At 45.4% G+C, this 131723-nt stretch overlaps 5 protein-coding genes and 1 long non-coding RNA gene across 7 annotated transcripts; 3 read left to right on the top strand and 3 right to left on the bottom strand.

The window, feature by feature from the left end:
- Positions 1 to 32101: 32101 nt before the first annotated feature.
- wdr45 (WD repeat domain 45) lies at positions 32102 to 41463 on the top strand. Its single transcript, XM_040157624.1, has 11 exons — positions 32102 to 32243; positions 32397 to 32516; positions 34483 to 34557; positions 34683 to 34787; positions 35196 to 35301; positions 35393 to 35487; positions 35791 to 35870; positions 35968 to 36176; positions 37321 to 37422; positions 37521 to 37666; positions 39129 to 41463. Exons 2-11 carry the CDS (start codon positions 32468 to 32470, stop codon positions 39236 to 39238), a joined length of 1077 nt encoding a protein of 358 aa, XP_040013558.1. The 5' UTR covers positions 32102 to 32243; positions 32397 to 32467; the 3' UTR covers positions 39239 to 41463.
- Positions 41464 to 45684: 4221 nt separating this feature from the next.
- Positions 45685 to 47370, bottom strand: LOC120806013 (EKC/KEOPS complex subunit LAGE3). The gene is made up of 3 exons (XM_040156633.1): positions 47262 to 47370; positions 46101 to 46229; positions 45685 to 46005 (listed from the first exon to the last, which is right to left on the bottom strand). The coding sequence occupies exons 1-3, from the start codon at positions 47309 to 47311 to the stop codon at positions 45891 to 45893; spliced, it is 294 nt and encodes a 97-aa protein (XP_040012567.1). The 5' UTR covers positions 47312 to 47370; the 3' UTR covers positions 45685 to 45890.
- Positions 47371 to 49270: 1900 nt separating this feature from the next.
- LOC120806473 (cGMP-dependent protein kinase 1-like) lies at positions 49271 to 73495 on the top strand. Its single transcript, XM_040157689.1, has 21 exons — positions 49271 to 49298; positions 50858 to 51095; positions 52597 to 52732; positions 52817 to 52883; positions 52983 to 53082; positions 55965 to 56078; positions 62053 to 62158; positions 62253 to 62316; positions 62474 to 62551; positions 65031 to 65125; positions 66442 to 66507; positions 66620 to 66694; positions 69434 to 69530; positions 69629 to 69768; positions 70508 to 70597; positions 71490 to 71631; positions 71726 to 71889; positions 72506 to 72628; positions 72726 to 72788; positions 72875 to 72941; positions 73022 to 73495. Exons 2-21 carry the CDS (start codon positions 50882 to 50884, stop codon positions 73118 to 73120), a joined length of 2100 nt encoding a protein of 699 aa, XP_040013623.1. The 5' UTR covers positions 49271 to 49298; positions 50858 to 50881; the 3' UTR covers positions 73121 to 73495.
- LOC120806474 lies at positions 72192 to 80762 on the bottom strand. Its single transcript, XR_005709705.1, has 3 exons — positions 80658 to 80762; positions 72830 to 72961; positions 72192 to 72744 (listed from the first exon to the last, which is right to left on the bottom strand). It is a non-coding gene; the product is annotated as an uncharacterized LOC120806474 (long non-coding RNA).
- Positions 80763 to 81400: 638 nt separating this feature from the next.
- On the top strand, positions 81401 to 84876 carry stc1l (stanniocalcin 1, like). Its single transcript, XM_040157688.1, has 5 exons — positions 81401 to 81642; positions 83068 to 83210; positions 83294 to 83401; positions 83497 to 83600; positions 84198 to 84876. Exons 1-5 carry the CDS (start codon positions 81528 to 81530, stop codon positions 84487 to 84489), a joined length of 762 nt encoding a protein of 253 aa, XP_040013622.1. The 5' UTR covers positions 81401 to 81527; the 3' UTR covers positions 84490 to 84876.
- Positions 84877 to 90998: 6122 nt separating this feature from the next.
- fgfr1b (fibroblast growth factor receptor 1b) lies at positions 90999 to 115636 on the bottom strand. 2 transcript variants are annotated; one of them, XM_040157270.1, is made up of 17 exons: positions 115241 to 115636; positions 108915 to 109070; positions 105145 to 105246; positions 104850 to 105022; positions 104627 to 104750; positions 103151 to 103341; positions 101041 to 101185; positions 100155 to 100345; positions 99926 to 100071; positions 96751 to 96872; positions 96486 to 96596; positions 96211 to 96401; positions 94001 to 94123; positions 93850 to 93920; positions 93341 to 93478; positions 92811 to 92916; positions 90999 to 91925 (listed from the first exon to the last, which is right to left on the bottom strand). In XM_040157270.1, the coding sequence occupies exons 2-17, from the start codon at positions 109021 to 109023 to the stop codon at positions 91842 to 91844; spliced, it is 2127 nt and encodes a 708-aa protein (XP_040013204.1). In that variant the 5' UTR covers positions 109024 to 109070; positions 115241 to 115636; the 3' UTR covers positions 90999 to 91841. The 2 variants fall into 2 exon arrangements, with proteins under 2 accessions (XP_040013204.1, XP_040013205.1); XM_040157271.1 differs by lacking the exon at positions 115241 to 115636 and adding an exon at positions 114758 to 114777.
- Positions 115637 to 131723: the final 16087 nt, after the last annotated feature.

A 131723-nucleotide genomic window follows, 5' to 3' on the forward strand; every position in this document is an offset into this window, starting at 1 on the left:
AGTAACATATCTAAAACACTATTTTATGCTACATTGCATTATATTACATATATCAAGATATAACAATATTATATTACTACTAAATGGTTATTATTGTGTTTTTATACTAGTATAGTGCATGCTGCTCATGTACTATACATAACTTGTAACACTCTATAATACAGCCTGTGATTTATGGTGTAATTGTGTTGTCTGAATCAGGTACCATTAAAATACTGACTGTTTCCTACTGGTACTCAAATGTAGGTGCAGTAGTATGTGCTGCCTTAGTAGGGTGCCCAAACTTTTGCACAAGCCACGGTAACAGTTTCATTTTTTTGTATTTCTGTTCGTTACCGTTTGAAAAAAGGCTTTTTTTTTAAATGTGTCTTTGCTGCAGCGGTTGGATTTACTTCTTTTCACTTCAAAAATCATCAAAATGTAATTTGTTCATTTGCACACAATTGTATATGGTATACAGCTTTTTTAATGTCATCACATAACTTCCTTAATTTTTTATTTTATTTTCTATTTAATTCACTCTAATTGTTCATGCTGTAACATGTTCATTTCCCCCCAGGAATCATTATGTTATTTTACCCTTTTTTTCCTTATGTGTTGAAAATAAGACGAGTGTGAGAAAGAGAACAAGTTAGAAATAGGAAAGCACAAGTGTGATTGTTGTTGTTGTGTGTGTGTGTGTGTGTGTGTGTGTGTGTGTACGGTTGTGTGGACAAAATTTGGTTAGAAACCTCTGTTGTGAGGACATTTTGTCCAGTCCTTAGGGGTCAGGTTAGAATCAGGTTTAGGGTTGGGGTCGAGGTCGGGGTCGGGCATTTGGTTATGATGGTTAAAGGTTAGGGTAGAGGGGCTGGGGAATGCATTATGTCAAAGACTGTCCTCACAACGAAGACGAGTGTGTGTGTGTGTGTGTGTGTGTGTGTGTGTGTGTCTGTGTCTGCGTGTGTGTGTGTGTAATAATCCAATTCTCCTCGGTTCAAACAAATAAGGATGTTATCCTGTTAGAAAGTAGCCGTTGTGCTTGGGGGTCTGCTGTGACATGGTTAAATGTCAGACCCCATCTCTGCACAAACTAATAGGATAAGAATGGGGGAACACACACACACACACACACGCACACGCATGCACACACACACACACACACACACACAACAATAGTATACTTTTATTTATTATAAATTTAGATTCTCAATACGGCTGTATTAGATAATATTATAATGACATTGTTCATCAATGTGAAAGGCGTCTCTGATGGTGAAGAACAGATAATTATCAGCTGAATCTGCAGCTTCCCTCGGCTTCACGGAGCTTTACAGTGAGTCTCAGCTCCTTGTTTATCCGTCCAGACCACGACTTTACTGCTCCGGTTCAGTCCCACCGCTCTCACAGCCTGGTTTTCGGGCGCAGCAGGCAGATGTTTTTCAGAGAAACAGCTGTAAAACGTTACTGTCCACCACCTGCTGAGCAGCAAACAGCAGACAGAAACAGTCAGAGACCAGCTGGTGAACACAGTGGAGCATTTAGCAGCTGAAGAGCCGGATGTTTCCATCAGGAGCTGGTGGAGACCAAAACCAGAGCTAAGAGAGAGGGACTACTGGACTTAGATTCAGATTCAGATTCATCAGGTGGACGCAAACACCAGGTCCAGATGAAGGATCATGCTGCTCTGTAGCTGATGGAGGTGGAAAAAACAGATGTTTGCTAATATACTATCTTTTTCTTCTCAATCTATAAACCAAGTAAACAGGACTTGGGACACAAGGACAACAAAATCAACCGAAAATGCCACTTTATTCATTAAGTAATAATCATTGGTTTTCTTATGTGTTTATTTATTTGTCTATTTTAAGATATATTTTGTTGCCTTTTGTTTTTGTGTAATTTTAAAAATATGTAATTTTAACTGTATATTTTTTTTTGCTTTTTTCTGGATATGTTTTGTAGAAAAATTAGTCTATGGTGTCCATTTCAAGTTTTTATCTTTTAACAATAAAAATGATAAACTTTATTTATATAACACGTTTCATAGAAATTGATGCAAAAACATTAAAAATTAGAAACATAAAAGCAAATACATGAGACATTAGAAAAGAAATAAAAATAACAATTGAGTGTGAAATTCGATTGCTGATGTCGGAAACTGTAGTTTTAATTAACTGTTATACTCCCGAGCAAAAAAATGAATTTTTACGTGTTTTCTTTATTATAGTGTAATAAAAAATATTTATTAAATGTTTATATACTGCTTATAAATACAAAGGGGTTGAGGGTGGTATTTGGAACTTGAGTTAAATTTAAACAAGGAAGAAATGACATGACGAGATGAATAAAGATCATCTGATTTGCTGCATCGTTCCTGTCATCTGTGCAGAAAGCAGAGAAGATCAGCAGTTTCAATGTTTCCCGGGGGGGTTTTTTAGACAAGAGGCTCCGATAACGGTTTTATCTGAGAGATACACTGACAGATATGACTCTACTGCTTACCACACACTCTGTCTATGTACATATTCATTCATCTACTAAGCCTGGACTTTCAGGTGTTAAGTAACCGATTTGGGCAGTTAACATCAGCAGGACGCCATTAGAGGATATTTTTAGTAGAACAAGGCATGGGATTCTAGAAAACATGACGAGGGGTTGAAGTATGTGTTGGAGTGTGCACCTTCAGGACTCCAGCGGGAGTGGGACGCAATTGATTTCGGGAGGTGTTTCCGCGTGGATATTTACATCGGTGGCAGCTCTCACAGTGCTCAGGGTTACAACTGTTAGTCATGCATTTATGCCTGCCGGTGAGTCAAGCAGTCTCTCTGAAATGCATTCTGTTTACGCTGCAGTTCTTTGGGGTCACGGAGTCAGGCTTTGCTTACACATTTCTCTGGAGATTTTCCTGGATGTTTGGCAGCTTTCCGACTTGACTGGCTGTCACCCTGCTCTGTTCAGCCATCTGTCCAAACAAGCAGAATTCATGAAGTTAGCCAAGTTAAACTCTTCCGAGTAACCCAACCAAATCTGGAAGCTAGAGGAGCTGTTTTGGAGGTTAGTCAGTGTATTCTGACATTGGACCTTTAGTTTCCTGTAATTTAAACATTGGACATAGCCTGCAACAGAAATTTAAATCCTTATTTCATGAGAGGTTATCAAAAACATTTCACTAAACAAAGTGAAAACCGTGATTTTACTTAACAGTCCCAGCTCAGCCCAAGAGCTACTGAGCTCACATGTCAACAGATTTAGCTCCGTGACAACTGAACAAACTCCATCTGCTGACGAAGACGTGGTGTGTTATGGCTGAAAGCTCCAGGAAAGCTAAGTAAAAGTAAGTGGACCTTGAGTTTGAATGTCTGTAAAGTTAAAGCTTAGTTTGAAGCTGCGCGTCCCTCCCATCAGTCCTGAACGCAAATTCTTTCTTTAAGGAAATACGATTGCTTCTTCTTGCTTTTGTCAGCAATAATGAACAACATTGCACTGTAAGAATCGGTAAAAATAAAAGCTCAGTTCCATTTAAAGCATAATCATATGGAGAAACTGTCTCCGCTGCTGCACATCTTTGGTTTGACCATGTCTGCTTTCACACCTCATTCAGAGAAAGGAATAGTTCAGCCGTTTTAGAAATACACCTTTTCACTCTCCTTCCAAGAGGTAGATGTTCAGATGGATATCAATCTCATGTCTGTGAGTTGAGTACAGAGGTGGAGTCAGGACGTGGTTAGCCTAGCTTAGCATAAAGACTGGAAGCAGGAGCTAAACAGCTAGCCTGGCTCCGTCCAAAGTGAGAAACACCACTAACACCTCTGAAGTGGCCTTACGTACAATGTGTATTTTGTATTTTTAACCCATCCATAGAGAAAGTGATAAAAACTTGTGGGTTTTTTTGGGAGCATTACATGCTGGGACTGTTTCTGGACAGATAATTAATATGGTCACCATATTCCATAGTATTTCTGTAAAGCGTCTCAGAGTATCGCATGAGCTTCCAGGCCCATTTGGGAGTGTCCCATCCACTGTGTGGAAGACATTCCTGGAAGTCGCATAGAAGAGCTCCAGAGAAGGGGAGGTGGAGAAGTCAACCAGACAAATGTACGTTTGCCAAACCAACCAGTTAATCTCCATCCTTAAAGTCTTGTAAAACCGAAAAACACTTCTGATGAAGCATAAATCCCATCAGTGTCGCTCGTTGAAGTGTGTTTCCAAGTGTGGAATAATGGCCGATAGTGGGAAATCGCCCACTGCAGCTGCAGTTCTTACCAACCGTGTCGTTTTCAGTCTTCTGTCTCAGGGGGCAGTAATGAGACCATTACGCTCTGGTGCACAACACTGAGGCGAAGAAGACGTCACACTAAAAACCTCAATTAGACAAGAGACAAAAAGCTGAGATTTATGCTCAATTTACCATGTTTTCAAACTAAATTCTTTAGTTTTACCAGAGAAAACACCTTAATGATGAAGACTAACTGGTTGGTTTGGCAAATATATGTCTGGTTAACTTCCTCAGCCACTTCACTGAGCTCTAAAACCACAAAATGTCCTTTTTACATTTCTCTTAAACAAGCCGTATACAACATGTTCATTATTATTATCACCTAGCTGTTTCTCACCTCCTTCGCCAAACTTAAGCTAAGCTAAGCTAACCACGCCCTGAAGCCCTTAACCCTCAGTGACCTGCTGGTGGATCAGGCAGACAATCAGAGAAACTCTTGCCGCTAAGCCAGACGTTAAAACGCACAGAGCTTTATTTCAAATCGGCGATACAAAATATGTACAGAATGTACAGAAAATGATGCAGAAGACATGTAGAATTCCACTGGACGGAGCCGCGTAGCCATTATAAACATGAAGTCTGTGGTTTACGTACTTCACCCGCTTTAAAAAACACGTAGAGTACATATACAGTAGGAGATATTTTCAAGCTTAGAGCTACTAAAGGCTAAAAAGAGCATGTTGGTAACGAAAGAGGCATGACATCGACATTGATCTCCTCATCTCATTCTCAGAAGGAAAGGTACAGGTACAGTTTATTACCTAATTATCAGTACCTCTGGAACCATATTTCAGGGTTGGCGTATCAGAAAAGCAATCATACAGTAAGAGTTGTTCTGAAAGGTGAAGAACCGGTCTTTTGTGCCATGTAGGTATGAGGAAAGAAACTGGATCTTTAGAACAAGTCTGCCTTCATCAAAATGCTTGTTTTTCTCTCTTTTTTCTCCACCTTCTCATCAGTTTCACAAATGACATCTTTGACCATTTTAAAATCCAATCTTCTGACCCCGGCGAACAATTTTCCCCTCAGCTCCTTCCTCTTCTCTCCCTGCAGTGAAGATTTTATTATCCACTCTGAGCAGAAGCTGATCACATCTCAGGGTACTTCTCCTCACCACTGATGCCTCCTTATCCTGCCTTCCATCATTCCCTCCTCCTCTTCCTCCTCCTCCTCCTCCTCCTCCTCCAGGTCATGCTGTGTAACGACCTGCCTTCAGCTCAGCCACAGTTGCACTCCTAAAGAAAACAGTAGGCTCTGACTGCTGCTATCAGTGTGAATTTTCAGCCAAGATGTGCCACAGAAGAGCTTTCCTGGCCGAAAGCATTGTGACTCCAGGTAGAGCTCCCTGATTTCCGTGCCGCTTTTGTATTCGTCTTTGGCCTGCAGACCCTGTGAGCGACCCGTCTTTTATTGCTGTGCCTCTGGCTCTGAAAACATGTGTCAGGGTCCATGTTTATCAAACTGCTACATGTGAAGTTTTGGACTTAAACTTTTTACTCAGTTGGTCCGTCCACCACTTTGTGCCCAGACTCAAATATCTCAACCACTATTGGAAGGATAAAGATGACATTTTGTTGTGCAGACATTCGTGGTTCCCAGAGGATGAATCCTGCCGACTTTGGTCATCCTCTGCCCTTTCCCCGAGCGCCACCATGAGGTTGACATTTTTGGTTTTTATCGAAATATCTTGACAACATTTGGTTCACACATTCCTGTCCTCCCCAGGATGAACTGCAGTAACGCTGTAGATCCTTTGATGTCTCATCCAGTGCCGTTAGCTCAATTCAGTCTTTTCATCTTTTCTGAGTAAATAAAGTACAGTGCAGGGGTTGGGGATACGTGTCTGTGCGGTCAAGCCGAGTCGAATTTTATCTATACGGCCCAATATCACGAATCACAGATTTGCCCCAAAGGGGTTTGACGATGTGTACAGCATGCGCAGCACCCTCTGTCTTTAGACCCTTGAAAAAGGAAAAGGAAAAACTCCCCCAAAACTTCTTTATTCTTTATTCACTGCTGCAAAGGCTTATGGGTGTGAGGCAGAAGGGGTAGATGGGATAGATGGGTAGTGACCTAAGTCAAGATGTTGCTTCATCTCGTATGGGCCCCCCCCCCCCTCTTTTTGATCATTATAATACTATATATTATGCTGTCTGATCGTAATTTTTGTTTCTGGGCACTAAGTCTCATTTGTGTTATATTTCTGGACCCTCATTGAATTAATTGGAAAGTGAAATAAAAAAGTAAATCATCCAATTCTTTGTTTTCTGACCACATAACTGCAAAACTAGCAACATTCCCATCAGCCTCAGCTGTACTTTGTGTTTAGGGCTAATTAGCAAATGTCCGCATGTCAACACACATCATACACCTTCATCCTCTGTAATTGCCAGTGTGGTACTGAAGTGTCTTAATATGATTCCTCTGATGTCCACAAGCAGCAGAATTTCTTTCCTGCCCCAGTTTGTTTTTCTTTCTGTTTCCATTTCAGCCAGTTCCTCATTATTCAATCCCTGTTCGTTAGCCCCTATTTACATATCATAAATATATTAGATGGTTCTTGACTTCTCATACGAGTCGCTACTTGGGATATTAAGGATTTCACAAAGATAAAATTACCTTTATTGTAAACAAGTCAAATCACATGTTTTGCAGAGAAATATAGGGATTTTTTTTTAAAGGAATGAACTATGTACAAAATGCAAGTTCAATCCTTTTGTCTAATCGGTTATTTCCACTCAGAGCAGACACTTGATCAATCATGTGATCACTTGAGAGTTGCTCTTGAAGGTAAAATCGCCTCCTACACTTTGCTGTCAGTAGGAGTGAGTCTCTTGATAAATGTGTTTTATCCCTTCTTTTTCTCTTTTTTTTTTTTCCCTCCTCGTTTGGGTCTTCAGAGCAAACTGAAATGTAATTCGCATAAGTCTGATAGATACGGTCCCTGTTCTGATGCGGTTTACTTCGAATCTTATTGGGTATTATGGAGAGTGTCGTTAAGACTCTCCCGCTCAGAACACAAAGAGCCAGGAAGCGATCACAGACATCCTGCTGCCAAACAGGGGCCACAACTCCTAGTTTATGTTCCGGCGGGTGCCAGTAAAAGTTATCAGAACCCTGCAGTGACGAGCTGATGATAGGCCAACAGGTGCCCAGGCCCACGAGAAGGAGCACAAACACCTAAAGGATTCACTTAAAGCTTGTTAATACCCTCACCGGACCTTTGCGAAAACAGCCACAAGATCCAGGAAGAACTCCAACACGGCAGATGGTGGAGAAAAGAAAAGAAGAAGAAAAAAAAAACCGCAACAACATCGTGATCTCAGGAGGTTTTCAACAGGCGACGCATCACTGTGTTTTTCAAACCCAGCAACACACTCAGACAGAAGCTGCTCCATCCGAAAAGCCCACACACCCAAACACAAGAAAAATCAATCCGGTGTGTGCAGTCCGACGCAGTGTGGAGTGAACAGACTTATATATCGGTGAAATCAGCAGGTTACCCGCACCTGAGGGAGCAGGGACACTCCCTCCGGGACAACAACAATCATATTCTGGATAGGGAGGACAGGTGGCTTCAAAGAGGAGTGTAGGAGGCTAGCTACGTCGAAGTGGAGAATGCACCCCTCAACAGAGGAGGAGGTCTAGGACACTGCTTATCCCCCCGCCTACAAAGCCGTCTCCTCTTCCCTTTCCAGCAGGTTTAACAGCCACTCACGCTTAACCCCGTGTGACTCCAGCGACTCTAACTGCCGTTGTTACGACAACCTGGAGCTCCAACCAACCAAGTGACAACAGCGGCCCTGATAACGACCCCGCAGAGGTTAAATACCCGGGACTCTCCACCAGTCAGTCGGAACAGAGGAGGCCTCTTGGACGAGAGGTGTCATCAGGCACCGAGCCCAGTTCCCCTCGAGTCAACCTTCTTGGATAACGATGACCTGTATGCCTGAGAATCCTCACAGACAGCTTTAATTTCATTCAGAGGTCCAGTCTGGTGTTTGTGTGTACAGCTAGTGAAGGAGGCGCAGCCTCATAACACGTTTCAGCTTTATACTGCTGGTCCCTGCCTGCTGCTCTGCTTTAACTAGAGGAACCATCAATATTGGTTTTAGCTACACGAGCAGTTTGTCCACCGCTTTGGATCAGACTGAAATATTTCTCTCTATCCATCTATCCATCTATCTTTCTGTCTGTCTGTCTATCATCTGTTTTACTATCTATTTATCTATCTATCTGTCTATCATCTGTTTTTCTATCTCTCTATCTCACTATCTATCAATTATCTATCTATCTATCTATCTATCATCTATTTTTCTATCTCTCTATCTATCTGTCTGTCTGTCTATCATCTGTTTTACTATCTATTTATCTATCTATGTATCAATTATCTATCTATCAATCTCTCTATCTATCCATCTATCGATTTACTTTAAGTCTCCCTATTTAGCATTTATAATCAGTATACAGACATTTAATGAATGGTTTATAACTCACTAATGTGATTTAGTTTAGTTTTATTAATGTACAGCATTTGTCAGAGATTCTAACTTCTCCTATGAAGACATATTCTATATTATTCCATCCTGTGTTGTGGTTCATCGTCTGTTCGTCCAGCAGCCTCCGCTGATGGAGGAGTTGGAGCTGGTGACAGAGACGCTGATAAACACTTACATCTGCTTATAAGTACATTATATTCTTTTATTATATTCTATATAAATGAGGGGCTTAAAGTAAAGTGTTGCCATCTATGAAAATATATAATAGTATTCATTAGATTATATATTTTCTTGGTATCTGAGCAGAAAAACGCTGCATTTTACATAAAATATGCATCTTATTGTAGGTTTACGGCAGAAACTTAAATGTAAAGTATATTTATCATATGCTGGTTGTTTGTTGAGGCACCAACATATGAAGCCCACCTCAGCTGCAGGAAATGCATGTGCTGCATATTAAGAAGCCTCAGGAACAACAGGGAGGTAAATAAACAGGATGGAGCCGTAATTCAGTGTCACGTGTTGGATGATCAACCTCAACCTGTACAGAAATACAGCCGCAGTACGACAAATACGGGAAAGCAACTTCAACAATACACACATTTTGAGTACACACACAGACATATGACTCTCCCCACCGCCGCAGCAGAGACAAACTAAAAGCAAGCTTGACAAACATTAAATCATGATGGCCATTAATTTCAGATTACTGTACAGAGCACATAAAAGTCATCCATTAAGGTCAGCCGACATCAGGGCGGAAATGAAAGCGGTTGCCATTATTAACCACAGTGAAGTGAGATCTATCATGAAAGAGAAAGCGAAAGCTGAAAATGCCGGCTCCCAACACGAACAAACACAATTAATTACAGATACAGATGAAACACACGAAAACGTGGAAACAGATTCATACATGGGACTTGTCTAAACCCGATGTTCATGGTCTAATCCGACTAATCGCTCCTCTGTCACACACTGTGCACCTTTTATACATCAGTGTGTTTTTCTCCTACCAGCGAGACCTTTTTCCACGAAGCTTCTGCGGAAAAAAAAAAAAAAAAAAATACTAATAAGTCACAAAGTAAAAACATTAGCCTCAGCCTGTTCCATTAGATGGAGAGGAGGAGGTGAACCAGCCGGAGGAAGAGGCGGTGAGGGGAAAAGAGAGGTGAAACATGGGGGAGTCGGCGGTGAAAAATGACTGAAAATTGTACCTAAAACAAGAGGATAAAAGGTAGTTGGTGCAGTATGGATTTAATAGGATGCTACAACAGATAGAGCGTGTAATGAAATGTGTGAAACAGGCAGAAGGATTAATGGAAAACATTTGTCTTAACTGTTCTCAAAAAAGACGTTACTGAAAAACAGATGTTGAACTGTTCCCAGTGAAATGTGTATAGCAAACGTCTGAGGTTGTGTTGGTCACGGAAAAACACACCGACGGTCCCGGTTCTTGAGCTTGGGGGAAGAAGTCTCTGCGATTATCTCTTTATCGAGTTCTCTCCCCCGAACGGGATGCGTGAGAGTTGGCTGGATTATACCACAGGGGCATGTCGAGGGACCGTATCACATCACGCGGTAGAGGAACACACGCGTTTGACCCTTCCACGTACCAGAAGTACGCAAGCTCCTATGCGATAGGCTGAAGGCTCTTGAACGCACCCCTGCTGCTGACACGCTCGGCCTTGACCCCGTCTCCCCCGTCTGGCCCGGGAACGGCGCCTGCAGACACTCTCCCAATTAAATGAGTGCAGCCTACAATAAGGAAGTGAAAAGGTACAGGTAGTCGGCTGCAGTGTTGTTGGACAGATGAGCGTCCAGAGCGTCGCGGGGCTCGCGAAGGTCTCTGATCTTTCTTTTAAAATGATCATTGCCTTTGGCCTTTATTATTCTTAATAACCGCGGTGGTTTCTAGATGATCTGAGAGCGGCATAGCAGTCTTTTAGGCATTACTCACCTCGGTGAGGTAAATGCTCTAAGTGCCTTCAGACCTCCCAGTGAATCCGTTGACGCGCCTGCCACCGGATCCCGATGGGGAAACGGAAGGGGATGGATGGGGATGGGGGATGGGGATGGATGATATGGATAGAGATGGAGATGGATGATGGGATGGATGGGATGGATCTGGGGATTTCTGGAGGGATGGAGGGGGATGGATGGACGGTCGGATGTTGGCGCTGCGGATGATGGATTGCCTTTTTTATGATGGATGGATGGATGGGGGGGATAAGGGGGATGGATGGATGGATGGACGGATGGAGGGACGGATGGATGGACGGATGGATGGACGGATGGATGGACGGATGGATGGATGGATGGATGGCCGGCCACTGTTGCTTTGCCTGCACTGCTTTACTTTTATGTCATATTGTTTTATTCATTACTGACTGTTCAACAAACCTTTACACTATTATATTCTTAATTGGCAATTTGCCTAAACTGTTTTTGTTATATTTATTAGTAGATGGGCAATTTTAATGAAGGCTTTCGTTAACTTTTAGCCCAGTTGCGTTTTTATTCGTTTTTAGTCAAACTATATTTTTGTTTTAATTAAAAAAAGTAGAGTGTCATTTACATATATTTGCTTTTTTTCCCCCTTACCTTGACCAAGTAACTCAGTTTCCTCAGCTTGCCTGTACCACAGCTGTCGTGCACAGAGAGTAAAGAAAGGTAAAAATGTAAAAACGTCGCCATGGAATGAAATCCAGGGCTCTGCTGAATCAACCCATAACTGACTTTCTTTCCTGGTGGTATGTTTGTTCTCAGGCTGTTATTTTATGATCATTCTCATATTAGTCCATGTGACCGATGTTTCTGGAAATACTTTCACGAAAGTTATCCGGTGTCGAGCTGTAGTGACAGAGCTGAGTGTTTAATCCACTCTAGGTGGAGCGGCGCGGGGGGGGTGGGGTGGGGGGGCTGTGACGCTGTAAGGAGGTGTTGTGGGTGGAGTGTACAAGGGTCGTCCACTTCACAACTTTGAGGCAACACTTCACCGTCGGAGTCAAGTTCATGAGCAGAGTTTTGGTTTCGTGCTTTGTGATTTGAAATTTAAATTGAAAGATGAACAGACTCTCTCAGTCTAAAGGGGCACTCCTCACGCTGCAAGTTAAACTCTGTGTAAATTTATGCACAGAAAAAAAGCTTCAGTCTGTAAAACCTGCTTGTGGGACTTTTAGGACACTGCTGTCAGACAGTTTTCTGAGAATATGACTTTCTTTTTCTGGGTATTTGAATAGACTTTCCATCAGATGTTCATTCATCTTAATTGATGTATGAATTATGAACAATCTATTCAATCTCTATTGCCTCCTTTTCCGCTCTCTTTTGTCCTCAGGAAGCAGCTGCTCTCAAATGTCCTTTTTTCTCCTGCAGTTTCCGACACAACCGGCACCGTCAGACAAATGATTCACTCAGCGGGAAGATGGGCGCGATTTTTAATAAGCCACCATTAAGAGCACTGCCCACACCCTATGGCGTTCTTCTCCCCTGTGGGACCTTACGTGGGTGCTATTAATTGCGCTTCACTCTGCCATTGTGCTGCCGTCCGTCACTGTGATTGTTCCCATTCAAAGTAGGTAAACGCACCACAGGACCCGAAACGCTGCCGTAGTCTAAACCTGCAGACATACTGGCCTCATCGGACGCCTCGAACAATGGTGGCGTAGTAGGTGAGTATACTGTGGATTCAACCTACCGAACTCCCCTACAGTCCCACGCACCTCTTAAAACTGGATCTCACCAAACTCTGAGCCTTTTTCCTCCTTTTTTGACCTCTTCAGGACAAATGTCTCTGCACAGAAACAGTACAAGCTGCTGGTTGGACTCCACGTTCGTTCTGGTGCAAGATCCCGGTGGATCAGTGGGGTCGTCAACCTCCAGAACTCCAGTGGTTCCTGAGCAGCGGTTCAGTGTCTTGTCTAGTGGATTTGCTCTGTCGTAAGGTTTCTGCTCCCTCCTGACTGTCAAAGACTAAAAACTCTGAGCAGGTTGGTGGAAACCATCTTTATGTGTGGTTTGTCCAGTCTTTGCGGCTTCCAGCCGGTCTTCACCTGAGCCCCACGCCTAAGATGCGACGCTTTGGACAACCCTAGTATCTCACTTACCAGAAATAGGTGCTGGTGCTGCTGTTTGAGGACGCTACCCCAAAAGTTTGACAACACCCAAGTGACCAGCGACAAGGCCTGACAAGGACAGAACAATTAAACAAATACAAAAAAAAAAGGTGTATAAAAAATAACTAACTCAAATTTTATCATTGTATTACAAAAATGAGAACATTTCTCAGTGCATACAATACAAAAATTAGGTGACTATTGAATATGGATCCAGTATTTGATATGGACGTATTTTACATATTTTGAGGAACTCAGTCCAAAAAATTGTGCATTTTGGCTTAGAATGAATTATTCTTGACCCATCAAACTTCCTGAGCGAAAGCCTATATTAACCATAACGTCTATATCGTTGTCAGTACCGGCCAGTGACACCGGCATCAGCCGGTCCCCGCGCTGTGCTGACCGCCACCAGTACTGATTTCTGGAATCTGTGCACATCCGAATGCTGCAGGTAGATGCTTCATTAAACCTGAAGCTCACAGTTTTCGGCACTGCTGCGACCAGGCCTTTATCCGCAGCTATTTTTAGGTAGGTATGTGTTAAACGCCCCTGTCCAGAGGTGGGGATCGGCTCTTTATCTACGACCGTATGCGTCGGAGCCGATGGACGGCGCATTTCGGCTGAAACTGAGCAGTGCGAGGAACCGAAATGGCTGATTTGCCTCCTCACAGAGGGGTGACAGAGTTCATGAAGCAGAGATGAACGAATGTGCTAAGCAGTAGATTTGGTTTTAGATGTACACACACACACACACACACGCGTTCGCCGTGCTTCATACAACACCCAACTCTCTCTCTCCCACACTCTGGTAATTTTGCCGCCGCTCTTTGGACCCTTTCTGGAACAAAAAAGACTGAAATTGCAGGTCAAAGGCAACAATTCATGCAGGGTGCTCCTTCCCTCTGAAGTCTGAGTGCTTCTAACCAGAAAAATGCTCTCTCCACTTCCATTTGCCTGTTTTTTATCGTCCCTGCTTTCACATTACACAATGTTTCAGTCAGTGTTCTAGCAGATAAAAGAGGAGCTTTTGTTGATGAACGCTTCACGCTGCGGACACATAGCCTGCTTTGTATAGATATTACGTTTGAATGATTGTCAGCTCTAGTGTCTTTTTAGGAGAATTATCTGTAAATAAAAACAGCTCAATTATTTCTTTTTTCCCGGAAAACGCAGAGGGGGAGGGAGACTGTTTTGTGTTTTTTTAGCCCCGGGTAATGTCTGCAGGCTTCCTAAACCATCTACATACTCGTACTGCATGTCCACGGGGAGGAAGAAACGTTGGACATACGCATTGCACCTGCATCTTTCCATTCACCCCCAAATTAAAGAAGCGTAAACATGTAAAAGGTGAACATCCAAGGGACGGATGTTAAAAAGAGGAAGCGGATCTTCCTGCAGAGCAGAGGACGTCCAATCTGCAGGTCTGCCTGACACAGCCTGCTCTGCAATTTAACTTTAATGCGGCCTCCAGTCCTTGTGAATAGAGTGAGAAAATCACCGGGCCAATTCTAATGCATCGCACTGTATGTATAAATAAATGAGGATGATGAGCCCGTAATCTAAAGCGCCTAAATAAATAAACAAGCAGGATTGGCGGTTTAATACGCAGAGTGTCCCGGGCTGACTGCTTTTTCACCAGCAGGGAAGCCTGGGAGCGTCACAGGGCTGACTCATCATCCACGGGGCTGATTTATTACATCGTGGATGTGACATCCGTCATCACACGGATGACCGCGCACTGCCCTAACAAAAAAAAATACAGCGCTGAAATCAATATACGACGGACGTGGCGTGTAGGGTGATTTGTTCAGCCCCGCCAACATCTGTCCGTCTCCTTTCTACTGTGGATCCGAGTATGATGGCACGATCAGAACCAGTGGGTTCAGAGCTGCGAGCGACGCCTGCACAGGCGTGGACCTCGAAACCTCCTCACTGGCAGGTTCATGGACGCGGCACGCGTCTGCTACAGTGATATTCATACCTGCGTTGACAGGGTCCCGAAGGGTTTGATTCCTTTAAAAGAAAAGGGTCAAATACGCAGAATAGCGTGAAATAGGTGGAGGCGACAGAGAGAGGGAGGTGGCAGCGCCGGTGTGTCCCCGGAAATGCTGCAGCCAAACACACGCTGTAAATGTCCGCTCCGAAGACAGAACCGTGCAGCTGCAACCCGTGGGGATTTCACAGTTCACTTGGTGTCAAGTTCATTAATCTAGTTTAATGAACAGCACAACTAGAGCCACAGGTCCCGGTCCACTGTTTGTCTGCTATTACAAAACAATCCGGTATTTTGTTCATTAGAAATTACTGCTCTATCTGCTACTTTTAAAAAATCAGTATTTAATTCCGTACAGGCCTAGATAGTAATTAAGTTCCCTTTTCGATAACAGACTCTGTGCAGTGTAGTTTTCTGTAGATTTCCAACATAGACCAGATCCCCTTAATAACACGGAGGACGATTTAGGGCCAAATGTAGAGCAAGTACCCAAACACAGCACCGCGGTGCCCTCAGAGCTGGACTCGGAGGCGAATGTTCCTCCTGCAGCCGAGAGTGTGAAATGTGCAAATGCACGAAGAAAGAAGGCGACTTGAAAAATGACCAGAAATATCCATTCATTACTGAGACTGCTGACCTAGCTAGCGCAGGCATATAGCAAAGAAAATCACTGAGGAATAGATTCAATCTCCCTTTATCTTTCTTCATCTCTCTGCCTTTATCTTTTCTCATCTTTACAATCTATTTCCCTCCCGCCGCCTCCTCTGTTTGAGTTATTCTTTCATCACGGCAATCATTCTTTTATGAGTCATTGATAAGGCGGTGTGATATAACCTTTCCCCCTGATGTAGACCCGCTCTCTTTCTCGTCAGATTGGTTAATAAACCATCATTACGGTTATAGTTGAGCCACACAAAATGACTTCAGAGATACACAAACGACCACAAAGAGGTGCAGAATGAACATAAAGAGAGGCAGAATGTCTCCAGAAAGATGCAAAATGACCACAAAAAGACGCCCAGTGTCTCTGTAGGATACGTGGAGTTATGTTTATCACTGTATATAATGATAAATAATTAATTGTGACTCAAAATATATTTAATCGAATATATAATATAGGTAATCCTAACACAGTATTACTCATTTTACCGATTCCCCCTCCTTTAAAACTCTGCCCCCGTTGCCCCACCTTCCCCCATTGTAGCGTCTCTAAGCCTGCCCCCCCCCCCGGAGGAAGCTTTCACACGTGGCTGAAGGTGTGTTTTCGAATTTCGCCCTGCAGGATTTTATGTTTTGTAATAATCTGTTCCAAATGTGAAAATCCATTTTTAGCGCCACTAATTTCAGCGGGGATGGACGTGTGCACAACGCAAAGAAAATCACGGGTTACACACGGCAATGCTGACGATTTCCATCTAATTACCTCGGCTTTTGGGTGAAGGGTGCGCACAGCGAGCAGGCTGAGGGGCTGCAGCGCTGCTTCCAGGGACACAGCTTTACTGCGTCCGAGCGGCGAGACTGACTTGAGGTTCGTGGTCAGCTGCCGTCATCACACAGCCCGCTGCCCGCCGGCCCTCCGGACTCAGGTGTGTTCATGTGACAAATATACAGTATATCAGTGTTCAGGGCCCGTGTAAATGCTTCTCAATTCAACTTTACAATTAAAATGTGACAATAGCCGATAGACCGACCGCTGAGCCTGACGTTTATCACGAATAAATGTCCATAAACCCATTTAGAAATCCACCTAAACTCCAGCAGTTTCCTGAGAATCAGCACGTTTTCAAGTTTCCTTCGGTATCACGGGGACCCAGTGAAAGCTGTCTGTTCATCCACGGCTGATAATAGTGAAAAAATAATAAAAAGTCTAAATATTAGAGCTCATATTCTCTCTCTCTCTCCAAAAATCCGATTCAGAATCAGCCTTACTGGCCAAGTGTGTTAGCAACACATAAGGAATTCGGTTCCGGCAGCTGGGGGCTCTAAAGCAACGCAGTGGATACACATACTATACCATCATGTATGGCAATGAAATTGTGATGTGTGACTATTTGTAGATCTGAAGCCGGAGGGAACGGGACTCGCTGATGACGGCGGTCAGCTGTTGATGAGGGTGATGGCCTGAGGGAAGAAGCCGCTCCTGTGTCTGGGAGTTTTGGTATACGGGGATGTGCGGCACCTGCCGGAGGGCAGGGGACGAAAAAGGTTGCGGTTGTCGAAGAGTGCAAGTCCTGCAGGGTGGCAGGGGAGCACACACACGAGCACATACATACATACATACAGAGCTAGAATGTTTCCAGCCGATAAATAAATCCTACACATCGGACTGATGCTAAAGCTACAGGGTCCCACGTGGTGGACGTGGGGAGCTGCGAGATGAAAGCACAAAGGTCGGGGTGAAGGCAAGAACTGGAAGAGAACTGGAAGAGCTGCATAACTTTCAAGTGGCATACGTTTAGTTTAACCAAAAACGTCTGTGAAGATTCTCAGTCATCCAGGTCATGCTATTCTGTAAGTGCTAAGAACTTCAAGAACTTCAAGCATAGCACCAAAAACATTTAACTTTCTCTCTCTGGTCAGGGTTTCCAGCCCAATGTTGCACAATGTTACCCGGATTTCGAGGAAAATCTGCGATAGAAAATGCTAATTAATGCGCGTTTTAACCCTCCACCTTTCTGCAAATATTAGGAGTTGGTTCATGGACACGGACGGTAGTGATGCCAGGGTCGACCCACCCGGGCGGGGGCAGGTAAGCTTACTAGAAAATTTTGCGGGCTCTGGCGGGCCGGGTCAGAAGTTGCCAGAGCAGCATTCAGACTACGTTATAAATACCTTACGGAAACGCTGCGTGCAACAGGGTTGAATGTGATCACTAGTCCACCCTCTGATTTTTATATCCCAGAGGTGCTGACGTAGACCTACGTGCTCGCAGCTATGAATGTTTGTTTGCAACAAGAGTCGCAGTCGGTCCTCTCTTTGAGTCACAACTTGGTTCCCTTCTCACCTCTCTAAAACAGAAAACAAAATATAGCATTAAGGTGTGAACCGTTGAACTGTTGCGCAGGAGGGTGGATTAGTAAAAATGGTCTCTCCATCAGCTGTAAAGTGTAGCCTGCTACTGTCGTTACTGAAAAACGGCTGATTCCACTTCCCAGTCAGGAGCTGGAGCACAAGGACTGGGAGAGGGGGCTCAGCCGGTTCCAGTTCCGGCCAATCGGCCGCTGTTGAGCCGTGTGTGTGTGTGTGTGTCAGTGTTTGGTACCGGAGTTGCTAGCGTTGCCTTCTCTTTCTCGCTAATTTTGTAGCTGTCGTTTAGGTTCAGATTGTTTTAGTTTGTAACAGGTTAGATCCTCGTGTTTCACTGTCGGTTTTTCTTTTCAGCTGGCGCGTTACCAATAAATCCCCCGACTCTTTGCGTCTGTTTCCCTTGAATCTTTTTCAGCAGTCACTTTTCGCTAATTGTTCCCTCAACCCCCGGAGAACGTAACAATAGGAATAATAATAAATAAGTGACAAATCAAGCGCGTTACAAATGTTGTATCTGCCGTTTCTGAGAGAGTTGGCAGTTTGCGGCCGATTAACGATTATTTTTGCAGGTTGGCCGGAGCGGGTTGGTTCTCATAAGGGGTCGGGTGGGTGCGGGTATTAAAAAACCCTGACCCGCGCATCAATAGATGTCAGATTAACCTCCTAGGGGGCCCCAGGGCAAAAATGTGTTGTTGGGCCCCTAGTGACCCCCACTGTACATTTCACTTTCATTATTTCCCAGGACACCCAGAAACTGTCCACTGCTCTAGAGCTGAAGTGACTTGCTGATTACTCAATGAGTCAAAAATTCACTGGTGCCAGCGTCTCAAATGTGAACATGCTAGTTTGCTAGTTTCTCAGTTTTTCTATGAGAGTAAACTCACACACAAAAAAGCAATCTGAATATCTCAACCAGGGCTTCAGGGAATAATGAGGCTTTTTTTCCCTATTTTTCCCAAAATAATCGATTGATTATGAAAGAAAATAATCGTCAGGTGTATTTGTAATGAAAATAATTGTTGATTGCAGCCTCGCAGTACTAATACAAAGCCTGAGGTTCTCTCTGTGTTAATTACTCCTTTAATTACGACAGAAAGAACAAAAGCAATTTGACAAAACAAAACTTTACAACAAATGAGTTCATTATAAACAAAAACAACTTTAGGTCATAAAACTAGGTTTTGACAGAGTTTCTTCTCAACAAGACGGAGGATGGAGGACCTGACACAGCTGATATACTACTTCTGTTGTGAAACCGAGCTGCAGTCAGAGCTCAGACGATGGGGAACCGTGTGGAGAACGTGATGGAGACCTGACGTTTCTGTCGGTTCCATGTGTTGATGTGAGGAAGGTTCCAGCCTCCTCGCGGCTCCTCACAGACCTGACGGTTTCCTGTCTTCCCTGGAGGTGACGAGAGACGTCTAAGTCACGTGATTCGTGTGCATCATTTAATCACTAAGTCCGTTTCTATTGCACTTTGTTGCGTTTTACTTTTAGCGAGGCACCAACTTTTCCGCCTCAGCCAAGCGTTAAGACCGTTTTTGATAAATCTCAGGATTTTTTTGGTGTGTTGGCGTTTCCGCTCGGGGTTTTTTTCAAGCACAAATTGAAAATTCAGATTGAAACTGTCGGATGGAAGCCCACCTTCTGTCTCCCTCTGTATTCTGCAGCAGCTCCCCATTCGCACGAGCCACGACTATTGTCATCATATGCGAATGATGAAATGAAGGAAGCCATGCCTGTCAGCCCGCCTACATATTTAAAATCTTGTTGGAAAATCTGGTCACCATTTTTTCCCCAGACTGCCCTTCTGGAACATATATATTACATCTACTCAATTTATTCATGACTCTTCTGTGGCACCAGACATGTGCCGTGTCACCCCCGAGAGATGGAGGCGAAAAGTCCTTTTAAATCAACACGGGCATTAGAGGAGAGGCCTATTGTGCTCTCATGCTCCCATCAATCTCCAGAAGAAATAAGGAATATAAATGTAAAGACAGATATGAGGGAAGAGAAATATGTCCCTACTGCTTTGCTGTGACTTTTCTCTTTCCACAGAGGTATAAGTATCATTAACAAAGATTTGTAGGTAGGCAAGTTGTATACTGTATCATTCATACATTGAAATTAATGTAAATGAGCCTGTGGCACCATGTTCATCTATTTAAATGAAATCCACTGTCAAAGCATCGGGATCTAAAAACATTGTCCCCTTTTGTCAGAAACCAGTGTGAAGGGGCAACAAGCAAAGATTCCTGTTTAGACGTCTTTTCACTTCTAAAGTCTCAGAGAAAGAATACATCCACGCAAACATACCTGTTGCTTGGGTTTTATGAAATATCTTCTTGCTCTCATGTAACAACAAGACAAAGAGGCCAGAACCGCGTTAGTGGCTCAGTAAGGCTGCAAATAAGCTTGAGACAAAGCAGAAGACCGGCTGGAAGCCGCAAAGACTGGACAAACCACACATTCTGGAGGTTGACGACCCCACTGATCCACCGAGATCTCCGACTGTCACATGTTGTTGCACCAGAACGAACGTGGAGTCCAACCAGCAGCTGGTACCGTTTCTGTGCACAGACATTTGTCCTGACGAGGTCAAAAAAGGAGAAAAAGGCTCAGAGTTCGGTGAGATCCTGATGAAGAGGTGTGTGGGACTGCCGAGCCTACTGAGGGACCTGGAGCGGAGTGAACTTTGTAAAACGAAGCCAACTTCAGGTAAAGCTGTTTGTTTACGTGGCTCAGGTATTCATGGTTCCCAGAGGAAGAATCTCAATGACTGTGGCGGACCTCTGATTTTTCATCTAGCGCCATCATCAGGTCAACATTTTAATTAGTCCAATACTTTGGTTTATGAACAAATACCTACAAGACTAATGACATTCCGTATTTATAGTGCTAACTAGCAAATGTTAGCATGTCAGAAGAGGCCTGTATGTGTTTTGTTGTCTAATTTTTAGGACCAGTTGTGTAAAGTGAGCTTTTATCCAGGTCTACCTTCATGGTTTCTGGATCCTGCTGCAGGTCTGTGCTCAGGTCTCAAAGGCCTGTTGGAGATTCGGCTGCTTGACTCCCCCGTCCTCCCCCGGCGAACATGAGATGAGGTTTAGGGGTTTCTCCTGGACCTAATCGGGGCCCCCGTGGGACCAGAGATGGGCCCCTGGCACTTCAGAGATCCACAGGGAACTGTATCTGGTTTAAGTGCTGATTACTATTATCTCTGCATTAAATGCCCTAAATGGGCCGAGCTGCCCTGGAGGAGGCACACAAAGTTTATCGTGCAATATTTCCCATTAACTCCTCTGCTGAAGTTTAAAGGGCATGATGTATAAAACACAGATCCCGTATTCAATCCCCAGGTAACTACTGCTGAATCATTAATGCTGAGGTACGGTGAGCTTGAGCTGGGCGTCCGACAAGTGGCACTAGTGTGACTGCAATCACTGAACCCTCTGAATACTGCATGTCCATATTCTCATCTATTCGGGCAGCTCGACATATTAGGTCTCTTATTTATCGCTCTCTCCTTTTCACCTGTTCTCTCTCCATTTCTATCCCACACACTGCACGTGCACAATGTCAGATTTATCGCCGTGAAGAAAAACACACTTTCACCGACTACTGCCGTCCGATTTGATGCTGCACACACAGCCCACGACAGCATGACAACAGGAAAACGAGCTAGCTTTGTGTCTGAGGAGTTGGAGTTCCCTCTGGCTGCCACTCACTCCTCATTTACTCCCTTGTAAAAGTTTGAAATGATTCACTGACGATAAAATGCGGAAAATGTCTGTTGTTTTATGAAGGTATTTTTGATGAACAATCACAGTCCCCACTTACCCGGGAGACAAATAATTTGTGTTTCCCGCGGCCGTCTCACAGCAAAAAGCCACCTTGCATTTGTCCAGTTGTGTCCAGTGTTTTGAACCGTGAACAGTGAGGCTGACATCAGTTGCAGGCTGCATTGTGCGTGTGAAGGAAATCTGAGTCCTGCGCCCAAACGAACAATGAAAACCGCCGTAGGGAAATAATTACTAAACGTCCGAGTACATTGCTCCCATCGCGTAAACACGATGAAATGGTTTTTCTGCAATGTATTTTCCTTCTTTGCCACTGTAGCGTTGACCTCAGGTCGGCTCTACCGAGATGTTTAGACGTTTGTATAAAACCTCTCAGAAACAAAAAGCATGGGATCAAATCCTACTGTAGCTTCACAAATGTGATTTTCCCTCCTCGAAGACAATGAGCCTTTCCCAAAGAAATGTTGTTACACTAAAAAATATTACCACTAATATGAAAGTAAACCAACAGAAAGTCAAAATCACATCGAATTATGGTTATTTACCCGCAGGTGTGACGTCCCTCCCCCTTCTGCCTGCTGCTAGTACGGTTGGTTTGGCTTCCTGGCTCAGGAGCCAATGGGCAGACTGTATCTGTAGGAGAGGACATCACCTGGGCCTTAGCCTCCTTAAGTGTCTTCACCTCTAACGTGTTTTGGTTTAGGTTTTGTGTCCTGGTCGCGTCCATCACACCCTACTCTCAGCACGCCGCCTTCATCACTGCTTCACAGAATTATTCTTATTTTATTTTGCCTATAAAACCTATTTGCCGTTGCAGCGTAGTTGCAGAATAACATCATTTGTGAGGGAACAGGTTTGCATGAAGAGACTTTAAATGAATAAATAAGAACCACACTCTGTTGTCTTTGATCAGAAAAATAATCCACACACTCTTGAATATTTCCCAGGTTTATAAGTGCAACAGTTCGGTCGCATTGATCTCATCGGACTATAAATACTTTTCTCCTCCTCTCCGCTTTGGCAGCAGAAACAGTCATGACATTGCTCTCCCCTTTTTATCTGCATCACATCTTCGTAACAGTTTGTTCATCATCAGACAAAACAAGGTGCTCACTCTGTACTAAAGACCCTCACTGTATTTTCTGCACTGGTCTGTAGCCTTACTTCAGTATCACCTCGGACGTTTCTACAGCTGCTTATTATATTCTACTTATGTGAGTATGCTCTTTACATTTCATCTTGTTTGATATCACAACCCGTGGCTGTCACCGTGTCATCTCAGATCGTGTTTGAGCGCTTCGCTCATGGTTCTGACGACGTTGCCTCTAATTGACGGTCCCTCCTCTTTGCGTGAACGCGCTCATGGCCCGAGGTAAACGCAGAGTCACAGGAGCGAGTTGATAACCGGCATTAATGACACAGGCCCGGGGACTCGTGGACCCCGCGCTGGTGCTACTAAATGGTTTCCCGTGTTTTCAGCCGTCACGGAGAACCGACAGAGTTCCAGCTGTAGGGTTAGAGGGAGGCCGACAGTGAACAGCAGTGAAGAGATTTTATCCGGTCATTGTTTAGAGATGACCAGGCCGAGGCATCACTCACTGCCTCGTGTACATCTCTTGCTTCACGGCCCCCATCTGTGCCTTCCCGTACTGGGAGAGAGGGTGTGTAACAGAGAACCGAAAATGAGCCACAGCTCCTTCTATCCTTGTTTGGAGAAAGTCATTAGCTGTGGCTCCAGTCTGCCTCAACACGCCAGTGAAATGCACTTTAGAGGGAGGCCACGAAGAGCAGTTGGATACGTTTAATATATCAGCTGGCAGTACTTGTGTTTTTACCCCCGTTGAGTGTTATGCGCCAGTGACAGTGTAACTGTTATGTGTCAAACCAAGTGTTGCTTTTGGTTTGAGAAAACATTAGACCTACAGCATCGGAGAGATGATTAAAAGTGAGTAGCCCCAGTAGGATAACGATATATACTGTGAGATGACGGGGATTTATTACCCGTCAGTTTTCCATACTGTTGTATAGACACATACGTACGTTCACATACAGATGCAGCATTAAACGCCACTCACAGATTAAAGCTTCAGTAATAAAAATCCAGTAATATTAATAATAATATAGCATTCAGGGACCATTTTTTCCATTCTGAGTATTTTTACTTTTGATGCTTTGAGCACATTTGTTGATAATACATAGTTTTACTTCAATGATATCTTCAGTACAGGACTTTAACGCGTAGTGGAGTATCTTCCTATTGCAGGGTCCAATTACTTCCTCTACCAGTGATCATCACAAACACCCGACGCCACGGCCACTGGAACGTTGTTAATGTCTACGCCCATCTCGTCATCCGGGCTTTTGTCACCGGAGTTCTCCTTGAGACTCGGTACCATTTTATGGGAGTTGCCTTTAGCTGTGTGTAGGAATGTCTCCCTCCGTATGTACAGGTAACAGTCATGGCTTCCCTAATATAAATGGCCACTTACGTGCATGGCATACTGCTGTGTACGCTCCACAAATAAAACATACGTTATAAACTTAAAATGAACTACGGGGCACCGATTCCTGAATTGGACGATTTGTACTCCAACTAATCAAGTGATTCAACAAGTAAACAAGGACCAACACACTAAACTGTTAAAGATGATGTACAGTTAAGGAGAAATGTTAACAATACTCTTCAATACATGACTTGATTAAGTATTAAGAGTCGGTTTCCCTGAAAAAAACCCCTTTTACATCATAGCGTGTTTGGCAGTGCTCATCACCTCGCTCCCTGGATGTGATGCTCATCTCACTTTAATCTTGTTCATCTCGTCCAAGTGAGATTGATGTCATGGGAAAAGCAGATCAATATCCATGTTCCCCTGGGGAGAGAGATTAATGTGGGATGAGGAGCCGCTTGAAAGGCAGTTAAGTAGAACACTTCCCCCCCAAGGAGATCATTCACATCTTAATTAGCCGCTAATGGGACAGAAAGTGACATAATGTGTGTGGAAGTGTGTATATTTTCAAATGTGCGCTCGTGTGTGTTTTTGTCATATCAGCATTTAATAAGATTAAAACTCCCCGCACAAGCTCTCAAGTGGGCTACAAAGAAGCTCCCGTCTGAGAATCATGAATTAATGATGCCTGGTTCACATCTCAACTGTTAAATGACGATAATATTAGTGTTTGCACTCTGATCTGCGTGATCTGCCTTAACCACACACGGATCGCCAAACAATACTATGGAGGTGTTCAACCCACTCACCCGGTCAGTGCCTGGGGTGCAACTGTGTCCAGTGTCTCACAACCGGTTCTGGTCACATTTTACTGATCAATAATCGCCCTCACTGTCTATCACGGTCTGTTTTTCCTCCGCCTCCTCCCTTACCGAGGACAGTCCCTGGCTGTGAGCTGTGACCCCCGATGAGCGAATGAATAACCACGACGGAGAACTGCCCCTAAAACATCGGTCCCTGCCTTCAAGCGGCACTCCACTAACGCGGTACTGTAGTTCCTTAAAGCCGAAGGACTTGTGGGAGGACAAGAGTCAACAAAACTGGGATTCAAAGGTGTAGTTGTCACATACACAAACAATGTGGCAAGCTTTTCAGGTTAATACTAGTGTAAAAAAAAAAGAATTTGAAAAAGAAATATAAAAGATAGAAAATTCAAGATAAAAATGCAAAATACAAAATTGTAAGACAAACTTTAAAATAATTATCAAACTGTACACGCTGAAATGCTGTCCACCGTGAATTAGCACAAGTCCACTTAGAAATCGCAGAAAAAAAAAATGCCCCTTATAATTTACTACAGGACTTCTTGGGATCTTCCTGTTTTTGAGTTCCCTTCAGCATCACAGCGATCCAGTGACAGTTGTCTGTACATCCACGGCTGCGCTGCAGACAGGAGCCGATCGCAGCTGGTTCAGCGGACTTTGAACGGGGACAATTTGTCAAAAATGTAAACAAACATAGGCTAAAAAGCGGGGCTCGAGTTGTAGCCCACAGTGCAGCTGAATCCACTCTAAGCTTACACTTCCCGTACATCCCTAAGAGCATTGTGGGAACTGTAGTTCTAAGACTTAGAGCCTTGTTTTCCCCAAGTATTGGTAAGACCAAGAATAATAATAGGAGTGACAAAATCCATGAACTTGAACTTTTTCTGTGTTGCACTATCAATATTATTTTCGACATTACTAAGGCTCAGTATGTCCCATCAACATGGTTCTTACATTCTTGGAACCCATATACTGAAGAGATTCTTTTCCATGTGTCGGAAACCTGTTGACGCACCGAGTAAGAACTCAAACGATTTTAAATTGCGACAGGGGGCGCAGTCGTCTCAGCCAGACTTTGAAAATTGGCTCCAGACCCACAGAGGACATTATACAACCGTCTTAACATCATATGTAAATTGTCAGTATGTCCGTGTACCCAGACACTATTTTTACATTGTGATTCTAATTCTGCTCTAAACGCACCTGCATAACAGATTACCTTGCCGGGCCCTGCTTCCCGGGGAGAGGAAAAGAGCTGCAGCGTACAATTCTGAAGTGGCCCACTCAGAGATATACAGTACTCCACGGTACTGTCAGGAATGTGAGTCATATGCTTACACAACGTCTAGTCTTACAGAATCGTTAACGCGTAGGTCTGGATGAAAAGGGGGGACTGTCTTCCTGTCTCCGAGGGCGCGTCACGGTTACTCTCCTCTCCGTGGGCCCGCGCGGGTAGTTTGCGGGGCAAAGCAGCAAAATCGGCTGAGCTGCGACTCCACGGATCAGACCGAAGGGAAAGAGTGGGAGGACACTCCATTGTTTTCAAAAACACAGTTTGTCAGCCTGTGTGAGTCAGCCGCCCCTGTCATGTCACGGCTAAAAAAGAGCTTTGTTTTTCTTTTTCCTGCGCCGAGGTGCTGTTTATGAAGGTGATTAACACCGATTAATGCCCTGTGGAGAGGACGGATGGCATCGCACAACTCTTCGGCGGAGGGCAGCTGTTTAACCAGCTCTCCTATTTCTACAATAATGAGAAAGTACACAGCAGGCAGATACGGATATAAAAAAAGAACCCTGGTCTGTAGTAATGAGGAAGCCCGGCGCCAGGTCCACACTACCGCCAAACGTTATTCAGCTGTGTGTGTGCGTCCGTTTGGATGAGTTATTTACATGAATATGGATCCTCCAGTTTCCAGCATTTATTATGTGCTCCAGATTTCCTGTGAGCAGCAAAATCAGATTAAACCAGATCAGGAGGTTAATTGAGGGTGACATCATAGCTTGTTTGAGCAGAGCGGAGATGCAATAAAATTGTCTACTGATATTTTACACCACGACTTAATCCTCGATTGTTCCTCCTTATCCATGTGACCCGACCCCAAGCAGCTGTGGCTCTGAAAGTCGACACCGATTGCTTCCTTCACGGATGATCTGAACTTCGTGATGTCCAGCGTGCGCGAGCAAACCCCGCCGCCGAGAAACTGCGTTTATATACTTCTACGTTGCAACAGCAGTTTCGGCCTCGTTGGCACCGGATTTATGTCTCTAGGGGAGGTGGGTGATTTTGGCATCACCCGTGCTGGACAGTGATATCAATTCTATCCAGAGTCCCTGCAGAATGGGGGTTATTTTTTTTCCTCCCACCACAGTAGTAATTACATCTGCAATCACCTACTGTTTGTCTGTGAACTGGCTTCTCCTCCTCTAATTTAAACCCCGTCCACAGCAACGTCTCTATATCCTAAAGTCCATCTCTAGTGATGCCTGTCCTTCTACTTTTTATTTCTTTTCTTTTTTTTAATCAAATGAGTCACAATGTCAGCTACAGGTGGTTAGTAGTATTATCTATGAGCTCAGGGGTGTTTTTAGCCTATATTTGGCTAATCGTGCCCATTAAAAGCTGCTGAACCAGCTGCGATCAGCTCCTGTCTGCAGTGCAGCCGTGGATGTACAGACAACTGTCACTGGATCGCTGTGATGCTGAAGGGAACTTGAAAACGTGATGACTCTCAGGCAGGTCCTGCAGTGTCCTCTTTCGCTGATTTCTATGGACATTTATTCTAGCTGGACATCAGAGATAACGATATCGTCGGGAAGAAGGATGAATTTTGACTCAAAATCCCCTCACACAGTGTCTTTGCCTCCCCTTCCACTCTCCCCTCAGGATGAATTATAATAACTTTGGTGATTCTCTGACTTTTCATCCGGTCTATCATCGGATTTTATTTGTCCAATACTTCGGTTTATGACCAGATACCTGCAAAACTAGCGGCAATCCCTTCAGCCTCAGCTGTACATCAACATAATATGGAAACATTGTTGTTTAAAGTATTGGAAATATTCATACTGAGACATGTCTGCAACGTGTCGGGTTTCGAGACAGGACATTTTTGCTTTATTAACATTTGTAAGTGAAGTGAACCAAACACCTTAAGTGAAATGATTTTGTTGCCTAAACTTAACCACACGAGATTTGAGACGTGTCAAAGTCCTGCATTTTACACACTCACCATCCACCCAAACCACTTCCCTTTGACTTGTGTTCAATACAAATACGTAGAGAGTTGCCTGTGAACATAATCCAGGCAGTAATCACAATGTAATTTGGAAAGCAAATGAGCAAATGACCTTTAGACAGAGCTATTCTCAGGAAGAAAGGGAAGAAAAACTGTCACTCACTCAAAAGGAAGTAGGTCGGATGGGTAAAGACTCTGGATGGATGGATGGATGAATGGATGGATGGATGGATGGATGGATGGATGGAACCGCTTCTTTGGAAAACTGTTAACACACCAAGTAACTTGGACAGAATAAACAACATATTGATGAATTTTCTCTTCTTAGAATTTTACAAGTAATGGGGCTAAAAATGTTAAGTTGGCTGCCCGCAACCATATGGAAGCTTCTAGATTTGATATGTTCCTCTGCTGAAGGAAATGCTTCATGCCAGTATCAGCGTTGTATTTCGATATTTCTCATTTACGAGTGGGAATCTTTGCCTGATGGTGGTGCTACAAGAAGGTCAGAGGGTCACAAAAACGCGAGGATTGATCAGTTGGTGACCATGAACATCCACTGTTATATTTGGCCATTAGCTCTCATGATACCTTCACATGGACCGAAGTGTTGAAGGGTCAGGGGTAAACCTCGACACGGCAGTCTTAAAGGTTACCAAAATGCTCAGGATTTCTACCCAGGGGACCGTGCATATCTTTACTGTACTTTATGACAATTTCACCTGTAGCCATTGAATGGACTGAATGACTCACGCCGTCCTTAAGGGGTCAGTAACCCTTCGTCTACACCCTTCACATATTTAAACAAACTGCACATGCTGCATTGAAAGCAATTATAGCCTTAAAACATGAATCAACTTTGCCAACATAAATAAAAACTGAACCAGAGACTAATGAAAATGAACCTGAAGTAAATTCTGACTGATGACAGCAACCTCAGATCATTTTAACGTCCATATATCAACACAGATTTAATTATTGCCCATATGAACCGTAAACACGAGGACCTGATCTGACCGTAGTGTGTCTAGATTAAGACCGATGAACTGGTAGAAGGTTCAAAGGAAAACAGTGTTTGCATACACTTGCAGAAGCACAAAAATAATGTGCCCAAAATAAAAGGGTCACTGTTCTTCAGCGCTTTCAATCACAGTCACGATCCTGGTCTCAACCAATCAAGCAATCGTAGACAAAACCACTCAAGTTTTTGGACTTTTTCTTCATGACAACACGTCTGTTGGACTAAAGCTTGAGTGCGTTTTGCCCAGTGGAATCCTGTGGTGAAACATCTTGCGGAGTTTTGAGCACTTAGACACGTGTCTTCCCTCACAACCTAGAAGACAAGGAGTGACTTGCTACAAAACGAAAAACAGCTGTGGCAGTGATATTGTGATCCTAAAATGCTTTGCACAGATAGAATCAGGAGACTTAGAGCTTTCAAACAACGTAGGTTTTGTCAAGGCTGTGTGAGGACTGAGTCCGGTACAGACCAAAACAAACCCAAAGTATTGTGACCGAGGCCAAAGCGTCCCATAAATGGGATGGTGTATTTTAAAAAGGTCGTACAATAATAACAATAATAATACTGTGCCCCAGGTTTTCTGTGTCAAGTATGTTAAATAAAACGCAACTGTATTTAGAAATAAGCTTACAGTATATACACATGAGCATCAAACAAACTTTAAAAAAAACTACAGCTCTACAAGACCAGTAATGGGGGGCCCATCTTACAATTTATTGCAGTTTAGTGGTTCAAATTCATAAACACCTGCTGAGATGGAGTGATCCGGGAGCTGTTGAGGTTTGGGGTCTGGGGACCTGGGGCAGTCGCCTGTTTTGGCAGATTTGATGAACCTTCTTGAGTTGTCGTGAACACAGGAATCCTTCTTTCATATGACGTTAACCTCACGTTATTCAGACACAGCCTTAGTCTTGTTTCATCTGTTCGAACTACTTGTTCCTGTGTCTAGACATGACAGATTACCTAAAGCTTCGACAGATTCTCTCCTCTGGTTGAGAGCTTCTTGTTTCATGGATTTCATTTATCTAGCGTCTTCTGATTACATGTAGTTTTTATGGTCTGGACTCAGGCCAAAGAGTCCGTAAGCGAAGGCTTCAAGTGCCTCAATGCTTATAATAAACCAGGAGAAAAGACTGAGCGTGCCCCTTCGCCACAGAAAATGTCCTGATATTTATCACAGACTTCGGTGACCTGCGGGCATTTTTATCGACCCTTTTACAGGGGGTAAAAGATGAAGGAATTTTTACTGGTGCAGGAGCAGCAGTCTGTAATTTTTTCTAAAATGACCTGTTTGGATGTCATTAAAGTAATGGAGATGCTCTGCTAAAAGTTATAATTCCTCGCCTCTCCCTGAACTACATATTGGATCTAACTGACATTTGGGCGTCTTGGCAAATCACCTGCTCTGCTCTCAGTCCGTTGAGTTCAGTTGAGTGCTTTTGTTTCTGCAGGTAAAAGCAGACTGTGTCATGATGCTGAGGCTGAAAACAGGCAACGGTTAACTGGGAGAGATAAGAAATAATTTAGCAGGTTTGTGGTTCTGTAATCACGTTTCACAAACCCACAAATAGGTCACAAACTGTTACCTGCTATTTTCAGCTCGGTGCTGTCATAGGTCATGTTATCCAGTTAAGATCGCAACGTTACTGCACTCTTATGTCAACAGACCAGTCAATAAATTGTTGGTCGTTAAACAACCTCTCTAATTTAATGAATAACATGTGTGATGCCATGCTTATACTACAATTTTTTTTTATTCCTCCCTTTTAGAGCCATCATTAGTCAGAATCTCTATTTACCACATGCAAAGAACTGTTCAAACTGCCTTTCACTTTGGACACACACTTGTGTGCCTGGTTAATTAAACCTGCAATAACTGTTTTGTTTTTTTTTCGCCACTTGTTTTCAGCAGAAATAAATAGTGATCACAATTCTTACATGTCATCACCTTTTAAGTTTATATGGTGAACAGTTCCTAATTTTCCACATCCAGCAGTTACAGAGCCACATTATCTGGTGTGGTGTTTGTGTCACCTGATGAACCTAAATCCAGTACTTCCTCTTCTTTTAGCTCTGGTTTTGGTCTCCACCAGCTCCAGAGGGAAACTTCTGGCTCTTTAGCTGCCATAGATAATATCTTTTCTTTTTTTATTTGATATTTGACAGCGTAGAGATTGAGAAGGGGATACGGTATGCAGCAAGGGTCCCCGGCTATAATTCAACCAAGCTGTTGCGGTCATATGGTATGTGCCTCAGCTATTAGGCCAGCGTGCCCCACAAAATGATATTGTGTGCAAACAAGATATTAACTTGCATATTTGATATTATTCTTCTATTTGTTTATTTATGCATCCGTATTTTTAAAAATCATCTGTCTGACATGAGTTTAACAAGGTGGAGTCTGGCTGAAGCCTAAGAATTTTACTGTTTAACTGCCGTGTAGATGAGCATGTGACTATAAATAATAATAGTAATAATAATAATAATAATAATGAAAAAATTAGCGCTAACACTAGTACCTTATCGTGATAACAACAATTCAGAAATAATAAGTTAATAAGACATTTCGGTGTGATACCATAAATATTTATTTTTATTATCAAGCCAGTTAAACATTTACGTAAAATAGAACTTTGTAAGAGGGAAAAAGAAACTTGAGCAAAAATACAAAAAATATTTTAAAAAGACGTAATAGTGCCTTTAAAATCATGTAACTAACGTCACCCCGTGTGTGTGTGTGTTAGTTATCAGGTTTTAGTCATTTCTAATTTGAATTTTCTTTCTTTGAAGTTTTTGCTTTATTTTAATTTTAATTTTAATTGTAGGAAAAAGTTTTTTGTTTTTTTTTTTTGCTACCAGGATAGCGGAACACGACCGGAAACGCGTCCCGATGACGTCTCCGTCGGAGAACAAAAACAAACCTCCGTCTTGCAACATCAACGCTGGTGTGTTTCGCTCCGTTTGTCCCGTTTACCGCTTTTAAAACCTCCATGTCGGCTTGACTCTGCGTGTTCATGGTGAGACTTTACGTATTACAATATGTCGAGGTTAAAAAGAGGAGACCGGTTGTGTTCACGCCGCTTTTATCTGATGCTAATGTGCGCTAGCTCAGCCAGCTAACGATCCCGCGGTGTTGCCCAACCGTCATGTTTTTGTCTCCTCTGTCACAGGTTGTCGTCGGGGGCCGGGTGAAGCTGTAGTTGTGACCGGTAACAGCTCGGTAACGGTCGTTGTGGCAGCCATGGCTCAGCAGAGAGGAGTCAACAGCCTGCAGTTCAACCAGGACCAGAGTAAGCAGACAGCGGAAGCGCGGAGATCACTGAGGCTGAATGTTTCTGTTTCTGTTGGGGCCCGTTCACCTGTGAATACAGCCACTGTCACACCTGTTAAAAACAACCGAGCCAGCCCCCACAAATGAACTGCATTACTGCATTTCGGCTCAGTAAGATTTGACGGGAATCTTGCTCTATTTGCAGAATTGAGGTGAATTAGAAGAAGCCTAATAAAACTTCAGAAACTTAACGGGACAATCCACAGATTTACAAAAAAAAGTAGCCCCAGTCTTGAACCTGGAGCCTTGTTATCACTCTACTTATGACTGAGTAGTGAAAGTAAAGTTCAATCATGATCCAGACTGAGCTACTAAACTCATCTGGTGCTGCTGAAGGTTTATCACCGTTAGTAACACAGGCAGAGAAACTGATCAAATCACAAGTAAACTGACCACATTTCAAAAGTTATTATTTGAGAAACACGTCACAATATAAGCATCCAAGATTGAACGGTACTGTACTTCCATGAAGTATAACTGCCGTCAGACTACGTGGTATTATTCTTGCTCTCAGTGCAAACTGCTGAGAATTACTGCTTGGAACGACTTCCGGCGAGGAGATGGTGACGATGGCTCTGCAGCCGATCCGGTCTCTGCGGTTGACTCAGGCCAACCGTTACACAGGCCACGAACCGATATCAAACCCTTCCGCAACACTGCCGGCCCCATGCAGACACACAGACGTCACTCTGGTTTTAGCTTCTTTACCTGCTGGCAGGGTACATTGGTAAACTCCTTACTGTCCCAAAAGGCCTCTTAGACCTGCTGGTCTCAGAGTCCAGGTTAAAGTCAGGAGGTGATGGAGCTTTAGCTGTACTGGGTCCTCTGCTTTGGAACAGTCATTCACTTGATATTCAGTCTGCTGACACGGTCTCAGCTTTTCAGTCAGAGCTTAACACACACTTTTACAGACTCACCTTCCTGTCTGACCACCTGACTTATTTTTTCGCATAACAGATCTGTCTTGTTGCTCCTGTTTTGTTTATGTGATAGAACAATTTATGTTTAACCACATGGAGTTATTCATGCGACTGCCTTTTTACTGTAGAAGACAAGTACATTAGATCATTGTATGTGTGATAGTCTTTTAAGGTGTTGTTTACATGTTTGTGACTGTCTCTTTAGAGGTAGACCACTAGAGCAGTCAGGTAATATTGTAGATGTTTCCGTATCGTGTATATGTCAGCTGGCAGTTAACAAGAAACTACAGATGCCAAAATAGATCTGAGGTCATTTGGAGACGGTGCCTCTTCAACTGCCAAACATCCCACTCAGTGTGTATCTGAGGCACAGTAAAGACAAACCAAATGTAAGGGATCTGTATCAACATTGCTGTTCATGTTAATAAAAATGACCATTGGCTGATATATTGTTATCTGATCTTATTAAACCCATAAATATCGAGATCCGTAACCAAATCTGTGGGGCTCTGATTGTTTCACGTGTGTGACCGTCTTTTTATGCTGCCTCACTGCACTGAAAATCAGTTACACTATTAAGACTAAGAAAATGGAATTTAAAATTAAAAGTAAATTGGAATTATTTTTATAATTAGAAACAGTGCATTAACATGGTCCACAAGAAAAGGAAAACCTTTGAACTCACTCCAATCAGTTTCAAAAATGAAAAGGCTTTAATGTAATATTAACAAAATATATTTTGGCTGCGTGATTCTGTCTTCCACAGAGTCAAAACAACATAAATTGTGTTTCTCTTGTGTGTAATAAAGTTGCCACAATAATGAAGCCTTTTTAATTTGAACTTGGACTTTTTTCTTTTTCATTATTTTTTAATCTTTAACGAAGCAATGTGCCTTGATTTGTTGTGTTACATTACTGTTGTTTTCGCCTCACTGCATTTTTAGAGCAGAAACATGTTATTTATATATTTCAATCTCGTCTTTCTCCCTGTTCACCAATCACAAGGCTGTTTCTGCTGTGCTATGGAGACAGGGGTCAGGATTTACAATGTGGAGCCCCTGATGGAGAAGGGCCACCTGGGTGAGTAGATTTTACTGCTTAGCTGTCAGATTGTCTGTTTTTCACATACGCCTTGCCATCTAAATGTTAATGAGACTTATCCCTATGTGTGTGTTTTGTTTGGCTTTTTTTTTTTTTTTTCCCAGATCATGAGCAGGTAGGCAGTGTGGCTCTGTGCTCCATGCTGCATCGATCCAACCTGCTGGCTATAGTCGGAGGAGGAGTCAATCCCAAGTTCTCAGAAATATCTGGTGAGCTAAATGAAGACACTTATTATATTTCACTGTGGACCAGAGGTTTTCAAACTGTGAGGCAGGACGTGGAGAGAGAGACATATGAGGCGTGAGCTGCAGCGCTGTACTTGTACCAGGTTAGGATATCGCTATGTCCAGTGTCCATTGAGAATAAACGTCTGAAAGTCTGCTCAGAAATCAGAAAAAAGTGCAGAACTTCACTGAAAATCAGCACCATTTTGAGTTTCCCTCAGCATCACAGTAATTCAGTGACAGTTGTCTGTACATCCACGGCTCCACTGCAAACATGAGCTGATCACAGCTGATTCAGCAGCTTTTAATGGTAATTCGTCAACATGTAAACAAATATGGGCTAAAAAACCCGTGGCTTAAAGCTAACCAACTGACTTCATGGCCACATTCCAGTGCTGATCTGGGATGATGCTCGGGAGTCACGAGACCCCAAAGACAAGCTGGTCCTGGAGTTCACCTTCACTAAACCTGTTCTGGCTGTTCGCATGAGGCATGACAAGTGAGTTTGGAGTCACCACACACTCCTCCTGTTGTTCGTCACCGTGCAGCTACCTGATGTATAACTGTTGTCAACTTCGCTGTTTTTGTAGGATCATCATCGTATTAAAGAACAGGATCTATGTGTACAGTTTTCCAGACAACCCTGTCAAACTTTTTGAGTTTGACACCAGAGACAACCCCAAAGGTAAGAGTCCTTCTCATCTTCCGTATGTCTTTCTTCCATCATTAGCTACTGTTCAACTCCAGACATCTTAAAATGTCCAACCAACCGTCCAACGCCCAAAGAAATGCTGTTTAATATGAGATAAAACAGAAAAAAGCAGGAAATCTTCATATTTACAGGCTGAAAACATTTTTTTTGCCATTTTTGCATTAAAAATTACTTTAACAATTGATCGATTATCAAAATAGTAGCAGTATAACTGTCAATTGACTAATCAGTTAATCGACTAATCGTTGCAGCTCTAAATTTAACTTTTTCTTCCAGGTCTGTGTGACTTATGTCCCAGTCTGGAGAAACAGCTGCTGGTCTTCCCAGGTCATAAATGTGGCAGCCTGCAGCTGGTTGTAAGTTACAAACTCACACAAAAAACAAGTTTACCTCTAAAAGAAATATCAGTCCTTGTAATTTAAAGAAGTGTAAAAAGTCTACTGTTTTCTTCAGGACTTGTCCAACACAAAGCCTGGAACATCGTCTGCCCCTTTTACCATCAACGCCCACCAGAGTGAGATCGCCTGCGTGGCTCTGAACCAGCCCGGCAGTGTGGCGGCTTCGGCCTCTCGTAAAGGAACGCTCATCCGCCTGTTTGACACGACGACCAGAGACAAGCTGGTGGAGCTGCGCAGAGGAACCGACCCGGCCACTCTCTACTGGTACACAGCGCCGTAGTGATGGATTGTGTGTGTGTGTGTGTTTGAGGCGTCAGTGTGCTTCAACCAAGGTGCGTGTCAGACACAGCCCCCTCGGGCTGAATTTCCGAAACCAACAATTCCACAGGGAATTCTGACTGTCGCGTCCATTTTGCAGCGATCGGTCAGTTGCATTTACTCCCCTCTTCGTAACGCCATGACAAGGAACCTGAATCTCGTGTGTGTGTCAAATCTGTGGAATGTCCCTTTAAGGGTTTTCCTCTGGCAAACTAACAGGAGGACTTTTGCTATGAAGCAGCTCTAGAAAAGGTTTTGTTAGTGTTGCTGTTCTTCAGTGAAAACATTACTGGCGCTATTTGTTTTAATTATTCTCGTATATAGAACAACATAAAACCACTGGAGTAATGAGTTATAGAAATGCAGATGACAGGCTCGCACCGTTGTTCATGGGAACCCGTCCACCTCCGATCCCTCAGCAACGCCTTTGTAACTCGATGTTCCGTGGGAGATGATTTGTGCCGCAGCACCACCACTTGAGTGATGTGGGTTCCTGACGGTAGTATTACTGTACCGTATTGCAGGAGTATCCCCACTCCTTTTGAATAACAGCATCGTGATTGTTGGGGGGCAGGAAGACAATTCACATATGACTCACAGCTCTTACCCTCTGTGATTCTGAATCCAAATGCTGCAAATGCCCAGAATCGATTCGTTGTTAATGTTGTTGCGCAGAGCGGCACCCGGACGATGTACAGCACACACGCCTGACTTATCTTGTAGTTCATCTTCAAAACAGGCAAGAGGTTGGGTTTAGTAGCGTAATAATTAGCCCATTAATTGATGTTGGTGAGTAAATGACACTTTCACTTTCACCATAAGCTGCAAACTCTCACTTTTCTTTGTTTTTTCCTTTTTGGACGGAAAGTGACCTTCAACGTGACTAGTTAGCTTAACTGCCAGTTACGCTTCTTATTGCCTTTCAGTGGAGAGGAAACCTGAAAATAGTTCATCCCTTTCTATTTGTTAAAGGAGAATAGATTCTGAATGGTGTCATGAGGTCCCCAAAGACCCCCACCCCTGGTGTTTCTGTTGAAGTTCAGCTCTAGCTCTAACAGGCGTTCTTGTCTGCTTCGTTTATTCTCTCCAGCATCAACTTCAGCCATGACTCCTCGTTCCTCTGCGCCTCCAGCGACAAAGGCACAGTTCACATCTTTGCACTCAAAGACACCAAACTCAACCGACGCTCTGCGTAAGACCAGCCTCTTCGAACCTTTTCTTTTGCTGCCAAACCGTTACTACGGTTTGTTTGGCTTTACGTGTCCTCTTTTATGCCTCTTACTTCCACAGACTGGCTCGTGTTGGGAAGGTGGGTCCTGTGATTGGTCAGTACGTGGACAGTCAGTGGTCTCTGGCCAGCTTCACGGTGCCAGCTGAGTGTGCCTGTATCTGTGCTTTTGGAAAGAACACGTCCAAGAACGTCAACTCTGTCATCGGTGAGCAATCCCATAATAATACAGTGTGTTCAAATATGAGACAGAAATATCTCAAAGTATTGATAATCTGGTCTCGAATTTGATTTTCTCAGAATTTGAAACAAAATTATCACTAAATATAATTTTTTGTCACTTTATCATAATCTAGTATATACCATTCAGTTAATTCTCACATATCGGCAGGGGCTTTACGTGACCCCAAATCATAGAGAACCAGGTTTTTACTTGAAACAGACTTATATTAGAGACACGTCTTCATTTCCCCCGTTTTGTGTGTATTTATTCATATTTTAGTTGGAAGCCTCCCTGATCTGCTCCGGTTTTATTTTGCCGTTGACGTAAACTTTTTCCATGTTTACCTGTTGTCTTGATAAATTATATATTACAGTATAATGAACAACAGACATATCATACTCTACCACTCTGTTGCTCTCGGTTTCTAATTTGAACCCTGAAAATGTTCTTGTTCTCAATAGTTACTAGTTAGATTCCAATATGTGGCTGAGTGTGAATGTACCGCCCTGTCCTCTAGAAGTCATGTTGATATACAACTCATTTACAACAGCACATAGGTTTCGCCCAAATGGCTTCTTATCAACGTAATGAGGAAATGTCGTTAATGAATGTATCTGGCAAGTCGTAAAATCTTGGCTAAAAACAAAGAGTATTTTATTTGTTTCCCGCCAGAATATCCAATCTTGCAATACAAGTTTGGTCAAGGTGTCCTGTTGTACCAGAGCAGGGTGAAGAAGCATTAGTCACATGAGACTGAACTCTCCTGCGGGTTTTAAATAGTATGAGAAAACAGCGAACTCAGTTCCCACAAAGAACGGCCCTAGAAGGTACACGAGTTATGGATTTTGGCTGACAGGAGACAGGTTTAGTGTGGATTTTAGCAAAATCTTAAATCCACACTATTTCTTTTTTAAATGGATAATCCACCCAATCTCTCTCAGCCCACCCCTCCTATATAAGACCCATGGACTGAGAGAGCTGTTTGTGGTTTTTCTACGTCTCTTCGACATAGTTGTGCCTGTCTTTGTTTTTATCTGAGCCCCGTCACTTTAAAACAATACTAACAGTCACTTCATTCAGAGGCTCTGGACCAGGGGGGTCCCTGACCCCTCAGGCCTGGTCCTTGTTTATCGTATTTTCTGTTAAAGCTGTTTAAACAACATCTAATTACAGTTTATTAATGGTAACTGTCCATTCTCTTCAAATGACTTATCATCCTCCAAGTTCTGTCAGCGCTGCCACACTTCAGGTGGCAGTTTCCTAAATGTGGCATCACTTCAGTGTGACAGTATTCAGTCATTACTGGGACAATCGCAGCACTGTGCACCAACAACTAGAATTGTTTATGTCCCCCAAAGACATGAGCTCGAGGCTGCGTCCTTCACATTCTCAGTGTTGCTTGAAAACAAAAAGTTGTTTCATTTTTCTTTATTTTCTCCTCTTGCAGCCATATGTGTGGACGGGACCTTCCACAAGTATGTGTTCACCCCTGATGGAAACTGCAACCGAGAGGCCTTCGACGTGTATCTAGACATATGTGATGACGACGACTTCTGAGGCCAGAGGGAGAAGCCAGTTTAAAACCTCGACTGGACGACGCGAGCGCGAGGAGGACAACGATGAACGGAAACGGCCGAGTTCGTGATTACTGTTCTGGAGACGGATGGGAAATCGGTCTGAGACACAGAACCCGAGACGGGTGGACAAACACAGACTTGATGCCGAGGCCTGTTTTATGAAGTCCTTTGTCTTTGTAATCAGTTGTATCTACAGTATGTAGCAGTGTGAATATAAATACAGTTTTCTATTAGCCTGTAAACACGAGTCTGGCTGGTTGATGTGGAAAAGACCCTTAAACGACAGATGTATTTAAACCTTGGAAGTCAAGTCATTTGTAAGTAAGTACGTTTCTGTATACAGCACTTTTGCTGAGCTGACGTCACAAAGTGCTTCACAGTAAAGACAAAAAAAGAAAGTCGGCTAAAAACCAAGTGTAAAATAATGTAAGATAGTAAAAGCTATACAAAAAAAAAAAAAGTCTGAACAAGTGGCTCTTGAGCTGCTGGGTTTTTTTGCTGTATTTGTGAGAGATTAGTTGTTAAAGTCAAACTGAAAATAAAATTCATTTTTGCTAAAAAAAAAAAAAAATCTTCTCTGGCGTTACTTGGTCAAAATTGTAATTATCAAAAAGAAGACATTTATTTTTCTGCAGAGATAGCGCCCCCTGCATTCCTTTTTCTCCAGGAGACGCACACAGTCACGGTGGCATGAGAGCGTTTGGGCACTCCGGGTCAAAATTGAGAAGAAGATGGACTGATCTCCAAAAGGCATAGAGCTAAAGATGAAACATTCTTTTCAACATTTTAAGCAAGATTAGTGAATTACTTTTGATTTGTACACGTTCAGAGTGAAAAAAAGAAAAAGAGATCTGAGCTCTCAGGATAAAGATCCTTAACGCACCTCAAAACCCACGATGGACGACCTGAAGAGGTGCGAGCTGAAGGTTCCGCCATGGCCCCCGCAGTCCCCGGACCTAACCGTCATGGAAAATGTGTGGATAGACCTTAAGAGAGCAGCGAGTGCAAGACGACCCAAGAATCTCACAAAACTAGAAGCTTTTTGCAGGAAGAATGAAGAAACTGTAAAAGATGGAAATAAGAAAGTAATCTTGCTGAAAATATTAAAATGAAATGTTTCATCTTTAACTTTATGCCTTTTGGAAATCAGGTCGTCTCCTACTCACTTAACGCTTGACAGTAACAGAAGTTTTGACCAGAGGTCCCGAAACTTTTCATGACACTGTATTTTAATTGTATTTTATAAGTCACGGATACATGCAGTGGGTCAAAAAGTGCAGTATTTCCCACTGCGTCGTAGTAGAACAGAAGTACAAGGTGACGTAAACTAGAAATAGTCAAAACAGAACTTGAGTGAATAAACTTTTCACCACTGATTTAGATTCCTATGTTGTAAGGCCGAAACAAGGTCCCAAAAAACTTACGTCACCTCAACTTATGTACTTGCTGTTGCACAAACTGCAGGTTGTTATTCTCTGCAGATGTTCCTCCAGATGTAGCACTTGGTCCTGCGTTAAATGTTGCTGAATCCTACTAAACTGTTTGTGCAACAGACCCCACTTTGACCTTATAAATTCTAACCCCTGTCCCTGCCATCACGTTTGTTCTGATGCATCCAAGGTTTGCTTTTAGCTTCTGCGCCGTTTTACAGTTTTTGTTTACATGAGGCCTTTTCAGCCACTTGTCATTTGTGCAAGTGGGATGATGTTTAAATGTCAGCGCTGAGTCACTCGCCTGAAAACAAACCTGAAAAATTCATATTTAATATGTTGTGTGGCCTCCACTGTCATGGTTAAAATAAATATCTGTTTTACTGGGTTGTTCTCAAGTGTCTGTTTATGTGAGACCAGCAGATATAATGTGATAAATTTTCGAATAGTTCACTTTTTTCTCGTGTTTTCTTACGGATGAGAATTTTCAGAATGTTCAGTATGTGTATTTTATTTTTGTTATTTTCTTCTGTACTATATTTGAAGTAAATCTAATCTACTGGGTTTGTGAACTTTTTTTTGTGCTTTATAATGATTAATACTGCAAAGTGTTTGTTACATTTTATATCATCCCAGAGCCACCACACTTGTATTATTTGGTACTGTATTACCAAATAATCATTCTGACGTCTTTAAGAAAAATGCCAAAGTCTCTGGTTTCAGCTGATTACTATGTGGTTTCCTACGTCTTTATAATAGTAAACTGAATATTTGGGCTTTGCACATTTAAAGTCCAAAATTTCTATAATAAAGTCGGTAGGATTCATCCTCTGGGGACTACGAGTGTTTGTACAATCCATGCAATAGTTGCTGAGATACGGTCTCAAACAAAGCGGTGGATCGACAGACCGACAGGATCATCGGTGCCACCGTGGCTGAAACGACACGATTTTTAAAAGACTGGGTTTTTAAGAGTACAAAAATAAATAAATAAAGAGCCTGTCAGTCCATTGCAGATGCTTTTCTGCCGCCTAGTCGCAGTTATTAGTCAGATATACTGAGTCTTTGTCCTGCAGAGGGCAACGGGGCAATGAACATTAATGCGCGCACACATACAAAATGAGAACACAGCTCATACAACCTTCAGTCTGTTCACGGGAGTCTTTTCTCTGTCATTACAAACATCCTGTCTGCTTTCCAGGCCATTCAACAGCTTCACAACAGAGAGAACATAATGCCAAGCCTCTGTTATAATAGACTGTTGTTCTGAGCCACAATGCTCATCTCTACCAAAACACAAAAAAACCTCTGTATAAAGAGAAAATTTTAAAAAGAGGAAAACTGCCTGTTACAGAGTCCTTCTCACCCTCACAGAGGAAACACTGAGGTTTAGGTTCTTTTGTGGCTCGAAAAATAGGAATTGACAATTAAAAACTGAATCAACAGATCCGTTTTTAAAAAGTTGTTACTGCTGTTAGGATAGAAATGGGGCTTTAATATCTTTTTGTCATTGTCATTACGTGGTCACATGCAGTTTAAAAATGTAAACATCAGGCCTTGAAAATATGTTAAATGCTTCAAAGCAGCAAGGTCTGACATTTGTGTTGGGAAACCTGGTAGGGCTGTGACTTTGATTCAGTATGAACGAGGCGCCGTTGCCTTAATCCTGACTGAATCACTGGTCCCTCTGCTGCTGGCGCTTTGGTGTGTGTCCTGCAGCAGAGAACTGCATCGACGAATGCTACATTTTAAGATTTTCCCGCATAAAACCCAGGACGTTCACTCGTTCCGTTCGAACCTGCCACCACCTCAGAGCAGCACTGGTCTTTTTGGTGAGTTCAGCTTGCACGTAATCCACCTGCTGAGTCCTCATTCCCAGAAACCCTCAGCATCTTGACCCGAGTTACTGCGCAGCCATCTGCACAGGGCAGCTCCTACTCTAGTACTGTGGCTGGGGACGGCATCAGTCCTGAGACAATTACTTCATTGACTGTTTGAGACGTTAAACAGCAAAAAATGAAAAAAAAACAAACAAACAAAACATGTCTGGTTCCATTTTTGCTTTGTACTAACATTATATAGACCAAACAAAAGGTCAATTAATGAAAAACATATCAACTGATGACAGTAATCTTGAGTTGCAGCCCCCGATAGCTTGTCTAGACATTAACAAGAAAGAGGTGAATGAACTACTATATAACAACTACACTTGTCCCGACTTGGTTTGACGGCACCAGTTGTGTTAGTGATGAGATTTTATAAAAAGGTAAAGTCATTAGAAATATTCATCTGTAGTCGTGTGAAAATTTATTTTTAAACACATCAGCTTCATTTAGAGTACTGACCCATTTATTCTAGAGTAGTTGTTAGTTTAGTTAATATAGTTCGGGTAGTTATGTTACCTATTGAATCACGAGTGCCTCGACCAAAAACACATCTGTGGTGGTGAACATGTCGGGACGTCTTACAGAACACATGACGATAGTGCCTGGTTGGTTGGCGTCCTGATGCTCGTCGCTCTGCTCGACCAACAGTCCAAAGCCCCAAAAAATGTTCAGTTCTCAGTCACAGAAAAGTAGGGAAACAGGACCCGAGGTGTTTCTGCTTGAAAATGACTTCAACGTTTAACCTTCATCAAAACAGTTGCCGAGAAATTTTGTTTTTTTGTCGATCGATTCATTGACAAACATGATCCTCAGCTACACATCCAACACGTAGAAGTCTCCAGAAATGAAGGACATTTTCCTAAAAAAATGTAGCTGATGTTAATTCATCGTACGATGAACAATAAAAGAGAGCATGCAACCTGTTTCTAGCTAAAGGAAACGTACTTGAATGTAACTCTACACACAGATCTTTGACTTTTGGTTAGATTCTGCTTCACATGAGTCTCTACACTGTAGTTATTAACTATGGGACTCAATGTCAGACACAAGAACAAGTAGCACAGTACAGAATAAAGCCTCTAGTTATAGGCTCCTTATTCTTATTGACGAAATGAGACAAATCTTCCTATCGACGCGTCCGTGGAGTTAACGGAAGTAGGGTTTGCCATATTTATTTACTATTTAAGATGAAGTAGTTCAAAGGAAGGAATACGATTCGTGCTTCAGCACGCTACAGAAATGACTCTATGCATTTCTACGTTTAGCAGATTACTGCTACCATTTCAAAGTAACCTCATGCTTTTATGGTGTAAAAGATATGCAGCAAGTCAACACCGGCTGCTGATAAGTTCCAGGTTTCATTATAACTCTGCCAGTCCCGAGACTCTCTGTGAAACTTCATTTCCTTCTCGCTGTCACGTCGTCCTGTTATTATTCCGTCAGTCAGACAAAGGTGTCTACCTCCCTCTGCCTACGAAGGGGACTGATGAATAAAGCTCCTGCTTCTGGATCAACGTGTAACCGGGTCATTAAAATAAATATGTGACTGTTTGAACTAATGAATGTGGTGTTTTTATTCTCTCTCTCCTGGGATAAAGGGACATTTCAGTGCTGCTCTGAAACAAAATCAAGCCCCGAAAAAACAAAACCAAACAGTGGATGGATTCTTGATCGGGCAGTGCCCTCTACTGGTGCGTCAGCGTATCACATGTACACTGTGATATTGTTTCCACCAAGTTTCCAAATCAGTGTGTCAACCTCGGGCGATGAACAGGTGAATATTCCTCTGGAACATCATTATGAATGAAAACTGCCGTGCAGCTGTGCAGTACACAAACTGAGATTCATTTCACCACCAAACATCTAATTTCATAGTTCAGGAACTGCCTATTATTTTCTTTATCAATTAATCAGTAATATTTTATTTTAACCTCCATATTCATCAATTATAAGCTGTAAGCATATAACACATTGTTTGTAATGTATTACAAACAGATATAAAGACAATTCTAAGTGTTTATTAAGGTAAACAGTTCTAACTTTCCCTGTGAAGACATATTTTCTATTATTCCAGCTGTGTTTTACTATGTTGTCGTTCATTATCCAGTAGCCTCCACTGATGAACGTGCACAGGAGGAGTTAGAGTTGGCAACACAGACATTAATAAACACTTAAAGACCTTGAAACTACATTGTAATGTGTTGTAAACTGTTTGGCATTCATAATTGTACTTAAACATGTAATAAATAGCGGGGCAAAAGTCACACTGATTAATCTGGGAACCGTTTTTCGATTAATTGTTCAGCCTATAAAATGTTAGAAAATAGTGAAAATGTCCATCACAGTTTCCACATTGACGTCTTCAAATGTCTTGTTTCGTTTAACATTTATTTTGCAAAACAGAAAAAATAAACCAAAAATCCTCTAATTTGAGAAGCAGGAACCAGAAAATATTATTATATCATGTAAGTTTTTGCTTGAAAAATTGATTTCCTGTCCATCGACTCGTCGATTAATCGCCTGCTTGTTGAAGCTCGTGTCCAGTTCATATCTTTATATTCTGTCCGGTATCTGAAGCTCTCTGCTGTCTTTTATTTTTAAAAAAAAAGGAAGTTTAAAGTCCCGTCCAATTAAAAATGGGTTTTGCTTCTTGTTATTTCACTGTGATGTCTGAGCTCCACTGAAGGGGGAAAGTTTCTCCGAGCTCACCTGAGATCTCAGTTCAATGCCTGGACGTTCCTGCCGGATTTATGACATCACAGCTAGTTTGGAGCCAATCGGGGCCCAGCATGAAACTTACACAGTGTGATGTGGAGACTTGAAACGTCCTGGTCACAAACACTGAAAATGGACTTTTGAGTCAAGTAGGAGACACCTTGTGTCCAGCTTTTGAAATAAACAATATTTACAATTTTATAGATCCTGGATTTTTAAAAGGGACAGAGGAGTAAATGTAATTTTGAGAATTTCGATCGAGCTAATCGACCTTTTTTGTGGAGAAACTAAATCAGACCCAAATTATTATTCAAAGAAAAGTACTTTTATATGTTTTAAAACATGTCTGAAGGGGGTCTTTGAATAAAAAGCCAACCCCAGTCAAACCACCAGTTCCAGTTAAACAAGGAAACAAATCGGATTTAACTGTTTGAAACAAACTTGAACTCACATTTCAAGCTGCCAGTCGTTCAAACTTCCTTTACAAAACTTCAGTTTCTACCTGTTCCAGGTGCCGCACCTGAGTCGTATCCAAGGATTGAAAAGTCCAGTGGAGGATGATGGGATCAAAGCATCATAGTCCTGAGTCTTTTGTGATTCTTCACTGGGAAACAGGGGGTCCAAACATCTCCATGGTTTCCACGACGAGCGACAGATGATCCAGAAACGAGTTCACAGACACTCGGAGGATTCGAGCCTCGTCCGCGCTCCACCTCCTGGAACAGGGGCAGACAGAAGTTAATCAGATGGGTACAGACATCAGCACTCTGACTGACGGGTGACGGTGAGAAGCAGGTACAGTGTCTCTTACACAGACAGCGTGCTGCCGGCGACCGTCAGCTGTTTGCTGATGCCGCCCTTCCTCGGCTCTCGGTCCGGGGACAGAGACTGCAGAGCGATGACGGCCTCGCGGGACGACGGGAAGGGGACGTCCAGAGTGCTGCCGGAGGGTCAAGGAAGATTCCTGGAGGACACTGATTTTTGGACAAGAGCAGGGCTGCAACTAACAATTCTTTTCATTATCAGTTCAACTATTTTCTTGATTAATCTTTACTTTCTAAAATGTCAGAAAATTGTGAAAAATTTCCCAGAGTCCAAGGTGACGTCTTCAACGTGATCAAACATTTTCAGTTTACTAGACTAGAAAATGTTTATATTTGAGAAGCTGAAATTGAGACTTTTTGCATTTCTTCTTTAAAAAAAAAAAAAATCAATTATCAAAATAAATCATGATCAATCAATCAGCAGCTTTAGGCAAAGAGTCTTGGGAATATAATATCTAACAACAAGTCCCAAACTAAACTCTAGAGACTGCTGTGTGTGAAAATCCCAGATCAGCAGGTCCAGAAACCCTCAAACCAGCCCGTCTGGCACCAACGGTCCCGTCAGGGTCAAAGTCACCGAGGTCACATTTTGTCCCCATTCTGATCTCTGATGTGAACGTTACCTGAAGCCCCTCACCTGGATCCGCAGGACTTCATGCTCTGCTGCCAGACGATTGGCTGACTGGACAAGGGCATGGATAAGCAGGTGTACAGCTGTTCCTAATAAAGTGCTCGGTGAGTGCACACGTTCAGCTGATATCATTATCCACGATGTGCGTCGTAAATAGATGTCCAGAAACTCTCTCATGACTGCAGAACTTGGCCGAGAATACTCGGGTTTTCAAGTTTCCTTCAGTATCACATTAATCCAGTGATAGTTGTCGGTACGTCCGTGGCTACACTGCGAACAGGAGCTGCTAATGGATAATTCCGCATACTTTAATTCCCCACACGTAAAGAAATATAGGCTAAAAGAAACAGGTGTAGTGTTGTAGCCCAGAGTCCTGAGGTAACTTAAGCTACTAGTTGAATGGTTTAAGTTAGTGGTCGCGTTTCAGGAATTAAAGTCAAAACAGCAAATGTCAGCAAAACTTTGTCACATAAACCAGACTCAGAGGTAAATGCCCGGGGCTGATATCAAAGGATACAACTCTAGTTTGTCTGTTTCATGCTTCGGTTCTCCGCCGGACGCCGCCATCGTGGTCGGTGTGTCGACGAGACCGGAGCGGAAGTGAGGGTTTTTTTTCTTCCTGCGCGGTAGAACGGGGACGCGACGACGCGCCGCCGCCACCCAGCGGCGGGCCGCGGTAACACGACTGTAAGACGGCAGCAAACATGGGACGACTGACGGTAGAAAATCCCCCCTAAGAATCCAAAATAACGTGAAATGTGTAAAAATACAGCGGCGGGAAAAGTTATTCAGATCCTTTACTCAACTAAAATGACCGGTGTCACGATGTGAAATTCTCCATTGCAGGTAAAAGCCCTGCATTCAAACTCTACTTGAGTAAAAGTACAGAAGTATTACTAAAGTACTTAAAGCACCAACAGTAAAAGTACTACTATGATGAAAAGGCTCCTCTCAGATGATATTATTTTGTCCTTTTCACACAATCTTATAACAAGTTATTTCCACGTGCACGTGTTTTATCATTTCTATTAGTGCGCAGTGACCTCGCGTGAGATCTCGGGTGCGTCCCGCTTCAAACGCCGATTCTGCGTTTGGCCGGTAGAAGCAAAGAAACGGCCGGTGACCGCGGCTGTCGGGGTTGAGCGAAGCGCGTTGCCGAGCAGAAATATTTCACCCCAGAAAACGTTGTGCAGTAGGAGTTCGGGGGTGGGGAAAAGTACCAGTACTTCAGAGCCGTACTTGAGTACAGGACTTGGGTAACTGAACTTCGTCCTCACACGCGCCGCGTTCTCCGCCCTCTCTTCAGTCCCCCTGAGCAGGAATCCGTTTCCGGCCTGATCCGTCCGGACGAGCCTCCGCACACACGTCCAGACGCCCGGCAGTCGCTGCGTCCGCAGGTGGACGTCCGGCCATAGACTGTCCACCTCCACGAGGACGAGAGTCCGTCCGCGAGGCTGAAGGGGACGGAGAGCGAGGAGAAGGGCAAGGCGAGTCCCTGCTGGGACGGGCTGTAGGCCAGTCTGGGACGGCGACCCCAGTTTAGTCCACAGTTTAGTCCACACCCAGTGACCCCCCAGTGACCCCCAGTTTAGTCCACAATGAGTGACCCCCCCAGTTTAGTCCACACCGAGTGACCCCCAGTTTAGTCCACACTGAGTGACCCCCCCAGTTTAGTCCACAATGAATGACCCCCCCACTTTAGTCCACACAGAGTGACCTCCCACTTTAGTCCTCAATGAGTGACCCCCCCAGTTTACTCCAAACCGTGTGACCCCACCGTTTAGTCAAAACTGAGTGACCCCCCAGTTTAGTCCACACCCAGTGACCCCCCAGTGACCCCCAGTTTAGTCCAAACTGAGTGACCCCCAGTGTAGTCCACAATGAATGACCCCCCCACTTTAGTCTGCACCGAGTGACCCCCAGTTTAGTCCACGCCGAATGACCCCCCAGTTTAGTCCGCAATAAGTGACCCCCAGTTTAGTCCACACTGAGCGACCCCCCAGTTTAATCCGGCTGCTGTGCTGAGTGCGAGGGGAGCTTCGGGAGCCTGAACTCGGCGTCGAGGAATTCGAGGTTAACAGACGAGTTTGGGTTTGGAACCGTATAATAATCTTGACCTGCTCGCGACGACGTCTCCTCCTCCTCCTCCTCCTCCTCCTCCTCATTTCTTCTCTCACGCAGGAAACAGGCGTCAGCGTCGGGGCTTTGTCCTCGTGTCAGGTCAGTACGTGGAAGTTAGACTTGAAACCCTCCGCGCTCTGTATTTCTGCACGTCGGTTTCTTTTTTTTTGTACGTTGCACGATCTCGTGGCGTTCGTTCCACTGCACATCCTGCCTGTGACAAATAACCCCCCCCCCCCCGAGCTCCTCAGTCCTCTCATCCAAACGCAGATTGTGCGTCCGAACAGTTTGAACATCACGTCTGGACGTTTTTTTTTCTCTTTTTTTTTTTTACTCAGATAAAAGCCACAACGAGGAACCACGACGCTCCCGGACCAGAACTTGCCGTCGCAGCACGTTTTGAACCCGGCCTCTCCAGACCTTCAACATAAAAGTTGGGCGTGACTTTTATTTTGTAGTGGCGCTGTCAAACTCAGCTGCGCGTCGCGCCTCCGTCCTCCTCCGGGTCCGAGCCGGCTCTCTGCGACTCCGCTTGATCGACGGCGTGAGGAATTTCGTTGTTTCACCGCCGGGAAACCGGAGAGGCCGGTCGGGTTACGGCCCAGAAGCACGAGGAGCGCCCCCCCCCCCCAAACCCCCACCCCCTCTCCCGCCGGACCCCGCTGTCCAGCGGTCGCTACGTCGGACCGAGGGGGTAAGTGCGCGGCGAATCCGTGGGTAACGCCACAGAGTTCGTCCCGCCGGACTGTGCCCGGGGGTTCACGGGGACCAGCGCTCACTGGGACAGAGTTAGACACGAGGGGAGCGGACGAGGTAAGGCACAAGTACTAAGACCACCAACGTAAAATACTCCGTTACCAATTGAAGACCAGGAGATCAGGGAAATGAACTTGAGGTATCAAAGGTAAAAAGAGGTCGATGCGGAGACCGGTTGTATCGTTGTATCATTAGATTATTACTCATTAATGTGCAAACAGCATTTTCCTGTCGCAGTCGGTTTGAGGACCCTCCTGTTTTTTTTTTTTCATGGGTCTGAAGCTGCTGATTTTTTTCCCTGCTGATTAATCTCCGGATCATTGTCTCGATTATTTGCTTCGACTGATTGATGGGTCCATAAAATGCGAGAAAACAGTGGCACTTGTCGCGGCGTTGGCTTTGTCCGACCGGCGGGTCCGGAGTAATGTTGAGCTGCAGGCACTGAAGATGAATCAAAAGGATTAAAACAACTACGGGGAAAAAAAGCGACAAATCCTCACTGTGGAGAAGCTTGTTTGGCTTTTTGCTCGATGAATTTTCCTGTCAATCAGCGAATCGATTCATCGACTAATCGCTTTAGCCCTCTGCTCGTACATACTGCAAGGAAACGCGCTTCGGGTTCGTAACAAGACAACGCGTTTTTAAAAAACTCCTCTTGTGTTGTGCGTTCCGAAAAATCTCCGCGTGTGAAGTAACACCGGCTGAATAAAGGCGATGCAGTCAAAAGTACAAGATTTCCCCCCGACATGTGGCGAAGTAGACGTGGGAAAGTAGCATGAGAGCAAAGTACACACGTGAAGTACGTGTACCTCATCGGTACTTGAGTAAATGTACTTAGTTACATCCCACGCCTGGGAATGAGGGTGTAAGGGCTTTGTGTTTGAGGGGGGAATAGGGATGAACGACGCTGCATGTAGGTCACTGTGTTTGTTTTCATTATTAATGTAGAGCGTTGCCTGGAGCCTGGAGCCTGCTCCTGGTGGCAACCGTTGGGTTTCCCTCTATAATAACACGAGGCCCTGACCCGACCCTGCAAAGTGCCCCGAGGTCATGTGTGTCACGACTCGGGAGTGTACGGATAAAACGGAACTGAGTCGAATTGAATTTAGATAAAGCGGCCCCCTTGTCCACGCCCCCTCTGGCAGTGCAAACCTCTCCGGTTCGCTGTGTATTCTCTGAAAAACCTCACGGTGCAGCTTTCGACTTCATTAGCCGCCTCCTGTGCCTTGTTTCCAGCGTACCCGTCGACGCCCCGCGCACATGGCCGTGTCCAAAAGTGCCGGCACCCTGCGGGACCTTCAGCTGGCTCTGCAGCTGAAGATCGAGGAGCTCCGGCAGAGAGACGCCCTCATCGACGAGCTGGAGCTGGAGCTGGACGCTAAGGATGATCTGATCAGGCAGCTGCAGGTGGAGCTGGACAGGCATCGCGGCGCCTCACAGCACGCGGCCAGCCCTGCAGAGACAGCCAGCGCAGGTGCGTCGGTGCGATTTCCACACCTGCCACTTCCGGTGGCACCTTGTCTCGACCCAACTTCTCAAATCGCACATCTGCACACCCGGGTTCGGTCTCACAGCGTCGCCAACCCCCTCACTTCTGGCCTGAAGTGCCAGAAGTGAGGGGTGCTGTCTCATGCAAATCGAACATAGGACATAGGCTGACTCTACCATCCCTAAAGTCAAAGAACTGAAATAACGATTCAATACGCGTGTCTCGGATTTGAGGGCACCGACTTGTCGCTGCAGCAGTAACTTCGTTAGTTATTTGACCTTCTGACGTGGCAGAGCAACCTCACGCCGACCCGACGAACCTAAAAGCAGAGCAGACCGGTGAGCCGCTGCACACTGATTCATCGTTTCTAGGGTGAAATGATTGGGAACGAGGCGGCCGAGCTCAGGAGGAGCTGCCGCTGCAAGAATTCCAGGTATCGTTTCCTCTGGAAAAGCAAGGCTGAGTTACCGGACCGGCAAAGCAGGCGACTGCCCGCGGGGCCCAAAGAGTCCCCGGTTGGCTCCACATCATTTGTGTCTGCACAATTTTGATTAATCACAAATTTGTTAGAAAATTTTGCACCACCGAATTAGCCTCCATGTAGCCCTGGTCGTGAAGAGGGACTCGAAATCTAATTTTAAGTCCTGAACTGTTAAAATTATATTTTGTGCCTCATTGTTCCCTCAAGCCCGAGTGAGCATATTCAGATTTCTTTTTTTTTTTTGTCTGAGCAACAGTGAAAAACCAAACAATGTTGAGTTTACTTTCATGAGAAAACTGGGAAATTAACAAATTTAGAAGCTGGTATCGATGAATTTCTGGCATTTTTACCTGAAAAAAAAGAACGATTTAAATGATTGATTAATAATCAAAATTGCTGCCTATTCATTTTCTCTCAAATGACTAATCGATTGATCAACTAATCATTTTAGCTCTGGTGTACTGGCTGGTTTTGCCCCGGGCCGCTCAGGAGGTAAATCCGGCCGTGATCACGACGTGTTTTTCTGGTGGATCAAGTCGATTAAAACAAGGAGTTTTCAGTTTTGCCGCCTAAATGAAATAATATTCGCAGCAGAAGCAGTAGTTTATCTCCTCAACACCTGGAAACTCGGGGTGTGCAAAACCGGTTTTAGTTCCCCTTAAATGGATGTAATCAAATCACTAGGCTTGCGACTAAGGATTATTTTCATTATCCATTAATCTTCCATTTATTTTGGCGATTAATCGATTAATAATTTTGTCTCCTAAATGCCACAAAACAGTAATAAAAAATGCCTGCTATAATTTTCCAGAGCTCAAAATGACATCTTCAAAATGATGCTGGAGTTGACTTAAACTAATAATCGATTATTAAAATAGTTGACGGTTCATTTTCTGTCGATTGCACGGTGTCGGGGGAGGAAAGAGGGGTTAATGGGGCCCCGGCGGCTCAAACTTCTGGATGTGTCTGACTGTTAACTACTGTCCCTGTGGATGTGTCCGGAAGGAGCGGTGGCTCAGACTCCAGCGGCACCCGATGAGCCTCAGCGCACCAAGCGACAGGCCATCTCGGCAGAGCCCACCGCGCTGGACCCCTCCCAGCTCACTGACGTTACCCTCACCAGCTACTGCAAGACAAAAGAGTGAGCGTCGGAAACCATACGACGTACCAACACTGACGCACGCTCACGAGGAATCATCTGTTTGACCCCTCTGTGTGTTCGCAGGTCCAGTGAGCTGATCCAGAGGGCTCTATTGGACAACGACTTCATGAAACGTCTGGAGCACGGGCAGGTGAGGACGCGTCCGCGCCGCTTTTTGACGGTGTCTCATCCTTCTCATGTGTCTGATTTTTTTTTTTAAAACTGCTCGTTTGTTGGCTAATTTGTGCAGATCCTCACCATCATGGACTGTATGTATCCCACCAGCCTAGCCAAAGGCTGCTGTGTGATCCAGGAGGGAGACGACGGCTCGACAGTCTACGTTCTGGAGGGTAAGGCCCTCTGAGCGAGGGTAAAATAATCAATTTAGAAATAATATAAAACGGAGGGAAAACAGCAGAAACAAGAGCCTCAAGTGCAACATGCATCGCGGAGCGTAGCACCAAGCATCTGTGATCTCCAGAGAGTGGACTTCACTGTGCCACTTTCCAAAATCACTGGGGTCTAACCTCTGGGGACCATGGACGTCCATACTGGGCACTTCAGTCCGTTGAGCAGGTGTCAGCCTTTTGGTCTCTCTGCTTTAACGTAGGGCCGTCACTTTTTCAACAAGTCAAGTTACAACGAATTTGAACAAACACAGAACTTGTTCGAACTAATTACGAACGCAACCCAATCCGGCGCTTGCACCGTTCACCGCCTCGGTGCAGTCTCTGGTCACATACCTGAACTATGTGTCCTGAGACTGCGGCACCAGTTGCCGCTGTCCTAACGCGGCGGCAGTGGGCTGCATATCACAAGCCAGCGGGTGAGTCCTCAGACTTGCTCCGGTTTGCAGAGTAAAGCAGCTGCTTTTTTACAAAGTGGACAGAAAGTGGACAGACGGCCTTATCGCTCTGGCGTCTACAGTGTAGAGCCCGAAACACTTCCACGCGCCGCTTCTCAGACGCTTCAGTGTTGAGTATCTGATCAGCACGTCCTGCTCCATTCTTATCGATCAGCTTAGTTTACTGATAGGTCAGTAAGGCAGCAACCGGTGAAGCTGGTGGTGAATTTAAACCGCGCCCTCTGCCAGACCTCCAGCCAGACAACTTCAAACGCTCTGTTGTGCTTGTAGACTGTAAATTTTGAGTTTGAACCAGTTGCAGCATTTCATCCCCATTTTCATCAAGCAGTAGTTTGAATTTTCGAATAAAAAGTTACGGCCCTAACGGGACGACAGGACACCAGCTTCGTCTAGACCATCGGGCCTGTTCTGCTTCGACGGGACGAGACAAATCCGAGGCGAAATGTTGCACTGGACTGATATGGACTCAACGGCCCGTTTGTCTGAGCACAGGCAGCACAGGATTCAGGATTGCAAAATAGCCTCCACCAGCCAGAGTAGACTGAGGCTCTATCAGACCCATTATGTGACACAAAGTAAAAAATGAGGAGAAAGCCTGGTGTGGAGGAAGTAGCAGGAAGAGATCTCATATTATGCCGGTAGTGGAGGTGATTTCATGGTCAGGTCATTGTCTGCTCTGTGTTTTGTGTGTACATGCTGCTCACACACACACACACACACTGCATGAGACAAATGCACAGAAGCCTGTGTGTCGTCGCCTCGGTCCGGCTCAGTCATATGTTCCTGACACCCTCACTCCTCCCCTGTCAAAGTCGTCCTGTTCTTCCCTCTCAAGGACGGCCAGTCTTTCACACACCGCGTTGTGTCGCTCCCTCGTGACCGTTTGAAACACCTCTGATGAGCAGGCGCTGCTCGGTTTAGTCTCCCTCAGCTCTTGACGGAAGCCTAATCATCTCTTGCGAATTCATCGCTTTCCTTGATGCATTTTAGTCAGGAAGGATTTCCTTGTCATCGTGAGCCCCGCTCTCTCTCTCCCTGTTCATGTTTTAGCCACGCCCAGCTGCGAGCCTCCGTCGCCTCGGCCCAGACTTAGGTATCTGGATGACTGTTGGCTGGATCTGCAGGACATGTCGAACAAACATTCGTGTTTGCCAGATTGAGGAATCCCACTGACTTTGGTGATCCCCTGGTTTTTCCTCTGCTGCCGCTGTGAGGTCGATGTTATTGACTTGACGGGGAAATGTCTCGACAACAACAGGACGGATTAACGTGAAATGTGGTTTCGGAAACTCATCACGGCCAGAGGGTGAATTGTATAGTAATCCTCTGACCTCTCATCTAGCGCCGTCATCAGCTCAAAATCGAATTTTAAAAACTCAGCTGTACGCTGTGTTTTGTCCTGAAACTCAAATGTAGGATTTCACAACAAAATGAAATGAAATAAAAAAAAAAAAAAGTACGATAAAGCCAAAAAGCCACAACATATAGTTAAAGAAGTCGTATGAGCTACCTGTGCACTACCGGTGGACACAGGAACAACGTCTGAACGTCCAGCTTTTCCTACACGTCAGCGCAGCCACTGGTCCGTAAACACAAGTCCACACAAGCCCCAAGTTGTGTGTCTGTAGTTGACAGAGGTGTCCACGCAGACCCCCTTCAAAATCACAAAACAGCTGTACACATATAAATATATTGACTGCCATGAAATTTTGTACAAACATTAATGGTCCTCAGAGAATGATTCTTAATAACTGACGAACTGCAGGCCGAGAGATGGCGTGTGCATTCTACGCATGTCGCAGAGCAGCGATAATTTCATTAATCATTAAAAAAAATCACCACGACTAAGTCTACAGATACGTTAGGCGCTCCGTGAGACCGCACTGCTCGCGACGGCGCTTTGACGTGAGGCGCCACGCCAGCATCTGAACGGGCTCACGGTAACAACGCTAACGCACTGATGTTTACCACGGCTTAGTTTAGCGTGTTGGCACGTCAACGTTTGCTAATTAGCACTAAACACGGCGTCCAGCTGAGGCCGACGGGAACGGCGTCAGTTCTGCAGGTGTTTGGTCAGAAACCAAAATCAAGCGTCGACCTGATGATGGCGCTGGATGAAAGGTCACGGGGTCACCAAGGTTGTAACAGCTCATCCCGAGAGAAACAGGAATCGTCTGAACCACTTTTCATCCCATAGTTGTTGAGATATTTCACTGAAAACTACAAAAAAAAAAAAAAATCAAAACCGTCACGGAAGTCAGTTGTTGAGATTTCAGTCTGGACCGACGCGGCCGACCAATCGACAGAGACGCGGCCTTCCGCACCACTGGCAGGACTAAAACACAGACATTCTATGTGTGTTCGCAGAGGGGATGGTCGAGGTGACCAAACAAGGGAAGAAACTCTGCACCATCGGTCCCGGGAAAGTCTTTGGAGAACTCGCCATCCTGTACAACTGCACCCGCACCGCCACTGTGACAGGTAGCCACAGACACACACGCCGATTACACGCTTCGGGTTTCCGACCCAGCCGCTCCGCCAACGAGCCCATTATCTTCTAGCGGCCTGATGTTCAGAAGTGGCGAGAATGGCTTTGGCGAAGGCGTGTGACTGTTCACCCGCACTGCCAAGGCGACAAAAACACATTATTACTACTGAATAAGCGCAGTCTGTCGGTGACCCTGACAACCCCGACGACGGCCTCTACGTCCATTAACGCGGCTGGAAATGAAATAAATCCAGGCTGTGGAAATGTGTGCTCGCTGCAGTGGCGGCTATTCATGCACTGAATGGAAACCGCGATGAAGGTCGGCCTCAAACCTCACACCTGCTCCGTCTAATTTTCTCCTCTGCTTAATTCAGACTCCCATCTGTCTGCCTCTGCCGCTGCTTTAAACTCAGGGGCTCTTTTTTAAAGAGCGGTTCGCCCAGACACACGCAAAACATTTTCTCTCACGCGTTGCTCCTGGGAAGCCACGCCGCTGTTCTTCAGCTTCCTTTGTTGTACTTGAGTTCCAGCAGAAATCTGAGAAAGAGAGATAAAGTCAGTAGAAAAACTTATCAGCATGGCTCAATACCATTTGTGAGATGTGTGTGTTACCGGATGAATAAACATTTTTATATATTTTTTGACAAATCACACAAACAGGATATCACATGTGAATCGGTGAGCTGTGGAGGGACTGGACAGAGCCGGGCCAGCAGCTTCCCCCCGTCCCCAGTCTTTATGCTAAGCTAAGTCGACCAGCTGGCGGCCGTAGCGTCGTATTCACTGCAACGGACACGAGAGCGCGGGGTCGGTCCGAAACACGTCGCCCCGCGAGGAAGCGAGTCGGCGTGTTCCCCGAATGCTCAGGTTTGGTTTCACGCGACGGGCAGATCTTCCGGAGACCCCAGATCACATTTGATTGGATACATTTATGTCAGTGCATCTGAATTCAGGATGAGTCATCGAAAATATTTTATAGGAAGAGAAAAGAGGGATTTCAATACAAAAACACATTGGTTTTTTTTATGTAGGCTAAACTCACCATAAAACAAAGAGATAATTGGACAATAAACACATGGGACAAAAGATTAGAACATGGAAAATCTGTTTTTTATTTCACTGCGTCTTAAAGGGGAAAGTGTTTTTCTAAATGTGCCTCAGACTTTCATTTCTGTTCCTTTTGATCCTGATCCCTTCACCTCTCTGTTCAACGCTGCCTGTTTACACGTTTTTCTCCGGGCTGACAGAAGCGCCTCAGATGGGGGACTGGCTCTAAATACAGTCTCTTACTGATTTCTGTGTGTGTGTGTGTGTGTGTCACTTTGATGTGCCGGAGGGATGCCTGGACCCTGAATGATAAAACTGTGTTTTTGGTACATCTGACTAAAATGTGTTGACAGCGATCTCGCTCCTGACTGTGTGGGGGGATATGAAAGATATTAGCCAGCTCGTTTTGCAACCCATTTATCTTTAAAGGCGGCTCGGAGCTCACCTTTTCTTTTCTCTGTCCGTCGCTTTTAATCACCGTCCTCGTGTCGTTCTGTGCCACGCAAGCCAGTGATGGAGGAGGAGAGAGAGAGCCCGTTTGTAAGCATTAAAGAAATCAGCCAGTCTCTCCGTCACGAGCAATTCAGAAGTTTAGTTTAGAGCTCAGGAGAAGGGCTCGTACTGTTTGTGAGGGAAAGAGGAATAAGCGACAGGTAGGACTGGTAGCTGAACAGAGTCTGAGGCGGAGAATGCGGTGAAAGAAATCCACATCCTCTGAAGGGTCCTTCAGGTTTCTAGTTCCCTTTAATCGCCTCTAATTTTTAGCTCACTAATCACTAATCAACATCAGTAATCAAAAACCCTGGACTTCCAGAGGGGTTTTAACATCTTTCAGCTCATCGTTCATGTGTCCGGACCGGAACTTTACTGCTCCGGTTCACTCTCCCCGCTCTCGGGGCGTCGTTTTTCGGCTGCTCAGCGGCAGACAGCAGACAGATTTCTCTTTCGTCCAGGATGTTTGGACTGAAGGTTTTTTCTAAAAAGGAAATTAACCTCTGTTGTAATGAACACAACTACTGAAATTCAAAAAGGGGGATTTAACGTAAAGTTACTCTTTAACGATAAATTTTAACAACATCCAATGGTCCACAACTCAGTCCTCTCTCTCCTCTCCCTTGTAACAATCGTAGTGTCGTGCATGTTCAGTAGACTAATGCCCCTTCGTGTTTCTTCCCCGGCGAATGGCAGCTTTTCTCCTTGCAGATGGGACGGCCAGCAGTCGCCTTAAACCGCAAGAAAAAACTCTCTGTGTAAATCAGAGTGTTTTTGGTCCTAGTCACAGTGTTTATGGTTGATTTTGAATCTGAGGTGTGTAGTCCGGATTAACCGTACTCTGGTTTGTTTTCCCCTTCGGTGTGATGTTTTTTGGGCCAGACGTGGACGCAGCAATTGTGCAAAACAAGCTCAACGAAGCCCTTGTGCAGCTCACGGAGCTTTAATCGGCGGCTCGCACGGTGATAAATCATTGTAATGCAGCCGGTACACACGACTCCTAAAATACTAATAATAATACCATTCACACACAAGACGACAGTATAGGCTACACGTACGGGAAACTCTGTGCTGACACGTTACACGGTTTGTGGAGGCTAGATGTTAAATGTAAAATAAAAAGCCAATTTTTTATGCTCTGACTTTGCAGCCTCGCTAGGAAATTGAATGATTACTTTAATATTAGGGACAAGGGAAGAATTAAAACAGGAAAAACATGAAAAAATAAATTTGCTGGCCGGACTTATCAATAAATTCTAAACATGAGGAGGCCGAGCGCTTTCCCGGAACCGGTCGTTTGAAGCCCCTGCTCCAAGCTCGGCCCTGAGGACATCATTAAGGCTTCTGTTCTTCGACCTTAGGAAGCTCCTCCGGAGCCACAGAAGACACTACGCAACTATTTTCACAGGCTGAATGGCACTCTGCATGGAGGATAAACTGATCTCCACGTGTAAAACTGATGAACTGCCCCTTTAAATTGTAAACTGAAGCCCTGTCTGTAGAATGAGTCATATGAAAAGCACTTCACAGTCAGGACCCAGGCTTCTCTGTGGATGAAGAGATCCATACTGCAGTGTGGATAATGAAAATGGTGGAGGCTGAGGCCGAGCGTGGGGGGCGGTCAGTGAGGGCTTGGAGAGGCCCAGGAGGGGAGGGTTTACATGTAAATACACATGATGGATGCAGGAAGACATGATGCCTCATGCTGCTATAGCAACGTGGAGCCGGACAAAGAACTGAAAACTCATAGAAGTCAGTTAAAGAAAACCAGTTCAGTGTCAGCTGCCATACTGGATTTAAACACTTGGCCTTTACGAGATGAAGATTTTTAGATTCTGTCTTCTGATTCCCGCATCCTGCTACATCCTGATGTAACAGGTTGTAAAACGAAATCTCTGATGGCATTGTGGCCGGTCCTCGCTACTTCAGAGACTTGGTTCTCAGGTTAAGACCAGAATCAGGTTTAGTTTAGGGTTAGGGCCGAGTTCCACCTCAGGTACTGAGTTGTGATGTTTTAGAACGTAACTCAAATACTCTGCTTTTCATAGTAATTTGTGTCTGACCTGTTTTTTTTAAATGAAAAAAAGTTCAATTTGAAAAGCCTGATTTTAAGTTGTTTTTTAGGGTTCCCAAATTCTGAGTCAAGTGTCCAGTGTTTTCAAAAACTTGCTTAAATTCAACTTGTCGTTTGGGTTGGTGGGCTGGGGTGGATGGATGGGTCGACAAAACCGGGGACTTTCGAAACCTGCCCATAACCCTGACCCGTCCTACAGCCGTAGCTGTAACCCAAGACCACGATCTTTCCCTGAACCTGAACAAGTAGTTTCTGTGCCTAAAACCTAACCAAACCGTGGCCATTCCATAAGCCCACCTCTTCTTTAATCTTCTTTAAATTCCTTAAATGAAATCTGCCCGTCCTCCCTCACTGAAAAATCCAGAATCTATAAATATGCAAATGTCTTTTCATTTGAAAAGTCTGAGACACAAGACATCTTCTTCTTCACCGTAACATCCATTCTCCGTGTTTGCGACCTGGAGGCTTCGAGTTCACACATCACACTTGCGTTCCTTGCACACTGGGCCTTGACTGGCGTCTGGCCGGCCGTGAATTCACAAAATCACCAGGTACGTCCAGGTGTTAAACTGAGATTTGAGGTGAGCTCAGAGAAACTTTTCTCCTGAACGGATGAACGTCAAAACTCTTGTTGTCGGAGAGGCACTTCAAGTGTGGGTCAAAAAATTGTGGACTACGAATAGCACAATGTATGTCAACCGAGTTCCCTAAAAGTGACTCTTATATTCTTCTACTTAGCGGCAGAAAATACATTGGAGCAAAATGTAATGCCAACTGAATTACTCTTTAAATAAAAATCACGAAGAAACGTTGATGAACATATCTGCAATACACTGACTGACTATGTATTGCTTTTGTTTTTCCCATAATATCGAGTCATAGTTCAGTCTCTCCCAGCTCTTGGTGAAGGTTCGGGGAAGATGGTGGTTTTGGTTGAATCTTGAAAACCCAACAGTGGCTTGAAGCACAAGACAACACATCTTTACTGAAACCACGGTTTCTCTCAAACTATAACCAAAGTGTTTTTGACCGAAACCAAGTAACCAACCAATTAACAAGTAGCAATAAGTCTGTGTATCCCAAGCATGACAATGTATTCATGAGATATTTTTAAAAGATTTACGACTTCAGTAGGAACCAATGGGCTCGGAGCTGAGGGGCACAGACAGAGGAGGGACGTCAGAGAATGTTGAGAGATGAACTATCGCGTTGTTGGTTTGGATCTTTTAATCAATATATTGATTATTACCAGCCTTATCCTTTCAGTAAAGGTGTCCCACTAGGCTCTATTCTTGGTCTTCTTATGTTCACTATATACACATGAATAAAACAATCTCTGCCACTCCACATTGTGATGTACATTTGATGATACCGTTTTCTCTTAATCTGGTTTTTTGAAAGTGGAAAGTCCACTTTTTGATGCATTTTCGATCGCTGTTGTCCAACAAAAGCTTGTTGGAGAAAGCTTTAAATGTCGACAAAACAAAGCATATGCCATTTTTGTAAAGGCACTGAAGAGTATCTTGCCTACTGTGCTTATTCAGACCCCGAAGGGTTTTCAAATTGAAATGGACAAACAAGACGAATATTTCAAAATCTAGCTGACTCACTTTCTTCCTTTCATTCTGTATTTATTTTTTTGGAAGTCAGTGTGTCTTTCGTTGGACTTATGCATTTTTGGCAGTCCCATACTATGTGGGTGAAATTGCCTGTCGAGCCAGGTCGACAACACGTGCTATAACCTTTGGCTGATATAAATGGAAATAAAAGACACATTTGAGCCGTGCAAGTCTAAGTACACGCGGCCGGTACAGTGAAACTGCGAACGTCTGCCCTGTCAACTCTCGATGGTACTTTCTGTGCCTCAAATGGTGACCTGTTTAAATAAAAGAACTATATGTCCTGTGAGGTGCTGTGACATTATTTCGTACTGACTTGAGATCAGTATCGACAGCGCCTTTATCCCTCCCGGGTTTGGGAAAAGGAAACAAAACGAGTCTAATTTACGTCAGTGCTACAGCTGGCTGCTGCGGATGTTACAGACTCGGCACCGTGATCAAAAGTGCGTGGAAATAAGGTTGAGAATTGGTCACTTCAGAGGAGAGGAGGGTTTTGTTTTTGCCTTGACGGTGAGGACTCTTCTCGTATGCGATACATTTATAGGAACATGAATATGAATGAAGATACAGCCTAGTTAGCCCGTACGTTCAAACCGCACTGAGATGCTGGATCGTGTGGCTTGAAAACGTGTTCAGCACGATGCAAAACACTATTCAAGTGGGACAATATGAAGTGTTTGCCTTTGGCCTGGCATTTCTGTCTGTCTGTCCGTCTGTCTGTCTGTCTGTCTGCAGCCCTGACCGACATCAAGCTCTGGGCGATTGACCGACAGGGTTTCCAGACCATCATGATGAGGACTGGTCTCATCAAACATTCCCAGTACACAGACTTCCTCCGCAGGTACAGCTCATACATGTGCTCGCCACCTCACGGCTTCTGAGCTCCTCACCACGTGAGAGTGACTCACACCTCTCGCTCTAAACTCTCCTCCCAGTGTTCCCTCTTTTCAGTCGCTACCTGAGGATGTTCTCAGTAAACTGGCCGATGTTTTGGAGGAGGTAAAGATTTCCAAACACTTCCTCACAGATCATACCGTACAGTGTCTCTTCCTGCCATCTTTTCCCTCCATCTGACCAGTACAAAGCATCAGAAACTGTTCAGTAATCGGAGGTTTTGTGTACACATGATTCAACTGATCTCTCCGCTGTCCCTCAGACTCATTACAGTGACGGTGATTACATTATCCGTCAAGGAGCCACCGGAGACACATTCTTCATCATCAGTGAAGGACAGGTGAGGAAAACGATGAGAAGAGAATGGAAGCTTTATCAGGGGGTTTAAATAGGAGCACAGTCGGCAGAGAGGGAGGGAGACAGAAAAACAGTGGTTACACAGCAGACGAGTCGGTAGGTTTCTTGGCTGGAGTCTGGCCTACTTGGTTCCAGAAATCAGATTACCAAGAAATGTGGAATGACTTGTCATTTCTATGATTACACAGAGGACAAAGCAGTCAAGTCTCCTCAGTTGCAGTGCGACCTACACAGCCAATACCGGTGGGTTTTTTGTTACATGTGTACATCACGTCGTTGCCGACCGCGCAGTTGTTTGTTGTAAACACGGTGGCAGCCCAGTTGCTCTGGTGAGTGGTAGCCAGAGAAATTGTTTCTTTTTCCCTGAACGATACACCTCTTCCCCAGCCGTGAGCAAACATATCAGTTAGTCAAATGGCTTTGAAAGTTGATTATCCAGTCTGCACCGATAAACGTCGGGCCTCATGCATCTCATGCCTTCATTAGATTGGATTGGATAACTTTATTCATCTCTAGAGGTGAAACAAGTTTGGTCAACCTGCACAGCAGCAAAAGATACAGAAGTCAGACAGGCCGCAGCAGATAACATATGACTGACTAACAGTAGTAACTAGCTCACAGACTTGTTAACTATTTAACTTATTAACTTATTAACTTATTAACTGTCATTTTTATTACAGAAGTCTCTGTTATGATGATGGTTCAGGGGGGAAACGCTTTCTGGGCCACAGGGGATTATTTTAGGTTCATTAATGCAAGTGAGCACTGGGACCAACTGACAGCAGCGCTACGTCCATGCTAGCATCCGATGTAGTCTGTAGCCACGATCCTGCCGCCCCCTCAGAATGCAAAGCACAGATGTAGACCTGGACACCGTGACAACCACTTGTCTGAAGGTGTAGCCGGTCTGGCCTGACACTTCATCTCCATCCGCGAAACCTGTCTCGCGTTTGTGAAGCCGGGCTTCAACGTGCACGTCTCTCCTCAGCCCTGCGTTACAGAACTCAGACTGCAGGAAGTCCCCAAAACAAAATACACCGCATTCTGACTGTGTGGTTCCAATTCCATATAGACTGATTCTGACCAGCAATTTGAAGAAGCTAGCGTTTCACCCGACGGTGCCAACTGTTAGACTTTATACAGAGTAACATGAACATGAAAATACAGATGCGCAATAATGTCGAAATTATTACTGCAAAACAAATATAAACGACAAAATAACAAGGGGGGGAGACCACATACCTGTGCAAAATAAAATCGTATCAGTAGAGCGCCTTCATATGACCGGTTTCCACATGCAGACCTTTACAAGGAGAGAGGAAAAGGGACAGCAGACCACACGAGACACCACCTGCACGCTCCAGTAGCTCAGCTGAAGATCAGTAAACCAGCATGTTACAACAAAGTGCACATATGTCCACCGAGATACACAACACAACGGCCTAAAGCAGAGTCTGCGACTCTTCCGAGGGGAGGTTTGGACCACCGAGCACTCACACAGGCTCGCCCCCTCCTCAGCAGGGCCCCCGGCCGCCTGAGGAGACTAGTGCAAATCTACGGGTCATCGCAGACGGGTCAAAGGTCATACAGAGAAAACATGAAAATAAACAGAAGTCCCCCCCCCAAAAAAAAGTATATACAGAGACAAATGAATATGTGAAAAATGATTTTTAAAAATGTGCACGGACATAAAAGACGGATTTTCGTTGAAATAAAAATCTAATATTATACAAAAGCACCACGAGGAACTTAATTTTCAAGGTTGACCCCGAGCCCCGATCCAGGGTCTGACACGTGGCACCACAGCCCTGCATGGCTGTTTCATGGACCTGCAACACTTCTGTCACAGATCTGCTCATAGACCTTGTTACAGGAAGAAACAAACTCAATTAATTTCAGTACACGACAAAAATCCATTTACAGGGTGGGTCTGAAAATTTTCCCAAGAGAGATAATGCATCACAGTGACAGACTGGGCAGCTTAGTTTCATTTCATTTAGTCATCAGAGTTGCCATATTGTCAATCAGGGATCGGTTCCAAACTGCAGTGTTGCATGCGCGGTGGCTGGGAATCACTTGACGGCTGCTGGAAACCGCTGTACCGGGGATTTATCATGCGCAGCTGGAAAATCAAATCCAGCAGATAAACAAGCTCAAATGGACATTGTGGAAATGGATAATGTGATACTGTGTGAGTCTGCTGCAACAAATGACAGAATGAAACAACAAATGAAACCTAAAAGACGCAAGTTTGCTGTTTGCAACCAAGGGACTAAAACATGCAGAACCACAATTTTTCAGCCTCACCAGTCACGTTAGACTGAAAACATTACTTAACTGTTCCTATGAAGGCTTTTATTCCGCCAGTCATCCGGTGTGGGGACTGAGGGGGGAGCTGAGCTGCGAGCCTTTCTTATTTTTAGCTGGCAGTCACCAAGGTTTGCGATCTGTGATCTCCGCAGGTGAAAGTCTCCCAGCAGAACTCAGCCAGCGACGAGCAGGTGACTGTGAAGACTCTCTCCAAAGGGGACTGGTTCGGAGAGCAGGCACTGAAGGGGTGAACCACACAAGTTATTCACTGACAATCACACGTCATCGTTCCTGCTTTAACATGCTGTGTGTTTTCAGATTGACTTCGCACCTTCAGTGCAGGGACCGAATATATTGGCGTTTGTTCAAATGACTACAGTGACCTGTTGGTGCTCGCCTGACAGGGAACTCCGCTGGCTGTATAAATCAGGGCCCATATCTCAGAACCGTGATCTTATTATACTACCACAGGGGCCTCTGAAAGACGCGTTCAGCCAGAGAGCAGAGCAGGTCTCCGCCTCGCGTTATTCATTATATTAGATGTTCGGTCCGTGTTGGTTCGCCCCAGTAGGCCAGGATGAAGAAGGCATCACGTCTGAAACAGAAATCCTCCAGAGCAATCGATTAGTTGACGGCAAAAGTTTGATCACCTGCAATTTTTATAGTCAATTAAGCCTTTCAGATGCTTATTCATCAAAAAAGGTTCCACCTCCATAAAAGTCAGGATTTCCTGCTTTTCTTTACATCAGAAAATTAATTAATATAATAGTTTTAATGAGAAATATTGGTTTTGTGAAATAGACAAAGTTTTGTGATATAACCAGATAAAGCGAATTGTTGTCACAAGGAAAAATGTCTCCTGTAAAAAAGAATAATGAGAAATTGTCATAATAACGTGAAAAATATCTTGTTACAACGTGAGAAGGATCTTTTAAGAAACAAGGAACTTTCCCATTATAATGAGAGACTGAGCAACTTTTTTTTTTTTGTCGTGGTGGCAGCAATACGCTGCAGGGAACACGCATCAAGATGTCGCCGCTTTATCGGCTTTTATGCAGAGCACTGGTGCGCAGGGGTTTCGGACTTCGAGACGCAGCACTGCGAGTAGGCCGCTGCTAGGTAAAGGTAGCCCAGCAACATTCAAGGTTACGGCAACCGCGGACACGTCCCGCGTCAACACCGGCTCCACACTTGGCTACACAAACTTTAAGGAATTTAGAAAAGACTCAAGTATTCTGTATATATACTGTGTATATCACCAGTAGATAGGTCTTACTGGAAGTGTCTGCAAGCTCATGGTCATCTAAAGCTGAGCTGGACGGAAAACATCGGCCACCTGGAAATCTAGCCACGAACTGACGCTGCGATCTGTTTTGTTTTTTTTTTAATTTAGGCTGACGTATTTCACGTAAGCTTGCGTGGTTCATAGAAGCAGGCTATATACAACACTCCAACACAGATTATATGTCAGGCCAACAGTAAGACAAATTTTAGTCTACATCAGTAAACAGTCGTGAAAGCACAGCCTGTATTTCATCGCTCGTTTCTCTCTTTCCTTTGCAGGGAGGATGTTCGTACAGCCAGTGTCACGGCCGTGGGAGACGTCACATGTCTGGTCATTGACAGAGAGTGAGTGGCTCCCTTTGTTCACCATAAATATTGGTTTTTATGTGGTGGTGGAGTCTGCGGTTCGCTCACCCTTTAAAGGAACCTTTGTGTTACTCGTTGGTCCCTGTGTCAGGTCTTTCAAACAGCTGATTGGAGGACTAGATGATGTCAACAACAAGCAGTACGACAGTGACGAGGTCAAGGCAAAGTGAGTTCTAAATATTATATTTTCTAAAAGTACTTGTGCTTCTGTATTTGGAGGTTTATATAACAGCTGCTGTAGAAGGTCGGATGAGCACAAATTCACCGCCTCAGCTCCCTTTCAGACTCGTATTCACAATGCTGTCATTTATGCAGCTCGGTGCATGAATGTCGTGGCAGTTTTACTCGACTGATCAAAGTCACTGTCACGTAAAAGTCACAGATGAAATCTTACAAGGTCAGAGTAAGAGATTTGAGTAAGAGAGTCGCGGCACCGCCATAGACTTCTGTTGTAACCGCAGGACGCGGAAGTGACGCGTGTTGTGGGGCAACGGGGAGTTCCAGCGTTGACCTCCGTTCATTTTCAGTGTCTCCCAAGCACACTCGCCGCTACGTTGATTAAACGACTGCATTTTTTGGCATTTTAGCGCATTGGCCGACCTCCCGTGAATCTAGGCGACGGTGCCGCTTTATGTACCCGGCTTTAGTTCATGTTTATCGAGAGATAAGAGCAAGCTTGGTTCTGGTTGCAGTTAGCTAACATGAGCAACGCTTCACTAGCAACCATAACCAGATGTTAGTTGGCCTACATTCACCTCAAATAAAACTGGCTCCCTAGACTGCAAGGCCTTGTGGTGGGACCAGGTCTACGGATATAAGACTCGTTACTGAAAACGACCAAGGCACATGGAATTTATTCCCTCGCCCCTGCACTCAAAACAGTCTTCGGTGTCAGCTGCTTGCGCAGAACCACAAAACTGAAGTCATGTTTGTAACAGCTGTTGGATAGAATACAATGGTGAATTCAAGCTGCACAACACAGCTCCTCCTGTTTATGGCTCCCTGTGACGAATAACGCTGAAAATTTTCATTTCGTTCCCCAGAAGATCTGGCGCGTAGACTCAAGATCTCATACTGGTGGTTCCAACTTTGGCTGTGAACGTCTCACCATGAGATAACGTTAGGGTGTGAAGCACGAGAAAAACACGAATGCATACATATTCTGCGTTCTGTGTTATTCTACGTTAATGACCAGCGTATTTATTTCCTACAATTACGTTGATATTTGCAGGAAGTTTCTCCAAATACAGTCGCAGCTGCTGTGTGTTCGCTTGAAGCCGTTCAGGCGGTCTTGTTTTGAACTACTGAGAGCTACGTGAACCGCGTGACCTCGTGGTCAAGTCTGGATGGAATGAAACAATGTTAGCTCAGGCAGAGGACTGAGGTTTGCAATAGCTGCTTGGCGTCAGCTTTTTCATTCGTGCCCTCTGGCTCATTCACCAGCTGTGCGGCTATCAGCTCGCTAGCCTCATCCAATGATAGTCGCGCAGGTACAGTGCAGCCATTATAACCATTTCTTGCTATCAGTCTGCCGATACTCTTGACGGACTGCTACAACATGCAAGAGGACATTTTTTTAGGTGATTCGCTGTGAGAAGCAGCGGCGAGCGTCTCGTGTGCTAACAATGGTCATTAATTAAGAAAAAATCACTCGTGCAGCCTGTGAACCCATTCTGCTAATTATACTTCCTCCCTTCCTCCAGCTAAGGAACTGATCAGGTCCGCCATCACGGAGGATGGTCCGGTCACTCAAATGTGTCCCAGTGGAAACGAGGAGCGAGGAGAGAGCTTTCACGGGTGTATCCTACGTGGGCGTTTTTCACTGGACAGCGATACGCCTTTGATCCGAACCTGATTATTGACTGGTCAGCTGATCTGATGGGACTTTAAAAGGAGTCAGTCAGGCTTTATTTTAATATTAATAACAAGGCATGATTATTAAAACCAGCAGCAGCTCTAACATTAGTGTAGTTTACTAGATGGTGTTGATGATGTGAAGAGGATGAAGGAGACTCCGCTGACACCGTCTCGATTGCATAGAAAGGTTTATTACAAAGAAGCACAGCGTCAAGTAGAGGGTCTGCAGATCTGCTCGTGAGAGGGCGTGAAGCCGATGAACCGCTCTGGAAACCAGCCTTGGTCACCGACTCTTAAATAAGGCCGTTGTTTTCCTAAAAACTGTCACTAACGTATGGTTTCAGTCACAAAGCACTAACTTCCTTTTACAGACTGTGAGGCATCATCTGACGACCTTTGACCTCGGGTCTCTACATAAACACAGCTCTACATATATAAACATACACCTCATTAGTCATATTCATGAATAAATATGACTAATGCTCAGTCTGAATCATGAATGAATCATGGAAACATTCTCTGCCGCTTTGTTTATTTTTTCTTCATAAACCAAAAGGTTTTTCTTTCTTCTGGGTCTGAAAAGTAAAAAACAACAACATCTGGCCGACTGGTACCTGTGGTCTTTCAAAAAAAACGATTTAGGCTTAAATTTATTCAGAATATTTATAGCTGTTTTTATTGCTCCCTCGTGTTTGTTCTGTTCTGAGTTTAATTGTCTGTTTGTGTGATCCCACATCAGTCACATTCTGACGCCACACATTTCTGTATTAAGTGTTGGATCGGCAGTCAACAGACACCAGGTCTTTCTCTTTTGTTCCTGTTACTTATTTCTGCACTTTTTCCTAATCGACTTCTACACATCTGACAGTTCAATAATGGGTGGATAATGTTCCTCTAGCCCAGTGGTGTCCTGCCCTGCGCGGAGGAACATCTTTGTAAAACCTGGACGTGTCTGGAGTTTGCAGGAACATACGGAAACTCTCAGTGAAAGTTATTACTCACTTCTCTTATTCCTCATTCTCAACACATTCTCCCCTGTTCTCTGTAGGCTGCAGGCGGAGGCAGATTTCTTCTCCAGCGTCTCGCTCGGTGATTTCAACATCATCTGCACCCTGGGGATGGGAGGCTTCAGTCGTGTGGAGCTGGTGAGTACGTGCGCATTCGAAGACGGGTCTGTAGCAGCTGTTAATCTGTAGAAACAGGCTGTTGTTGTCCTGCTGAATGTGTGTGTTTGTGTGCTCAGGTGCAATTAAAGAACGATCCCAATCGATCGTTTGCCCTCAAAGTGTTAAAGAAGCGTCACATCCTGGACACCAGCCAGCAGGGCCACATCCTGTCAGAGCGCCGCATCATGATGGAGGCTCACAGTCCCTTCATCATCAGGTCAGACCTCAGGATTTCTTCGAGTATAATTAAAAGTGCACTACACTACTTCACACCTCAGAGGATCCAATTGGCGGCATGACCTGTGGCCAGTGTAGTTTATTTTGACTCAGTCCCCGTCGCTGCTGCCCTAAATTACAAACTGGAGCTCCAAACGTGGATTCATCCGCCGCTGAAAATGGTCTTCAACAAATGCACAGTGACCAGCTGTTAAAAATGGAAAATATAGCATATTGCCCGACTTTTCCCGTAAGGTCTGAGTCTATCAAATCGCGTTTCCCCTTCTCTTTCTTATTAGTAAAGAACAATGTGCAAAGCACTTGGTAATAAGGTAGAGAGATGCAACAAGAGATGCAAGTCCCCAGCTGGACTCGAAGCGGGGACGCTGGCTCAGAGTCGGTGTCCCGACCCCCAGTCTTTTTACTTCTTCGATATCAAAAGTATTTATGATTTTTGGATAGATGCTAACCCCAGATACACAGCGGTAGATGGAGCAACTGGTGCTGGCATCGTCTGTAGTTGTTTCCTTGGTAAACATGGAGATCTTTCGAGGCACTTTGTATTAAATCCCCGAACCAGAACCAGGGGACAGAGCCATCCGTCCCCAACACTAGTGCGGACTTACGCTCTCCTGCTGCATCCATACTTTTTGATTTGTATTGGCAGGATACTTTTTCACATAAAAGCCATCCGCTGGGGAACTCTAAAGTTCACTTTTAAACTCTTTGTCTCCCTGCAGGTTGTACCGGACCTTCCGAGACTCCAAATATCTCTACATGCTGCTGGAGGCTTGTCTCGGAGGAGAGCTGTGGACACTGCTCAGGGACAGGTGCATGGCAGGGTTAACCTGCTACGGGGCGGAAGTTTGTTGTCGGGCCCTTATTGACCCCCACTTTACATGGCAGTTTCATTATTTGCCCCCGACACCCAGAAACCAACCAGTACTCTAGAGCTGAAATGATGAGCTGATTAATCGGCAACAAGTCTGATAATTCATTGACCGTTTAAGTCATTTTTAAGCAAAAATGCCAAATATTCATTGCTACCAGCTTCTCTAATGTGAATATTTGTTGGTTTTTCCAGTTTTCTATGATAGTAGATTCAACATCTTTAGGTTTTTGACTGTTGCTCAGAGAAAAAAAGCAACTAGAGTATGTTAATTTGGGCTTCAGAATGATAAAGGGCATTTTTCACTCTTCTATAACATTGTATATACTGAACAATCAATTTAGTAACAAGACAATAATTGCCAGACAGTTTGATAATTAAATAGTTGGTTTCAGTCTTACAGTTCTCCAGTGATGGAATAATACAACCGGGCCTTTCTGTGTGTTAATTAATTGAAACACAGAAAAAATGGAAGCGGTTTGATCAAACAAGACTTTACAACAAAGAAGCTCCATATTACCTTAAAAAAAATGGTCTTATAAGTAGATTTAGACACAGGGGCCCTCTATAAAACCAAGGCCATGAGACACAGGACGGAGAACCTGTCATCTTGTCCTTTAGAAGTGCAAATGTCTAACAAATCTGCGATTAATCCAATTAGGTAAATCCACATGATATGGATTAAACCTGGGGCTTTCGGGGCCCCTGGAGGTCTGAGGCCCCTGGGCGGTCGCCCGATTTGCCCGCCGGGTAATCCGGGACAGGCGTGTGATTGTGTTTGTGTGTTCCTCCATGACAGAGCATGAAATGCTCAGCTGTTGCTTTTGTTACAGGGGTTCATTTGATGACGGCACCACTCGGTTTTACACTGGCTGTGTCATCGAGGCTCTGGCTTTCCTGCACTCCAGAGGAATCATCTACAGAGACCTCAAACCCGAGAACATCATACTGGACCGCCGAGGATATGCCAAGCTGGTGTGGGCGCGTTTTCTCCAGAAATGTCAAATAATGTGGGTCAAAAATTTCACAGTGAGGACGTTTAGTTTTGCTGTGTGTTTCTGTCCCACAGGTGGACTTCGGCTTCGCTAAGAAGGTGGGTCTGGGTAAGAAGACGTGGACATTTTGCGGGACTCCTGAGTATGTCGCCCCTGAGATCATCCTGAACAAAGGCCACGACAGCTCGGCTGACTGCTGGTCTTTGGGAATACTGGTCTTTGAGCTGCTCAGTGGCAGGTACAGGAGCTAAATCTTTTGCACCTTTTGCTTCAGTGTCATGTCATAATGATAATCAAATGTTGAAGCTGATTTTGATCCAAAATCTTTTCTCTTTACTGATCCGTTTCTTCTCTGCAAGTGAAGAGGGCTGTAATTCAGGAACTCAGATACAGTAAAAAAAAAAAAGGAAAAAGAAAAATTAGCCGCTGCATCTTCTTCATAACTTCCATATTTCTGCGTTTGCACAAAGTGGAGCCATCGCCGCCTCAGAAATACCGGGTGTTTGATTCCTTTACCGAACCAGCTTGTATGGACGTTTGCCAGGTGTGTGTGCGCTGCGAACGGGAGGCTGACTCAGGGTCGCTTCCGGACGCTGTGAGGTTACCCAACCTGCCCATGCGGTTGTGACACAATACCTCTGCGCTCCCAGCCACGTTGGCCGTCAGTGACTGAATATTTCATCCTTGATGACTTTGTAGTAACTATTTTATCCATCCAGTCATTCATTTATTTCCTAGTCAGTCGGGCTTGATCCTCCATTATGTCTGAAGTTAGCAACTGAACTAGCTCCGTTCGGGTCCTGGTTGAATACTTAAACCTGTTAAAGCTCTTGGTTTCCACCCTCTGTCTCCAGCCCTCCCTTTTCTGGCTCTGACCCCATGAAGACCTATAACATCATCCTGAGAGGCATCGACATGATCGAGTTTCCTAAAAAGATCACCAAGAGTGCCGCTAACCTCATCAAGCGACTCTGCAGGTTGTCAGTGCCCCCTTCACTTACCAGGTAAAGCAAAACGGAGGGCGGATTTTTCCCGGTTAACTTCTTTAAATTCTGTTTGTGTGGCTGGCTCCAGGGACAATCCTTCAGAGAGGCTGGGGAATCAGAAAAATGGAGTGAAGGACATCCAGAAACACAAGTGAGACAGTAACCATGTTTATCATGACGTTTCACTCTCACTCTGAGGGCTTTCCGTAGTCACGGCAGCATGTCCCTGTCCTTCAGGTGGTTTGAGGGCTTCAACTGGGACGGCCTCCGCCAGGGAACCACGGACTCTCCATTCACACCCACGGTGGGTATCCTTCAGTGTCTCTGTCAGGTAAAAAAAAATACAGGCGAGAGCATCGTTAATATCCTGCCTTTTTCTGTCAGGTTGACGGGCCACTGGACAACAGCAACTTTGACTATTTCCCGGAGGACACTGATGGACCTCCCCCTGATGAAGAGTCTGGTTGGGACCTCGAGTTTTAACAGGACTACTGTCCGAAAGCTGACTGAACGAGGAGAACAGCGGGAACGGGATTCTTCAGAAAGAGGAAGTGAAGCCACCTGCATCTCGTCTTTGTCTTGTGAAAGTCAAAGGAACAGGACGCTGGCATTAGACATAATCTACAGTCCAATAATCACAGTTCCAACAGGAAGGGGATGCAGAGTTATCACAGATATTAAGGCCACATTTAAGAAAAATAAAATCAAGTCAAAATATTTTAAGAAAAAGCTCAGAATAGTATAAGAAAAAATATTGAATATGTAATATTTCAAGATAAAGTTGGAATTTTATGAGAAAAAAATCGTGATATATAATGAGAATGAAGACATAATTTTACCAACAAAAAAAAAACTGGACTATATTACCAATAAAGTGGATTTTGAAAAAAGAAAATCATAATATCTGGAGAAATTAAGTTATAATTAAGTTTTAATTTTACATTTAATCTTTCTCATTTCAAGAAAAAGGTCATAAGATCTCGAGGAAAAGGTCGTAATTTTACAGGACAAAAGAGTAATAAAGAGCATAACATTGTACGATTTAAGAAAAAAGTTGAAAAGACATTATAATACGTCAAGATTGAGGTTTTTACTATTTTGAGAAAAAGTCGAAAATCTCAAACCTAAAGTCTGGACAGCAAAGTCATAAATTTATGAAAAAATCATAATATTTTGGGAATAGAGTTGTACCTTCAAATTCTTTCATTTTAATCATATTTAAATACGACTTTATTTTTGAAATCGCAGATTATTATACAGTGGCCCCTTATTCTCCATCATACTGAATCCCAACAAAGATGTTTCAGATTCATAAATTTTCAAACAAGATTTGACGAAGTTAAAAGAGACATTATAAAAAACTAAAATTCCCCTCCAGCTGACTTTCTCTTTCTGTACTGGAAAAGAGGAGTTAAACAGCAGATGTGATTTTACAGAAAAGAGAGCGAATTCTAATTCTGCCCTTGTTGCCAACAGTTCTTTTCACTGTAATTTATCAGAATCTGACTTATTCTCTGATTCTAAAACGGTAAATTCAGTGGTTGGTCCGAGCTTAATTATTACGTCCCCCCCCCCCTCTTCTTATCCAGTGTATAACTTTTGAGAAATAGTTCAACATTTTGAGAAATTTCGCTCGGCCACTTTCTCTCTAGATCAGTGTCAACCCGTACTGGCTGAACAAACAAACACCGTGCTGCCTTCAGGTGTCAGGCCTGCGGGGATGTCAGAGAGACAGGTGTAAATATGACAGGGGCAGCTGGGCTTCACCGTAAGCCCCAAACTACCGAGCTGTGACATTTATGAGCAGAGTGAAGGAAAATCTTGCCAGTGTGTCCTGTAACTACTCTTACGTTTTCAATTTTACGCTGTCACTCACAATACCACGCTACCATTTCCCTCCGTCCCCAGTGAGACACATTTATCATGGAACTGGCGCGAGTTGTCAGTCCCACTGTTTCCTGATGAAGAGATACTGCATTTGGAGAGTTTGGAGGGTCATTCGTGTCTTTCTTTAGCCCTCCCAAAGGACCAGGGGGAAAAAAGTGTAAGGAAGGAATCAAACTGGGCACCGTCACTAGCATGCAAGCGTTAGCATGCCTGTAAAACGAGTTTTACTATCTACAGTAGCAATGTAGCGTTACATCCAAGGCCAAGGAACACTTTATTAACTTACAGTAGTTTGTGGGGTTACGGTACGTTACAAGAATCCCCATTCAGGACTAGAACGTCTGCTGTGTTTTATTAACGCATTTTATTTCTAACTAGCTTTTTAGCGTGATACCGGAACAGCGTTGTGTCTTTATTGCCTTGTTTTTTCTACATCAACTCGGATCATCCGCTTGTGAGGATGATGACTTTTTGACCCGTTTCCCCTCAGCTTCGTTCTGTGGGCTTGATACCATGTGTTTCAGACTCAAGTCAACGATAGCCCTTGGCCGGCATTTGCTAACAAGCGAGGCGGGCTACCCTTAACTAGCACCGTGATCTGCATTTTGCCAGTCTGACTTTACGGAGGCACAACACTTTAAAGCGCTAATGTTGTCCAAAGAGGCAGAGTTGTAGGATGTTAAACATTATTTTAAAAAAGCAAGTTTGAGTTGCCATTATACTCTGTTCAAGGCATTTGAACGCACCGTCGTTGCTCCCGGAGCTTGACGACAGAAACGCCCGGATTAGACGAGTAGAGCTTGAACTATCCATGAAGTTTCTTGTATTCATCCAAAATTAGATGAAAGTAACGTATTATTATTTGTTTTGTGTTCAGGTTTACTTTTACACACATTATCTGTTAGTGGCAGATGCCTTTTTTTCTCTGTTTCCAATGTAGTATCCAGTGTTTGGGCAAAACAGCATCAAAGACCGGCCAACCGCATTTCGACCACAAATCCCACGCTAGTCAGCGCCTGGTGTTTGCCGGGAAAATAAGACCTCCTTGTGTTAAAATGGGTCAGCTTCAAACAGTGACAAGCCAGCCGGAGGCAGCGTTTTCCTTAAACCTCCAACAACGTGAAAATCCGCTGCCAACAGTTGTCGTTTCAGCAAAGTCACGTGTCGTCAGCCAGAAACGAGGAGCCGAGACCCACTGTCTCAAACGTTGCCGTGAATTTTGGTGGTAAATCTGCCGCCGTTGTCATGGCTAACTGAGCACGTGGCCCCGCGAGAACAGGAAGCTCGTGTGTTAGAACGGTATTTTTCAGTGTTTTGCACTGAAACCACGTGTTAGTTTTTGTGGAGCAGAGCTGTACTTTGGTGTAGTTTGGTTTCCCATTTCTGACTGGCTGTCTGACTAATCTCTTGATTTTCCCTCAGGCCTCCTTTATGCTCTGTCTGTTTGTATTGTATACTCCAGTGTGGAGGTGGTTTACATTCTAGTCACACTTTTGAGTGGTGTGTTGCTGAAGTCCACTCTCAGAGCAGAATCACTACACTGACAATAACATGGCCTTGGTTGCGGTTTCTTGTACTGAACCGTGTGTGGATGAGGGCTTGCTCCGCTGTGTTCAGCCTCAGAATTCGTCATTCATAAAGCTTTGAATTAACTGAAGGTTGGAACTAAATACTTAACTGGAAATAAATGGAGCTGATGCTACTTAAAGTAGCCTCAAAGTTTCCTTAAGGTGAGGATTTTTCCCACGTGGCCCTGGTTCGGAGAGGTGAGTGCGTGCTGGAGGGGGAGTTAATGAAAACTGAAGGGTGAGAGGTGGGAGATGTTTATCGGCGTCTGCTGACCTCTGGGCTGACGAAGTCAGCAGAGCTGTGCGAGGTTCAGCGGGTCCTGCAGTAAAAACCGGGGCCATGATGGAAACGCAGCCGTTCCTCACTAACAACTCTCTCACAATTCACTGATAAGCGACACAGAGATAAGACACGCGGATTTTTCCACACCTCCGACAACAACGGCGCAGCCACAGCACTGACCACAGGCCCACGGCTAAGTCAGTCCATCTGCTTTCACAGTCCGGGCTAAAAGCACGAGACGCTAAATCTTTACAACATCTTCCTTGTTATCGGACACTTGGCAAAGTTTGAGCTAGATGAGAGTCAAATATTGCAGACTGTAAAAATGTAAAAGCTGAGAAAGTTATTCAGACAAATTTTAAGTTCCTCAGTTCAGATGATTTTCTTAAAGAAACTGTTTAACATATCGACACGTACTTTAATTTGTGATTAAAATGTCTGTATATCTGCTTCAACCTGCACCGTAGTGTGTTGTAAACCATTTAGTCACTGTGTGTGTGTGTGTGTGTGGGGGGGGGGGGGGTTTATGCCTTGTATGTCTTGGGCTATGTAGATTGTTGCTGTGCTGTCATGTCATTTATTAGCAGGGTGTACATTTCCAATAAAGGCTCCAGAGCACACCATAATGTAGATGTACAGAGTTAATACACAGTGTTCGTCAGCGATCACGACGTTTCTGATGAAGAATGTCATTAATTAATTAATATTCTCTTTTATCACAACTGTGTTTTGTCACCCACCGAGTTTGTACAGCAGCCTCCACTTACGTGTTCCCGCAGGAAGAGCTGTTAACAAACACGTGAATAAACCGTTTATTGAATGTTTATGAGCTGGACTCCGATATTCTCATGCTGTTTTTATGTCTTTGACTCTTGGATTTATGTGGCTCATCGTCATCTGTGTGTTCCTGTGTTTGATGCCTGCCTGCGAACCAAATGTCCTTCAGGAAATTAATAACGCCGCAGCAGAAAAACTGGCTTTACATACTGTTTGCAAACCAACAGCAGGCCCCCGCCCGCTCGCATGGCAGTGGGAGCGAGTCATACAGGAATGATTATCTAAAAACAGCCAAACTGTCTTTCCCCAGGAGTAACCTCGACTGGGAATAGGCGCAGTATCGGAACTGGAGCAGGAAGAGTGGACGGGGGGGGCAGCTCTTACGCAACCCGGAGCAAACGCTTCAAAGAAAACGGTTTCGTACGGGGCGGCTGTTCGTTCAGCGGGGAACGTTCACCGTCATTCGACGGAGAAATCCCCGATCACCTTTAAAGAACACGCCAAGACGCTCCTAGGTAGTCAGGGACGGGTCCACGGCTGTCCCGGCGGACACCAGGTTGTGTGGCTTTCCGAAAGTCTCACTACCGCGTACCGTTCTCTAACGGACTGGGCCAGCGAGGGGCATTCGATCGCAGTGTTTACGCTGCAGTAGCGCCGATTATATCGCAGCGTGGCGGCGTGGTGCCTCGCCTTCCTTTAGCTCATTTCTTACCAGTCTGATACGCAAGTACTCGTGCGACGTACTTGCGTACGTATATGTAGCATCGCGTCGTACTGTTGGATGATTTCATACTGACCCCAGTGGCTGCTGTGGCGCCGGCACTGCTCGGAGAAGTCGAATCCATTAAGGAAATTCTGACTGCTGAAAGGAGAACGGGGCCAGAGCAAATGGCGTTTTCACATCAAAACGGAAATTTGTTATCTGAACTCCAGGGCTTGTGCAATAATTAACTGCAAGAAATAGTGAATATGTGATCAAAGGGGCCTTTCCAGAGATTTTAGTCAGGGTTCATTTTCGTAGCAGGTTGATGATTATCGATGAGGTCCGTCGTACATCCACCAGAGAGAACCAGCAGCACTCGAAGTCCGACCACATTCCCTGATATAATAACAGTAATCGGCTCAAATCATGGTTTTAACTCTCTGCTCATTTTGCCTTTATTTAGACTGGGAGTTAACTTCACCCAGGATCAAAAAAAAACTGCTGATCAAACTGCTTTTAAGGAACCAAATACGCTGCATGGGAATTAACGAGAGTCCTGTTATCCTGGATTAATTAAGGCACATTTGAAGAACAGGCCCCGGGAAGATTAGCTAGTTGTTGCACCGCAACAGCTCACGGGGTCCAAATAAACGAACAAACAAACACATCTGTTCATAAGCCTCGTTCTTAAGATGTAGTTTAACTAATCCAGGCTTACAACATGTTGTTACCAGGCTCAAAGGATCCTGTTAATTCTCGTACTTCTCATACTTTTACCCACATATGCTCAGATACACATCGATCCAAAGTAAACTAGAGCTCGTGCAGGAGACGGAGGAAGACCTAAAAAGACAGGGCAAGAAAAACAGAATGGCATTGAATTAAAGAGTACGGGATAAAAGTTCCACTACAAAATCAAGACAAAGAGGCTGCGTCAGCAATTCTGGATATGCCTGTGAAAACGAGCCATTTTATTCTGAAAGTCAGTTCATGCTTGGGGTTCGCCTCGAAAAGTTGCCCTTGATCCAGCTCAGTGTGAATAAGTTGCTGTTTTTTTTTGCAGCTCTGGGTTCAAAAACTCAGACGACGGCTCCAGATGAACTTAAAACAAGCTCGGAAAAACTAAACAAAAAAAACAATGCGGGCCTGTGTCAAATCAACGGTGAAATCAGGCTGTAGTTCCCGTATTATTAAGAACAGGGTCCAGGAGGGATTACGAGGATAGAGGGATCAGACTCTGAGAAAAACCTCTGAGTCCAGACTTAATTCAGGAATCTCACAAAATAGTCTGCTGGAACGTCTGACAGAGATACGAGTCAGATTTATTCTGACGTGAGATCCCAAGTTCTGAACTTCAATACAATTTTAAGGCATTTGAGTTCTACCTGGTTTTTTTTTTTCCATTTCATGCTACTTAATACTTCACTATGTTTCAGAGGGAAATATCTGACTTTTTACTTCACCACTTTTATCTCATGGCTCTAGTTACTAGTTACGTTTCAGTTTGAGATTTTACATAAAAAAGCGTGAAACACTTATAAAATACAATACGTCGGTAAAGATTAAACCAGTGGTTGTCAGCATTTTTGGTCTTACAAATAATTATTGGGTAGTTGTGTCTCCCCGTCATGTTTCAGATGGCTATGATTTGCTATTAGTTCCTGGTCCCAAAGACATTTCCCCTCGAAACTTCTCACATGGTTTCATTTAAAAAACTGTTTGAGGCACAAATGGGTAAAATTATCCAATTTTTCACAACAAAAACAAATATTTGAGAAAAGTCCAGCTCAGAAGAACTTTGCTTCTTCTTCTTTCTTCTCCCATGAATCATCTGACGACCCCTCAGGTTCACCTGGTGACCCCCTGGAGGGGCCCGGCCCCCGGGTTGGGAACCGGTGGACTAAACTCTGGTCCCTGTCTCTGACGTAGCTAAAAGCAGCTCCAGCAGTAAAACGCTGCCGAAGCCTCCGTGACTCAGGATCAATGATCCATTAGAATCAGAGACCAGTCACAGGAGACAGGTCCCTGCACAGTGAAGTACTTTTACTGTGATACTGGAACTACAGGAAGTACTTTTACTGTGATACTTTAACTACAGGAAGTACTTTTACTGTGATACTGGAACTACAAGAAGTACTTTTACTGTGATACTGGAACTACAGGAAGTACTTTTACTGTGATACAGGAAGGACAGGAAGTACTTTTACTGTGATACTGGGACTACCTGAAGTACTTTTACTGTGATACAGGAAGGACAGGAAGGACTTTTACTGTGATACTTTAACTACATGAAGTACTTTTACTGTGATACTTTAACTACAGGAAGTACTTTTACTGTGATACTGGGACTACATGAAGTACTTTTACTGTGATACTGGGACTAGATGAAGTACTTTTACTCTGATACTGGAACTAGATGAAGTACTTTTACTCTGATACTGGATCTAGATTAAGTACTTTTACTCTGATACTGGAACTAGATGAAGTACTTTTACTGTGATACTGGAACTCGATGAAGTACTTTTACTCTGATACTGGAACTAGATGAAGTACTTTTACTCTGATACTGGAACTAGATGAAGTACTTTTACTCTGTTACTGGAACTCGATGAAGTACTTTTACTCTGATACTGGAACTCGATGAAGTACTTTTACTCTGATACTGGATCTAGATGAAGTACTTTTACTGCTCAGACACTAACTACGTGAAACTGAGGACACGCTGCGCCCGTATCTTAGCTGAACAGGATCGTGGTCGCGGGACCCGTACCTGTAATGGACTGACCGTAGAGGTGCTTTTACCTGGAGTTCGGGATCCGAGCGCTTCGGCCGCGGCCGGAAGTCCACGGGGGACATTTGGGGCGTCCCGGTGCGTCCACAGTCACTGATCAGCTCTCTCTGCTCGACTGAACCACTACACAGGAAAAACCACAGACGTGACAGGAATTAGAAACGGACGCATCCGTTTCCTACTGGTCCTGCTATTTTTAGAAAGTTAGACATTATCACAGATAACCAGCAACACACACACACACACACACACACACACACACAAACCCAGCTCCCCGTTACTATCTGGGAACAGATCATGCTGCCGCTGGTTACTACGTTATGAGACGTGACTTGTGTATATTTCTAATTTTGAAGTATTTTGGTTTTTATTCAGTTGTTTCAGAACTTGTTCTCGTTGTACCGGATAATAATGACTGCGATAGCAACGACGGGATTATCGATTCTTCCCAAAATCAACATACTGTTCTAATGTTCAGTCTTGATTTATCATCATCATCATCATCATCATCATCGCGGAGGAACACTTTCGTACATTCTCACCACCGAGCGACTGAGAAGAAAGAACCCGGAGCCCGAAACGATCCCGTGAGTTCGCGGCTGCTCGGAAATTCCTTCGTGTGTGGAAATATCCAATTAGCTCTGTGGGTTAATTACAGCCGCGAATAAACCATTAACTGCGCCCCCGCGGGGAGCGGCGCGCTCCGATTGGCCAGCGCCGAGCGGACCTCGTATAAGTACCGGCTGGGAAAGGTTGCGGCAGGACAGGCGGGACCAGCCGAAGACAGAGAGACCGCGACCAGGACCAGGACGACGACGAAAACAACAACAACAACAACACCACCACCTTCCTCATCCTCCTCATCCTCGCCGTGAGACAACATGCTGCCCGGATCCGCGCTGCTCCTGCCCCTCATCCTCGGCTCCGCCGCCTGCTTCGAGCTGCTGCCGGAGGAGGGTGCTCCCCGCCGGGCACGGTTCTCCGCAAACAGCCCGAGTGAGTCACGGTCGTGTGTAACCGGCAGCCTCTGATTTACCGTCCTGTTTGTTCCGCTCTGTTTCTCTCCCCGTTTGTTCCGGCGGTATCGAGCCACACCTCGCTCGTTCTGTCCTACTTTCAAAGGACCGTACCTGTGTTTTTTTTTCCCGTGTCCACGCTTCCAGAGCTCGTGTTTCTGCCTCCACCCTGCGCTCTTCCCGCCGTCCCGTCTTGATTCATGCTGCGGTGGGATGAGTGGAGACCGGTGGCTGGCGGCCTCGTGTTGCGGCACGGACGGAAACTGTGCTCGGTTCATGTCCCGAGAACTAAACCGGTGGTTTTAGGTCGTTTTCAACTTCACCTCTGACCCTCTCTGCGGTGGTTTGCGTCGATGGCGGACAGTAACAGTAAGAGTACATCTACTCAAGTACTGCACTTGAAGTGTGTTCCGTTTAGAGGAACTTGTACTTGCGCCTTCGCCCCTCTGCTCCACCACATTTCAGAGGGAGCAGCCTCGGTGACCTTCCGGACGCCCTCATAGCTCAGGACCGGACTCGAAGTTGAGTTGAATGAATGACCTCTGCCCGTAACAGAGGATCCTCGCAGTTTGTAAACACAGAACTAGTAGGAGATCGCGTCTTTAGAAATGGTTGCAGATTCATGTTCTGTCTGTGGACCGATCGTTTAATCGACTAATCGCTTCAGCTTCAGAAAGTACAGGAGCTTCGTTGTATTTTTTTTTTTTCGTATGATCATTAAATCCCCTGGTAGAGACTTGAAGTTGAGGATTTGTCCTACTGTCTGAAAAACGAGTGGAAAACAAGGGGCAGCCGAGGAAAAGATTCAAAGATCTAAAAACGCCTTGGAAGGGAGAGTAGTTTCATACCCGCAGCCCGCGCCGAGTTCCGGCATCATCCCTCAAAGGTAACGCGTGAAGCGTCGTTCGCTCCGTCTCCATCCCCATAAACCTCTCGGCCCAACAGCATGAGACGCAGCAGAACCGGGGCCTCGGTGCCGGGGACGTGCAGGTGATAGGCTGTATTGATAACTGACACTACCCCTGCACGTGTTGCCCGGACTGGGGGCGGTGAGCTTGTTAACATCGTGGGGGGGTCTGTTGTTGCAGACACGACTCAGGGCTGAGGGAAAGAATAAAAAGCACTTGGACCTCCTGCGAATGTTTTTCAGATAAAGAAACATCACTGTGTCTCTATTTACAGCCAGAATTGTCCTTTAAACGTGAGACCTGACCCCCGTTGACGGATCAGGCAGCGGTGTCTGTCTCTGGGTCTTCATCGAGGACACTAAACAGGATTTTAAGTTGGGCTACTTCACCGAGATTCGGCACAAAAACCCCGACATCGTTGTGTCCCTCCCGATCTACACTCTTGTGTGTCTGTGTGCGTAAAACCCGTGTGTGTGTGTGTGTGTGTGTGTTCGCAGCGGATGTGGCCAGATGTTTGAACGGTGCCGTGGCTGTGGGCTGCGGCTTCTTCTCCTGCCTGGAAAACTCGACCTGTGACACCGACGGGATGCATGAAATCTGCGAGCTCTTCCTCCACACCGCCGCCACCTTCAACACAGAGGTCAGTGTGCGGTTCTGTCCGACCCGCCCGCCCGTCCGCTCCCCGTCCCTCCGCCCGCCTCACCTGTGTCCGCTCTCCCGCAGGGTAAAACCTTTGTCAAGAAGAGTCTGCACTGCATCTCCCAGGGAATCACGGCGAAGGTTTTCCAGACCATCCGCCGCTGCAACATCTTCCAGCGGATGATCGCTGAGGTTGGTAAAACGCGCCGAGGAGCCCGCAACGAAGGCGACGCTGCCCGGTGCCTCCCTGATCACTGTCTGTCTTGTCTTCTTTATTAAAAACAAAGGTGCAAGAGGAGTGTTACACCAGTCTCGACATCTGCACCGTGGCCCGTACCAACCCTGATGCTATCGGAGAGGTGGTGCAGGTGCCGACTCACTTCCCCAACAGGTCGGGACCGAGGGGCGCACGTCCGTCCCACGCACCACGTTGTATTCAGTCTTAACCACAAATGATGTGCTCAGGCAGCAGCGCCGTAGTGCCAATACTGGCCCCTACGGAGGCCCCCCAGGAGGAGACCTCTGGGACGTGCAGATAGAAGGGATGCAATATTTGATCAGAACTGGTTTTCTAGGACTAATAGGTTTCCCGGGCCTGGAAGGCACTTGTGCTCTTTAAGTTTGACTGTCTCTGAAGTGACTGTCTCGTCCCGCCGGCTGATTTTCAACTTGTAGCTTCTTTGTGTGTGTGTGTGTGTGTGTGTGTGTGTGTGTGTGTGTGTGTGTGTGTGTGTGTGTGTGTGATAGCCTCTGATGCCGTAAGTGCTTTTCTTCTCTCGGGTCGTGTGTGTTTTTCTGTCTCCCTGCTGTACTCGGGTCTCTCTTGATTTCATCGCCTGGTTAAATAGAGATTAGATCGATTTATTAAACTTACAAGGGGGTGAAAGTAAAGTGCTACCTGCCCATTTAGTTCCTGACTCTGTGTCTTTTTTTCCCCCACACGCTGCTGAAATCTCCCCCTGTCCCGTGTGCCCGCTGGGTCGGCCAGGTACTACAGCACCCTGCTGCAGAGCCTGCAGGCCTGTGACGAGCAGACGGTGGCGGCGGTGAGGGCCGGCCTGATCGCCAGGCTGGGCCCCGACATGGAGACGTTCCTCCAGCTCGTCCAGAACAAGCCGTGCGCCGCCGGTTCCGGCCCCGCCGCCTACAACAACCCGTCCAGCTGGAGAAACATGCCCGTGTTCAACGTTCAGCCCGGCTTCAGAGGCCGAGACCCCACCCACCTGTTCGCCCGGAGATCTGTGGATGACGGCGAGGCGGAGGTCAAAGCCCGGAAGTAGAGACCAGGCACACTGGCACAAACACGCAGCTCACTCCTCAGATCGTGTCTCGCTATGATTACTGTTTAGCCCAGAGCTTTAGATGCTGATTGGGGTAATAATTACTATGAGGGGCTGTTTGTTATGGTGAATACTCGGGCCACCTGACGCACCTGCGGTACAGACCTTTGAAAAGTGGCCTATGGCAGTGATAACCTTTGATATTTATTTCCTTGAACCAGTTAATTTATGAAGCTGTTATATTTAATGTAGTGCGGGGGGGGCGGGGGGAGGCTGTGGAGGTCAGGAGACGCCTCCATGCTGGTCATGGAGCTCTTCGTGACCCCTGTGAGGGCCCGTTTTGCTGGTCTGAGATCACTTCATTAGTTCAAGTTGTACGCCATGTTTAAATGGGGGGGTGGGATGTTGGAAGCCGACCTGGCTGTTTGTGATAGAAATAAATTATGTGATATGATTCAGTTTGGCTCATGCGATTTTTCTTGATGTTGTTTTGCCCTGCACCAAAAAACTCTCACCGCTTAAAATCTGCAATAAGATGCTGAGACAAAACCTATAAGAGAAAAGACTTGAACAAAAATGAATCCACGAAGCAAATAATGCACAAATACAACGGACTGATTGAAAGAATGTATTTTGACTGTAAAAGGATGTTGTGAGTGGAAATCTCCACTTGCACTTTGATTAAAAAAATCTAGCCGTAAGTCCGCTTACCAGCCTTTTCTGGAGCTTTCAGCCTTATCCGATGGTCTTCATCGGCCGAACACCGTGAGATGCAGCCGAAAGCCTGGGCGGGAAGAGTAATCAGATTCCCTTACTTAGGTAGTAACAGCACATCGTGAATATGCCCCGTTACAGGTGAAAGTCCTGCATTCAGAATTTCCCCTCAGCAAAATGTACTTTAATTACTCGTTATTCAGAGCGATATCCCATCAAACCATGGAGCTGCTGTACTCAGTTACTTCTGGCCACTCACCTGAGGCTAAAGATTTTTGTCAAACTCTTATTTTCCGAGGCCAGTAACGAACTTTGACACTCAACTCCGTTTGAGTGGTTTGTAGATCGGCCGGAGGTGGAGAGTAACTAAGTACATTTACTCAAGTAGTGTATTTAAGCACAGCGTTGAGGCGCTTGCACGTTCCCTGAAATATTCCAGTTGTATGCTCCTCTACGTTTCTGTCTTTCCGGTTCTTTCCCTGCATTAACTGACGGTAACTTTGCGGATTGAGACTTCACGCGCAAACGTCCGTTGAACAAACGCAGGTTTCGTTCCACTCCCCAACAGTAGCCGAGACTCTCGGAAACCACAAGCAGCTGCAACTTACGCATGGCAGCATCAACGAGAGTCGGTCATCCAGTAGCATGATGAACAGGAAACGGACGCTTGTTCTGCGTGACAAGCGCGTGGACTTCGGGTGCGTTTTTCTCCAGATTCTCACAGCGAGTGTTTCACTGACGTGACCTCACGGACGCATGATTACTTTTCGTCGGAGCGACTCATGAGGCCGCAGGGCAGTGTTTTCTCTGCGGGGCCTGCGGTCGAAGGCCTCGGGCCCCGTTCCACCCCGGTGACAGGTTAAACCACCGGAGGTCAGCAGAAAACAGGACTTTCAACTGGGGAGGGGGGTTGAGTTACCGTCCGACGTCCCCCTGCACTCAAAACAAAAGTGTTCTTCTCATGGTTCCTTCACGTAGTAGTCTGAGCTTCACGTGCATCTGCCGCGGGGGGGGCGTGGGAAACAGCCTGCGTGACCAGCTCTCGAGCAAATGGACGTGATCTGTATTTTCAGGGTCTGGATTTTTCAACATAGCACAGTGTCTGCGTTAAAGCGCGTCTGGAAGGTGGAGAGTGGCTTGATGCCCGACTTTATTTATGTAGGTTGCAGCGCTGCCACCAGGTGGCGTACACACACATAAAAATATCCAGACCTCTTGTGTTTTCCCGGATTCGTCCAGCTGCCCAAAACTAATCTAGTGTTCCAAACAGAGACCTTCAACCCCGCAGCAGATGATAAACAGACCGTCGGCATCACAGCTCTGCCCCAATTTACCCCCGAAGAAGTGTTTATAAAACTCTGTTTGTTTGGGAAGCCGCAGCACAACAGCGGTTTTCCATCTACTGAGTCATGGAAAGACGAGAACTGACCTCTGCTTTATGCCCGGAGCAGATGCACGAATACGGTCCTGCTGGTCACCATGAGGCCGGAAGGCTGCATATATCCAAAAGTCCGAAATGATGAGCGGAGAAACAGGGATTAACCCAATCCTTAACCTCTGCCCCCTGCCCACCCCGTGGGCCTCCACTGTTCTGTGTGTACCCTGTTTAAGTATCCGTCCCATCAGCCGGAGTGCTGCTTCCCACTGGTTTGCGGTGTCGGTTAAATTGTTTCTGTTTATGTTTCTGAAACACAAAAATTAGGGATTCATCCGCCGCTGAAAATAGTCCCCAGCAAATGCACAGTTTCTTCCTGTTTGTTTGATAGAAGCTACAGTGAGCGGCTGTTCTAGAAAATTACTGAGCCTCTAAAAAAAAGAAAAAAAAAAGAAACTCTATATTTGTGAGGGGTTTTTACAGATTTACGTCGTCAGTAGGAACCAATGGGCTCGGAGCTGGGGGCCACAGACAAGAGGAGGGAGGCCAGAAAGTGTTGAGGGCCGGACTGACACATCATTGGTTTCGGTGTTTTCATGGGATTTGGTGACGACAGCAAATATATAGTGTAGAATAACACTGGTCTTGTCCTTTACGACACTAATCATTTCAGTTTATATTTTGCAATAGTTTGTAAGCAAAAAAAACAACCTATTAATTAATCAAATTACCACAAAGCCATTTCATGACAAAGTGTTTCCATCCCACTTCGCATTTTCAATTTGTGCATAAAAAAACCTGAGTGGAGACAGAAAATTAAAAAAATAAACTCAGAAAATATCACAAACGTTTTTCCTGTTGTGTGAGGTGTAAAAGTTGTGTATCACTAAAGCGAAATGCCACAAAGTGCAATGGAAACAGACGTGGTGACTAAACGCTGACGTAGATGAAGCGCGAGGAAAAGAATCCATCGGGTCAGTGAGGAGCCGTGAGGAGGCTGGAACCTTCCTCAAATCAACACATGGAACCAATAGAAACGTCAGGTCTCCATCACGTTCTCCACGTGGTTTCCCATCGACCGAGCTTCGACTGCAGCTCTCTTAGAGACCTCGTCTCGCCGCGTCCTCTTCCTCTGTGGTGGTTTAACGGCGGCGGCTGGAGAATCGGCTCCACCGGCTGTTTATCTCCATCAACCGGTCGACTCATAGGAACAAGACTTGAGCGGAGTTTTCTTCTCCCGAGTTCCTGTAAATTCTGAAAAATCTGTGCTTACATTTAGATGGAAACTCGACGGCAATGATTCGGGGCCGAAGTTGGTTTGGTGCCCCGGGGCAGTTTCACCCACTTTCAGCAGCCGGTAGAACGAAATAACAGAACCCATAGTCCGACAGAGAGCAAACACACACGCTCTAACTGACTTGAATGAAAGACAGACTATCAGGATGATCTCAGCTCTCATGACACATCAGAAACAGACCTCTTGCACTGTTGTGAAGGTAAATAACTTAATTACTCCCTAATGTTTGTCCAGGCTTGTTGACGCGTCCTGGAGGCGTTAAGTGACACCACGATGGATCTCACTCACTCAGCCATCTGGCCTCAAGATAATGGCCGACCCATAATGGCTCCTCACCTCCGTGTTATGGCCCATTAACCTCCATCAGGACAACCGGCCTCCCCCTCTTTGCATCCTACGGAGGTGATGAGTTTCCTTCAGCCGCTCAGCAGGGAGCCCGGAAAAGCTCCGTGAGCGTCGGCTGAGGGATCACTGCCGACAGCAGGGCAGACGGCGGCGTGAACCGCCCTCACCTCCAGGAATCGCTGCTGTTCAATAGCGGCCCGAAGAAAAGGAACCGCTCTGCGTGTTTACTGAGGGGATCTGGAGTTGCAAGAAAGGAAGCCGGCAGATGTTATGTCCAGATGTTACGTCCTACAACCTGCTTCGCAGGAGGAAAAAAAAGAGACTAAAGGGAAAACGTACAAGTAAACAGCATCAAGTGTGCAACCCACAAAATAAAAGTTAGACCACACTAGGAGTCGACAGCCATGCTAGCTGCTCGCTGAGGCCGCACTGCAGCACGGTGTTGCTTCCAGCCAGATGACAAGTACAGCTGAGGCCGGTGGGACGGTCGCCGGCGATTCGGGTATCTGGTCGTAAAGGGTTTCGCTAGAATGTCGACCTGAGGATGGCGCCGGTGGAAAAGTCAGAGCATCGGCGAACTTACTACAGTCCATCCTGAAGAGAAGATGAATGTCTGAACCACATTTCATCACCTCCCGTCCGACGGCGTGAAAACCCAACGGCTCTTGACACACAAGGCTTTACAGCTTTACCTCCCTCTGGCACAGCCTCCCGTTGAGTCTCAGAGAAGATGCATCTGCCACATATTTAACGCCGAGGTCGCATTTTCTCCTCCGTTCAGACGTTGGATGTGAACGTTACCTGAGGCCCCTGACCTGGATCCGCGGGACTTCATGCTCGGCTGCCACGTGATTGGCTGACTGGATAAGGGCATGAATAAGCAGGTGTACAGCTGTTCCTAATAAAGTGCTCGGTGGGTGCACTCCCTCTCTTTCTTGCCCAGAGTTAGATAAGAGGATGGATACCACTGCCCCTGCCCCAGGCCAAGATGTGGTCCAGCACAAAACCGCCCATAAAACCACACTGGGATTTTTACACTTCAGGTTTTGTACAAATGAAGAGAGAGAGAGAGATTTAGTTCATCGATGAGCTGTGGAGGGACTGGAAGGTGGACTTTACCTTGGGACAGAGCCGGACCAGCAGCTTCCCCCCCGTCTCCAGTCTTTATGCTAAGCTAAGCCGACCAGCTGGCGGCTGTAGCTTCGTATTCACTGCAACAGACACGAGAGCGAGGGCTCGGTCTGAACACGCCACCCTGCGAGAAAGAGAAGAAGTGCAGTCCTCAAAATGTTGACTGTTGTTGTAGAAGACATTCATTCTTTTATTGCACTGAGGCGGTTTGTTGCGGAGAGATGTTCTCCGAGGATCCGCAGGAGCGTCTCTCCTTCAAGAAAACTTTCTCTGGAAATGATTCAGACTTTGGGGAAAGCCAGAGATCTCTGAGGGGGAAATGAAGGGTGTTACTGTAGAAGACAGGAAGGAGAGGGATGAAGACGAGAGGACGCCAGAGGCCGTTCGAGCTGATTCAGTCCGGTGCGAGGCTGTAACAACACACACTGCGCATCGGTTATGTATTTGTGATGTCGGCCAGGGGCTGCGGAGGGAGTGAGATGTCACAGACAGAGCTGGGTGACGTATGTCCCGCTGTTGTATGTGACGCAGCGTTTCCTCTCTGTGGGGAGGAAACGCTGCGTCAGGCTCCGCAGAGAAAACCCGAGAACCAACCGGAGGAGTCTGTGTGTGTGTGTGAGAAGATTGACCTGGGAGATGGGGAGAAAGTAGGTCTCCAACAGGAACCATCCACTTAACCAACCACTTAAATATGTCTGCGTATGTTGGACAAAAAGAGATGGATTGTGGGAAAGACATTTGGCCAGGGCCTCTGCATCATCTATCACACACACACAGACACACACACACAGGAAAACAGCCAAATTTCTCGCTCTTTGCCGTCTTTTAAGTTGGCAGCTGTCTGGACATGTGCACCATTACCTCCACACCTCCCTGATTATTGGATCCCGCTTCTGTCTGCGATTGAGGATCCACCTTTGATTTTGTCCGTTCAGAAGAGCCGCTGCAGCAACACTCTTTGCTTCATCTCAAAAATAAATCAGATTCATTTTTTATCAACAAGAAGCTCAACTGCCCAAAACTGCCAGATGTTTTTAGACACAGATGTCTCCCGCTGTCTCGATCGTGGACTCAAGACAGACGCGTTTGCTCAGTGAGCTTCACCTGTTTTTCTCTTCTTCCCTTTCAAAAACCTGTCCCGTCTCCTACATGTTGTTGTTGGAACAAAATGTCGTAACGTGACGTAAACACTTCCACATCCAGTCAGAATAGGACAGAGCACTTTGTCTGTTCGCGCCCTCCAGCGAGACACGGAGGAGCGTTTCCTGAGCCACCGCCCCAGTCAGCTGGACATCATTTGTCTCTGCCTTCAGGAACCGCAACAAAAACCTCTCCTTTTTATGATGTGACAACGGTTTGGTTAGGTTTAGCCGGAGAAACTCCTCGGTTGGGGATAGAGAAAGACCAGGGTTTAGTTTAAAATGGCTGCTTCGTGAAGCTCGGAGTCAGAAAACCAGTGTCGTCTGTCAGTTTGAGAGCAGAACCACCAGCTGTCTCTGGTGACAAGGGCTGACGTTTTGTGGACCCACCGATCCACGACCGGCGCGGGACCGATGCGGACGCACTCCCAGGCACACGGACTGTCCCGCGCTCCTAACACGACTCTGGTTGCTTTTGCCGCGTCTTTCCCATTTAATCACATCACAGTTAAAAATTCAAAAGGATTTTAATACCGTTAATCAGTTATCATACACATTCAACTAGAGGCATGTTCTGTAACTGCCGGCTGTGATCGGCTGGAGGGTTAAGTGCAACGTCGAACTGTAGCACTGGCATCATCTTTGGCAACGTGACGTTAATGTGGAGGACCAAGCCTGATGCGAGAAAAATGCATGAAAATAGAGGAATGAATAAAATGCACGAGAAATCAAGTCTATAAATCAGAAGTCATTTATTCCTGGAGGGATTATGGCTGATGGAGAAATCAATCCGAATTCAACGGTAACGTGAACAAATTTATCCTTCTTGAATATTTATAGATCTGTTTCTGAATTTTGTGTATTTTATTCATTCACTTCGTTTCTGATATCTGTTTCTCCCTTTATTATCTCTTTCATGTCCCATTTCTCTAATAAATCCAGTTTGGTCTTCCATATAACACAAACTATTATTTACAATATTCACAATGAGAACATTATTATTACCAACATAACCGAAGCACTGTTGCAATGGGCAGTACGGGAACAAAACCCAGCTCTCACAGTCCTCTATCAGTGGGTGAACTCGGCCTGTTCACCGTGTATGAATGAGATGGTGTGTGTCGCAGTGTGTGAGCTGCTTCCTGAGGCCTTGCTGGGGAGTCACACGGTCCAGCTCGGTCCAGCTGTTCTTCACATCAGGCTGCCGTGATAGACGACGGTGAAGCAGCTCTTCTGAGCTCCTCTGCCCGGCTTCTTCTGGGACTTCTGCCGCCGCCGCCGCCGCCGCCCCCCCGCACAGCACAGGAAACGGGATAAAGGTGAAGCAGGAAGGGAAATGGTCCCGGGACGCTTATGTGGAGCTACGGGAATGAGCCGAAGCAAAGGAGCCGACCAGAGCGTACTGGACCAGAGGAACGGCGAGGTCCAGGTACTCCTGCAGAGACAGAAACAGAGGATCAGGGACAGTAAAACGGGGCTGAGGACGGGCTCCAGACAGCCTCCTTCGCCTTGGGGTTCAGGGACACGTTGTCTCAGGAGACGTCGCCGATTTCTCACAGATATTTTAGACGGATATTTGTCTAATGGACAAAATTACTGGATTTGTCCCGAAAATTAACAATTAACTTGTGATGAAACAAACACTTTAGACGGGGACCAGAATCAGCTGGTTGTGATAAAGGCTGGTCTACATACGCACAGTGGCCACTTCAATAGGTTCACCTGTAAAATCTAACGCAATCCAACAGGGATGAAACAGCTGAACCATTAATCAATTAGCTGACCGAAAGAAAACTGATTGGCGACTATTTTGATAATCGTCCAACCATTTGAGCTTCCCAACTGCTTGTAGCCTACATTGGCCTTGAGCTGGGCTACATTACATGGGGAGGTGTTTCTAATCTAATCCCTAATCTAATTAGAAACACATTTCATTATAATCCAGCACAACGTAGTTGAATTAATGAGCTTCACGTGGCAGAGCTGTACTGGGTTGCAGTAGACTGTAGAGGTGTACCTAATAAAGTGGTCATTTAGTGAGTAAACTCGGTGGTAAAATGCTCTGGAGCTGTGCTCGTTCACGCTGTTAAAATGTCTTAAAATATTTATTCACTTCATGTGAAACATCAAGTCACCAATTTATTTTCTGAGATAAAACTGTTCAATGATTCAAAAAGCATGAAAAACGTGCTACACAAAAAGAACGCCGTAAAGTTTCAGTGGCGTCTACGGGAAAAGTCGAAGTCGCTGACGGATGGTTGATATTTTATACATCTGTATCCGTTTTACTGAATGAAAGTCGGGATTAAGGACACGTTACCTGGTTTGCCATGAGAGAAAGTGTGCGGTCTAAGTCTTCCACCAGCTGTGGGAAAGTGGGTCTGCGGGATGGGACAGCATGCCAGCAGTCTCTCATCATCAGGTACCTGATGAAACCAAAACCAGTGTTACAGATGGATGTGTGTGTGTGTGTGTGTGTGTGTGTGTACGCTTGTGTGGCTGTCTTCGTGAGGACCGGATTTCACCACGCTGGGAAAGTGAGGCTATTTTGGTCCGGTCCTCACACCTTCCAAGGGCTGTGTGAGGGTCAAGACCTGGTCTTAGGGTTCAGGTTCAGGGGCTAGGGAATGCATTATGTCAGCGAGCGTCCTCACAAAGATACAAGTGCAAATGTGTTTTGAGTCTATGGGCACACAGCGACGCAGAAGCACGACCTGTGTTCAAGCCGAGGCCGCTTGTGAGCCCAAACACAGACCTACTGGGACCATCCTTGGGGAGAGTGAGACCGAAATGACTGTTGGTTCCCCGGGGCGGGCGGGAGCGGGGGCTGCTGGGTCTGTGTGTACTCACAGCTCCTGAGTGCATGCGGAGGGTTTTTCCATCCGGTGTCCCTCCTTCAGCAGCTTGAAGAGCTCCTCCACAGGGACGCCAGGGTAAGGAGACCCCCCGAGGGTGAAAATTTCCCACAACAAGACTCCGAACGACCACCTGCAGCAGCAGCACAGAAACTTTACTAAACCCTCAGTGCCTGTGAGCTCTTTTTGCCGATCGGCACACACGGGCGTTAAGGCTTCTCCTATTTAAGTCATTGAAGATAACGTAACGTTATCATTGACATCACATGAAGACTTTGGGTTCATTTAAACTAATAAATCAGAAGACTGCAGATGTGTATTATTTTCCGAAGACGTCACCTCGGACTTTGGGAAACTGCGATGGACATCTTTTGCTATTTTCTGACAGTTTATAGACGAAACGGCTAATCAGTAAAATAATCAGCAGACTAATCAATAACCAATCAAGCGAGAACAAACAAACAGAAAACGGAGGAAACGGCGAGCGTGTTTTCAGAGACTCACACGTCGCTCTGGTGTGTATAGATGCGGTCAAACAAGGCCTCCGGTGCCATCCACTTCACCGGCAGACGACCCTGTAGGAACATTAAAATGTCAGCAGAATCATCCTTTTACCGACGTCCCGTTAAAGTTGGGGGTCGTCTCGCTGCCTTACATTAGTGGTCTTCTTGTAGTAGTCGATGTGGTGGATGTCTCGCGCCAGACCGAAGTCCGCTATCTTCATCACGTTATCTTCTGTGACCAGCACATTTCTGGCCGCCAGGTCCCTGTGGATACACTGAACACCAGAGGGGAGACAGACAGGGTCTTTAGCAGCTTTGTAAATCTTTAAAAACACCTCACTAACATACGCTTTCTTTCTTTATTATCATTAATGGTAAGGTGGCAGTTTTTTAATCAAACAAACAGGAGGAAATGGAGCATTTGTCGGGGACTATTTTCAGCGGCGGATGAATCCACATTTGGTGCTGTAGTGAGTGTTTGTGGCAGCAGGACGGTGTGTGTGTGTGTGGGACTGAGTCACAGTAAACTCCAGTGTGTGTGCTCATGGCGCTGAAGGAACATGTCGCCCAGAGCAACAGTGGGGCTCAGCGATGTGTTTTAATAGTTTCTATGGTTCAGAGGAATCAGATGCATCAGGCTGTGACACACACACACACACACACACACACACACACACACACGGTTCTGTTAGTTAGTCGGAAACATCCATTGCTGGTTTGGCTCTGAACACAGAACATCACCAGACTTATCATCTGTTTTTGCGGGAATGTTCCTTTAGTCATTTTCCCTGTTCAATAACGAATCCGTAGAACAAAAAAATATGATTAATGTTTCCACAGCAGATCTAATGTTCCACCGTAACTGGAATTTCCCACTGGGATTAATTGTGTGCTCTATCCAGGAGGATTCTTCTGTACACCGCGATGAGGAGTTTGCTGGAACTGTCTCCAATCAAAGTGATCTTTCCTGCTCACAGTCTCATCCATCATTTTAAATTTCGGTGGCAACAGCTCAAGTCGCATCAGAGGGGGGAAGGACAGGCTCTTCCACCCTGCTCGATCAATCTCGGAGTGATTTTTCTGGAATGATGGAACATTTTCATCCACCTAAACAAACCTCCTCCGCCTAGTTGGACAGCAAAAAGGTCAGAGGAGCCTCGGGCTCTTCGACAAAGGTCATCCCATAACAAACCTTTGAAAAGAAACAGGAAACTGGGGAAAAATGGCGTATTTCTTGGCTGACGCGTGAGAATGCTTGAGAAACAATATACTAGCGTACTCTTATCTTTATTTTCTAGTTGTTGTCTTGGATATGGATGGACAACTTCATTTTTTCGCCCTTGTAGCGAAGGCTCACGTCTGATTTTTTTCCACAGGCTAAACGGCAGCTTTGCCACCAAACAGAAGGCAGCTCTTTTTTAAAACATCGGGTTTAGCGATTTCCTGCCAAACCTGATTTCTCTGTTCTCAAGGACTTGTCCAGCTATGAGCGGACTGTGCCTCCACAGTGTTCGATTAGCAAACCATTTTCCACCCCCAGACTCCAACAGGTAGGAGTCTGCATCAGTCCCGCGTGATTCAGTCTGGGGCCTCTGACTGTTCAGAACGAAGTCATTATTGGTTTTTCATGTCTGACTTCATAGTTCACCTTGATCATAAATCTGCCCTGGCCTGTAAATGATGCATTTTTCAGATGTGCTGCCTCACACTTCGTGCTGGCGTATAACACGAAGAGCAGTTGCAGGAGTTGTTGTGGTGACCAGAGCCAGATCTTGGACTTCTTCCCTAACTCAGCCAAAGTCCCTCCCTTGGCGATTTTACCGCTCTGCTGGACGTGTGAGCGCTCAGGGGACAGGGGTTTTCCACTGATGTTTTCCCGGCCTTTTGCGACGTTGGCTGTAGAATTTTGTGGCGTTGCTTTCGAAGTAACGTGGGTGCACTTACGGTCCGAGCACAGGCAGGTAACTGTATTGGTTCCTTCTCCCGATCGCTGCGTTTCCACGACACATTTTTCTGGTTCTTCACCCCATTTTGCTCTGCTGTCTCTCGCTCATGTCAGATCCATTTTCACCGACGCCCTGCCGCTGTCTTCCTGTTAACGGCTTGTCCTGTGGAGTGACGCGTACTTGTCTTTGGTCGTTTGTTTTGATGCAGCAGCTGTCCCTGCTAACATCATCACGGCAGAATTGCACAGAGACCTCGGTCGAGATCGTGATGGTATTTCAATTACCCGTGCAGCCCTGCAATCCGCCACTCCGATCTCCACACATCCACTTTTGACTGGAATGTAACAAAGTCATACAACGTGTGGCCCTAAACAGAAATCCTGTTACCGCAGAATCGTTAGGCTGCACAGACTGACCTTCTTTGAAGCGAGGTACGCCATTCCTCTGGCCACCTGGTACGCGGCAGACACCAGCTCCCTGATCTCTAAAGTGCCCAGCGAAGCCTGCCTCGAGCCGCTCCAGTACTCCAGCCCGACCGGTCGCCGGGCGCGGAGGTACTCCCTCAGATTCCCCTGTGAGGCGTACTCCACCACCACGTACAGCGGGCCTGAGAGAGCAGCGGGTGGAGGTTTTAGCCTTAACACCTGCAAAACACATCGCCTCTGAAGGACATAAAGATCCACACACTCACCGTCCTGCGTGCAGGCTCCCAGCAGGTTGATGATGTTCTTGTGTTTACCGATCATCTTCATCATTTCCATTTCAGAGATCAGGTCCGACAGGTCCTTCTCTGTGGCGTCGGCTGCACACGACAACGAGTTCACGCATCAGCCTCATGCTCGATTTAGACATTTTTCTTCTCTGGGTTACGAATTTAAGTTCAAACTTTCTACAGCCATTTCTGCAGAAACCCAGAGACTAAAAAGACGTCCCTGAGACGACAACCTCTCTCTCACCTTTGAGCATCTTCACAGCCACTTTGGAGAGGCGGGTTGGTTTATTTCTGTCGATGCCCACAGCCTCAGCCAGCACCACCTGACCAAAACAGCCTTCTCCCAGGGGCTTCCCCAGTGTCAGCCTGAGGGAAAACCAAGGAGTGTTTCAACTCTGAGATTAGCAGCACAGACACTTTGCTTCAACTGCACGGTGCTACAAACACGCTACAGATAACCGGTCTTTCATTTCTGATCCCCGTGGAGCCAAGTGTTTAGCGGTTTTCAGGCTGTCTGCGACTGTGAAGATGTTCACTGTAGGCCACTTCGCCAGTTATCACCTACAGCTGGAGAGACTAACTTCACCTTCAGCTGTGGACATATGGCTCATAGAGCTGATGCTTTACAGAACATCATGATGATATATGCATGACCACAGCAGAAATCACTGTCAGACAGACGGGGACATTTGACTGATCGCTCCCCGAGTGGGCGTTCAGCCTGAAAACAGACCTTCCTAAAGAATGCAAGCGACTGTGTGGGAGTGGGGGCGTCGCCTCAGGTACCCGTGGGACCGAAATAGGATTCGTCAAATGTGCAACATACAAGCTTCCATTTACGACATGAGATAATTTCCTCTCGCTCATTTTTCACTAGCTTCACTGATCGAAGAAAGACGACATCTGCAGCTGCTGCGCGAGCAGTCCAAAGCCCAGCGGGACAAATCTATCAGCAATCTGTGGCTGGCAGCTGTTTGTGAAACATCACACTTCCGCCATTTGTGATAAGTGTGCAGGCAGCATTTGTGAGCGCCGCTCGGGGTGCGTCTAACAACTCATTTTACTGACAATTATTTCCTAAACCCATCAAGCAATCGCATACTCTATAAAATGGTAAAAATCTGTAAAAAAATAGAATCCAGGGTGATGTCTTCAGTTTGCTTGTGTAAGATTTAAAGATTGTTAAGTTGCTGTCGCATATGAAATACAAAGGCAAAGAGTCCTCACACGAGGAGCTGAAACGAGAGAATATTTGGCATTTTTGCTCGAAAAATGACTGAAATGATAAATCAGTTAGAAAAATAGTTGCAGAAGCTGCTTTCCGTCAATTGACTAATCCTTGCAGCTCTAATTTCGACTGTTTACCTCGTCGTCTACGACAGTTGTCGACGCGCAAACACAAACCGTGTAAAGATGTAAAATTCTGTCTCACGGTATAACAAACCTCCGCGCCGTGTTTTAGCACCCGACGCACCTTTGAATTCATGGATCTGTTACTGAAACTGGACAACGTGGTTCACGCTTCATCAGCTCTGCGGCACCTGAACCAACGCAGCCCCTTGCTGGTTTTTTTTAAAGGCACCGCTGTTTTCGCTCTGAGCGCTGACGGATCCGTGAGCGTGAAGGTTTGTCAGACGCCAGAACGCCGCGCACTGTGGTGTGTAACACAGCGAGACGGGAAAGTTATCACGGCGATCACTTTGTCTTTCATCATGATGATCGTGAGGAAAACTTAACTGGTCTAAACCAGACTGGCAGCGAGGCCGAGGGATGACCACAAAGAGAAGGAGTAAAAGAAAGACAAACTCAAACTAGGAAATGTAAGAAACCGCTCTGTGGGCTCCCGATGATCTTCTGGCAGAACTAAGTAAAGGGTGTTGCCTTCAGCGAAGGCTGGGCCACTGACGGCAAATGACTCACTAAACGCAGGACATGACAAGTCATGGCTCGAGAAATCATCCAGTTGAACAGAAACACGGGAATTCAGGTTAGAAAACTCCGTCATAAAAAGTATCGTAAGGCACTAATTCAGAAGGCGGATTATCGGCAGAGCAAAGTGGGCAATTGGCCCCGTTCTCTAGACCCTCAGACCTTAAGGTCCCACATTTATTGTGTGTCAGTTGGACCGTGTTGATCTACTCTAAGTTCACTTGGGGATGTTCACCAATAAGGCAGTGAGTATCGAGTGAAACGATAAGGACCTCAAGGAGCAACTCTACAATGTTTTAACTTCACATTTTCCGAAAAATACTCTCAATTCCAAGGCCCTGTGTCAACATGTATATTGTCCATATACCAAAATAGATCTTTGTTAAACCAAGTACCAACGGACGCTTCAATCTGTTCCTGTTGATTTCTACTATTCTTTTATGCCTGGTTTCAGACCTCTGGATCAGGTGTCAGACCTCTGGATCAGGTTTTTGTGGATGAGAAGTTTGCATCTGTACAGGTGGTTGTAAGTCGATGTCATGAAAGGGACAGGTGCATACAGGTCTTTCAAAGACCAACAGGGAGTTCGTTAATGTAGTTTGGCTGCTGATCTACAAAATCGACAATTCATTTAGGCTACGTTTCAACACTTAGCACCCGTTGGCCACGATTTGTGTAAACAATCATAATCAATCATATCTCAGACAAATCTGAACACACAGAGAAGAGATGCATATTTTTAGATTCAGTAGATTCTAACACACGTCCATCACAAATAAACGTCCACGAAAACTCGCTTAGAATACGCAGAAAAAAGCTCCTTATAACTGCAGAACTTGGCCGAGAATCATCGGGTTTTTAGGTTTTCTTCAATATCACATTAATCCAGTGATAGTTGTCTGTACATCCTCGAGTACCCTGCTAACAGGAGCTGATCACAGCTGATTCAGCAAACTTAATTTTCCAAATATAAACGTGACAATCCGGAGACACCAAGCTGCGCTCGTCCTGGTCACCTCGGGACAGAGGAGTACGGCTATTAGCTCCCACTCAGCTATGTAAACACACTTCAAACCAACAGCGGGAAAAGCCGATCGTCGCCTTTCCCGGCTTCAATGCGACAAGCCACACGGATTTGAAAACGAAACCTGGAAGCATATTGCTCAGGAAACGAACGCCTTTGTTGTGCATCCGTAGAGTGGTACTGTCCAACCAGAGCTGAGTTTGTAAATTATTTGCTTAACAAGCTTCAGAGTCATGAAAGACAATGAAGGACTGCTCCTTTGAGTCCATATGTGTGAACGGGGTCTTAAAATCTAATATTTATTTGATCCTTTTAGCAGCTGCTAGCAACCTGTACAAGAGCTTCTGTGTCGACAAAACAAAATATCCCCTGATTCCTGAATCACATGAACACAACGTCAGGCTGAATGAATGAAGTGACACAAAATGATCATCAGTCAAAGTCAGATTGTTTTGAGCCGACGTACCGATCCCGAGGCAGCTCCCAGGCGGGATCGTAGGGAAGCTCGTACTCTGACACTCCTGCCAGGATGGTGGTGGCTGCACTGGAGAGACGAGACTTACGCATCAAACACATCCCTGACTGCAGGGAGGACGAGGACTCAACTGACACCTACAGGCAGGAGAGAAGATGTGAGGGCCTTTGTGCTTTATGATCCAGAGGGAGGCGGCAGAAACGGAGGACACACACGTTACCTGTCTCCTCAGAGGAATGCTCTTGGCTAATTTCTGGACGGTTAACTGGCTGCTGAAGTCGCTCTTCTTCGGGGCACAGCAGAGTCTGCAGATGACAGCTGTGGCAGTGAGGATGATGATGATGAAAAACCCAAGGCAGTAGATGAAGATCTCCAAGTAGGTCTGGGAGGGCAGTGGGGAGGGGGGCAGGTCTGAGATGGGAGGAATCAGAGCACAAACATTAACACTCAGGTGTGGTGGATTTTCTCTCTCTCTCTCTCTTCTCTTTTTACTACTTTACTTAAAAAAAAAAAACTGTGGGTGCGGTACGAAAACCCTCCAACATCGTGACGGGCTCATCTTCAATTTCAATAAACGAATCGCGGAGACTGAGCGCAATTCAATCCACGTTGGTTTATTTGTACTGACAACAAGCAGAAGCAAAACCGAGTCGTCTCGAGAGCAACTGCCCGACAAAGGACAGCCTCCGTATTTTACGCCTCAATCTGGGTCTGAAAGGTTTCATCTGGGGTTGACAGATGACGGACTACACTTACAGACTCTGCCTTGAGGATGCGTATCTTCAATCCAATAGTTATCCTGCCCTATTTCCCATCTAACTGATGCCAGGTCACAGTGACCTGGCAGGTTTCCCTGTGTGTCAGTTGTACAATTTAATAGCGACTTCTCTGGGGAGAATTTTAGCATCACTCCCAGACAGCTGACATTCTTTGTCTCAGTCGAACCTACACGGTTCCCGGGCCTGCCATCCGGATCCCAGCCACCGCCTGACGACATGCTGCGGCCAACATAGCTTCTTTCTGTTGGCCAGGTCTTCACGGAGACAGTGGGTAAGCTCCGTCAGTACGATGTATAGCCCCTGAGGTTTCCGGGTATCTTCACTTACCGTCCACAACAGTGAGCCATGCAGTGTGGTAGGAGGCTCCGATGGAGTTTGCCGCTAGGCAGGTGTACTCTCCGGCGTCATCCAGAGTGACGTTCCTCAGAGCCAAAACCTCCATTTCTTTATCTGTTGTGTTCAAACCTGCAGTCTAAGGCAGAGAGGAATGCGACGTTAAGTAAATATGAAAAGTCAAACGCAGATGTGTGTGTTTGTGAACGGGTAAAGTTAATCTGTGCAATGAAACTTTGGTAAGACTTCTACACAGAGCCCAACCGACACTGGATTTCTGAGGCCGGTATTGATATGCGAGAGTCAACAACCCCAAAAATACAAACATTAGAAAGAGTTAATATACACAAAGATCCATAACAGGGGCCAGTTTACAGCTGGCCGACAAAGTCCAACCCCACAAAGGCTCAGCTTATGTTAGAAAACAGCAGATGTCAAAATGACCCCACTGTCCCCCGTGTCTCTCGTCCCAACCCAACCACTCGAGGCAGACGGACGCCCACCTTGAGTCCGGTTCCGTCGAGCGTTTAAAATATTTTTAAAAAAACCTGTTGTACAAGTGTATCACGAGGAAGGAAACGCATTCTGCACGTTACCCAGGTTGTATCGTTTGTTTTGTGAGTAACGAGAAAACTTGACTACTAACTCCCGGTGTCGTGTTGGAGGATTTGGAAGAGGATCGGGGGAGGTTTCCACGCTGTGCAGCTGTGCGTAAAGTAAGCAAGATTTTGGAAAAGTCGTTCCGAGCAAGTGGAAACACGATCAACTGATAACGTGGATCCCATTTCTGCCTCCACAATCGGCAACGGATCTTGTTCTTTTTTATTCATTTTGATCGGTTATGTATTCCCAGCCTCCGCCGGGCAGCCCTCCGGCTTTTACCTTGGGGATATCTGGAGGTAACAAATAAGGTCCGGCACTGGGACTGACAGGACTCATGCGTTGAGACGTTTATGGTTAAGAAATGAGCTAAAAGCCTTTTTTTTTTGTTTTTTTTAAATCGCCCAGTCATCAGACATTCATTGTATTCAGCCTTTCTTGTGATTGGAGAGGGAACATTATGAAACGTGCAAGGCTCATGGCTGCGTTCCAGTCCCAACGGACCACACTGCCCGAGTGTCTTTCATCACGAGTCCACAGTTGTGGTTCAGCTTTGCTCTGACAGAGAGAAATGAAACCAGTGTCATGCAAAAAAAAAAAAAAAAAGAGACTAGCTCAACCACCGCCGGTGAAGGTTGAAGCAAATACAAATCACTTTTATGTCAATGAATCACGCCAGACCTCCTGACATGCTGCCGCTATACAGCTTAAAAAACAGTTTATATATAACTAACTGCAGACAAAAGTGTGAGGTACTAACATTTTATCTTTATCCACAAAGTTGGCTTTCTTTGCGATTGGCCGTGCTTTCCCCAAGTATCAAATTTAAAGTATGCTGGTACCACATTTTTAAATAGTACAGGGGCCCGATGTTGTGTCGCAGCAGCCACACTTAGCTACACCCTCTACGTTCTCAGTACCGACAAGCCTTTTTCAAACTAGCTATTTGCACCATTAAAACTTAAGGAATAGCTAAGCTAGTAAAGACTTAACGTAACGTGTAAATGAGTTGCTATGGAGACATCTGTAGAGCCGTCCAATCAAAAAAGTCCACAGGAAGTCACCGTAGCAATACAAGCAGTAACGTGACCTCCAAAAAAAAGTTTTATGGGCCAAACAATGCGTTAAAGTTACCCGACGATACTTTGCAAATGTGGGTTTGACTTTGTTTTACTTGTTGATGCAGACACGGAGAGCGGTTGCAGGATTAACCTGAAGGGTTGCGACGATGACTTAGGGGGATATCGACCAGCCCTACTTGACCATATTTCAAATTATTTCTTATACTTTTTAACACGTATGGCCAAGCGAGTTTTATCAGTTTGTTCAGCCAGCTGCCCAACAGTTCCACCTGCATTTAGCAACAAGTCATCTCTATTTAAAAACTAGGTTCTGTGGTTAAATTCTTGAGCAAATCTCCATTTATGCTGTGACAAGGCCGAGTTTCGACCTAAGAACGGCGGGTTCAACTGGCCCGGGGTAAACCTGTTCGTACTGTACCCACCTTGAGAACGAGGACATAGGGGTGTCCGTTCGGTCCCACTCTGCTGCCGTTGACAACGATGTGTTTGAGCCACTGGATGAGAGGCTGCGGGTCGCTGAACACTCGACACACAAACTCCACGTCGCTACCAACTACAGCGGTTTGGTTTGCCGGCAGACCGGCCTGCAGGATCGGTCTGTGAGGAGAACGCTCTGGAAAAGACGGGTTTGAAAAATTTAAGAGCTGAACAGGAACACATAAACAAGGGCCGTACTGAGAGAACTTTCAAAGTGAGCTGGTTTCAATTTAAAAAAAAGCCCACGTCTTTTTCTCTCTGTTTCAGCCCTCTGTCCAGTCCAAGCCGGTGTTTTTCTCATCGAAAAACTGGGCTTTTCCACAACTGTCTCCAGAGAGTGTAAATCTTAGGACACTAGCTGCGTGTTTTGGTGTTTACGGGGAAATCAGAGCAAAAAATGCTGTGTAAGATGATAATGCCATGGTAGGGGAAGAACTTAACCCTCTCTGTGACCACTCATTTTAACACTCGCAGCACAAGTGTCAGAGGGCTGCTGGTTAACGTGCAGTTTTTATGAGCTGCAATGAAATAAAATAAAAAGTTTCATACTCCAATTTGGTTGCATTCAAAATAGTATCACCAGAAAAGAAGCCACTCAAATGCTGATCCTTTCTCTACCGAACTTTACTGCTCTCCTTCGCTCGGACTCTACACCGCAGCATTTCACTACATATGATGTGAAACGCTGCTTAGACGCACCGGTGAGACTGACTCTGAGTTTAGGCACCCTGGTCGGCAAAAACACACAGATTTACTGATTGGCAAAGACCGGTGTAGAAAAACCTTCAGGCAGCAGCTTCTCGGGTTTATCCGCCGCTGACGTCACTTCCTCCAGTTAAAAAGACAAACGTTTCCATCAGCAGGTCGTATCAGCTGTTGCTAGTTAATGTTAACTGTGTGAGTAATCTGACGACGGAACAGAATGAAACTTGTCTGCTGTCGGTTTGTGTGTCTGTACTCTGCCAAAGATCCTTTGTGAGGGAAGAAGCTCCGCTCTGTAACACCACCGTAGAATCAGACAGTTACTGAGTGTTTTCCGCGGTTTCAAGTTCTCCAAGGGACGGAGACGTCTTCACTCTAGAGGATCGCCTCAAAGATACATGTTTAATTAAACACTGCACGTCGCCTGCTGCTACGTAAATACCGGTATCGGATCTGACTCTGCGTCGGCAGACACCAGGTATCGAGAGACTCGGATCGGGACTCGACCGGGGCATCCCTGATTAAAACCAGAGACAGGTGTTCACAGAGGGCAGGAGGGGGCCGGACCGAGGTTGAACGGGTGAGACCGCGCTGCGTCTGTCTCTCTGCCAGATGCTGACCGGGATGAACAGTTTTTTTGAGGTGTTTCGATGTGAATAAAGATCTTTTTGGAAACAACCTGGAAACATTAGCTTGCTGTGGACAGATAGGTTTCTTACCAACTACATCCAGCAGGTAGGTGTGTTTGAGGCTCCCATATTCATTCTCCACCACACAGGTGTAGTTCCCTTTATCAGATGGAACCACTGACTCCATTATGAGAGTCCACATGTGGTCTCTGATCTGAAAGATGGAGGATCGATAGAGAAAAAAAAAAATGACTTCAAACAACTGGTCGGGCCTCCGTTGTTTTTCTCTTTACCTGAACGGTCAAACACACACCTTGAACCCTCCGATTCTTTGGTCTTTCCTGAACTCCTTCCCGTTCTTGTACCAGCGCAGAGAGGGAAGGGGGTTTCCAGTGGCTTGGCATCGAAACTTCACAGTCCTACTGGCTGGAACGGCGTGGAGCTGCTTCTCCATCTTCTCTGGAATTACCCACTGAGGCGCCAGCGCTAGCCAGGAGACACCGGCATGATTACAATCATTTGTGTTTGCTCTGATTCTTGTTTTCAACACACAAGCACCGCAGCAAAGGAACAGAGAGACGAAGAGAAAACAAACGTTTGAGACTTACGTTGGAGCTTTTCGTTGCTTGTTGAAAATTCATTGGAGAGTTTGTTTTCCTCTGAGGATGACTCATCGTCTTCTTCATCTTCAGAGGATTTTACTGCGGCAGCTACAAAAGAAGTTGGAAGTTTAAGAGCTGGTCAGAAAACCGTCGCGGTGTGTGTGAGCAAAATGGAGGAGTCAGATTTTAAGGCGTCTTAGTGGGAGTCTCACAATTTCCCTCCAAGAGACAATGAAAACAGTTTGCGTGTTAACCTCTGACCTCTCACCCCGGCTCGGTGAAACGGGTCGCTGTGAATGAGGCCTTAAGCCTTCCTACTCAATAGCCGGGCAGACAGGAGCTGTCGCCACAGCACAGCACTACACCCAACCACTTCCGAAACTTCAGAGACCTCCTCCCCATCTGCGCCGACCGTTAACAGCATGCTGACCACACACATCCCTCCAGAGCCTCCCTGCTCTGGGACTGCACCAAGATCAGTAAGATCCCTCTCAGAGTTAGACCCTCTCCCCGACCCAGGAAATGCTGCAACACCCTGCCTCGGTATCCAAACATAATAAAACAGCAGTGGTACGACTGCTTTCTTCCTTAATGACTAGAGGAGTCAAAGCTTTGAGAATATGCTAAGGTACAGACCCGAATCTGTACGTAACTTGCGTATTTTTCAGCACGCTTGGTGAAAATGTGTCAAATGGTCTAAGGTTTTCACAGATGCTCACATCTGAAGCAGAATTAGCAACGACTGCAGGGCATCGATTAGCGATCATTGACATTACCGGTCAGTCTTTCCTGTGGAGCTCTGCGTGTTGCTCTGAAAAAAACAAAAAACAAACTGGATGTAAACGTTAAAGCAGCAGGAATCTGGATGAACAAAAACTGACGTGTCCAAACGTGAAAAAACGATGTTACATTACAGCTGCTAGCACCAGCGTGTTAGCAGGCTGATGTTAGCATCCGTGCCTTGGCTCAGCCTCACAGAGCTGCTGGTCTCCAGCTGACACATTGGGCCTGTTAGCTACTGACTGGTCTAGCCGCCGAGGATGAAGGTTGGTAACGAAGCTCTGCAGGACTGCTTTCCTCTGCATATGGCGTATGCCCCCAATCAGCCTCTAATTCAGAGTGCTTCTGGAGTTAAAGTCAGACTGAAGGTGAACAGATAGAAAAACAACCCTCTGGGGAGCTGGGAAAACTGTAAAACCATGTGTTGTGGTACTGAGAATACAGATTATGGTAAATGTGCAGCTTCTGTTAAACACATCAAACAGTTTATAAAAAGACCAGTGGGCCTGGTTAGACGGGGCTGGGATTCAGCGATGCTTCTTTACCAGAACTGAGAGGAGCTCACAGCACTTAGAAGACTACTTTTCTGTTTAACCGGGCTTATCCTCCGTCTCAGGAAGCGGAGAGTGTAAGGGACGGAAGCGGTTTGATTTCCCGAAGAATAAACCTTCATTTTGAAAGGGTGGAACTGAGCGAGGTGGGAAACTAAAACCAGGCTTTGTTTGTGAAAGCAGAGAGCAGCAGAGAGGCTAAATTTGATGTGTTCTTGATTGAGAGAATAACAAGAATTTATGGGCTCAAAACAACAGTATTACATAGACTCACACTCAGCTGGAGTCCAGATGGTTGGGACAGAAAATGCAAACACGCAGAGAAGGTATATACATACACAACACGCACAAAAACAAACAGTCAGAGAAAGGAATAGGACTGTTTCCTGAAAAAGGGCTTTGTTGTGTTCCTGCAGAGCTGATTGGCCACAGGGAGCCTGAGTGGCCATAACACACTCAGACCGTGCATCTGTTACTCTGTTACTGTGTCTGGACGGGACATACAGACCATAACCAGCACCCTGAGAGCCAAGCCTCGGTTGCACCATGAACAATCAGCCTAACCAGTTTCAGATGCTTCAAAGCCGAAAGCGGCCAAACCTTAAAAAAGGTCACTTTCCTATTAAAGAAGTTCGCTCATTGGAAACTTTTATAACCTGCCATATAATACGGAGTCTAAAACCCTACGACCACAGAGCTGGGATCAGACATGAAAGAGCCCTCGGACAAAAGAGGGAAAGGCTCCAAACGACAAACACGTGGGTTAAAAAAGGTTAAAAGCAACCGGCAGCACCGCTGTCTGCGAACTTTACTTCAGTCTACCACGCAGAGGGACCTAGCGACCAGAGGGACCGTCCTGCTCGATGAGCTTACCGAGGCAGGCTCCAAACCAGGGGGATTAACCCAACACAGGACCGGGGAACGTATCTCATTAAGATCATGAGATATAAGTTAGAGCGGCAGCAATTAGTCCGTCACCAGAAAAAGAATCAGCAACTGTTTTGATAATCAATGAATCCTGTTGATCATTATTTGAGCAAAACTTCCAAACATTCGCTGGTTAAAGCTCCTAAACGTGATGATTGTTTTTTGTTTTTTCTTCAGTCATTTCTGATCGCAAACTGAATATTTTTTGCCTTCTGGCCTGTTTGGTGAATGAAACAAGCAGTCTGAATACATTACCTCGGGCTTTGGGAAATGATACTATTTTTTGACATTTCACAGACAAACCAGTTAATCGCTTAGTTGAGCAAGTAGTCAGCAGATTAATCAATAACTCAAAAAATCATTAGTTCCAGCCCTAATTTATTATTTTCAGTAAATCGAGCTCCCAGCCTTGTACTTGTGGTGTACAGAACATTAAACAACATATTTTTGATTTAAGCATCATCACAAGTTCATCTTGTTTCTTAGTGAACAGATTCAGATGAAATGACGCAGTTGCTCGTTGTGGAGGTTTGAGCCCGTCAGCCAGAGAAAGACCCGAACACTAGCGAAGCAGATTTGAGCTAATTTAGCTCACATTTATTCAGTTTCTACATCAGTGGTATATTTGACGTCACTCAACAATATTCAAAGTACTCATGACGTTAAAATGCCGTCATAATAATTAGTTATCAGTCATAGGTGCCCGCTTAAGGTAATAATGACAAACTGCTGTTAACATCTGAGGGTCAAGGCTGCAGCTATTTAATGATTAAACGTTTGGTCAATGAAATGTAAAAACACGACTTCCCAGAGTCCACGGTGACGTTTTTAAATGTCTTGCTTTGTCCAACAAACACACCAAAACCCCAAAGAGATTCAGTTTACATCGATAAAGGACAAAGAAAAGAAGCCAATCCTCCCACGTGAGAAGCTGGAACGTTAGAAACTGTAGCTTTTGGTTTGTTTTTTTTAACCATTTTTTGCCTAATAAATAACTAAAACGATCAATCAATTATCAAAATTAGTTCAGATTATTGTTCCGTCAATCAACTAATGAAATATTTGACTGATCTTTCAGCTCTGTTATCAATTACTGAAAATTTCCCACAGTGAGGTCTTCAAATATCTCGTTTTTTAGTCGGAAGAATATGAAGATATTCAGTTCACAATAATATAGAAGAAAGAAAAGCAACAAATCCTCACATTTAAGAAGCTGGAAACTATATTTGGAATATTTGGAAGTTTTACTCGATAAATGACTTAAATGCTGAATCATCATCAAAATAGCTGCCGCATAACTTTCTGTCTATTGACTGATTAATCAACTAATGGTTCCCGGACTGACTGATGTGGACCACAAATACAGGCCTGGAGTTTAGTTCAATTCAAAGAAAATGATCAGTTTCTTTTGCAATATTGCTCGGAATCACAGTTAGATCATTTCCTGAAATTGTTCGGCTCCACTGGAGAGACAAAAACTAATGTCGTCCACACTCAGACATCTGCGAAGTACGTTACCTGTGTCTGTGTCCTCTGTGGCCGGTCTGGACTGAGCCTGAGGAAACGGGACCAGCAGAACCAGCAGGATCCAGGAGAGCAGCAGCAGGAAGCAGCGGGGGGACGACATCGTGTCCTAATACATCAACTTACTTGGACTTCCAGACTGGGAGCACACTGCAACACACAGACAATAGAATTAGGTTGACAAAACAAGACGCTCACGATCCTCTCCGCTTTCTCCACTTACTGCAAATGTGTTTACATCACACGCCGACCATTTTCCAAAGCAAACCATCAGTTTTAACCTGGATTACCGCCCTTCAAAAGCCAAGGGTTTCCAATCATTTCACGGAAGTAGGGCGGCAATTAGTGATTATATTTACGCTTGATCAATCAGCCGATTAAAGGACAAGTCTGGCGATATCCCATATTTCTCTTATGGTTAACAAATCCCATGAAAAGACCAAAAACCAACACAGAATGTCTCCTACCAACAAGTACTGCTTACGTATCCAAACCCTGATATGTCTTAGTCGTCCGTGCCACAGCGCTCCGGTGTCGTTAAAAAACCCACACACTTTCCCAGAGTCCGGGGTGACGTCTTCAAATGCTCTGTTTTGTTGAACCAGCCGTGCAGAGCCCAAATAAATTCAGTTTACTATCATATACGACAAAGAGAAGCAACAAGAGAAGCTGGAGCCATCAAATGTGTGACATTCCTTCGAGAAAAGACTGGAACGACCCATCCCAAATGAAGAAAGATGCGCTGGAAGAAGTCGAGAAGATTTAACGGGAGACCTGGTTGTCGCGGAACACGATCCGCTCGGTTTCGGTCGCCGGTGTTTGAAGTACACACGCACTGGCATAGAAACCCCGCCGCCAACGAGTCTTTCTGTGGTGTAATTACAGAGCCATGCAGACGCACCAGCGCACAAGTATAAATGCTCCCAGTGGCGCAGGACAACTTGTGTAGGCTCTGTGTTGATCCCACGCAGGAATATAAACCGGCCTCGAGTTCGTGAATGCGAAGGAGGTGTTGACAAAAATGGTGCTCTACTGATTGACTGATCTCCATGAATAAATACTGCTCGACTGTATCAAATAAAGAGAGGTGGCTGGTTCTGCAGTAAGAGCCTCTTTGTTTAGGCATCGCTCCGGTTGAGTCAACATATTATACCAGAGAGAAATCTGAGATCCAGCAGTTAGAAGAAAGAATAAGTTCATTATCTGACTCACACATTCACCATAGCTGTGTAGTTTTTTTTTAATTTTATGACTCAGGGGTTGGGTTTTGACGGATTCTCAAATCATCTCCAGCTGCTGTGGATGACCTTAATCAACCAGATGATCCACTGGTCATTTCATCGTCAAGGAAAAAAGTGAATCATCTGCATAGTTCCAGCTTCTCCCGACGTGAGGAATTGCTTCTTTTCTCCCTCTACATCGTTGGAAATTTCAGCATCTTTACATCTCTGACGGTTTTTTGGGCAAATTGTTCATTATTCTCTGACATTTCAGAGACTATTGGATGAATCGATTATTCAGAAAAATGATCTACACATTAATCAATAACGTAAATAATCACTGGAAGCCTTTGAGCGTCCGTGAACGCAGCCACAGGGGAAGCTTTCACATTAGTCTCTGCTCACTTTACCACAGGACAGTAAACGACTAAAAGTAAAGAACAGCACAGAACAAAATGTTCTCAAACGGCATTCGGGTCTCCTCCAGCTGTTCATTCACATAACAGTAGTGAATGCAAATATGCATTAACTTCGTTTTCTTTTGCCAAGTTTCTGGAAAGTCAGAGTAAATTTGCACCCAATTTGGATGGAAACCTGACTAATGGCTGGTAGGAAGAGAGAAAAATCACACTAGAAAACCTGGGACATGATGGGAAAATGGTAAAAAACCACCAGCACGGTCCTTTTCACAAGTGGAAATGGGAACAACTTGTCCGCTCACCCCTCACCGGCCGCCCCCAAGCAGTACTCCGCACACCCGCCGTGCTACCCTGCGGGCTGCTCACACCCGTGCAGCTGTTTCCCAGAGCGGCGGAAGACATGGCGACTGGGCCCCCCCCTTAGTTCACCTGTGACTACTGAATATCCGTCAAGTGTCAAACACAACGTTGTGGCAGTAAATCACACATAAAGCCCTAAACAAACACCGGCAGACGCCAACACCATTTGCCGCATGTGTCCCCATGAAAGTGTGAAACGGTCCTTCTCTGGTAAAAACATTATCCCGGTGTGGGAGCTAAGGAGAGAAAACACAGCCCCGGCAATACACAAACATTTCACGTACAGAATCGAAGGGCCGATAGACACAGCGACCGAGCTCTAGAGAAGAAGTTAACTTCAGTTAGAAAGTGGCCTGGATACTGAAGGAGCCGTGGAGGACAGTAAATACGAGGAGGACGCTCATCATCTTATGAGCCTCGTAAACAAGATGAGAACCGGTCGGCTGCCGTCGCTGAGGCCTCAGCCTGTACCCTGCGGCTCCGACAACCAGGTCATTACAGAGGACAAGCGCCGCCGGCCGCGTCGCTGCTGGCGCACTGATCCATCTCATTACCGGGTCCGTCCTTCAGCTTCGCGTTGCACAGACGAACGTGCCCGCAGAGAATGTGCGTGGGGCTGAGGGTGGCGTCCCCCGGGTGTGATGCGTGCCACAGTGGAGCGTGCCGTGTTTATAAAGACATATTTAATACATTAGACTAACACACATATGGAGCACACACTCGCAGGCGGCCTCTTAAATTAATTAGGCTGTTTGTGAGCATTAAAGAGTTTTATGTGAGCGTCGGGCTGCTGCACACGAGGGACCTTCACAAAAACCTTCATGTTGCCAACTTTTTCTTGTTTTACACACTGGCTCGTTCTGAGGCCGTCTGGAAAATGCAGCGGTCTCCCTCCCTCCCACACAGCGACATATCCAGCACCGAAATGGAAGCTTGCTCCGAGCTAGAGCCCGTTGTGCCGTATACTGTGCTACGGGCTGACTGCAGCCTTTATCCACATAGATCCGTATCAACGTATACGTCAGACAATGTGTAACAAGAAATTGCTGCACGGAAATGTCACGCGTTTGAGGTCGCAAACTCTTAAGGCACTTTTGTTTGGGCAAAACAGGCCAAGAGATAAAAAAAAAAACGCTGTGGTGTAAATTGATTCAAGATGGCCTGAAATCCAGTTGCTCAAACCACCACAGCAGGAGGTTGGAGATACACTCGAGCCAGATGTCTCTTCCAAAACAAATTCACAATCTTCCACTGAAATTAGCCTTTGTTCTCTGCCTCGATAAAAAAAGGCTTCCACACATAGGATCAAATACAAGGAGCTCGGAGCCGCTGTAGCGTTTATCCGATCCCCGATCAGCTCGACCCCCGGATAATCGGTGTGTGTGAGGTAGAGCCACGAAGATGACAAACATTTTGACTTGCTCCTAGTTCATAAATACAGTTGTTTCATGTGTCTGGATGGCCGGCGGCTAATTGACGCCACACGGGCTGCTACTGTGGCAAGCTCTTCTTCTCGTGGTGTCTTTGTCAGTTACAAATGCCAATTCGAAGTGAACCAACGAAACAGCCGATGTCACCTCAGTGCAGATACATCGGTGTCGGTGGATACGTTGGCTAAGACGTGACCGAAAACAAAAAAAATGGCAAGCTGGGTTCGAGATTATTTGGAACAACTGTGTCTCCATTAGTAGTGCGTCCACCAGAGAGCACCGACACGTTGGTTTTTCAACTGCAAAATGTCCAGCTCAGGCTGCGTCTTGGTCAAAATATGGAAAAAGAAAAACTCATCTAAGGGCCCTGTACCAAGATTGTTTGTTTATGTTACTATTGGCTGGTGTATCGTCGTCGGATTTTGTAAACAACGTCGGTAGAGGCCTAAAAATCCAGTGTTGGCCAGGCCGGAATATCAAGAGGGGCCCCCGCTGCTGTAGGAGGAGCCAGTTTGAGGCCGGTCCTCAGTGTTCATTCCGAGAGAAGAGCCATTTCTGTTGGGTGCCGTATCCTCATTGTCAATTACACTTCCTCCAAAAACACCGTCACGTTGCCGGTGCAGAGGTATTTTAGTCAAGACTCGCTGTGCTATTTGATTCTGTCGACGATCCTCAGCCCTACCTGGACTCTTTCTGAACACAACCGTCACACAACCGTCTGTGCACACGCTCTCACCAAAAGGACCTGGACGGTTATTTCCCTCTTTCTGCAAATCCTTTAATCCTCTCTAAGACTCTATTCCCAAGCTTTTAAATAACTAGCTCCCCCCTCCCTGTTCAGCTTCCCGTGCCGAAGCCCTCACCTACACACCACATTCTGCAGCAGGCTGGCAGCTCTGAATAGTTGTCATACTAACACGCCAACCGCCGATGCCAGCGAGCGCCCAACAGGAAGAGAGACCTGAAGGGGAAGAGGAGCTCCTCCTTGGAACCGCCTTTCAAATGAACTCAATTATAAGTTGTAGTAGGAGATTGGGAGGATGGGTCACCGGTTCGGAGCTGTTAGTGGTTCAGCCCTTCGGCGCGACACCACGAGCTGAGATGATTTCACAGCTCAGCCGAGCGGCGACAGGTCGACGTCAAATCACTGCTCTCGTAACCACGCACCGTAAAAGTCCCATTCACCGAGCCGCTGCCGGGACACGGCGGGTCAGGAGAGTGGGGCCGGCGGCCAGAACCAAGCACACGCGACACATTTTTAACCTCAACTACAAGACGTAGCTGTGAACACCGGGCTAGTAACAGACGAATGACATACTTAACTCCCCTACAGGGTACGTTTAGGGGACAGGACGAAGCCCTCAGCTCATTCACCTAAGTGGAAGTATCAATACTCAGGGTACATTTACTCAAGTGCTGCACTTAACTACAGTTTGAGGCACTTCACTTGGCTTTTCCGTCGTATGCTCCTGTACCTCTGCTCCACTTCTGACGGGGAACCGTGTATGTTTCACTACACGGCATCGATTCCAATCCTTCAGTTACTAGCCACTTTGAAACTAGGGTTTTTACAGATAAATCCCAGCGTCGGCTGGTACAGGGGTTCTGCAGGTTGGCCAAGTAAAAGCGGAGGATTTACTTTAATACCACGTGGAGTAAAACGTAATCCTTTTTTCCAACCGCGACACCGACCGGAGTACGAAAGGTGTCGACGAAAACCAGCAGGGAGGCCCGGGCCTAGAATTATTCACCGAGGGCATGAATCAATACACATTTATATCTCGTTCTCGCCGGCGCTCTCCAGCTGTGCATAACAAAAATGCCCGATTAAGTCATGAATTGATCATTAAACACGACCTGGACCCGGAGGAGCAGCAGCAGAAAAACGGAGGAATAAATGGATGAACGCTTTAACCGATGAAAACGGTAACTTCTAGGTTCTTTCTTCCAGGTCTGGAACAATGGTGCTGGAGATTCTCCGGCCAACATCCGACGGCGTGTTATAGATGAAAGTACCCAGCAGCATATCGGACGGTTCAAATTAACTCCACTCCGACTAAATACAACTACAAAATGCCACGAATGCACAATGATCTAGTAATGCAACATACAAGCGTGGGCATAACACTCACGTGAGCCATTTTACTGCTTCACTCGTGAGACTAAAAGCAGGTTCGGCCAATGTTAACCAACTAGACACTTTCACTGAAGCAACATCTGGCGGCCTGGGACCGTTTTCCAGTTGCTGGGCCAAACGACGTGATGGGCTCATAGAAGAAGAAAGGAAAAGCTTTACTGCCCAACGGCAGAGCAGCAGCAGCAGCTCAGACGGACTCCACCCGGTCTGATGGCAGCAGGTATCTGTCTCTCTCTCACGAGACCCTAAACCTTCACCCGTGATACCGTACCTGCCGATAAGGGCTCGCGCACTTTCACCCAAACCGCGCGCCGTTTACCGAGCCTGCGGGACCACGCGCACAGCACAGTCCACGTCCCGCTGCTCCGGCGTGTCCCTCGGTGACACCGATATCACTTCCCCCGCCTCGAGTGCGTCCCGTTAACAGCGGCCAGACGCTTTCGCTCGAGTAACGCGGGACCTCCGCTGGTAACGGCGTGTCTCCCTCGTCCGTGGCGGTGGAGCAGCTTCTGCCGGGGCGGGGAGCGCGAGTGGGTCCGCTCGGCGAACCGCGGGTTTGCAAACGCGACACCTGACGAGTTCCTCGGGCACGAAGCACTCGTACGGAGGAAGCTACCCGGTCGGAAAGCGACCCCCCCCCCTCAGCCCCGGTCAGGCCGGTGCTGCGGCGTTTGACTGCTCGTTTACAGCCGGGGCCGTGCGGTCGGCTCCCGCGAGGCTGCTCGTGCAGAGAGTCGTCTGCGGAAAACTCTACCTGTGTCGGCCGCTAAAGTAGGTCCGAGGACGCGGGGTCGACGTCGAGCCAGCACGGGTCCCCTGGTCCGGCTGTGGCTGCGGTGCCGTCCCGGGACAGGATACAACTTTTTTCCTTTTACGTGAGCAGGCTCGTCTCTCCACCTGACGCCTAACGGCTCTCGCGCCGAAGCTTCAGGTGACTCGCACGGACGCGTCTGCGGGAGCGGATCCCGGGCCCCGGCGGTTTCACTCCGAACGAGCCCTTCGCCCCTGGAGGGAAAACGTGGAAAACGCGCAGCTCATCGCCGCTACGGTCGGAATACGGACTGCGGGGGGAGAAGAAACGCCCACAGGGGGAGTTTCCTCCCACTCACCGCTTCACCCACCCACTCGATTAATGCCCCGCTGCCACCGATTTATCGACTCCATTTTCCGAGTGGCGCAATCGTGCAATCCATCCAGCCTCGTGCACGGACTTCCCCCAGGAGCCGTGTGTGTGTGTGTGTGTGTGTGTGTGTGTGTGTGTTCGCCACTCCCTCCTGTTTTCCTCGGAGCAGGAAGAGAATGATTTGTTTCCACTTTGGCTCGTTAGAGATTAGAAAAATGGAGGAAGCTCATTTAAACCAGAAAACAAAACAAAAAAAGAAAAAGAGCATCCCGCTCAGCTGGCGGTTTATCAGGTCCACCTGGGCCTGGCTGGGACCCTGCCCGGGACCCTGACAGCCTCCTCCTCTCCACATCATTCAGGTCTACATAAGGTCCTCATGTCCCCCCATCCTCCAGCCCTGCTCTTTCAGAGGGACCGGGTCAAGGTCTAGTTCTGAAAGCATAGTTTTAGGTCAAGTAGAGTGCATTTGCTGCACAGTTGTGTTGAATCAAATAAACCCCTTTTCCCCCCCCTGGGTGTCGGTTGATTAACACACAGAAAGAACCTCTGGCAGAACTCACATCTGAGAAGCTGGAACCGGTGAACAACGAGTTTCATGGATTAACCCGTTATCAAAACTGCTGCCATTTCATCGCCCCCCCCCGCTTGTCCCAACCTGGGATTCCGGCGAAGGTGTTCTAGCCCCTTTGACGAGCGCTGGCCCCGCAGGTGCACAAGCTCACGCTTCTTCGCAGCCAAACACTGGGTCAAACAAAAACCTTCCTTTAAACCCAGAAGGACGCCCCGGAGACGGAGACGTCTGTGGAAGTGCGTGTGAAATGACGACACCGAGCAATAACAGGAACACCTGTCAGTGTAACACAGCTCAGTTCAACAGCAGCACAAACTGCACCCTCCAGGATGGTGGAGCAGTTGAATGGACAGCTCCCTGGGACGGTGGAGGGTGTTGGGGCCACTAGCGGCTTCAGTTTCTGATGAAACAGGGACGAGTCTACAGCCTCACCACTGCCTCTACGAGCCTGTCAGTTACTTTTTATTCTTTTCTTTTACATTCTATTTCTTGATTGCGCTGTGACCTGTTTTACGTTTCTTGTTTATTCATTGTCCTTATGTCCGTGGTGAATTTGCCGAACTTGTGCTTTGTAAATAAATGGTACGTACGCTTCGGCGCTTTAATTTGTGCCCTTATTACTGGGGCTTGCATATTTTGTAAGGTCTTGTGATCCCCCTGTGGGATGAGCCAGATGTTTGGCAGGACACAGAAATAAAAATAAAAATAAACCGAACTAAACATCTCAACCTTTGGGGAGCATGAATGTCTGAGGCAAATTTTCGCGGAGCTCCATCTAATAGTCGCTGAGATGTTTCAGTCTGGACCAAAGTGGTGGACGGACGGACGCAAGGACGCGCTGGTAATTAAACGTAGGCGTCTAATGCAACGAATTGTCGCTTGTAAAGCAGAGTTTAAAACTGCAGAAACTCCTCACAAAGCCCAAAGTCAGGCGTGAGGGATGAGAGGAGAAAGTTTGGGTCTGAGAGTCTCCATCACTCTCCTGTGATCATAATCAGCTGTTTAGACTAGCTGGCCTCAGTTACATCACCACCCGTCCACCCACACACACACAGTGAATGTCCCACAGATGGATTCCTTTGTGAATTCATGGGCAGATTGGCATAACGTGTGTTTGAGAGTGTCAGGCTGCGAACAATGCAGCGGAGTGTTTCTATCTGGCTGTTTGTGAGTGCACAGCGGAGCACAGAGGATCCATTGTGTGATCCCTTCTATCAGACGGACATTTCTGCATGGCTGATCCGCCACTGGATCTCTGACAGTTTTATCCTCAACATTATGCATTCGTTTCATTCAGCTGAACATCCAGTTCATTTAAAATGACTACACACACATACATGGTAGAATTATAGTGTTAAGTGGCTGCTGCAACACTGCAATTGTCCTTTGGGATTACTTTAGTACTCTATCTATCTCTCTCTCCATCTATCTATCTCTCTATCTATCTATCCATCTGTCTAGAAAGAAAACAGCTCTTATCTACCAGATGTCGTCCAGTGTTTGCAAGCATCTCTTCCTGTGAATCCCTTGTGCATCTGAATCCTGAGCAGGAATGATGGACAATGAAAACTACTATATAAAAAGGTAACTAATGAATAAAAATACTTTTAATGGCTTTCGCAGAGTGTCGACCATTAGTATCGAAATTCGGTCTGATATGATGAAAGTCTTGAGGATCATAACGGCTTGAAATGAGCCAGTTCTTCTGTCTTCTGGACTCGCCGGGGTGAAGAGGGGCCGGACGTGGTGAAGGTGAATGTGAGTGACGCTGCACGCTTTCAGACTGTCTCTGCTCGAGGACATCCGGTCGTTCACACCAACAGTAACGCAGGGACTCGTGTGAAGAATGAATGAGAGGAGGCGACGAGAGAAGCTGCTCTCTCACCTCCGCACACCTGATCAGTCGCTGCATGAGGAGGGCGTGGCCGACAATGCAATAAGCGCTCCGTTCGGTCTCACTAGTATTGGGTCTAAAGATGCAGGGGGGCACTAGAGTGGAGATCATGAAATCCCTTTTCTTTTACCCTGGGGTGCATAAAGGTGCTCAGCAGACATCGTGACCTTTGGACCGTTACACCACGTCCAAGATCACGCGGGCGAGGGAAGGATCTGGCCTCGGGACGACAAAAGAGGTCGAGGGGTGAAACGTTAATCCTTTTGAGGAGTATGTGCGTGTTCGTGCTCGCTAGCTTTTCTTCAGAGTGTGATACTGCCGCTGGAAAAGCGATTGTTTTGTCCCGATGGTGGCGCTAGAGGAAAGGGCAGGAGGTGACCCAGTCCACGAGGAGGGATCCTCGAAGTTTAGTGGCGCTCCGGCCGGTAGCTGATGAGGTATGAGAGAGGGTCGGAGAGACCGACAGGCCGAACATCAACACTTCGAGGTCAGGTAAATCGTTTTGTAATCACTCTGTCGGAGCTGGAGAAACAACTTCAGCTGTGCTGTATCTTCAAATGCACCTCTTTTTCCATGTCTCACAAACACATACACCGTGTGATACGTGTCACCTGGACGCTGACAGTTGATTCAGAGAAACACGGGACAGTCAAGTTTATCAATGCGGCAAAACGTTGTCCGTGATTCCCGAGTCTGCTGCAGATGTTGGAGAGAGGCCTCAAATGAAAGCATTAGTTTGTTTTCATAGAAACAGTTAAGAGGCAGAAAAAAAGACTTTGGGAACATGTGGATAATACGAGGGTCGGACGCGGAGAGGGATTTTAGAGCAAACTTCATATTTTTGTTGGATTAAATACAACGGTTAATGGTCAGGGACATTAAATCAATGTGTGGTGAAACACTAGAGGATGTGGGTGTGATTCATGATGAGCTGTGGTCTTATGAGGTGCTGGTACGGATTTGAAAGCACTGTGCTGTTTTGGAACAGGCTTTAATGTCTTTTCATTGTGTGGTTACAGCCATACTGGAGCTTTACAGGTCCTCTAGTCCTTTTTCTGCACCTGTAACAGGACAGATCCAAACGCAGTGAGGGACTTTGTACTTTACGCAAGCACGACTGTTTGACTTATCACCGCTAGTGACCGCTAGTACTGGGACGTTTCTACAAACACAGAAGCTGCCTCGGGTGTCTAATCAGAGGACCTCTAAACTGGACAACGGGGGCAGCCTCCTTGTACACCCACTGAGCACTTTATTAGGAACACCACACCAACACCGGGTAGATCCTCGATTTGCTCTCAAACAGCCTCAGGTCTTCGTGGCCTGGATTCCAACAGATGTTGGGAAATTTCCTCTGAGATTCCGGCCCGTGTTGACGCGATTGCAAAACATCTCTTCAGCAGATTTGTCAGCTGCGCATTCAAGCTGCCAGTCTCCTGTTCTACCACATCCCGATGGTGTTCTACTGGATCCAGATCTGGTGACTGGGGAGGCCTCTGAAGTCCACTGAACTCACTGTCATGTTCCTGAAACCAGTTTGTGACGACTTTTGCTTTGTGATATGGAGCATTATCCTGCTGGAAGTGACCATTACAAGATGGTGAACTTTGACCATGAAGGGAAGCACAACAATACTCAGACAGACTGAGGCATTAAAACCACGACTGATTGGTGTTAAAAGGGGCCAAAGTGTGAAGAAAAGAATACATTCCCCACATCAATACACCACCAACAACACCACCGCCACCGCCACCGCCAGCAGCAGCAGCAGCAGCAGCAGCAGCAGCCTGGACTGTTGACAAAAGGAAGGTCAGAAAAATTGCTTTAAATTTTGTGCCAAGGGAAAACTGTCGCCAGCAGCAGCTAAATCTTTAGATACTGTAATTTCTGTGCAGACATAACATTAAGTTAAATGTCATGTTACAAACTGCAGTGGTATGACACAAGTGCAATCACATAAAAAAAACAATTTTCAACGATCATTTATATTGCGTAAAGCAGCACAACATGAAAAGAGACACATTTGTCCTTATTGAGCTCCACTTTTTGTCTGAATTGTTGACTTATAATGTCCAAACGATCTCTCTGGCTGGTATAGGCTTTTTTTTTTTTTGTTTTAACTCATGGCTGTTTATTCGTCAGTGTCACTACTAACCTAGAACTGGGTTTTGTGTGTGTGTGTGTGTGTGTGTGTGTGTGTACATGCGCGTTTTTGTTACCTCTTTGGGACCTTTTTTGAACAGTAGTCAATTCAACGTCCTAACAACGACGGCTTTGCAAACGTGCGTGTGTCTGTACATATGCATTTTGGGTCGGATTTGATCGAGGATATTTTTTAAAAATCCTATCGTTCATATTACGCTAAACGCAAATGGGGGGTTATTTGGATCCAGGTCCGTCTGATCACAGAGTCCGGCTGCAGGTATGACTCAGGTCCTGCTCAGACCTTCATTAACATGCATCTTGTACAAATCGCGTAAGCTGGCTTTGTCCACGATGTCTGAAAGTTTCGAAAAAACCCACAGAGATGCATTATGAAGTGCCTCAAACATCTTGGGCGGTTTGGTTTGTCTGGGACACGCCAAGGAACAGACCCAGCACAGGAAGTGTGTTGCGGCCTCCTGCCGGTTGAAAGCAACGATGTACGTGTTTATTCGCGTATAAACCGGGCGGCGAGATCCGATCCCAAGAGGTCACCCGAGACGCACGTGGAGACGCATTCTAATGACAGGTGAAACCTGTATTGATGTTTCGGAGATACAAGTCTTCACAGGACAGCGACAACGTGCTACCTGCAAATAGAAAGGTAACTACTCTCCAATAAATCTCTTCAAGGAACAGAATACTTTCCTCTTCGGATGTCAACTTTTACCGTACAACTTTACCAGTGGTTTCCAAACCCAGGAAAAGCCACTTACTGCTCAGTCACAGACCAGAACGTCAGTTTCCACTGATATATTATGGCACGTAGGCTTAATGTCTGCTTAATTGGCTGCCGATTGCCTTCAGCATTTTTCCTTGCCTGCTTTCAGTTTTCCATACACATTCCTATCAAGTAATACAACCACAGAACCTGCCAACACCCACATGAACACACGTATACTTTTGCTACGTGACCAGATGGTTGACGATCCCAGGAAAAGGTTTAAAATAAATCGGAATATGTTTATGTTTCACTGACGCTGACGTCGTGTTTGTGGATGACAACACTAAACTGGCCTGAAAAGCACTTGCATGTTTGTATGAAATCCTCTCGCAGCAGAGGAGAGTCATGATATGAGAGCAGATGTCTCTGTGAGTAGCTGAGCCAAAGCCACAGCATCCCCAGCCCCGGCCCAGCGCTAACTACTGACCCTGTTAAACCACACAGTCAGACCAGTCTGGACCCACCCAAACCTGGAGCCGGAGCCAAACCCCAGACTCTGGACAGACCGGAGCGGCGCAGAGCAGAGCCAGGCTGCGCCAGGCCAATAGAAAAGCACATTCCTGGTCACCAAACCAGGCGTCCAGACTTTTAACTCCTGCAGCGTTGTGCGGCAAACACAGGTGCTCTTCTCAACAGGTTCAAGCGAGCAAACGCACTTGCATTTGTACAGCACTTTTCAAAACAGAATTCACAAAATGCCTGACACGGAGAAGATAGTAGAGGAAACAATATGAACAATAAGGAGAAATAACTTCATAAAGTAATCTCTTAAAAAGTACAAAGCTTTTACTTTTTACTTCCCACAAAGTAAAAGCTATAAAATCAGGAGAAAGCCGAGGAAAACAAACGGATTTAAGCTGCTTTTTAAAGATGTAACAGAAGTATTTATTTTCTCTGTTCAGAGCCGAGGAGCAAAAGCTTCATCAGCTTTAGTTTTCAGCCAAAAGTCCCAAAGATCCGAGGCTTCTCCCAGAGGTCAGAGGTCACCACAAGACAAGCAGTGGAGAGAGAGAGAAATATGTGGTCTATGTTTAGTTTTTGGCCAAGCTAGCTGCATGGCAGTAACAGTCGGTCCGCTGCTTTGGTGCAATCTGAAATATCTCGACAACCACTGGATCGAATGCCGTGAAATCAGGTTCAGATATTTATGGTTCTCCGTGGATGAAGCCCACTGACCTTGGTGATGCCCTGACTTTTCCTTGAGCACAACCACGAGGTTGACATAAGCGACTCTGAGAGCAATTACCACGCAAAAAATTGGCCGGAGGGTGGCGTTGTGTCACCCGTCAAAAGTGGTCCTGGTTGGACGGCAAAAACCGCAACAGCCAGTACTCGGAATACAGATATGGACATACATGTCAGCGTCAAAGGTCCGTTAAGTTTGGTCTGTTTTTGATAGTTTAATGGTTGTGAGCAGACGGTCACAGTGTCCTTCGTCCCACGTCCAATAAAGGTCTGCCTAAAATTTCGCTGTCGTACACGTGTGGCGTATGCTTTGTCATACAAAAACTTGTAATTTTGTCTTTAATGGTCATGAGTGCCATCACCTCTAATTAGAATAAATGTCAGGGCAGATACTATCACATTTGTTTTGTTTTATTTTTTTATTTATTTCCAGATCTTTAGGCTGAAGCAGGGATCTGGTTTTTACAAAGCTACTTAGCTAGAAAGGAACTTTGTGGAAAAAGGTGGGCTGGACCAGGAGCTCAAAATAATCCCAAGATTTATTTAAGCGGCGGTTTTGACACTATTGGGCAAGCGGAACAGTTGAAGTTGAGTATTTATTCATAACAGCATCTGGGCCAATGAAAACATTTCCGCTGAAGCTCAGAACGACTCTGCTCAGTCCCTGATCCTGTTCATCTGTCCGTCTCACTCGCTCGTGAACTCTCAACTTCAGCTGGACAAAGCCCAAAAACCATTCATGCAAATGGAGTGACCTGGAAGGCCGAGCCACGTCCGACCGGGTCAGAGTTCACTCCACGGACGCACACCGTCCCGTCTTCTGTATCTTTGTCGGTGCTGCCTGCTGCCAAACACGGGGACATCCGGGAGGCCTTCTGAGGTTCAGCGAGGAAAGTGTGTAATTTCAGCGACATGTTAAACCCCACTGAGCTCCACTCTAATGACAGAGTTCATGTTCAGGGCCGGGCAGAATGATAATGCACCGTCATGCTGCATGTGTGGTGGTATGTGTTTAGAGAACTGCCCTGAATCAAGTGGAGAGAGTTTTATACCCTTTAACGTGATTACACGCTGTGTGGTCCCATGTACTGCACATACGCCTGTAATTCAGTTGCCAACGTGCGTATGCGTGCACATGCTTGTGTGTGTGGTTCTCTCTAGGAGTTCGGATGAGCACGTCCTCCTTAGGGTCAAAGAGGCTGCAGCCGCAGAGAGACTGTTGTGGAGCTGGTTGGAGGTTTTGGTGGTGCCTGGGTGGGACTCCATCTAAATGATTCTGTCGCACCGATACTGAGGACAATGGGTGGAAGAGTCTCACCTCTCCCACCTAAGAAAAAGTACACGAGTATTCTCCTCTTCACGTAAAGCATCACAGTAAAGGAAATTCCTGTAGATACAGTATCACAGTAAAAGTCCTTCCCGTAGTTCCAGTATCACAGTAAAAGTCCTTCCTGTAGTTACAGTATCACAGTAAAAGTACTTCATGTAGTTAAAGTATCACAGTAAAAGTACTTCCTGTCCTTCCTGTATCACAGTAAAAGTCCTTCCTGTAGTTACAGTATCACAGTAAAAGTACTTCCTGTAGTTCCAGTATCACAGTAAAAGTACTTCCTGTAGTCCCAGTATCACAGTAAAAGTACTTCCTGTAGTCCCAGTATCCCAGTAAAAGTCCTTCATTGTGCAGGGACCTGTCTCCTGTGACTGGTCTCTGATTCTAATGGATCATTGATCCTGAGTCACGGAGGCTTCGGCAGCGTTTTACCGCTGGAGCTGCTTTTAGCTACGTCAGAGACAGGTAGATGGTTCAGTCCACCGGTTCCCAACCCGGGGGTCGGGCCCCTCCAGAGGGACACCAGCTCTATTTGAAACATGACAAGGAGACGGAACTAAACACTGACTTTGTAAGAGATCAGCAACCAAACATGTTAGGAACCACTGGTTAAATCTTTAACAATGAATCTTTTTAATAGTTAATTTATTTAAAGCTTATATGTTTTTATATAAAAATTAACAAATGTTAATTTGTAAATAATTTGTAAAAAAAATTAAGTGGACTAAAACATACAATATTTACCCCTGAATGCAGTGGAGTAGAAGTACAAAATAGCATGAAATGAAAGTATTCATGTAAAGTACAAGTATCTCAAAACTGTACTTCAGTACAACAGGCCACTCGAGTAAATCCACTTAGCTGCTTTCCGCCGTTGCTGCCAGCAAACTTTCTACAGAGGAGAGGAGCAATAATATCGGGATTTATCTTTTTTTTCTGCACAGCTGTAAGGAGCTTCCACAAGTGCTGACTTGTTCAGATTCATAATACATCTGTTGAGTCTTACAGTGTATTTGTTAATACGTCTATGTGGAAAAGGGGAGGGAGAGGAAGAGCATAATAAATCACTGGGACAGAGAAGCTATCTTTGCCAAACAGAGGTGAGGTTTGGAGAAGCTGCTCTAACGGTGTATCCACCATTAAAACTGCTAACTGGTTTTAATGGTGTGGCTGAAAGGTTTATACAGCCATTTTGTTTTGTTTTTTAAGAAATTGAGAAATTTAATTAAAGCTTCCCGTGGAGTTTTCTTGTTAACAAAGATTCTGTTTACTGTCAGTGCTTCTCACCAGAATGTAAAGTGTGTATCCTTGAGGTCTTACAATTGTGTCGGATACATTTCCTTCCTCCTAAAACGTGCGTAAAACTGATTTTTAAGTATTTTAAACCCAGCATCAGTGTCAACTTGCCGGCAGTCTTCTTCACGGCCTTTTGCAGCTGCATTTCGACATTCCTTGGCATGTTACCACAACCTGTGGATCGTTGGAATAGCCTGAAACCATTGGCAGGAATGTGTATCTTGTCACTTGCATGCTCATGGGTGTTCACAACAACAACAACAACAACAACAACAAAGAGGAAAAAAAAAAACAGGGGCCATAAAGACACTGGTCCATAGGGCTACAAGTGGCTACTCCTCATCTTTAAAAGATGGAGGAGGTTAACTGCAGATTACATTCGAAATTGATCAGGTTTATCTATGATATGAAGAGACAGAAGAGATTTTGGTATATTATGTTTAAAAAAAAAAAAAAAAAACGGTTTGAAAAAGTAGAAATTGCTGCTTTCACTGAAAAATAGAGAGTCACCAGTGATGGGTTAAGAGGAGAGATTGTGTTTGCTATAGAGTGTTTTGAAAAACTGGTTGTAATATTGTATGTTGTGCGTTAATGGTTATTTATGTTTCTCTTCTATATTTCTGTATTTGCTAGCGGCAGATATGTGTTTTGTAAAATGGCAATGTTGTTTTGCAGTATATATGGTGATAACATACGATACTGGAGGCACTGGAGAGGAGTTGTGTGACATGCCTTGATTTTTAATGGGTCTGATGGTTCCAACAGCAGCTTTAAATACACTGAGGAAAAAAAAGTAACTCTTGAAGAATCAGGTCTCTAATACTGGAAGTTTCATGCAGATAGAGAAAAGAAGATTAGGGCTTTTTTATGTTGTATTTTTGCTCCAGTAAGCATAAGGTGTGTGAAACTCAATGTTAGTCATCTTCAAAAGTCTCTTTCTCAGCAAAAAAAAAAAACACACACACACACACACACATGCAGGCACATAGGCACACACACACACACACACACACACACACACACACGTAGCCTCCTCCCTCCATAAAAGAAAGAGAGAGAGTTTTAGACAGACGCACCACAAACTCTGGAATGCGGAGTTTACATGGGCAGCTTTATTTGGCCTGAAGAAAATGTTCCCTCATTGAGCTCAGAAAGCCACATCCCTCACACACACACACACACACACACACACACACACACACACACACACACACACACACACACCCATACACATGAACACCAACCCACATAAAGGATATAACCATAGGAGCACCCACACACAAAGCAAATATCCAAAATAAACTTCCATCTGTTATTAACATTTAATATTTCTGTGTCTTCACTGGCTGTTCAGAGCAGAGTATCAAGACTCTGCAGGTTTTCAGTCCAGCAGCTTCATCAGTATCAGCTGCAGAGGGAAGCCTGAAGACTCTTGTGACACAATATTCATAATCAATATTTTTATAACAATAAGTTTTCTACAACAGTAGAACGCATACCTGCGCAAAGGCCGATGTCAAACAACACACACCAGACTTCAGTGAAAAAAATGTAAATTCATAGAAAATGATCCAGATCTGCCCCAAAATTTAATGGGTTCTTCCCTGGACCATGCTCCATCCCTCCACCACGTTTGGTGCAAATCGGTTCAGTACTTTTTGTGTAATCCTGATGACAAATGAATGAACAAACAGACATGGTTTAAAACATAACCTCCTTGACGGAGGTAATGAAAACATGAAAACACAGTGACGATGTGAAAGGCTTCTCTGATAGTGATGAACCTACAGAGACGCTCCCCTCGGCTTCACTGAGCTTTATAAAGACTCTCAGCTCATTGTTTATCTGTTTACTGCTCTGGTTCACTCTCACCGCTCTCATGCAGCAGGCAGATGTTTTCGGAGAAGCAGCTGTAAAAAGCCACTGTCCACTACCTGCTGAGCAGTAAACAACAGACAGACACAGCCAGAGACCAGCTGGCGAACATAGTGGAGCATTTAGCAGCTAAAGAGCCAGATGTGTCCCCCAGGAGCTGGTGGAGACCAAAACCAGAGCTAAAAGAGAGGGAGTACTGGACTTAGATTCTTCAATGGGACACAAACACCAGATCCAGATGAAGGATCATGCTGCTCTGTAACTGCTGGATGTGGAAATAAGCAACTGTTTGATAAAAAGTTCAACATAGCAACTTAAAAGGTGATGTTGTGTCAGTGTTGTGTTCACTACTTGTTTCGGCTGCAAATAAGTGGCCAAAAAAATCAGTTATAGCAGGTTAAAGAAATAACATTCAATGCCCGACGTTTCTGTCCCACACTGATGTTATCTCTTCCAACCTTCTTGTATCACTGAGGGCATCCCAGGCAGATATGCTTCTTTCCTGGGAGATGTAGAAAGATTTTGACACCATAGCACTTGATTTGCTCACAGCCCGTGGTAAACGATACTGAGGGGCTGCCCTTGGGGAGCGCAATGGTGATCAGAGTGACAGATAAAACCAAAACTATGAACTAAGAGATGCTAAGACTTTGAGAAACTGATGATATAAAAATTTCTGATAAAAGCAGAACAGGCAATTAGATTCCCTTGATCAAAATTCATGCTTCCAGGAGGATGAACCCTTTCCATTTAGGGCACTCGATGACCTTTCTTCTAAAGCCATTTAGGACAAAATGTCACAAGATACTGTGTCTGATCATCTTATAGACAGACTACCATGAAGCTTGCCGAGCACATTCGTGCTCCGCACAGGATAGACTCTTTCTCTTAGGGTGAAAGAAACCACACTCATGAGACTTTTTCTCATGGGGACTAGGCACAACTCATCAATATGTTGTCCATACCATCAAACATGTTCATGGTTTAGAGTGTAATAATAATGACAGCCTCTAGTGGCCGCTAGCAGGGCTTTAATCAATTTATTTACATACGGTAGATGGTTTCTTTCCCAATAATACTCGCCAACTGGTCACATTAATAAAACAGACAGTATTAGAGACGACAGTTTCAGCATGGCATGAACATCTGTCTGCAATGAACATCTGACATCAGTGGAACAATCGTAGCGGTGACTCACGTATTCATATGAGCTCATACCTGAGTGGGCTGCTGTCATCGTGGCACCGAGACAAGACGTGCGGACGGATCAGGTTAGATTTAAACGGGCGACATTATCTCCCACTCTCACAGAGTGAGAGCCATCGGACTGCTGAGAGGTTAAGGAATTTTACTGGTCTCAAGCATGGCCGGATTAAACTGTTACAGGGCCCCAGGGGGAAAATATTTACTGCTGGTCCCCTATTGCATATGGACCTGGTCACCTCCAAGTTCATATCAATTACATAGCACGCGGCAGACTATAAAACTATAAATGGCAGCTTCATTTTTTTGCCCAGGCACCAGCCAGTCCTCCTGTGCTGTAGTACTGCCTCTAGCGCAGTTCAACCAGTTTGGCCCCCGGGTTTTCTGAGAGTCAATTAGTTCATGTTAATTTGATTAAACACAACTTAATTTATGCATCCACTGTGAGCACAATGTAAGGTACAACAACACATTAAAACTAGTCTTTGATACGCGGCCCCTCTACTTAAAATGACTACACATGTTTGCATCACTTTGAAGGACGCTGTTGATCTGTACTTCAGAGGTACAAATTCCCTGACAAATTACCAATTAGTAAATTACCAAACATGAGCTGGAGTTTTTGGGCAGTTGCCTACGTTGCTCTCTTTGTTCGTAATCGAGCAAAAAGGTTTGTATTTAAAAACATTGTATCTTCCTGTTCTTAGGTTAAATACTGCGTTCCACACGGATCAATACTAGGACAACTTTTGTTCTGCGAGTACCCGCTGCCACTTCAACCATTTATCTATTAATATTAATAAAAAGTTTCTCTAGATGTCCTGCAAGCCTTTTCTAGAATATTAATGATCACAGTCCATTGGATACAAAGGAATTAGAGAGATGAATTGTCGAGGAAAGTGTCCTGCTGGAGGAGGATTTGCCACAACCTAGCAAACCAAATGGTGTTATTAATTTCTTATAACTGACCTATAAAGCATTAGAATTACATATTAACCATTTATAAACACTTTAATTGCAGCTTATAAAACCTTAAAAAATGCAGCCTTATCAGAAAGTGGTACCGTATTTTTTAGTCAGTGCTGTTGAGGGTCTGCTTGTGACCACTCTGTCTTCCTCTAGTGCTAATGCAGGTTTCCTGTATTTGACATATGCCCTCTTTGTGACTTTTCTCTATGCTAGAGTACATAATTTAGCAGTTTTTCAGTAGATGATGTACCAGCAATGCAGGAAATTCCAGTTATGCTTGAGACAAAGCAGAAGACCGACTGGAAGCTACAAAGACTGGACAAACCACACATATAGATGGTTTCCACCAGCTTGCTCATAGTTTTTAGTCTTTGACAGTCAGGAGGGAGCAGAAACCTAACTAGAGAAAAAAAATGAACCGCTGCTCAGTAACCACTGGAATTCTGGGGGTAGACGACCCCACAAATCCACCGAGAACTCCAACCGTCACATGTTATACCAGAACAAACATGGAGTCCAACCAGCAGCTTGTACTGTTTCTCTGCACAGACATTTGTGCTGAAAAGGCCAAAAAAGGGGGGAAAAGGCTCAGAGTTTGGAGAGATCCTGTTTGGAGGTGTGTGTGTGTGGGACTGTAGAGTCTACAGAGGGACCTGGAGCTGGACCTGTTTACCCCTATGTCTCCCTGGACAACACATAAAATATCAAAAATGTTTGAAAAAATCTTTACGAGAGCGACTGGCAGCAACCGGATCTGATTACTTCAAATTATACTCTCCACATGGATGTCAACACCAACCAACCCAGACTGAAACCGAACCAGTTCAACTTGGTCCCGACATATTCGTCATTAAAAGTATCCCACCTTCAGCTAAAACAAATCTGTTGGCATCTTTGACCGAGGTTGTGTATTTTGCTTCTTTGAAACTTCCTATAGAAAGACCCTCCGTCCAAGCAGTACAAACATCTCTCTGCATACACCACAGCGTCTGAAACCTGCTAGTGTTATTGACCAAACTGGAATAAGCACACTCAGCCCAGAGACCAGCCACTTCAACATAAACACTCCCAGCCCACAGTCACATATTTCAATACTTCTTATGAGCCAACAGCCCAGTGCAGTCTCCCAAACATGAAGTGAAGCAACTCCGTTTTTCTGCCTGTTCTGTGCTCAGAATTTACATCCCAACTGAAAATACACCCTCCCGTTTCCTGTAACACACACTGAGTAAAGCATGGGGCTGTGTTATGTTTGGCAGCTGTAAGGATGTTATATACGAGCCAGGCCGCCACTCAGCTGATACTGGTTAAGTCAAAAACGATTACATCGCAGGGATCCAAGCCGGGAAGCTTCACATCCGTCCTTTTCCTTAAAGCTGCATAAATCCATATTTATATATTTACAACTTATCAAATGACTGTGTGTAATGTTAAAAGGGACGCTCATTGTCACGAACCCACAGAGAACTAGCACCAACTCTGCAGTTGCCCTCAGCTCTTTGGAGGGAATTAGCGTCTTTTAGCTCCTTGTTCTGGTTTTTCTACTCCACAGTCATCAATCTAATTTCCAGCAGCAGCTGTTTTTCATTAAACAAGTCCTGATACACTACCTGCCCAGCAGAGAAACTGCAGACAGACACAGTTAGAGACTAGCTGGTAAACATATAGACCTTCTCCACCACAGGAACTTGACAGTGTTTGAAAAAATTCCAGATAAAGCATAAATCTCACCTTTGTGTCTATGTCGAACTTTGTTTTCGGGCACGGAATGGGCTGATTGTCGCTCCTTGTGGCAGTTAAGTACCGGCAGTGGGTGTTTTCCCAGGGGGCAATGAGGAGCCCATTACGACTTGGTGCATCGTAGTGAGGCGAAGAATCTCCAGCAGCACTTGAAAACAAACTTTGACAAAGTGACACAAAGGTGAGATTAATGCTTTACCGGAATTATTTTCAAAGATTTCTTTTTTTTGGTTTTATAAGAGAGTAGACTCAGAGGATGAAGACTAACTGGGTGTTTCGGTAAATGTACGTCTGGTTACCTTCCCCACCTCTGATAATGAGCAGCGCACAGTGACCATCCGGGGCCGTCCCCTACCCTGCTGAGGAGGGAGTCCCAAATGAGGTCTACCTGGAGCTTCTAGGAACACAGTGAAATAAAAGTGGAACCTGTGACAATGGGAAAACATTAAGTTACCAGCTGTTAAGTTCCTGTGGTGAAAAAGCCCTTATAGTGGAACGTCTAGCAGCTAAAGAGACAGAGGCATTGGTTTAGACCAAACCAGTGCTGAATACTGGACTTCTTTCAAGTTGCCAGAGTCACATTCTCCTTAAATGATCATGTTGCTCAGTGTCTGTTGGATGAGAAAACAGGTAACACATTTGCCTTAACAACTCTATACTGTGACAAGAGGTCAATGTTGTGTTTTCAGCTTGTTCTGCTGTCCCCAAGTGGCCAGAGATCACTTACTGCAGCTTTAAGGGCTAAATTCACACTGTTTCGTAACCGTGACTGTGGTTCACGGATGCGTATTGAACTATGATTGGACGAACTACTGGTGTCTCTTGCCCGCAAAGCACCAATTAAGCCCCTCCACCCACAGCCTCATTTCCCACTGTCAACACCACCACCACATTATGCTGCTGAGGTTGGATGAAAGTAAACAGATACAGCAGAGCAGAGGGAACACACATCCGTCACGTTCTTGCAACAGAGCGCTGAGATCATCCGCCGATTCCCAGTTCAGTGTTTTCTAGGGTCAAATGTTTACATGTTTCTTTGTTTACACTCAAGCAAGAATGCATGTGTGCATAAATAAACCCCAGATGTAAACTGAAACCACAGCCAAATCACCGTGTGCAGCAAGT

This window comes from Xiphias gladius, chromosome 20 (assembly GCF_016859285.1).
Source record: "Xiphias gladius isolate SHS-SW01 ecotype Sanya breed wild chromosome 20, ASM1685928v1, whole genome shotgun sequence".
Taxonomy (NCBI): domain Eukaryota; kingdom Metazoa; phylum Chordata; class Actinopteri; order Istiophoriformes; family Xiphiidae; genus Xiphias; species Xiphias gladius.

Bases quoted from the DNA above. Each gene is read 5' to 3' on its own strand.
- wdr45 (XM_040157624.1), top strand. From the start codon at position 32,468: ATGGCTCAGCAGAGAGGAGTCAACAGCCTGCAGTTCAACCAGGACCAG. The intron at 32,517-34,482 runs GTAAGCAGACAG...ACCAATCACAAG, and splicing joins GCAGTTCAACCAGGACCAGA to GCTGTTTCTGCTGTGCTATG. The intron at 34,788-35,195 runs GTGAGCTAAATG...GCCACATTCCAG, and splicing joins CAAGTTCTCAGAAATATCTG to TGCTGATCTGGGATGATGCT.
- LOC120806013 (XM_040156633.1), bottom strand. From the start codon at position 47,311: ATGGCGGCGTCCGGCGGAGAACCGAAGCATGAAACAGACAAACTAGAG. The intron at 46,230-47,261 runs GTATCCTTTGAT...ACCCTCCGGCAG, and splicing joins GAAACAGACAAACTAGAGTT to CACTCTGGACGTCCCCTTCC. The intron at 46,006-46,100 runs GTAAGAGACACT...CCCCTGTTCCAG, and splicing joins GCCGGCAGCACGCTGTCTGT to GAGGTGGAGCGCGGACGAGG.
- LOC120806473 (XM_040157689.1), top strand. From the start codon at position 50,882: ATGGCCGTGTCCAAAAGTGCCGGCACCCTGCGGGACCTTCAGCTGGCT. The intron at 53,083-55,964 runs GTAAGGCCCTCT...GTGTGTTCGCAG, and splicing joins GACAGTCTACGTTCTGGAGG to AGGGGATGGTCGAGGTGACC. The intron at 66,508-66,619 runs GTGAGTGGCTCC...TCCCTGTGTCAG, and splicing joins TGTCTGGTCATTGACAGAGA to GTCTTTCAAACAGCTGATTG.
- stc1l (XM_040157688.1), top strand. From the start codon at position 81,528: ATGCTGCCCGGATCCGCGCTGCTCCTGCCCCTCATCCTCGGCTCCGCC. The intron at 83,402-83,496 runs GTTGGTAAAACG...TTAAAAACAAAG, and splicing joins TCCAGCGGATGATCGCTGAG to GTGCAAGAGGAGTGTTACAC. The intron at 83,601-84,197 runs GTCGGGACCGAG...TGGGTCGGCCAG, and splicing joins CCGACTCACTTCCCCAACAG to GTACTACAGCACCCTGCTGC.
- fgfr1b (XM_040157270.1), bottom strand. From the start codon at position 109,023: ATGTCGTCCCCCCGCTGCTTCCTGCTGCTGCTCTCCTGGATCCTGCTG. The intron at 105,023-105,144 runs GTAAGTCTCAAA...TCTCCTGGCTAG, and splicing joins AAGCAACGAAAAGCTCCAAC to CGCTGGCGCCTCAGTGGGTA. The intron at 93,479-93,849 runs GTGAGTCTCTGA...CTGCTGCTGCAG, and splicing joins TATACACACCAGAGCGACGT to GTGGTCGTTCGGAGTCTTGT.